General features: G+C 35.5%; 8 protein-coding genes and 2 long non-coding RNA genes across 10 annotated transcripts in view; 4 read left to right on the top strand and 6 right to left on the bottom strand.

The window, feature by feature from the left end:
- Nucleotides 1-10,807, bottom strand: part of LOC136820145 (uncharacterized) — an 11,406-nt gene extending 599 nt beyond the window's left edge. The window contains exons 1-3 of the mRNA XM_067076386.1: nt 10,737-10,807; nt 1,756-1,881; nt 801-911 (exon numbers count right to left, since the gene is read on the bottom strand). Coding sequence (XP_066932487.1) covers nt 801-911; nt 1,756-1,861 — 217 coding nt within the window. The 5' untranslated portion in view covers nt 1,862-1,881; nt 10,737-10,807. The remainder of the gene's footprint in view (nt 1-800; nt 912-1,755; nt 1,882-10,736) is intronic.
- Nucleotides 10,808-15,758: 4,951 nt separating this feature from the next.
- Nucleotides 15,759-17,778, bottom strand: LOC136820159 (uncharacterized). Its single transcript, XM_067076396.1, has one exon. It carries the CDS (start codon nt 17,635-17,637, stop codon nt 15,787-15,789), a length of 1,851 nt encoding a protein of 616 aa, XP_066932497.1. The 5' UTR covers nt 17,638-17,778; the 3' UTR covers nt 15,759-15,786.
- Nucleotides 17,779-31,165: 13,387 nt separating this feature from the next.
- On the top strand, nt 31,166-32,512 carry LOC136820144 (transmembrane protein 41B-like). The gene is made up of 2 exons (XM_067076385.1): nt 31,166-31,231; nt 31,601-32,512. The coding sequence occupies exons 1-2, from the start codon at nt 31,195-31,197 to the stop codon at nt 32,464-32,466; spliced, it is 903 nt and encodes a 300-aa protein (XP_066932486.1). The 5' UTR covers nt 31,166-31,194; the 3' UTR covers nt 32,467-32,512.
- Nucleotides 32,513-63,074: 30,562 nt separating this feature from the next.
- Nucleotides 63,075-69,605, bottom strand: LOC136820163 (zinc finger Ran-binding domain-containing protein 2-like). Its single transcript, XM_067076400.1, has 3 exons — nt 69,445-69,605; nt 64,029-64,157; nt 63,075-63,298 (listed from the first exon to the last, which is right to left on the bottom strand). The coding sequence occupies exons 1-3, from the start codon at nt 69,548-69,550 to the stop codon at nt 63,075-63,077; spliced, it is 459 nt and encodes a 152-aa protein (XP_066932501.1). The 5' UTR covers nt 69,551-69,605.
- LOC136820155 (uncharacterized) lies at nt 66,238-67,441 on the bottom strand. Its single transcript, XR_010848533.1, has 2 exons — nt 66,901-67,441; nt 66,238-66,521 (listed from the first exon to the last, which is right to left on the bottom strand). It is a non-coding gene; the product is annotated as an uncharacterized lncRNA (long non-coding RNA).
- A 12,993-nt stretch (nt 69,606-82,598) lies between the features above and the next one.
- Nucleotides 82,599-87,421, top strand: LOC136820152 (glutamine synthetase-like). Its single transcript, XM_067076392.1, has 4 exons — nt 82,599-83,566; nt 84,023-84,175; nt 84,801-84,866; nt 86,444-87,421. The coding sequence occupies exons 1-4, from the start codon at nt 82,756-82,758 to the stop codon at nt 86,857-86,859; spliced, it is 1,446 nt and encodes a 481-aa protein (XP_066932493.1). The 5' UTR covers nt 82,599-82,755; the 3' UTR covers nt 86,860-87,421.
- Nucleotides 87,422-99,813: 12,392 nt separating this feature from the next.
- Nucleotides 99,814-101,471, top strand: LOC136820151 (microsomal glutathione S-transferase 1-like). Its single transcript, XM_067076391.1, has 3 exons — nt 99,814-100,007; nt 100,402-100,493; nt 101,023-101,471. The coding sequence occupies exons 1-3, from the start codon at nt 99,879-99,881 to the stop codon at nt 101,261-101,263; spliced, it is 462 nt and encodes a 153-aa protein (XP_066932492.1). The 5' UTR covers nt 99,814-99,878; the 3' UTR covers nt 101,264-101,471.
- Nucleotides 101,472-114,217: 12,746 nt separating this feature from the next.
- LOC136820150 (uncharacterized) lies at nt 114,218-117,039 on the bottom strand. Its single transcript, XM_067076389.1, has 6 exons — nt 116,912-117,039; nt 116,455-116,633; nt 116,124-116,226; nt 115,389-115,718; nt 115,107-115,224; nt 114,218-114,267 (listed from the first exon to the last, which is right to left on the bottom strand). The coding sequence occupies exons 1-6, from the start codon at nt 116,975-116,977 to the stop codon at nt 114,218-114,220; spliced, it is 846 nt and encodes a 281-aa protein (XP_066932490.1). The 5' UTR covers nt 116,978-117,039.
- Nucleotides 117,040-117,058: 19 nt separating this feature from the next.
- LOC136820161 (uncharacterized) lies at nt 117,059-117,801 on the bottom strand. Its single transcript, XR_010848535.1, has 3 exons — nt 117,503-117,801; nt 117,256-117,354; nt 117,059-117,150 (listed from the first exon to the last, which is right to left on the bottom strand). It is a non-coding gene; the product is annotated as an uncharacterized lncRNA (long non-coding RNA).
- Nucleotides 117,802-126,493: 8,692 nt separating this feature from the next.
- Nucleotides 126,494-129,619, top strand: LOC136820149 (uncharacterized). The gene is made up of 5 exons (XM_067076388.1): nt 126,494-126,499; nt 127,353-127,476; nt 127,765-127,794; nt 128,446-128,577; nt 129,099-129,619. The coding sequence occupies exons 1-5, from the start codon at nt 126,494-126,496 to the stop codon at nt 129,584-129,586; spliced, it is 780 nt and encodes a 259-aa protein (XP_066932489.1). The 3' UTR covers nt 129,587-129,619.
- Nucleotides 129,620-144,179: the final 14,560 nt, after the last annotated feature.

Here is a 144,179-nt window from a genome sequence, read left to right as displayed (position 1 = left end):
ACATTTTTCTTCATTCATTACAAAAGATTCTATTTATTTCAATCTGCTGAATCAACATACATTATAACTATGTAAAAGGTCAATGGCTTTAACCAAAGTAACTTCGACAGCTTCGATAAAATGAATGGGAACCTTTTATTGCCCTTACCCTTACTGCTTTTCTTTAAGTACACATACGCCATTTTAAATTTGTAAGAATAGGACACCTCTTTCTCACAGACCAACTGGGAACCCTTCCCACTGAAAAAATGGCCAAAATATCGTTCCCAGTGGGGAATCATACTCTAATTTTTGTCCCCACTCGGGTAACTTAATGCATGTCCCAAAATATTCAAAATCTACTTTTCGTTTTCGCCCCCAACTCCAGCTCTTAATCCATAACAAATTATACATTTTTGGAAGCGTATTTGGATATAGAATGTTGGATTTGGTGTTACTTAATTTTTTTCTCAGCATAAACCTGATTATGACGTCGATGGTAGAGTTTCAAAGAAACGGACGATACCAATTTGGCATAAAAATAATTTTGCAGTTTTGCTTGGACCGTCAAACTCTATCGGCTGTAATTTTTTTCGGCAAATAAAACCCTTTTGCGAAATTATATTCAGATTTGGGCTGAAGTGATTTGTATTAGACTGTACGTACACTGGCGGATTTAAGACAATGGAGCAAGTGCGTCAAAAACATGCGAAAGAAAGCAACGCTTGTTAAAAGACAAGGAAATTACAATTACAAATCCCTTCCTCTGATAAGTTCGACACGTTCTATAAGACCGCCCATGACGTATAGACTATACTAACCTGGTTGAGTGCAGACATAGCACAGAGGACAAGAATAACACTGTTGAGGATAAGGATTTTGATTATAGTCAGAACATGGCATACATTGTCGCTTCAGTGCAATGCCAGTCACTAGAAAGAAAAAAAGAAATTGAGTTGCACACGTGGAGTGAATCGCATGATCCCTATTATGTTGCTGTCGATTACAAAGCAACGTTTAACCCTTTAAGTGCCAATGTCGAGTATACTAGACATGGGCTATGTAGAAGGGCGAAGCCCTCCTGTAATGCCCAGTTTGAGTTAGAAATCGTCATTTTTGATCTAACTTGTAGGAATTGGTTTGGGCTTTATAGTCAAGCAAAAATAACCAATCAAAAGTGAGTCTTTCGAGCGAGATTGCAATCCAAAAAGTAAAAAATGCAAAAATTTGACAAAAATTCACTTTTTAAAGATTTTGACCGTTTTTTGACCAGTTTTGGTCAACGAGTGATCCAAGAACCTCCAAAATTGACCTTGCTTTACTTGATTCTGCAAGAGGGAATTGAAGTTTTACTACTGGGCACCTTTCAATCATTCAGGCAGGTCCACGCAGCGGAGTTTTAAGCCTTTAAAGTTTGAACTAGCGATTTTCTTTAAAAAAATTTAGAAAAAAGTGACCGTGGAACTTAAAGGGTTAAGATAAAATTTTATTCATCTATATTAGAATTTTAAGATTTTATTTTTAAGTAGCTTAAGTGTGAAAATTTTTGTTTTGTCTGTCATTTTCCAACAAATGCTTCAATTTTGATGGATATCAATCAATCGTTCGTTGGAAAGATAACTCAGATCACTACATTTTTAATAATATTTTCTATCTTTAAAAATTGCTAAAAAGTAGTGACAAAAATCGGGTTTTACAGCTCCATAGGGTTACATTCTAGCTAAGATAAAGATAATTACATATATTTGACATCAGGGCAATGAATTTAATACATACCACTTATTAACAGACAAAAGCTAACACAAACGATGAATTGAGTCTTCATTTTACAAAAACTCTGCTCAGTCTGTTGCTCTGTGAATACTTCGTTTTCCGCAATCATATAGTATCGCAGGAATAATTCTTTGAAAAAAAAATATGAGACCCTTTCATTTCCTATTAGGCGTTCCAAACAGAAAACACAATGAATGCACACATCTTCGGTATTATGACATAATTGTTTCAATATTTAAGTTAATGGGCCGTTTTGTATTTGGGATTAAACTTCCTTGTTTAACTTATCTGTTATTGTGATGGCGTATTGGCGGTCCCGATCGTCCGCCCGTGCAAAGCATCTACCGCCGTTTTGCCTTAGTTAGCACGACCTTTCCGAGATGTCTTTGTTGCTTTTTTCCGAAGTAACTGGACATAAAGAAGAAGGTTGCTTCCAGGGTATTAGGTTACATCATGAACATATAAACGACTGGACTTACATCTATCTTTTATTGTCTCTTTGAAGCGAGCTTCGTTGCCGCCTGTTTTTCAAAATTGGTATGAAAAATCCGACAATATTCCGTCATAATTTTATTTCTTTGAATTATTTAGGTAAAAAGATTGATAGAGCTTGAACATTACAGAATTTTAACTGCGTGTATACTTTTGAATCCCTTTTGTCACTCCCATAATTTTTTTTATGACTTGAAAAAAAATAGCTTGCCAAAGTTGAGAGCCTGTGTCGAGGCCTGTGTAATAAGAATATCGAAATTAGAATGTGACACTCTCTAAAATTATAAGACACTTTTAAGTCAAATTTTGAAATATTAGTCGGAGTTTTGACAAGCTGACGATGATTTTTCCTCTGTTATCTTTGTTATGATATAGATAAAAGACTTGAGAGGAGTAGAACAACAGAGACTTTTGTCGAAGTTTTGACGTTGTTAACAAGGTATTCCCAAGTGGTATATCATCAAAATCTATTGTTTCATTTTATGTTTTTAACGAGGCGGCAACGAAGCTAGCCGTGTTATCTTCAAAAAGACAAAGGAAATGGGTGTCTGGTTACATCAACATGTCGAACTTAGAGAAAGATTGTTTAAAGTTAGCAAATACTAGCAAAAACAGGGATGCTTCCGTAGAAAACATTTCATAATGAATATCATGATTCGCGTACTGGCCACTACCAGCGCTAAAAATGAAGAGGTATATCGAAGAGTCGGCTTACATTCGAAACATTCGACAAGCTAGATACTGTTCTTAATGTTTTTGCCATTTTAAATTTGCTTTAGTTTTATTCCAGGCTCAGGTCTGTTTTTTTAATTGTTCTCATTTCTTTGGCTTTTTAAGCCCGATTGTGCTTAAAATAACTATTCTGGTAAAAGGAGTATATTATCTCAATTTTTCACAAAATGTCAGAGGACTGAAGTCAAAAGTTAAAACCAAGGAACTGTGTAAGCAAATCAATAACCATCGTATCTTTGCTGCATGTATTCAAGAGACATGGCTTAACGGCCATTCTATTGTTGAGCACGATAACTGTACTTTCATTCACCATGGTCTTGATGCAAATGTTGATAAAAGTAAACGCGGAAAAGAAGGTGTTGCTATTGTTCTGAGCAAAGAAGCAACGAGAGCATGGAATGCTTCTGGTAGAACAGTATTTAATAACTTTGGTAGTCGGATTGTGGCTGTTCGTTTAATTTGTCAAGACGCACGAGGAAAAAACGTTAGCATTTATTTGATCTCTGCTTATGCTCCAATTGGCGTTGCAAAAGACAATGTTTGGAGAGAATTCCTTGATAATCTTGAACAATGTATACGTAACAAAGCAAAGGAGGATATCTTGTTGATAGGATGTGACTGTAACTCATCTCTCGGTATTAGCTATGAGAGAAAACCTGAGGAGGAAAAACCATCAATCGGAAAATTTGGCTTACCGCATCGCAATGAAGCCGGTGTTCGCTTTCTCACCTTCCTCGAAACGTTGAACCTTGTCGCAATAACAACATATTTCCGAAAACGAAATTATGCAACTTGGACTCATCCACGTTCAAAGCTACCACATCAAATCGATCATCTTATATCCGAAAAATCAGACTTTTGCCGTTTTACCGATGCATCAGTAAGACAACCGTTAGTTGATAGCGATCACCTTGCGATTCGATGTAGATTGAAAATTATGTTGAACTTTAGAAAATCCCGACAATGTAATCCTCTGAGAAAGCTTGATAGTAATGTTTTACTGAACGACATTGATGCTAGTAAAGATTTCAATCGAATAGTTCATGATGGAATACAACACTCGAATCCGCTTGTTGATAAATACGAAGTTCTCACTACTGCTATGACTTCTGCTGCTTCAACTGTATTGCCACAAAAAGCTCGTGTTAGTCCAGACTGGTTCACCGAAAATGAAACTGAATTGTCAAATTTGATTGAAAAGAGAAACCTTGCTATACTATGTAAAATGAATCGTGTTACAAGAAGGACCACTGAAAACCTTCGTGTCGCTCGGAAGCAGTTGAAATCTGCCATCTCAAGGGCAAAGAACAATTGGATTAAAAGTGTCTGTGATAAAGTAAATCAAAGAGACACTACTCGTACCGGTACTCGGGCATATTGGGACAGCATTAAACTTTTAAAAAGGGGAATGGAAAAACCTCCCCCAAGCAAGCAAACGATGATGATGAAACCGAACGGTGGCAGATGTACCAGCCCTGAAGAAAATGCTAATGTGTTCCGTGACCATTTTGAGAATCTCTACGACAGACCAGCTACTTTCGATCCATCTGTGTTAGACCTCTTAGAACAACGACCGATTTTTCCGAATATTGATTATATCCCAGATGACAATGAGATACGTAAAGCCATCGGTCGCCTCAAGAACAAAGCACCGGGAGATTCGTCTCTTACACCTCAAATGTTCAAAACTCTACTTGAGGACAACGTATGTTTTAATCTACTTAAAGATATTATCGTTGATATATGGGTGAACGAAATTTGCCCTACCGATTGGAACACTGGTCTCCTCAGGATATTACCTAAAAAGGGGGATTTAAGAAAGCCCGGGAACTATCGAGGCATTATGCTCTTAGAATCCTCTTATAAAGTAATTGCTATCCTGATTCACAGTCGACTTCAACCACTTATCGAGAGCCTAGATCATGAAACTCAATGCGGTTTTCGAAAAGATAGGGGTTGCGTAGATGCGGTGTTTTCTGTCAAGCTGGCAATAAAGAAACGCAGAGAGCATAATCAAGAGACTTGGATACTGTTTCTAGACCTTGTCAAAGCCTTTGATAGGGTCCCTCGCCAACTTCTATGGATGGTCCTTGAGAAATTCGGTACGCCAAAGAAGCTCGTTTCGCTGCTCAAATCACTTCATTCATCCTTCCAAGTGAAATTCGTAGTCGACGAAGTGTCCCACACGCTGAAATGCACAATAGGCGTCAAACAAGGAGACATATTAGGACCGGCCCTGTTCACCATCTTCATCGCTGCAATCATGATCACCTGGAGAAAGAAAACGAACCGACCACTCTGTCTTTTCCACACAAAAAATGATTTCCAGATGACGGGTCGTCGTTACAATGCCAAAGGTTCCGAATTCCCAGTCGAAGACTCCGAATATGCAGATGACACTGCAGTACTTTTCGAATCTCGCGAGATTTTGGCTGAGTACTCACCGCTACTTGTTGAACATTTCGATCTTTTCGGTATGGAAATCCATAAAGGTGACCTAGAACATCCAGACAAACCTGCGAAAACGGAAGTTCTATTCGTATCCGCTCCTAAGAAATCTTACCGAAACGCTGCCACTTTTGATGATACTGATCTTTCAAATATCAATTTTGGTGGAAGTTATTTCTTCCCTGTAGTTGAAAAGTTCTGTTACCTCGGCACCATGATTACCCGCGACTGTAAAGATAGCGAAGATGTATGTTGTCGAATCAAAAAAGCAGGTAATGCCTTTGGTGCATTACGTAGTTCTTTATTCTCAAACCCATCGATAACGTATGAAGCCAAAGGTGCTGCCTATTGTATCCTCATCCTTCCCATTCTTCTGTATGGTGCAGAATCTTGGTGTTTAACGGAAAATCTTTATAATCAATTACGAACATTTCATCATAGATGTGCTCGTTCAATGCACCGAATAAATCGTCGACACGTTTATTTACACCGGATAAGTAGTAATGAGTTGCTTGTAAATTTAAATATCCATTCGATTGATGTTTATATTACAAAAAGGCAATTGTCGTGGCTCGGCCACGTGTCTAGAATGTCTTTTGAAAGAATGCCGAGGAAATTGTTATCTTCGTGGGTCAAAAATCGTAGACCAAGGGGCGCACCTGAATTTACTTTTGGGCGTGGAATGTATAAAGCACTTCGTCGTGCTAATATCAGTAAAGATAATTGGTTTGTTTTGGCGCAAGATCGTTGTGAATGGCGTAGAATGATTAATAGTTTTACATAATGTCTATTTTTTTTAGTGCTATATTGTTTTGCTTTATTACGCGTAGTAATTTCCTAGAGATATTTTATTTAATATTTAATTTTTCTAGGCCAATTCCTAATGATCTAGGATGGTTCACTCTCTCTCTCTCTCTCTCTTATCTCAATTAAGAAAAAGACAAAATGAAGATGACGTTTTTTTCTTCTGAAAATATAACACACAGGAAGAAGCAAATGAAGTCATCTCTACAGATCTTCTTCCTTTAGAAGAACTCAACTCTCAATGATCAAAACAAAATGATATTTCCTGAATTACAAAATTTCTGGTTTTCTGGAAACCAAGGCTTTGGGAAAACTTAAAATAATAAATCTTCGAAGAAAAAGATTCTCTCATCAGTTTTCTTTGATGACACTGATCAAGAAAAATGAAGTCTATACAAACAGACTCTAAACTCAGAAAATCAGAAGATTACTCTTAAAGCGAGTGAAATGACGCCCAGACAGAGTCATGTCTAGTTCGGCTCACGGCAGATTCGATCCGTCATTTAATTTACCAAGCATCAAAACTTGGTTGCGCGGAGCCAACATTACTCCAAAGAAACAACACAAACATCAAGAAAAGGGCTTGGAAATGAATGATGAAAAAAAAGGGCGGGAAAATGTGCAAAGAGTCAATCAAGTTTATTCAGAAGAAAGTAAAGATACTCCTCAAAGAAGCCTGGAAACTAGCGAAGCTGCTGATTCAAAAAGGCGGGAAAACCAAAACCCACTGGATCCATTTTGGATTGAAGCTGGCAAAAGTGGTAACCTTAGCAATACAACAGATCAAGAATGCAAAATCTTCCAAAAATGTTTGAATCCATTATTACTCTTGATGAAAGTTTCGGGACTTTATTTTGATGATATTGGAAGGTACAAGATATTCAATAGATTGAGCAAGATTTATTGTCTTGCAAATAATGTGTTTATCATATTAATTTTCATCAGCACATGCGCAGGTGAGACTAATCAATTTTTCACATTAGACTCGGGAAAATGCCTACGCATTCGATTCTCTCGTTTATATAATAGCAATGAATTTCAAAGCACTCTAATTTTTTTCTAGATATCTATATGTCAGACTCACTTGTTCAATATTACATGAGATCAGTAAACCTATTATGTTTGATGAAGTCAGCCATTCAAGTCACCATCATTATGCGATTGTGTCAGAAGAAATTCCTGTGGAAATTCATTGAGCAGTTAGAATCGTTTATCGTCGATATTATCATTGCAGATTGCCCAGATCAACAAGAAAAAGGTATGTGTTATATCTCTGATTTTTCACTGATGATTGGTGCCTGAGCACCATGAAACTATGAGTTTGAAACATAGATATTGTGTCAACTCCTTATTATATCTCTGTTATATCACCCGGGGGGGGGGGGGGAGGCACTCAAGGTAAATGACCTACCAGACGTTCGACCCTTAAGGGTAGGTTTTTCATAGTTCAGCTAGTGCACTGTAAGGGTAGGAAATTACAAAACTGCACTGAACTGCACTGTAAGGGTAGGAAATTGTGATGAAAGGCCAATTTTTTGGTAAAATTGGCACTGACTTGGTCAATTTTAGAGGAAAAATTCCACATTTTCTTGGAAAATTGCAAAACTTTTCCCCCTTACGGGAGAGAAATTTTGAAAAAGTGCACTGTAAGGGTATGATTTTTCATGGAAATTCACTGCACTGTAAGGGTCCGATTTTAGAAGCCAAATTTTGGGCCGAACGTATGGTCGTTTTCAGATCGAATGCCCCCCCCGGGTTATATCAATGGCTTGATTTTTGTCTAGCTTTTTAAAGTTTAAATTCGACAACTTTCAGGCTTAGCATTAGCTAAAACAATGCTTTTTTGTCACTTTTAGAAGGAGTTGAGTTTGGAAATGCTTACTAATAATGTGTAGTGTCAATCTGACTTCTGGAGTCTCAAATTTTCACAACAACTATTGTAAATCGCGCGTTTGAGCCATAAGATATACTATTACTCTTTGGGGGGTTAATTAGGCAAATGGGTGTCAGGAATGTACGAGCTATAAGTCATTAAGGGTACCCTCGATATTTCTCACAGGGGTAAAAAAAAAACACCATAAACCAGCAGTTTACCCTCCGAACATTACAAAATTTAAAAAATCGAAAATTGGAAAATAGGCCCTCGCAAGTAGGTGTAGGGATGTAAAACGTCAAAAATAGGGGAAAAATTTCGAAATTTAGATCGATTTTGGAACTCTAGTTCGGACAAACCCGTCACCTACTAGTACCCCCTAGCCCGGGATGTTATGCATTGAATAAATAAATATCTTCGGTTATAATTTTTTTGTAAAAAATAGCTATGACTAGACACTTAAGTAGTTTTTCACTGTTTAAATTTTAGGTCGCCAAATGATTCGAAAAAGTCGTTTCTTCTTGGCAAAACTCATTATCACAATCCTGATATACGTTAGTGCTTTTATGGCAATGATTTACAAATACCCGGATAATTTCCTGTACAAAAGTTTGGAGAAGAATTACCTGCCATCACTATGCAAAATTTTGATCATGATCCCGTTCATAACAGGCTGGGTTCTACCTTTAGCGTTGTTTACTATCCTTTGCAATGCATTAACATACACATTTAAAGGATTCTATGATGCATTGCAACATCACCAGGCAAGCAAAGGTTTATGTTGCAAAAAGTTTATCAAAGGCATACGAACAAGTTACCTCAGGTAAATATTTAAAAATATTTTTTTTCAGAAAGAATTGAGTGGTATTATTATTAAAAGTTTGTAAAACAACATTGGGCTGTTCAAGTAAATTTTCGTCAAAGAGGGTGGACGAACCTTTTCAAGACAAAAAAAAATCCTGGAAAGATGTGGATGCCCCCTGGAAAATGGGAAAATTTGCAAAAGAACCATTTGAAAAATCATTTTCATATCTTAAAGTGAGGGTGAACGAACTAAGAAATTTATCCCCTGGAAATCTTACTAAAAACTTTTTATCCCCTTGAAAAATGAAAAAAAATACTCCTTTAGACCCTCTGGAAATTCATCTCGAATCACCCCCATGGATATAAAATGGTCCATTAAAACAAAGTATAGTAACGTAAACGTATAACCCATACTCATACTATATAAAACGTATATAAACAGTGCGTTAGGCCGTGGGTTCAATCCCCGATACCTAAGACTTCGTACTTAGTACAAAAAGACGCTTCTCTGCTTGACGCTCCGCAATTGAAGAGAAGGACCAAGAGTAAGAGTATCAATTCATGATATGCACCATTGCAATGTCTTCCATTTCACCCAATAGCTCATTGGTTGAAAGTGACGTATTGACTGATTTTACGTCACTTTCAACCAATGAGCTATTGGGTGGAATGGAAGACATTGCAATGGTGCATATCATGAATACGTCAAAAACTTAAAAAAATCGAAATTATGCGAGCCTCGATTAACGTAGTCTACTACACGCTTTTGGTGTAAATCCATTTCATCACGGATATTCTTAGCTTTTTTAGAAAATCATCCTAGTCTAGTCTACAATGATGTCCATGCAAAAAAGGACTTCTTAAAATCTTAAAACCACAGGTGATTGGAAAGTGAAGCTTTAGTTCTGAGTTTTAAACGTCACAGACCCGATGGGACCTCAGTTCAGTCCAACTGCAAACTTAGACAAAAATTTCATCCCCGGTGTGAAAGATACCCTAGAATTTCAGCTCCACTGGGAAATTGACTTTGTTTTCATCCCAATTCAAAATTTAGTTTAAAAATTGCACTCCAAAACCATCCCCGGTGGATCTTTTGGCCTTGGATTTGGAACAATAGAGTATTTATTCCTATTGGGATTTTAATATAAATTTTTATCCCCGCTTGGGAACAGGTTCCACTGGGGCTGTGAGAAAAGGGCGTTTTTAACATTAGATTTATAAAATTTAGGATCTTAAGGTTTCAGGATCTAAAATGATCTAATAAGACTTAGAATATAGCCTAGAAGCCGATAAACCCCTCCCGAATAGAAAAACCCAATGACATAAAGTGGAAGGGCTGAAATCACAATTTTCGCCTGAACTTGATTGAACCCACAACATTGCAAACCGTAGCCGGGGATGCTCTACCACTGCACTACGGTCGCATTGGGCTTTTCCAGAAAAAAACGGTATACCCCCTGTTGAGGAGGTCCATTTCCGTTCCAAGGGGGTAAGGTTTGATATGTGGCGGAATTCCATAGGGAGATACAAAAATCTGTCTAAAATAACTGGAATTCCATGGGGATAGCCTTTTAAATCCTACTAAAATTCAAAATTCCAGAGGGGCTTAAGCCTGAAATTGCTTGGAATTCCAGGGGTTGCAGCATTTCCAGCCACAAAATGATGGACCTCCTCAACAGGGGGTATACCGTTTTTTTCTGGAAAAGTCCATTGTTATTTAGACTCCTTCCCAAGTCGAAAAACTATATTTTTATCACTGTTTTATTACAGACTGACCATTCTCTGTGAAGATTTTGATGACATGTTTTCACTAATGTTGATGTTCTCCTACCTCATTGATGTTGTGTTGACTTGTTTGCAACTCAGGCTAATGTTATTCACCTACACTGATATGATATCCAGGCTAATGATTGCCATTTATCTTTTCTTTCCAATCGTTTCACTGTTATTTTTGTCGGCATCAACATCACAGCTGTTTGAAGTGGTAGGTTTTTACTGCACTGCAATATTATGTCGTACATCTGAAATGAATGGATGGAAGAAGTAACATCAAATGTTGCTATTTTAATCGGATTAAATTTCGCAAGCGAAAAAAATTGCGAAATTTTCTGGATTTAATTTCGAAAAATTTTGCGTGGATTTAATTTCGCGTATAAGCCTGAAAACAGCTGAAAAATAGCCGTTTTTGCCACAAAAAGAGACTTTGGATTGGTTTCTCTACCAAAAATGCGATTAAAATTTTTTTTTGCGAATTCAATTTCGTGAGTTTTAATGCATAATGGCAAAAATTTGCGAAATTTAATCTAACGAAAGTTAATCCGATTAAAGTAGTGTTTCTTAATCCTTCCGAGTCCTTCATTGTTAAATTCGAGGTATTTTGAATAACAGTTAGACGATGAATTTTTTTTCTATTTCCCCTATCCAACTTCACGTATTTGATCATAGTCCGTATATAAAAACCCGGTCTGCAAGCCTTTTGTTTCTTTCCATTGTTTCTTACTTGAACTTGCGTTTGAGAAATTAGTTTGTTTTGCTCGCTTTTTGATCATGCGATTAAATCTTAAACCAATTCCAAGAGGAATAAATACTTGGTATCGTGATCAAAAACTGAGCAAATCGATTTTTATCTTTTGATATTAACAAAGGAAAAAGCTATAAAAAAGCTTTCAGACCAGAGTTTTTTTACGGACTATGATTTGATTGAAAATTCAACAATCCGATACCAAATAATGATTTTTCAAAGTGAGTTTAATAGAATATCTCACGTTTATAACAGGGCCAGAAGATTCGTTGCTTTGTTCAAGGTCTTCAAGTTGACGTCATCGATCTAGACACTAAAGTGGAGGTAAAGTATTTTAGGCATACAAACTGTCGCAAACAGAAAGTTTCGCGAGGTCGAAAAATCGCGAAATTTACGATATTTACTTTCGCGGATTTGAAGAAAAAATGTTTTTCCCGAGCATAAATCGTTTGAATAAAAATGAAATTTTTCAAATGAAAATTGCCTTAAAATTGAAAACATTCCTTAAATTCGATAAAGACGGTTGCTCTTCAACTTTAAAAAGGCATTAAAGGATAGAGTAGTAGTCAAAGATATCCTGCTTTTGCGGAACAAATGATTTAATTACATGCAAGAAACCAGTTTAGTAACCAGAAGAACAACTATGAGAATCCATTGAGCTCCAACGGCCGTTGTATAGAATCTAATTTTGCGTGAATATAAGTGGAAAATCCGATGGTTTTAAATGCTGTTACGGTGAAACTTACTCCAATGCAATATGAAGAATATGGATATAGAAAAATTCACCGTTATAATTTTCACACTCCCAATACATCTGCCACCGTGCACCTTAAGAAATATTTTTACTTTTCAACTCGCAAAGAAACTTAAATGATTTAAAAGATAATCTAGATCTAAAAGCTTAGGTTCGACTAATATGTTTTCGTTGCTTTTCAGTTGGATTTACTGCTCTTTCACATTGGATCAGACCCTGTTGTCATGACAATATGGAAGATGATACCACTTAATCGATCTATTATCGTTTCCGTAAGTTCTGTACACACAATTTAGCGGGGTTCAGGGAAAGGTCCGACTCGGAGGGCTGCGAGTTCGAAATAGACCGGAGATAGGCCATGTAGTGAGGTCACCTCTAGGGTTGCCTTTTGACCAAGGTGGCGGTTCCGGGTCCCATAAGAGACAGATCATTGGAAGAAATAATACAAAAAAATGTTGCAAAACAAAATTACTAAATGGAATTTCAAATTCAATATCGAAAGCGATTTTGTGAAATTTCGGTTATGCAATAAGTAGTCTTCTACTCTACTCACCTTAAGCACAAAGAGTTTCTTATAGGAAATATATCTATAGGGGTCTGCGATTCAGACTATGCAACAAGAAACAAAGTTATAAAGACTCAATACCGTATTCCATTTGCTTGTTGTTGAAGATTTCTGTATTTGAGTCTTGATGATTTTTCCTCACAGCATTGTATCTTTCTTTCTTAACTGAAAATACAAAAAACGCATATAAAGTAAAGTTGTCATTATTTATAGATTAAGAATTCTTTAAATTTTGCTTTTAGAATTTCAACTTAATTTTTTTCGCAACCAAAAAAAACGGGGCATGAAAAGCTCTCTTAAATGATACAAATTATCATTTTAAAATGTTTCAAAACGACAAACTCGAGCCCAGTCTCTTTGTTCGCTTTTTCATGATTCTGATAGCCTTCACGAAATCTTTGTACCAGTAAAAACTCTTGGAGACGAGATTGTAAGAACGGTCAATAAAGTTCCTTATATTAGGATTCAGTTGGTGTTGTTCAGTTGTCTGGATTTTAGTTTTTAGTTCATTAAAATTGCCGCCCCCGCTGATTAATTTTTCAAAACTTTTCCACCCAGGACATTCTTATTCCAACCCCCCGTCTTTTTAAGTTTTGAGATTTTTTACAACCCCCTGGCTATTAGGTACCCGAGAGTACACGTTTTTTTTTTTAAGAAACACACTTTTATGAAACATGAGGCTCGGAATGCCTAAAAATTAAGAAACATCTAAGAAACATGCTAAGGCTGAGAATGACAAAATAGCATTTTTTAATTCGGTTGTTTTTAAGAACCTTCCAATCCAGCCTTCAATATGGCTGATTATGGTCAAAAAGTTTAGAAACATGTAAGAAACATTTAAGGCTCAAAAGGCCGATTTCTTAAGAAACATTGAGGCTGCTTGGTAAAACTAGTTTCTTAAAAAAAAAGAACGTGTATACAGTATCTTACTACTTTTCTTTTAGATTTTCATCAGTATTGTGACGTATTTCACGATGCTACTTTCATTTTTGTGATGCTGGTTTGCTTGATAATACTGTACTCAAATTTTGATATCACATTCTTCGCTAGTTATTGAGCTCTTCCAGAAAAAAAATTGAATATGGGGGGGGGGTGGAGAATATTTCTTAGGAAATTTACCCCGGGACATTATTAATTTTTACTCCCCGGACAACAGATCTCACCCCCGGAAATTCAAAATTACCCCTAAACAGAGAAAGTTTGCCCCTAAAACAAGGCAATTTTTGCAGATTTTTCACTACCCCCAGACAAAATATCCAATATGTACCCTCCACCCCACCCCCATGTACGAACATTTTCTGGAAGAGCCCATTGTATATATAAAATGTAATAAAATGTTAAAATGATGCACCAATCGACCATTAGAGTTTACCAGAAAGGGCTGACGCCATATCATATGAACATGAAGACGAACATGACATCATTCCTTCCTGGTAAGCTCGACCTAGTCCCTTTATGGTGTTTAAGGTAAAACGGTAAAATACCCAAAATTATCAATATATATTTTAAACTTTATTGTATGTCAATCAAATGGAAATAAAAGATGCGTAAAACCATCGTGCTGAAAAATAAAAGAACATTTTTGAAAACAAATTATACAATGAATACATTTATTTGAAGTACTCAAAATTGACACTGGGCGAGTGGATTGGCAATAATAATTATCGAATTTTTAGAGAAAGTACGGTATCTATACTTTATGCTTTATAGGCCTTTATAAAGCATTGAATTATCCAAAATCACTCCCAATAATACTTGAAATGTAGATATCAGACTTGAACCAAAATTGTTTCCTAACTTTCTCTTCAAATTCAAAAGTTAATTTTAGAAATGGATTTGAAGTATTTGAGTCAGTAACTATAAAGAAACTTTGTCAAATGGTGTCAAACAAATTTGTTTATTCTACGGAAGTATTGGCATATGGAATGGTCTTGGAGTTGATGTTGTGGCTGCAACATCTGTCGCCAACTTCAAAGAAAAATTGCTCAGAATGGGAAAAAGATCTCCATGAATTGTAAAATGTTAAGCATGATTGTTTCATAGAGGTCGATAGACCTGGTAAATATATTACTGTAAATTAAAAAAAGTATCATATAAGAAATATTCAAGTAATTTTATTATCTTGTATATTAAAGGATATATATTATCTTGTCAATTATTAATTACAATATAAACAGAAATAGGCTTTTGTCTTTTTAGTTTCATTCATTTAATATAATACAAATCCAAAATTCTCAAAATAAAGTCGTAGTAGATAAAAGTGATAAAAACAAAAGAGAAAAAAAACTAGAACATAAATTATTTATTTGAACAACAAGAAGGCTTTATAGGGTGTTTAGTAGGTGGAGAGTTCGTCATATTTTCGAAAAGAATGAAAAATAGGAAGAAAAAAGAAAATCGAAATAAGTGAAAACTTAATCCTAACGTTATCCTGGCTTTTTCTTATACCCTTTTTCCTTTTAATTTCGGGGCAACATGTTTTTTAAGTTGTTTTTTTTTTCTGAGCGTTTTCTGACCAGATTTTTCAAACTAAAAATTGTTGCGAGGAAAGCTTGACCATTTTGAACAAACTTCTTATGTAAAAGTTATATCGTGTATAAAATGTCTGAAGGTTTTTCTAAGTGTGTGGTTTTAAAAAGGTCCAATTTTGCAATACCTTGACACAGCCCTAGTTTCAAATTACTAGGAAAACAAACATTTGCATTAATTGACAGGGAACACAAGATAAAATAGACAGAGTTCAAAACCTCACAAATACAATAATATCAAACTCAAATCGTGATAGCTTGTAACAAATCCCTATAAATTGTGAACTTTGTCCTTTCGTATGTTATGTTTCATCACTGGATTTTCATGAACGTTTTTGATCAAAACTAAGAAGGAATTATAATCGATTTTGCAGGTGAAATAACTTTTGAAAGAGAAGAGTGTATAAGACTTGCCCTGTACTTTGTACGCAAGTATTTGAACAAATCCAAAAAGAAAAATTTCCTTAAAAAGCTTTGAAAAAATTCACTATATAAAATGGATATTTATTTACACTATACACAAGACTCGATATCACTATTATTATTTCCTTCTTTAAAAGATACATCAGATGTACTGTTCAGTTTACTAGGTGATTGGACCTGCACAGACCCATTATACCCTTTAGGTAGGTCTACTTCTGCTTCCGCAGGAGAGTTCAAAGAGTGTGTCCCACTTACAGGACTAACAGTATCGTGTTTGCTAATAGTTGAATTATGCTCTGGTGTAGACATTAAATGAGATAACTCTCCATCGACACTATCATGAAGTTCTTCATCATTAATATCCTCTGTCATTTTACTTGGACTCATAGTTTTAACTGGTGAAGGAGAAAATTTGTGCTTTGGAGACACCATAACAATATCATGTTTTGGGCTTTGAATTAAAGAATATCTCTCAGCTTGTGAAGCTCTCTTTTGCTCTTGCAGAATCTTCTCTTCATTTTTTGCTTTCACTTTGGCACAATGGGCTTCCACTTCATTACGGTTGTTAATGAAGCGGCGGAGGTTGTTACCAATAACCCAAATAAGTAGTAAAACTACAATTGCTGAGAACGCCGATATCGTGATTATAGTCCAATCACTTCCACTATCTTCTTTTTTATCTTTTCTAGGAGTACCAAATGTATCATTGTTGAAAGTGGATTCAGAGGTTAAAGTTGTTTCTATCGATGACGTTGGGTTTTCAGGAATCATGTTTCTTTCTGTGGGTGGTAGTTTTTTACCTGACTGAATTAATATGCTGAAGCCTCTGTCTGAAGAGATGGAGTCTGTCTTGAAATGTATACTAACACGATCAGCTAATAATGAGTAGTTCATTTTTGGTATATTGTCATTGCAAAAAACTCCAAGAAGATTTTCCTGTTCGTTCTCATAATAATTTATTGTCAATGTATCATCCAGACATGACTTTGAGGTACTTTCAATACTGAAGTCATTAAATATTATATCAATAGAATTAACACCTGGAGCAGCATTTATAATCCACATGCAGTCCATATTTCCAAAGTATTCATTAGGAAAATTTGGCGAATTAATTTTATTTGGTTTTCCCTCAATCAAATTTATAGTTTGCTTGCATTCACCAAAATATTTCAAAGTAAAACCATCTTCATAATCTGATGAATTTGATACAAAATTAAGCCATACTTTATTTGTGTTGATTTTTAAAAGATGATTAAAATCTTGATCCCTGTTTTTCAAACACAACCTCTCAATTACTGGAGAATCAATAAAATCAAAATATCCATCGCGAATATTCAAATAACCATGCTCACAAAGTATGTCAAATATTGTGAAATCAAAAGACAATGCACTTGTGTTTAAAACTTCAATCCTCCAAAGGCAGTTTTGATCTATATCAACTCGACTATTCCCAGAAATTTTTCCATAATCAGATGTCAAAACTTCACCACAAGTAAAAGTACAACCAAAGGGTTCAATTTTTAAGCAAGGGTAGTCCCCATATGATTTCAATGGTATTACACGAAGATGTTTCATAACTCTGTGCCGACTAAAATTTGCTCTCGATCTCCCTGGCACAAGATTTCCTTTGAATTTTCCTTTAAAACCGTTCTTCGGAATGATATTTTCCCAATCTTTGCCATTCAAACTGTACTCAAGTGAATAACGTGTTACTCTGCCATTTTTGTTAGAACCTTCCATTTCTATTGCTCCAACATTGGCAAACTTTCCAAAATCAATTTCAAGGTAAATTTTATTGAAATGGGTTTCTTTTACGTTTGAGCACCAACCATTATATTCATCTCCAATACGCCCTTGAGAAGCTGAATATGAATTAAAGTGACGGGTGCTTGAAATCTGAGAATCAGCGATCAGTTTAGTCTCCATTCCGAGTGGGTTCATACAGCTACATTGTTTGAAACGATGAGTTGGAGGTTCACAGTCTTCCCCTCCATTGATTGGTTTTGGGTTATCACAAGAACGATTGCGGTTCTGAATTTGGAAATTTTCCAGAGAAGGGTAAAAGTTCTCAACATTTTTCGAGTTTAATAGCACTCTGACCAAGGTTGACAAAATGAAGTTGAACAGGACGTGGCTTGAAATTTTCAGAATCAGCGATGGTCGTTTCGTCTCGTACTCAACATTGTTGAATGAGTTGGAGGTTCACAGTCTTCCCCTCCATTGCTGGGTTTTGGGTTATCACAGAACGATGCGGTCTGAATTTGGAAATTTTCCAGAGAAGGGTAAAAGTCTCAACATTTTTCGCGTTTAAATAGCACTTGACCAAGTCCCCATGCATTCCAAGTCCATCGATTGGCAATGGTCTTCTCCCTCTGACAAACAAACCACGATTTTGCCCACTTGCAGACAAAATGAAAAGTATCAAGATACTCACTGATATTGATTCCAAAAATAGCACAGACATTTTAGACGAGCTGGAAGCCCTAATCTCAGTGTTTTAGATTGTTATCTGGGCATGGGTCACAACTCCATAAAATCAACCTGAATCAACACCTTTTGCCTTTTCTCTGTGCTTTTCACAAAAAAATATTTTCGAACTCTGAACCCGTGATGTTTTTGTTATCTTTATCGGTAGCCGTAAGAAAATTTAAAGAACAGCTGGTTTTTATAAACGAAAGGAAAACGAGTCAAAAGCCTCGACGGTTTATATTTCTTGATAGAAACCGTCTAAAGAAAGAAAGAAAGCGCGGGAAATAATGTGAACCATACGTAACAATCCAAAAGTTTTTACATCAATCAAACGCTTTTTCTGAGCACTGATTGGTTTATTTATGTCGATTACATCATAATTTTGAGTTTCAACCACTCAGATTGATTTCATTATTAAGAAAAACTTTGGATTGTTAATGCTAAATACGGTATACCTTCCCTGCGGAAGAACTATACGGAATTCAATTTTTCAAAATGGCGGCACAACTTTTCCGCATTCACAACTTTGCAGCAGCATCACAATTCTAATTGATTATTAAGAAATGAGAAGTTGGTAGTAAGTCAAGCTCATAACCTAGAGCACAATGATTTATTTGATTGACAGCACGGATTAATGTTTTGATTTTTTTACAAAGTCTTTTTTGCAAAAGAGCTCCGCTTTCTGCTCGGTGCTGAGTTGAATGGAATGAGAATCTGTTCATCTACATCTCAGCTCATCAGCATCAATTGATAAGATAACAATTTGGTTTTTGCTACAGCATTTCTGGGTATTTTAGGGTTTTGCAGAATTTAAAGCAAGTTCTTCTTTCTTCTACTTCTTCATCTATAAAAATCAAGATGTAATCAGATATACGCAGCTCCGCTCGTCTCCGCTCTCAGCTCTAGTCTACCATTCGTTTTGATTTAACTTTGGCGGCAATCAAAAATATGTTCCATTCGGGTCCTAAAACATCTTCAAATCCAGTCGGTCGGTCGGTCAGTATAGACTTAAACTCGTATATCAAGATTACGGGATTTCGAGTGCAGGCCGATTTTCAGCAGTTTCAGTTTCGATTTCAAGCAGACATCTTAGCAACGAAGTACTCGCCCATAGTTACGGTGCTTTGTGCAAAATTCCAAACATAGAAACAAATTTTAAACCACTTTATCGAAAAGGAAATAAAAAAACACAACTTTTGTATGTTTTATTTTTTTGCACTTTTATTTATAATTCAAGATATTCTGCTTTGTTTATTTCTAAAGCAGCGACAGAAATACTCAGAAAGACTTGAGCGCTCAGCTAACACATGTGAGAAGGGGATGTGGATGAGTGATTTTTCGATTAGAATGTGTAATTATATACGCGTGCCGCATGCATGTAGTAATTAATAAAAACTAATTTAGCCAAAATCAAACTGTCGGCAAACATAACGACAAATGTAACGTCAACAAGTTACTGATGCAGTAGATATAGTGTGGATAGGCCTATCTTAGCCTGGATATCCAAGCTCAAAATTTTAGAAAAAATAAGTTTTACCTCAGCCAGACAAAGTTCTAAAATTATTGAGCTTGGTTCACCTAGAAATCAGGTGAACCCCTGTTGACAGATTTTCCTGCATGAATCCCATGGCTGCAAATAAATATATGCACATAATGACATGCATAATTTCAAGATGGTACCCCAGCAGTCATAAATCAATTTAGAATGGCAGCCTTGACCATAAAATATAGACAGTGTGGTGGAAAGTCTGTTAGACAGAAAGTGCAAAGTAAATTTTGGAGAAAAATTTTTTCAAAATATTCAACCCAAAACAGCAATACAAAATTGGCAAACAGAAAAGAAGAATTGAAGCAAAAGAAAGATATACCTTTAGTTCTTTACACGATGCAACCAAGTCATTAAGAAGATTAAAACAAGAATATCTAAGCAAGTAATTGAAAAGAAAACAACCAGAACATCTAAAAATTCCCATGTTTTGATCTTCACACTTCTTCCCTACCATTATTGTTATTTTTATTTGGATGCGTGGTCAAACACCCAAGGGAGATAATTAGATATTCTATTGTTATTTGCTTCGAAGAAGAAAAGTCAGGGAGATTTGCAAAGCAGCGTATGCGCCTTGCTGATCGCCCGTGCGGTCCACCTAAATATTTAGGCGAACACTTCAAGTCGGCTCGCATAATTTCTTATACGGGCGCCACCATTCAGATCTCTGATTCGCTTGGACCAACCAATCAGAATATCCGCATAATCATCCTCAGATGAGAATGCAGACGATCTAGGTAAACCAGACCGTAAACATAAGAAATATCAAAATCAAAAAAAAGTTTACGGGCTGGATATCCAGGCTAGGCCTATCTTTTCACAATGTTTATGGTTTTTTCTCAAAACATTTAGGTGCTGAATAATTACAAAAATGTTCAAAATATGGGAAACGATTGTCTTAACGTCACTTTCGTTATCTCATCGTTGTCTATCGTGTTTGCAAGAAGAATAAAGTTCTGCTACAAAAAACGGGGAATGAATCTGGTACGAATTTTCAACCCTTTTTTGTATGGTGGCCAAAAATGGCCTAATGTATCATAGGTCTCGGATAAAATGTGTGATAATGGTACAACATATTTAGGAATTTTAAGCCGTTTTGATGTATCATAATACCCCTGTCTCACAGCCCCGGTGGAACTTTTTACCACAGCGAAGACAAATATTTCTATCGAAATCTCAATGGGGAAAGAAATTATATTGTTTCAAGCGTAAAAAACGCATTTGGATTGGGATGAATTTTGAGTGGGGATGAGATAAAATTTGATTTCCCAGTGCGTGGGGCTGAATTGAGGGTATTTTTTCCACTGGGAACGAAATTTTGGACGAATTTTCCAGTGGGGCTGAGGTCCAACCGGGTCTGTGGCACAGGAGTGTATAATATTTCGCCTTTTCTCTAACCTCTGAAGTTATTGGCATATCCTCTCTCTCATATATATAATTTACATCGAGTGTAAAAAAACTTCACAAAGGTGACTGAACAAAATTGTCCTGGACCGGTAAAGAGATTGAATCTAGCAATTCCTTTTACGCCGGCCCTTATTACACCACAGCCTAATTTTGGGCGTACGTCAATTAGGGCCGTTAATAACGTCAAAATTTTTAAAAATGGCTACTTGTGCTTCAAACTAGCCAATAATGGCTGCAAAATTTACATTAGTGAAAATTCCATCGAAAATAACTGATTTTCAAATATATTAAACATTTCACTGAAGTTTTAAATATGGATTAAAACAATGGATAATTTTCGTCTTCGAATCATACCTAAAATCCTTTAAATTGAGAAATAATGATACAAATTAACGCCGCTTTTAGGTTAAAATTGCAAAATCTTGGCCTTTTTAACGCTGGTTTTTTAACGCCGGCCTTTATTACACCACGAGCCCAAAAATAACGCCAGTGAAGGGCCGGTGTAAAAAGGGTATTCGACTTCGAGTTATAGAGGGTCGAGTTATAGAGACTAAAGCAAACTGAAATATATTTTCAGTTGGCCCAAAAGAGCCAGCAGATGATAAAAAGATATGAAAAGTGATTAAATTGATTGCCCGGTGGGGTGGATTGTCCAGCTGGTATTTACCTGGAGGGATCAATTGTCCCAGCTACCTTTCGAGACTGGGGAGTATCCAAAGAAAATAAAAAATGAATGATTTCCAGTGAATGAGCGTATCTAAGATCAGATCAGACATAAGGACTTATACACCTCATAGACTCATGGGACCCCTTTTCCAAGTAAAACATTTTACTCGTGTCCCCACTGAAATCAACCAGAGAAGTGATTCCTCGCTACAACATATTGTGCTTTTTTTTATTCCCGCCAAATTTCCTGGCTGGAAGACAATCTCTAGCCATAAAAACATGAGAATTTCGATCCACATCGGGGTTCTGTCCGTCATTTTTACCCCAGCTATCTGAAAAAATCCCACCGGGTCTGTGAGAAAGAAAAGTACTAATGGATAAGCAATAGTAGTAGTAGGAGAACAGAATTTGTAATCATCTTTTCATAATATAATTTCTGTGTTACTCTCGTGTGATTACCTTAAGTGGATAAATTTTGGCAGGGATTAAATTTAGCGAATTTGGCGAATTTTGTCAAAAATCGCCAAATTTAATCCATGCCAAAGATTATAATCCACTTAAGGTAATAGCCGGTGGTATGTGATAAAAAATCCCAAAACTTACCTAGTATGAATTAGATTTCACATGTGTGTAAACTTGTTAAAAATCAGCGCTGGACGCGTAGCTTATTGATTGTCGAATTTAAAGCAGTAGAAAAATTTCCAGGTATAAGTTAGAACAACAATCATGGTTAAGTTTTGAACAGTTGACTTGGAATTTAATAGATGGAAAAACTTCCATGGTTTGAGAGATCGCAAAATATATGATATGTGTCAAGGTTATTTGTGTCTTTTGTACTTGACGTTTGTCAGTTAAAAAGTAACTATCATTACTTTTACTCCAGGATTGGTAGCTTTTATGTGGCACTGAGACAGGGGTATATTTAGAATAGAGCCTTCTTAGACCAATTACCCAGGGTACTCATTTTTAACGGACAAGGCAGGCCCAGTGAGAACCATATCCATTTGGAAAAAATCGTCATCCTCTATGGAAACTTCACTTGTATGTATAAGACGAGTAATGAATCTAGTAATTCAGACTGGATCTCTGTACTATTATCGTAAAATCTAAATCCACTAAAAACAGACCTTTGTTCTATTGGTTTTTATGTTCTTTTATGTCTCTTTCCTAACGGGCTAATAAACGACTCGGACTTTTTGAGTCAGGGACGTTCCCCTTGCACAAATGAAACATGTATAAAAACGCTTCCATTTTTTTTCAGAATATTGCTTGACTTAAAGACGAAGGGCCCAATGAACCGTCCGTGACGGATGATGGTAGTGTTACCTAATTGTAATTTATCGAAAGTGGAGTCTGCTAAATTACGTGGGTTACGTGCGTGTCGTGGGCTCGTGGGTTCGTGGGTCCATGCCCTCGTGGGTGTTCGTGGGTTAAAATGTCTCGTGGGTTCGTGGGTTCGTGGGTCAAAATATCTCGTGGGTTCGTGGGTTCTTGGGTCCAAAAAAAAATCGCGTGGGTTGAAATTGCTCGTGGGTTCGTGGGTTCGTGGGTCCAAAAAAATCACGTGGGCTAAAAAATTCCAATAATTTTCCAAAAATAAAAAATAAAAATTCATATGGGTCATCAGGTATTTTTTAGAGTAGTCGAAAACGCTATCTACAACCTATAGTTAAAGCAAAAATTGTAAAAGTTTAAAATTGAAAAACTTCCTCATTGTTCTTCGTTCTTCTCACCCTATAATCAACTCAATAGTTTTTATGAGAAGAAAGAGCGAAATGGAAAATGTCAAAAAATAGCTGATCTGATTTTAATATTAATATTTCTACCGTTGACCTTAAAAAAACGACTTCCATCGAAAGCTTTATAATATATATAGCCCAATTAACGTCACTACGAGGAATCTTATTTTTATCTCCCTTTACGGTTTATCATGTTCCACCTACCACACAATTAATACAAGAGGTCACAGTCTTTTAAAAGAATCGTTTAATTTATAATTATTAAAATAAAAACATTTCCTGGGTATTTATAAAAAGTCATGTCTATTGGTTATAACATTAACAATTCTTCTTTATCAACTTAGCTGAAATACGGTCCTTCGGACGGTAAAATTGCGCAAGGGTTTCAAATATCGAAACACGCGAATCGCAAAGAAATTTACAAAAGAATAATTAAGTGTTTTAGGGTTTTAGAAGATGATGGATTTAAGAATAGATATGAAACAGCGAAATGTAAACAATGTTTACAGCTCTCGCTGCTTAAAATATCATATCTTACACGATCTTACAGTATTGGGATTTTTGAAAATTTGGACCCACGAGCGATTTTGACCCACGAACCCACGAGCAATTTCAACCCACGTGATTTTTTTTTGGACCCACGAGCCCACGAACCCACGAGATATTTTGACCCACGAACCCACGAGACATTTTAACCCACGAACACCCACGAGGGCACGGACCCACGAACCCACGACACGCACGTAACCCACGTAATTTAGCAGACTCTCGAAAGTGTACGTAAGGTAAAAAAGCTAAAAGAATAAAAGTTTATCTGGCTAAAAAATATAAAAGCCATGGATCACTTCTTTTCTTTTTTCTTCTAGCGCCGGACCAGATTTCTAGATAGAGATAAATACAATTTATAGGGTCCCTTTAAAAGCACCCCGTGCTCATCACAGTACAGCCCCCACTGGAAAATTTAACCAAATTTTATTTCATGGAAAATTAACTTTGATTTAATCTTCATTTGAAATTTAATAGATTTATATATTTCGATAGAAATTTGTCCCGAATCCCCACTTCCACCGGGGGCTGTGAGACAGGGTGCTCAAAAGTACATATAGCGTAGAAAAAAACTATGACGTATAGCGAATAGGCCACAGGTGAGGTATAAAATTGAATGGGGATTAAACATATTTCTGGTTTTGATGGCAGTATAACTTTGACAGTCTCAAAGTATAGTGGAATTTCGTCCGGATCTTGCATTCATGTAATTTCCTCTTCATCACGAAACTAATTGAATTTGAAAGAAGATATGACTCTTACCCCCGATGAAGACGACGTGCTCATGTCCAATCAATCTAAAACGAATGCATTAAAGGGGAAAAAAATAGAAAAAATTCTGAGGTATCCCAAAGTCCAAATTCAACCCGGAAGCAAATTCAAGTCGGCTAAATTTTCGTATATCTAACTTTACAATAGAACGTTATATGAACGTTGTGGACGTTTATGTTTATGTCAGCTGAGGTGTTGCAGGGGTGAAACAACAGGATGGTGCCTGTCCTTAAAAAACGCCTTTTCGCTACTTATTCATTTAAGATTGCATTTAGTCGATTTAGTATTCTCAAAGGTATTTCAATATGACACTTTTTACGAGGAAGATGTTTATCGATTACAAAACTTACGTCACAGCCACGGAGCGCTGACTTTTAGTTTTAATGACTTCCCCTCATACATCTCATTCGTTTGGTTTCTGTAGTAAAAAGAAAGTCGTTATTGTGAACTTTTAGCATGCTTTAAATGGAGGTATTTGCACTGACTGCCATTTACCCAAATGATCCTCGTTTTTTAGACAATGAGAAAGTTGTGCTCCAAAACTATCATAAATAAAATAATCGATCACGACAAAAAATCTATTTTCTGACTACACTAAAAGAAAATCTGCAATCAATTATCAATAATCAACCAATCCAAGATGTAAATAAAAATCCACCACAACGATTTCACACAAGCACAAATTAAGACAAACTACGGTATTAAGTATCTATCTACATCTTGATTGATGTGTCGATGTGTCGATGTGTCGACAAGGGCGACGTCTCAATAACCGGCGAACATTTGTCGTTCACAGAGATTACGTCATACACTCGATGGTCTCTTGAGACTAAACACTGATGAACTTCAATCATCTCATTTTCTGTAGCGTTTTCAATCAACGCGTGAAGCGATTTTGTTGTTCGTTCGTAGTTGGTGTCTGAAGAGAGAGAAAAGAGGTTGGTATAGCTTTGTCTCTAATCCCGATATAGGAGTTTAAGTTTAGACTGTCGGTAGTAAATTTTGTCGGATTTTTACGATCTAGTAAAATCCCAATGAATCAAGTAGTCGGCAATCAACAGAATCTTTATGCTGCCATCTTTAATTTGCCAAACTAAATGTGCGCGCGCATGTGTTAACCTTTAAAGCAGCCCTTATTTTCGGCCCCCAGGGTATTGGCCCTACCGCGTTGCTGACTTTTGACATGAAAATTTCAATAAAAGGGTACATGAAAAAACTTGAACTCAATGTGGGTTTAAGTAAACAAAAAATAATGATTCAAAGACATGCTTCGTTCGCCCGTGCCCGCCATTATGGGAAAGATCTGAACCTGCGAACAGCGCCCAAAAAAACCGACGATTTTACCGACTTTCCGAATCGGGTTTTCTTGTAAATAAACTGTCGGTCGGACGACCCGAATGCAACATATTTTTGATTGCCGCCTTTATATTCCAGGGGATATCAATCAAAGGGAATCGAAGTTCAATTGGTAATTTTTCTGGACGTTAATCGAATTCCAGTCAGGACCTCATTTGACTTTATCGATATTACGCAAACGGCAGTGTGCGCTAAATAATCTTGGTTTCGCTTTCGATTTCAAGCAAAGGTCTTAGCAACAGGGTGCGCGTACATAGCAACGGGGCTGGGTAGAAAAATCTAAACATAGAATTCAAAAAAAATACCGATCATCGTATAGAGCACTAAAAAATACTCCCTTTCCATGTTTAGTTTGTTCTACCTTGGATTATAACTGAAAATATCTTCAAAAAAACCTTCGTCCGCTATCAGCCGCACGGTAATCTTTGCCCGCTTCAATTCTTAGATAATGAATAAGAGAGGTGTGCTTAGCTAAGCCGTGCTCGCGGGCGATAAATTTATGTTTACTTATCTTGTATATTTTAGTGGTATTTATCCAATGAAAAGGATGTTAACAAAATATGCACGGCGCTGACAAAATATGCACGGCATTGATTATGACATCATCATTAAATATGTCAATGTCAATTCAACGCCCCGTTAATAATAATAATTCGTAGATAGTTCTTTTTATCTTGAAATTTAGAAATACGAGAAAAAAAAGATCAAATTTAATATTTGTTTCCTATCTAGATTATATTAGCGTTAGAATACGGTAAATTTTCACGAAAAATATTTCGTGATGGCGGTACGCCCAATCACGCCCACGGGAAAGTTCCAATTTTTAATTATCGGGAAATCGGGGAAACCGGTTTACAACGTGGATAAAAAACGTACGGAATGAAACCTGATAAAAGGTTTTCAACCAGATTTATTCAGATAAAGCTATAAGAGGTTCATTACTTGTGGATTTTAAAACCTACATAAGCAAAAACGAAAGTTGTTGGGAAGGAAAGAGTAAACGCAAGACAGAAGGTTTGGTTTTGTTGATCAGGTATGTTTTTATTCTATCCGAACTAATGTTAAAAAAGAGCAAAGAGGTCCTGACTGAATTCTATCGAATGACCAATTTTCGATTAGCCGAATTGACCAAACGTCAATTGAAGACTGATTAAACTCAAAAAAATGTAAATTCGATTAACGTTCGATCGATTTGGTCCACTTTGATTTCTGTTCGATCAACTTCGGTCTCTGTTCGATTTGTATTTTTTTCCTCCTTTTGAATGGGGCCCCCTTTAGACGTTCCTACTTTGATTGTCTTTAGACCACATGTACAGCAATAGTGCAGTTTGTTGAATATTGAACTAGCTTTTACTCGCCGTCACTCGCCATCCCTCGCCCCACTAGCCATAGTGCTAGAGATATCTCGATACATAAACTTGCTACTCTGTGATCATGCACGGGCAATGGAAACAGGCCTAAAGGGGTTGACAAAGGTCAAAAGTAGGCGGGAAATACATGTGGCCAAGTTCTTAAAGGTTGAGCATTACGAAAATTCAAAGGAAAGTAAAATTGAACCGATCGAAGTGAAAACAAAGTCAATTGAAGTAAAATCAAACTTATAGTCGAATCAGTCGCAAAGAATCGAATTTCAATTGAATTGATGATCGAGCCAAAAAATGTAAATTCGATTGAGATTCGATCGATTCGGCTAATCAAATTTAAATCATTCTATTAGCTTCGATTCACTTCCATCCGTTTGGCAATTGAATAAATTTGATTGATATCCCCTGGTATATTTTAATGACCAGCCAGGGTCATGCATTCATTTGAGGCGGTCATCAAAAAAATGCTCTGTTCGCGTCGCAACGGGTGTTAAAAATGCATGCGGGCGGACGGGCGGTCAAAAATATTCCCGGGTTTTTTTAATAACACCAGTCAGTTAGTCACACTAGGAAATCTAGCTTTCAGAAAAAACAACATCAGTCATCTACAGGCCGTATTTGCAACAACAAGGATGAGAGTTACCTGAATCAAGTTCGCAAGACAATTAATTAAAACTTGAAAGTTTGAAACAAAACGTGCAGCAGCCAAAATCAACCAACCAAAATTTGTCATTCAATTCCCGAGACAGCGCTTCGATTTTTAAGGCCTAGTTTATACGCTAAAGTAAAAACAATTCCGCACATGTAAATGGGTCAGTGTTTGAGGTCCGGCAAAATTTCCGGGAAATAGCCTATCCGGCAGTGCGCGGATCTAGAGGTGGGCTCCGTCTCCTCCGTAGATCTTTTTCTTGGAGAGTTGATCTTCAAATTAGTTCTCAAGGTTGGCTTGGCTCAAATTCTTTCATCTATGGCTCAAATTTTAGGCAATTTCTCATAGTTTTTGAGAATGTTAATTTCATTTAAAAGCGCCGGGTTATTTTTCCATGAATCCCTTTAGAAGTTTTGCGGCGCATTTTTTACTTGAGAGTCAGGTACACGATATAGCGCTTTCGCAGCATTAATCTTTGATACGCATTTTGGCGGGGCGCTAGTGTGACTAACTGCCAGTAATTCAGGGGCGGGTGGTGACGGGAGCAAAATAATTTTTAGATGGCCGTCAGAGCAATAGAGAAAAAAGCTATACAAATTGAACAAATTGCTTTTCCCAGATTTTTTTACGCATCTCCACACCAGAAATCAGCGGAAAATATGATGCGGGCGGGTGACGCAAATGGAACAATTTTTCGATGACCGCCTGATGACTATGCAAGTTCCCTCCACTGATGCAAGTTACCCGACTTCACGGTATATTTTGTGATATATTTTGATATTGGCCCAAATAATCTTTCCGTGGCCGTGGAAAGGGTATTTGTTTGGTATAACAATAATAAAGGCTATATTCTCAGCCTAGTCATGCCATTCACAAACCTTTAGATCCTCACATCCTAAGCTCCTCCTAAGTCTTTAGTCTCTCCTAGAAGCTTTGAAAAATGGGTCGGTCGGTTGCTAAAATTGGAACCTTTTTTTCATTTTCCCACCACCAAAAACCTCAATTTTTGAAATTCCTCAAGCAATCGTGCAATCCTGGAATCCAACTGCGAATGTAAAGAAATACCGTGAGTGGTCCTAAATCCGACAGCCCTGCCTAAATCCTTCTTTCAAAGATACAAACTGAAATAAAAACAAACCTTTCGCTGTGACGCAATGAAGATACGTGTCAAGTGTCGTAAAGTAAAGTGTCAACTAAACTGAGAGATTTGATACACTGAACCAGTTGAACCAAAATTACAATAATTGCTTCTTATATAATATACAAAACATAATTTCTTATTAATACATAAATTGTTAACGTTTTAAACACGAGCAACAGATTCAGAATAATAGGGGTAATTATTTTTACAACTCACACTTTTGATCACATTAATTGACATCTTGACATTATAGTCATCTTGTTAGATGTTTTGTTTCGAGAGTCCTTGCAATAGTTTATTGTTAAACTTGGAGAGGGAATATTTGTAAACATAGAATTTTTTTTATAGTAGTTATTTGGGGGGTCACATTTAGGACCATTCACGGTAGCCTAATGCCTGGATCCACAAAGGCACTGATCCTTGGTAGATCAGGAGGTAAAGATCTTGATGAAAGTATCCTCATGAAACTTTCCAAAAATCAAGATTTCATTGTCTTAGAGGAATCACTTTTTAATATAGCATAATTGAGTGCTGTAGTTTGATAGTTTTAAAGTTATGAGTATTTAAAGATTTGTGAAACGATTTTAACTGGGTTATAGATCAATGGAAATGCAGTCTTAAAGCCCAACCTGTCAGGTATTTTGACTCAAGATTACGTAGGCTTATGCCTTATAAGATTTTGTCAGAAAGTTCCATTCGCTTTGAAAGATTTTTCAGGGATTTCTAAGCAAAATAGTGCTAGGGTTGTGAAAAATAGTCCTAATTCTGGCATTAATTAGGGTTCAGTTTTAGCTGATGATTACAATAGACATTTTCCTAATCTCAATGTCATGTTCAATAATTAAAAACCCCAACAATAACACTGATGCATTAAGTGTGTGTAAAATCTTTTTCTTCTCATTATTTTAATGCTGGAGTCGGCTTGAGTTTTGGGGCACTGACATTTCAGGATCCTTAGGATGTAGATTATTTAATTAAAGTCTATTCACGATAAGTGTGCACTCTTTTTTCTTTTACCTATAACTTTTGAAGGAATTCTTCAATCTTTATAAATTTGGTATCGTTGGAGAGATATTTGTGAGTGGAACAATTTGAAATAAAAAAGTCTTCAAAAAAATTCTAAAAACGAAGATGAAAATGAAGAAGAAAAAAATGAAGATCTTGTAGAGAAGTGCTATAACTTTCATTTTCACTGGAGAGATTCTTTGATCTTAGGAGATCATCACTGTGAAGAAATTTCACTAAAATATTTATTCAATATAAAGTTATGATACAAAGTTAATAAGTGATTGACCCCAAAAAACAGCAGAAAACAGCAGAAAACAGCCTTTTTAGACGTCAAACAGCTTATAACTTTGCTTGATATCTTTTGACTGAATGATTATTTTTGAGAAATTTTTTCAGAGTGATGATGTTCGATAATCAAGGATTCACTTCAGTGAAAATGATAGTTATAGCACCTTTCTACAAGATCTTCATTTTTTTCTTCTTCATGTTCATCTTCATTTTTAGAATTTGTTTAAAGATTTTTTTATTTCAAATTGTTCCACTCACAAATATCTCTCCAACGATACTAAATTTATAAAGATTGAAGAATTCCTTCAAAAGTTATAGGTAAATGAAAAAAGAGTGCACACTTATCGTGAATAGACTTTAGTAGAGCTACCTATCATGACCTGTCACCTGTCACCTTTTAACCTGTATTTCTATGGAAATTAAGATAATGGTAACTTTTTTAATGTTTTTTAATCATGCAACTGACATCATCAAAAGTTTTTATTAGGGTTTATAACTCCTTTATTTCTTTACAGAAAGCAAAAAAATATTTAAATTTAAATAAAAAAATGGTTTCTACTAGATCCCAACACAAGCTTGACAAAGGTAAACCAACTGTTTATATGTAGCTTTTTTCAAATTTTATAAAATCTTTTACAGTTTTAGATAAACAAGGGTTTCATTTTTGCTTATAATTCACTAACATTATTTTATTTATTCCCTGTCAATATGAAACCTCATATATATGGTCACCAATAATATTTTTAGATTTTTAGATATTTTTAGCTCGAAAATGTCTACCAAAAAAACTTAACTCTTCAAAATTCTCAAAACTGGGCAGATTTCCTTTCTGGGCCATGACCTTAAACTTCTCAAAGCTGGAGTAAATACGTGCAATGTGCGGAGTAATCAAAGTATTAGTTTTGAATTAGAAATAATTAATTGTGTCTTTAAAATTCCTTTGTTTACTTTCAGCACGGAACCGTAAAAAACAGCATCAAAAGTCATCGTCAGACACAACAAGTGAAGACGATGAAAACATTTCAAACACCAGTGGTGAAGAAGAAACTGAAAAATTGGAAGAATTCGAAGATCCCAACAGTGGTTTGGATACTGTCACAGCCATTATGTTAATTTTTGTCATCTTTACTGTAGCTTTTATTGGTCTGTCTTTCGTTTATATGAAATTCCCTAAAATGAGTGCAGAAGATGAGAGCAAAGTCAAATTACCGAAATCCATTGATGATGCTAAAGACCTGGGCAAAGTGTTATCCAGATATACTGATAATTATTTCTTTGAAGTGGTAGTCGCGTTTACGCTTACTTACATATTTTTACAATCATTCGCCATTCCTGGATCGATCTTCCTTAGTATTTTATCTGGTTACTTGTTTCCATTTCCATTAGCTTTGTTTCTGGTTTGTTTTTGTTCAAGCTCTGGTGCATCTTTTTGTTACCTTATATCATCAATTATTGGTCAGAAAGTGGTTAACAGATTTTTCTTGGAACGCGTTCGCAAATGGAAGACACAAATCCAACGCCATGAGAAAGATCTCCTCAGCTATATCACTTTTCTTAGAATTACACCATTTTTACCAAATTGGTTTATCAATATCACATCACCAGTTCTCAATGTACCTCTTACCCCATTCTTTGTTGGCACCTTTCTCGGCGTGGCGCCGCCATCTTTCGGCTTCATTAGTGCCGGTGTTGAGTTATACGAGTTGACAACCACCGGAGATGCATTCTCATTTAAATCTGTTCTCATTGTTATTGGTTCGGCAATTATTTCCTTATTACCTGTCATGTTTCGAAGACAATTGCAGAAGAAGATTGAGTAAATTATTTTTGACTTTAAATATCCATTCGTTTAAAGGGACAGAAAAGTACTGAACTGAGACTAAATTTGTAAGCAAACCGGGATACAAAATCAAAACAAATGTCACATGTCAAAATTAAAAATCAAAGCAAATATGGCTGATTTTGATTGTTTCAAGTTTGTTTTAGACACGTGATTTTAATTGTTCTCTTTTAATGACACGTGGTCACGTACTACACCTTCTTTATAAGTTAAATATTTCACCCGACCTTTGTTTTGATTTTGTATCCCGCTGCAAACGGATTTCACAGATTTCAACAGTACTTTAATGTCCCTTTAAACATTTTGTCATAAACCCTTGATATGAGATTTTATTAACCATGGGATTTTTTATTATTGATGCGATACCATAGTATCATAGCTACATGGGCCCCGGCGAGCCATTTTGAGTGAGGGGCCAACATTTTGGCCCATGGTCAACCATGGTTGGGCGACGAAGAAAAATTTTCACTTTTTGCAACCTCAAAACACCTTAAAACAATATCTATTTGGGGAGAATTATAGTTTTTGTGGTTTGATTTGGTCTCAAACCGGCTTAAAGTAGTAACTCTTAAAAAGGTATGACATGGTCTACCAAAGAGTGGGGGGGCCATGGACCCCCGGACCCCCCCCCCGTTGACGGGGCCCATGAATGAGCTATTTGTATTTATAAATGAATTTAATACGTCTAAGAAATTCTGTAAAAAAAGTCAACTCTTTACAATTTTCTACAAAGCTATATTAAGAATATTATCACAAAGAAACTAGAATTTTAGCTTTTTAATTTATTTTTAGCTTCTTATTGTTTAAAATGGACTATTTTGTCTTTTTTTCTAAGGTAATTGTATTTTCGGTTTAGGTAACAATTTTCCTTTTAAAGTGGACTCAAATATTTTCATCAAATTTAATTCACTGTCGAATCCAGTCTATTTTTATACCCGTCTTATTGAAATATTTCTACGCTTTTTATAAGGACAATCTGGCTCAAATTCGTAACAATAATAATAACAAAAAAACGAACAATTTAAGAACAATTCTGACAGGATACTCAGCCTGGAAACGAGCCATGACCTCACATAATTTGAGTGTTTATTCCATGGTCATGAGATCGAAGCAAACCCCTGTTAGCCGTTGACTTTTACAAAAAAATATTTTTCCTACTACACACATCAGGGGGGGGGGTCCATGTACAAAAAAGCGGCATGTATCATGGGGTGGGTGGGTCTTTTCAAAAAAAATTTGCTGTTTAGTACTTGTGCACCATACATGGGGGTGTCAGGGTCAAATTTCTGATTTGCTGTTTAGTATACGTGTACTATACAGGGGGTGTCAGGGTCAAATTTCGGATTTTCTGCTTAGTATTTGTGTACTAAAAAGCCAAAATCAAATCAAATTGTGATTTATTTTAGATTTTTATCGAAAATTTTTTTAAATTCTCAATTGTTTTTGTCAATTTTCGAGAAAATTTTTTGAAAATTTTTTTATGGGAAGAATAAAAAACTTGCCCCAAAGTTTCAAGTTTTTTGGCTCAAAATCTTTATTTTATGAAGGGGTGTAGGGGTATATTTGGTAGTTTTCTGGATAGTATATTGTACTATGTAAGGGGGGTGTTGGGGTATATTTGGCAGTTTGCTTGATAGTATATTGTATTATACAGGGGGTGTCAGGGTGTATTTGGGAGTTTGCTGGATAGTATTGGATAGTATATTGTAAAATATAGGGGGTGTTGGGGTGTTTTTGGGAGTTTGCTGGATAGTATTTTGTACATTTTGTACTATAGGGGTGGGTGGGTGTTTAAAATCGAAATTTGCTACAAAGTACTGATACATGCCGCTGTTTTGTACATGGACCCCCCCTGCACACATTGCCTAAGTCTGTCTCAATATTATCTGCAGTGGAAAAAAAGAGGCTTTAAAATTTGATATTGAATTTGAATTAGATGGCGGTTTTACGCTTGTTGAAAAGGTATTCGGAAGTGGAATTCAAATCAAATAGATCAAATAGAAAGAAATTCAACAAAGTTCAGAAAACGAAGAAAAAAAAAATCAACGTTAGCAGATTTTTATAGAGACAGACTTTACTGACATAAAACAAGGTATCTTTCACCCTCTTATAGTTGAGGGATTTCTAAGCATTTCGAAATTCCTCTTATCGAGTTCGTAGTTGCATTTGTTCAATTGTTTTCTCCTCTATTCTCTATCTATCCTAGTCTAGGTAAAAGAGTTTTTTGAGCAATCTTAATTTTCTTCTCTATTTCCAGCAATAATATTAATAATTTACTAACAAAAATATCAAAATTGATGAAATAACCAAATCGATGACCTATAACGCGCTTTGGTCAAGATTCGAGGTAAAATTTTAATGCTGAGGAACAACTTTTTTTTATAAGAACTTCTAAAGTCTTTGTTAAGCCTTCGGATGTTCTAAACTTTTTTAGTTTTCAGCTTGAAAATGTTCTTAACATGTTTTTATTTTCCCCATTTTGTGAGTATTTTTATTCTTTTTCCTAAAAAATTAGCTGTTTTCGAGTCCGCGAAGCCTTAAAATGTTCTTAACTTGTCCTTAGCATTTTGGCCATCGAAGCTTCTTATATAGTTTGTTCTAATGAAAAAAACGTGTATAACTAATTTCGTGAAGCAGTGGAAAATGTTGAAAGCTTTAGGTGAGAAATAGGCAAGAATTCCTTTTTCGTTGAAATCTTATCGAAGAAGAGATTTATAAGCATTTCTTTCTATAATAAAGAGTTGACACAATATCTGTTTCAAACTCAGAGTTTCATGGTGCTCAGCATTTCTTTCCAATCGTTTATTACTATGCTCTGACTGTTTTTTTTTTTGTGTTAATAGGTGAAAGTTATGGACAAAATAACCAAAACAGATCAAAACAGATACTCACAGACAGGTTTGTTACTCTCGTTTATTAGATTTTTCTTAACTTCAGTTGAGCTACCGGGTGCGCCACAAAAAAAGTTTCTCTCTTTGAAACTAATTCTCTCGAAATCTAAAAATTTTAAAAGAACCATTCCTTTTTGATTGGAAAGAAGAAAGATAGACTTAAATTTTGATGGGTCATTTATTAAATTCATTAAATGAAAGTCCAGAAAAGACGGCTCGCCATACAAATCGGACGGTTTCTACATGATTTGACGATAAAAATGAAAAGTTGTTTTTCCTTTTTTGCCGATTACTAGTTCAATTTTTAAGAATAAGGAGCAATATTTTTACCAATGTATAGCAAAAGAATTTCTTAACGCAATGATATTAAATTGGTTCTTGTAAAACTGTATGAAGTAAAATCAAGATGAAGTTATAATTTTTTTTCCATATTATGGTGCGGTCATGATGCGGTTATATCAGTAGAATCGCTAGGAAATTCTGAGCAAGAAGATATAGGTACCTTTTCGTATAGAAGAGGTGTCTACCTAAAATTTAAGCCCTAAAAGTTTCAGGCTTGAAACAAAATAATTTTGTCACAACACGCTAATTTATGCAGATTTGCAGATTTTTTATAGCGACAACGAAACCTATTTACTCGACATAAACTCCCTTTAAGGGCAAGAGACCTGGTATATGACGAGCCGTTTTTCCATTGTTTTCAAGAAGCTGTTTTCCATCTCTTTACACATTCCTCTGATTGAATAGAAAAGTTACTTTCAGAAAGTGCCTGAAAACGTTTAAAGTCGACCTATCAAATCAAACAGAAGCATAATTACATGATACATCAGTATTTTCGTTTCAACAGACATTAAAAATGACCTTTTGTTGAATAAAGGAAAGTTGAATTTCAATGAATGAAGAAAATTCGTCGAAAAAGACCAACAAATCTGGTAAAATTCTTAAAAATACAACAAATACGGGTTTCGAGGTAGATCCAGCCTTACAAAGACTTTATCCAGTCTAGAATCAAAAATCTGAGGAAAATTTCGGTAAAAGTAAATTAAAGTGATTTTGATGAAGGGTTAAAACCCTTTCGACCCTTCAGTTTTAAAATTTATGTGTTTACTTACTGAAAAATGCTCTTAATCATGTAAAGGCTATTGTGAATTCCAATTTTAAAATAAAAATTTGATAGGTCGATTTTTAAAGATTTCGAGCACTTTCTGAAAGTAACTTTTTCATTCAATTGAGCATAACTTTTGATCTAATGAATCGAATTTAACAAATGACCGTTCAAAATTTAAGTTTATCTTTCTTCTTTTCAATGAAAAGGGATTGGTTCTTTTAAAATTTTTAGATTTCGAGAAAATTAGTTTCAAAGAGAGAAACCTTTTTGTGGCGCAACCGGTAGAATCTGGCAATGTATGTATGTGTGTCCGAAAACCTTTGGGTAGAATGGTCCTGGGAACGAGTTTTCCATCGAAACATGACTGGCAGCCTGGAGACGTCAAAAATGGTTGGATTTGGCTAAAGTTTGGCACACTTGTTCCTTGGGTGAATATCTTGTTTTTTTCCATTTTTTGAAATTTTGACCCTACAATAGTAATTTGAAAATTTACTGGGAACTATTAATGGCTTAATTTTAGCACTCAAATTTCAAAACAAAGTTGAAATATTTCAGTTGACTGGAATTTTACAATCATTGTTGAAATATATTAAGAGTTTAGTGTATTTTAACATTTAAAATTCAGAATTTAAAGTTCGGGTGAGTAATTGCTATTTTAGCAATTCCACTTTCTTTCATTGAATATTTTGATTTTGGAGGGGTTATTCCATGGCTTCTAGGCTATATTCCAAGCCTTATTGGAGCAAATTAGAACTTTTAAATCCTAACTGAGATCCTACGGTCATGAATATTAAGTCTCATGTTAAGACTCAGACTTAAAACTCAACTTTCCAAGTGTAGCTTAACACGCTTAAAAATCATTAGTGGTGTTTAAAATTTCGCAGGGAAATCCCCTTTGTCTAAAATATGCTGTCCATGATTCTAGACCCCTCTGATTTTTTTCATTGGACTTACTGTAGTCTATTGATTTATTGGACTCAGTCCATCAATTTTACAATTGGACCTACGAATAATTAAAAAATACTGAAGTTGAGCCCAGTGCGGTGTTCGTCAGTAGTATTTACAATAAATATTTTTTTTCCGTTCTGTTCCCAACAATAATCTGAGTAGTACCACATGAAGTTTGATTTTGAAAAGAAGCATATTTATCTTAGTAACTAAAAACTGTTTAAATCCGTGACGATATTAAACCAAACAAAAACTTTACAAGATGAAACTTGTTTAACCCTTTAAGCATCTTTCTATTTTTTTACCAGGGGGAAGGCTCTAGCCCCCTTAAAATCTCAAGATTGACATGTGCTGTATACTTGAAAACTTGAGCAGTGGTAAAAATTGGTACAGTGGTATAAGTGGAAAATTGGTGATGATTTCCAAAATTTTAGTTCGGTTACCTGCCTGATTGGTATTTTACAGACCAAAATGTAAGTTTGGTTTTAAGTTTAGTTAAGTTAAGTTTAGTTTCGCATATTGACTGATTGGCTTTTTAGATTTGATTGAAATTTGTGTCTCAAGGCTATTTAAAGGGATTAGTGATGGATGGGTGGTTCCATTAATTTTTGGTACATTTGCAGACTGGTCTGTAAAATACACGTCCACCACCTGCCGGAACTTTGGAACTCCTGGAGCTTTAGACTTTTTACCAGTGGTAGATATTGACCATCTTAAAAGAAAATAGGGGAAACATTGGAAAATCGGGAAAACTGCACATAATTGGTGGGAAAAAGGGAAAATTCACGTATTCACGCACAAAATAGCCCAGATTCACGCATTCACGCAATTTTTTTTCAATTTTCACGCATTCACGCAACCGAAAATGCCCATTTACGCATTCACGCAAACCGCTGGGGGGGCCCTTATAAACAATGTGCAAAATTTCAGTTTGGTCAAGCGAGTGGTTGGTATTTTAAGGACTGGTCCATTTTTTACCTAGATGCTCACTTTCTGCATAACCGCTCTCGTCTTTGGCTGCAAGCTTGTATTGTCAATACCTAACAGTTGTCAAAATTTTCCTATCCCTTTAACTAACCTATGGCTGATTAAATTTAGGCAAAATTACAAGAAAAAGTAAATCTTAACCCTTTGAGTGCCAGGGTCCTTTTTTCTAAGTTTTTTTTAAAAAATCGCTAGTTCAAACTTTAAGGGCTTATATCTCCTGATCTAGAAGGAATTAGAAGCTCGTATATAGCTCGTTGGATAGCTTAGAGTCTCTTCTTTCTTTTGGGCGCCTTCGGCGCCGCCCGATTTAGGAAGGGCGTGGTGGGCGGCGGCCAAGGGGGGGGGTAGGTTAGGGAATTAAAGCAGTCAGGCCCGCTGCGCGGACCTGACTGAACTGATGAAAAGGTGCCCAGTGGTAAAATTTCAAATCAATTCACTAGAAGACAGAATAAAGTAAAACAGGGCCAAATTTGGAGGTTCTTGGATCACTCGTTGACCCCAAAATAGTCAAAAAACGGTCAGAATCTCAAAAAAGTGAATTTTTTGTCAATTTTTTGCATTTTTTTTTTTGACTTTTTTGCTTAAAATTTCGCTGGAAAGACTCACTTTTGAATTTTTTTTTGCTTGACCATAAAGGACAATCTAATTCCTACGAGTTCGACCAAAAATAACGATTTCTAACTCAAACTGGGCATTACAGGAGGGCTTCGCCCTCCTATATAGCCCATGTCGTATATATACGACATCGGCACTTAAAGGGTTAAGCAAAGTGAAAAAAAAATTTTGAAAATGTGATTTTTTGGTGTTTTTCAGCATTTTTGAGTGAGTTTAGGCCAAAAATTGAGAAATCTAAAAAAAAAATAATTTTTGCAATTTTTCTTTAACCCTTTGAGTGCCAGGGTCCTTTTTTCTAAGTTTTTTTTTAAAAAATCGCTAGTTCAAACTTTAAGGGCTTATATCTCCTGATCTAGAAGGAATTAGAAGCTCGTATATAGCTCGTTGGATAGCTTAGAGTCTCTTCTTTCTTTTGGGCGCCTTCGGCGCCGCCCGATTTAGGAAGGGCGTGGTGGGCGGCGGCCAAGGGGGGGGGGGTAGGTTAGGGAATTAAAGCAGTCAGGCCCGCTGCGCGGACCTGACTGAACTGATGAAAAGGTGCCCAGTGGTAAAATTTCAAATCAATTCACTAGAAGACAGAATAAAGTAAAACAGGGCCAAATTTGGAGGTTCTTGGATCACTCGTTGACCAAAAATAGTCAAAAAACGGTCAGAATCTCAAAAAAGTGAATTTTTGTCAATTTTTTGCATTTTTTTGACTTTTTTGCTTAAAATTTCGCTGGAAAGACTCACTTTTGAATTTTTTTTTGCTTGACCATAAAGGACAATCTAATTCCTACGAGTTCGACCAAAAATAACGATTTCTAACTCAAACTGGGCATTACAGGAGGGCTTCGCCCTCCTATATAGCCCATGTCGTATATATACGACATCGGCACTTAAAGGGTTAACTGTTCTATACTCGAAAGATCATAATAAGTACATGTTTTTTATAAGCATAGCACTCGTAAGCATATCTAGGCTCAGATATGGCAAAAATACAAGCATATGCTAAGGATTACATCAAGCACACCAGAAACGAATTTTCTGATTTTTGGCTATTTTTGGCTGGGATTTTGGGGATTTTCGGAGTTCTCGTAAATTTTGCTAAGGAAAGAAGCATCCTTCAATCATTTTCAGTCTTGTCAATTTCTCAACCTTAACATCTCCAAGCCAGTTTTTGTATTTTTGTGTGCTTATAAAAAAAACTTCTAGCTTGTAGATAACAAAAATGAGGTTACTGTTAAAATTACTGTTATACGTTATAAATTTAAGCCATTTTTCAAAGTTTAAGATTTTATCGTTAAAATTACGTCAATAAGACCCCCAAAATGGTCCGAAATGACCATCATATTTCCTATGATTATTTCCTTTTCCTTTGTTTTATTTTCCTTTGAGTGACGTCATGAACTACTCAATAGGGTTTACATTTCCAAACTGGGCTCAAAAGATGTGCCTTGAAAACGTACTAACTGAAAAGTATATGATTTATAGGGTTTCGATGGCCATATCACGAGATATTTGGATTAAAAGTTTCGCCAATTCAGCTAAAATCTCTTAGAATGTGCTGACTCAGCAGAAAATCGTTTAAAAATCCTAAATATCTCCTGATCTACTCTGTACCAGGGTCTACCAGAGTGTATCTCACGTTTATCGCTTCGTAGTACACTCGTGTGCATTGTCTGTTTGATAAAAATAAAATATGGCAGCCAAAGCTAAGAAAATTGTAAACAAAGAGATGATTTGGGGTCACTTTCTAAGCATGTTTTGGCTGTTTTATTAATGTTTTTGAGTCAAACTATGTCTAAAAGCTGAAAAGTAACGAAGACATATTCAAAATTAGCTAACAAAAATATATATTTCCCATTATCCTATATTTTCCATGTAGTCCGCCAAAGAAAAATATAAACATTTTTTACAAAAGTTATTATGCCAACAAAAACTATAGCCACTCTACATAGATCAAATACCGTAAAGGTAATACTGAATTTGAACATAAAAACATACAGAGATACGGTGTGTGAGTATATTTTTTGCAAAGAACTGAAGTTAAAACCACTTTAAAAACAAGATACCAATCAAACAACTTCTCTCTCACTAGTAGGGGCCACTATGTTGCGAAAAAACTTCCCGTGTGCTGCAGCTTGTGCAAAGGGATTCTATGATTGAATATTGTTCCTTGAATGTAGAAGATCAAAATTTGAGAGGTGGGGCCGAGTATGACCACCCGTTGCCATGGAAACTGACGTCATTGGTTACTATGGCAACCAAAATAAAAAGTCTTCAAAATTGAGAAATTTTTGTTTCATTCGAAAGAGCATAAAAAACGAAAGAAAAAGAAAAAGGTCACAACCTATATCTGAAAATGAATATATCAGGAGATATTAAGGAAATAAGGCAAAATGACGTCATGAAACGATGACGTCATCGAAAAATAAAAATTTGCCAAAATTCGAAAATCTGAAAATCTTTTTTAAGAAGTCTATTAGCCAAAGTTGATATTTTTAAATTTTACCTGTAATGTGCTGGGCTGCGCGTACCCCAAGCTCCAACCTTCGACAGGCAAAAATTGAAAATGTCAATATTGGCCAATAGACTTTTTTTAACGAATTTAGTTTCTCTAAAAACTCTGGTACCTAGGGTAACCATTATAGGGGGGTCTAATAGACTAAATTTAAAAAACAACACCTTTTTCGTTAATTCTATCAACAAACTAAAGTACCAGAGGAACAAAAAAGGCCCTAACCCGGAGATAAATCAAAGCTGGCTTAAATCTGACATAAAGGTTTTCTCGTGGGTCCAAAAATCCCCAACAAAAACCCCGCAATCGATTCGATAAGTTTTGGACTTTTTTGGGGGCATTTTTTACCAAGTTTGACAGAAAGACTCTATACCTATTTTTCTTCGATCTTTTTTCGTCTCTTACATGGAAATGAGCTGAGGTGAAAAGTTTTTATGTCTAAATCAGAGTCTTACTACCACCACTGTTCCTTTATTTTTAAAATCATTTTCAACCTTCAAAAGCTGTACAATTGCTCTAAATAGTGTCGTATGGGGTCGTATATCCCCTGGTAGTCATATCATTCTTTAAGTCAAATCTGTCCCTTTACACGACAATAGCCTGGTTTTATTATATAATTTCCTTATGTTGGGGGGGGGGGGCTTAGAGATACAATTTCAAACCTCCTCCGACAATAAGCCCCCCCCCTGTTTATTACATTTCGAAACATTTTGGATCCCCTCCCCTTTTATTCGGACCGTTAGGGAAAACACCAATAGCTTCTTATTAATTTTGTTCTCGACGTCTATAATTCAGTCACACATAGCAGTGTTCGCTATGAACTTTTTTATAATACTTCCCATGTTTGTCAAAAAAAAAATTGGTACAACTTTCAAATACTTTAATGGGATAAACTTTCGCGGGAATTAAATTCCGTGGATTTTGCGGATTTGGGTGTCATCCGCGAAAATCCGCGAAATTCAATCTCAATGGAAATATGGAAGGGCCTCATCCGCGAAGTTAAGTATACCCGCAAAAAAATTGAAATCTTTCTTCGATCCGCGAAAATTTTAAATATCTAATCAAAAGTTATGCTCAATTGAATAAAAAAGTTACTTTCAGAAAGTGCTCGAAAACGTTGAAATTCGATTTTTTGGCCTTTTTCGACAAATTTCCTGCCTTTTATTGAAATTTAACCCTCCTTTATATAACAAAAGGTCATTTAGACAGCTAATTATCATTTTTAATGACTGAAACAAAAATACTGATGTATCAAGTGATTATGCTTCTGTTTAATTTGATAGGTCGATTTTTAACGTTTTGAGCACTTTCTGAAAGTAACTTTTTTATTAAATTGAGCATAACCTTTGATCTAATGAATCATATTTAATAAATGAACCATCAAAATTTTAGTTCATCTTTCTTCTTTCGACAATGAAATAGAAACAGTTCTAGGGGGGGGGGGGTTAGAATCTACCACCCTCGATTATTTTTGATCTAGAAGAGCTATGACCATGAAAATTGATACAGATGTTCTCCATCATGACACAAACCTCTAGGAAGAAAAAAAATTGAAGACGTCATCCAAAAAACGATGGCGTCATCACAAAATTTTCACCTGTCTGAAAAAAGCAAAAAATGTATGGTTTACAAAAATGTCTCTCACACTAAAGGGGGGGGGGTCCAAAATTACACTTTTTGAGTTTAACCATCTTTTTTAAATTAATTTTTCATGCTGATTCCGAATTTGAAATCTGTTTTTCCACATCTCTTACCCCTGGGCGGCTACCGGAGACCCTTTTCTCGGAAAACCGCCCAAAACCGCTACAAGTCAATTTTTTTTTAATTTTCCATTTTGAATAGCTTTCTGGTGATGTGATATCTTTTTTAAATCAGTTTTTCATGCTGATTCCGAATCTGAAATTCATTTTGTCATAGCTCTCACCCTTGGCCTGGTATAGGAGGCTGTTTTTTTACTAAAATCTTTGAAACCAAGGAAAATTGATAATTTGAAAATGTTTGAATTTGAATGAACTTTGAACGAAAAAATTTAATGGTAACTACTTATTTTAGATCAAGTTTTCATGCTGATTCCAAATTTCAAATTAGTTTTTGCATATCTCCCACCCCTGGCCTGCTCCGGGGCCGGCTACATGAAGTTCCTTATTCAAAAAATATTGCAAAAAATGTACAAAAATCAATATTATCGAGAGGATATTTCTAAGCTTTTAGTTCGTCTGTGGCTTTTTGACACTTGGCTAATGTTATACATTCATCGTCATAGGGTGTCTTGAGTACTTTATCTTTATCCAATGAGCTAACCCTTTGTACTGTTGCTATAAATTTGTCTGCTCAACTAGCCATGAAGCACATTTAACCTGCTTAGAATCTCGTTACTATCTCGAGCTAGTGAACTCCTTTCAAATACAATGATTCCCTAAATTAATTGTACATTGAAAAGTTGATAATTGTTTTTAGGAAGCCTTAATCATTTAAGGGAGTAAGTTAAAATTAAAATCACTAGGCTATACAGATAGCTAATATGGAATCTTTCAAATAATTTCAATTCAAACGAGTCATATAAGAACAGGTTTTATATTGAATCTATTGAAAGATACCAATGTTTAAGAAATATAACCTATTCCTAAAAAATAACTTCCCAACAAATGGACCAATATGAAAGTATTTACATGGATGTCCCTGGAAAGGAGGGACGTTTTACTACTTAGAAGTTCACAAGATAATATTATTTCTCAAAAGTTTTTTTCTAATTGACTTATCAAAGACCCCTTGTTCAGAACAGATAGTTATATTTGTGGAAGTCCTTAATAATTTGTAATTAAATCAACAGCTTAAGGTCTGATTTATTTCTAAAAAGCATTAGTTCTTCAAATCTATTCAAGCAAGTATTTTAGGGGTATCCATTCCTCAAACAATAGCGCCTTTCGATTGGTTCAATAAACAACTATTTGAATGTAGGATTTTTAGATTCTATCTATTCAGTATAAGCGTCTATACATCCTTATGATTTTCATTATAACTTAACCTTTCAAACAATGATATACGGCTGAAAGCCAATATCAACTTTTGAATGCCCAATGCGGACAATCATTGCATTTGGAAGAAGTTTACTAGCTCAAGATATTTTTAACAATTTGATTTTTACATCTTTAATTATATTCTAAGCAGGCAAATTAAAAGCAGCTCGGTCCATAGGGTTGCATCATTGCATAAAGTACTCAAAACTCTTTGTAAGAAGGAATGTATAACCAGATGTTTTGATAAATGGAATCCAAGTACAAGAATCTCCTTTGAAAAATATTCATTTCAGTACATTTTTGCGATATTTTCTGAATAAGGAACCTCATGGCCAGGGGTAGGAAATGTGCAAAAACTGATTTGAAATTCGGAATCAGCATGAAAATTTAAACATAAAGTTAAACATAAAAATCTCCAAAAAAAGCCATTTTTGGACCCCCCTACTCACAGTCGAAGCAATAAAGGTATTGAGATTTTGTTTGAAGATTCTGAAAGATAAAAGGTTCTTCTTTAACATAATTGCTGGTTTTGTATTTCCCATTTAAATTATTAGTTAAAATCCATGCTGAAAATGAGTAAAAATTTTTTTCAATTTTAAATCACATTGTTAATACCTATCACCTGTCAAAATTTGAATATGATTGAATTATTACTTCAGAAGTTACCGAAATTTTAAAATTTTGAGTTTTAAGCGATTTTAGCTTTATATGTCATGTTTCACAATAAAGTCTTTGAGGACCTAGAGGACCTATGACCCTAAAAATTCGCACAAGTACTCTTAATAAGATTTTATTACTAGGTCATAGTTTGCACTAACTGCCACCGCTCTCATAAAGGTCACGTATTTAAAACAAAGCTTAACAAGACGACTTAAAGTCAAAATTTCGCCAATTTTATGAAAAAAGAAATAGATATACCTTTTTTAATTCATTAATTCTAGTAATCATAGAATCTTTCGTTAATCTTTTCTAAAGAAGTACAAGCAATGCATTGGAGAGACTGTCGATATTGCGGATTACGCATTTTGATTTTGACTTGTTGAAAAATTTTAAGTTGATAAATAAGAATTGAAACCTTAGCTTACAGTATTTGCAAAATCGCAACTAAAAATTTCCTTATTTTAACAGAGTCTTATAAAGTAGACGGTTATAAGAAAAATAGATATGCTCATCTTCTTCGCCATCCATTGTTTATTTTGTAAGAACTAATTGTCGAAAGGTATATAACCCTCAATAAAGAGTTATTGATTTGATTCTTATAAAGAAGATGCTTATAAGAAAAATAAATATGCTCATCTTCTTCGCCATCCATTGTTTACTTTGTAAGAACTTATTACCGAAAGATGTATTACCTTCAATAAAGAGTTGTTGATTTGATTCTTATAAAGTAGATGCTTATAAGAAAAATAAACATAATCATCTTCTTCGTCATTCATTGTTTACTTTGTAAGAACTAATTACTGAAAGATGTTATACCTTCAATAAAGAGTTATTGATTTGATTCTTATAAAGTAGATGCTTATATGAAAAATAAATATGCTCATCTTCTTCGCCATCCATTGTTTACTTTGTAAGAACTAATTACCGAAAGATATATTACCTTCAATAAAGAGTTATTGATTTGATTCTTATAAAGTAGATGCTTATAAGAAAAATAAATATGCTCATCTTCTTCGCCATCCATTGTTTACTTTGTAAGAACTAATTACCGAAAGATATATTACCTTCAATAAAGAGTTATTGATTTGATTCTTATAAAGTAGATGCTTATAAGAAAAATAAATATGATCATCTTCTTCGCCATCCATTGTTTACTTTGTAAGAACTAATTACCGAAAGATATATTACCTTCAATAAAGAGTTATTGATTTGATTCTTATAAAGTAGATGCTTAAAAGAAAAATAAATATAATCATCTTCTTCGCCATCCATTGTTTACTTTGTAAGAACTAATTACCGAAAGATATATTAACCTCAATAAGAGTTATTGATTTGATTCTTATAAAGTAGATGCTTATAAGAAAAATAAATTTAATCATCTTCTTCGCCATCCATTGTTTATTTTGTAAGAACTAGTTACCGAAAGTTAATAGTTAAAGCAAGGAAAAGCGTCCGCCGCGCATGCTAAAAGGGAAAAGCTATGAAACTTTACCGGGAAGCCAACTTTACGGGATATCATTTCAGCCGGAACATACGATACTAACAAACGCAAACAAACAAAAGAAAAACGCGCGCGCAAAAATTCGAGATGCGTGTCCAATATCCTAGCGTGAAGCAATGACTGCCATCCTCGCTCGCCCTCAGGCTCGCTGCGGTGGTAAAAAGTCAGAAAGTTTTAAGTCGTTTCAAAAATTTTTCTCCGAGATATACACAAAAGAACACCAGCGTGCTAGATTCTACCCCCTGGGGCTAATAGGGTTAAAGGAAATTTTGGTCGCAGCGCACTGCCCGCTCGGTGATGGAAACACAGCTTATAGGAAATTCAAAACAAAAGCATTTGTACATGATAAAAACAAACACACAATCAGTATGTTTACCTTCTCGCTGATCGGCTACTCTTAGGTTCCAAATAAACGCCCCCCCGCTTGTTAATTTTTCGAAAATTTTCCAACCCCCCCCCCTCGGACCTTATTAGGACCCCCCGTTTATTAATGGTTACTTTTTTGGCTTTTTGCAATCAGACTTCAAAAACCTTTCATGAGAACTTTTTAATAGATTTTGAAGATAAGTAAATACCAATTCTAAGTTCTGGAAAGTATATTTTGGCTTGAAAAGGTCTAAAAACTCCAATTTAAATGATACTGTTTACGATTTTGTAGCCATGATATTTTCAGGTGCTCAAAGGACATTCCAGCAGGTGAAGATTCAAATTGTTCCATGTACAATATTGCCTGTTATCATCTGAAAAATTCTTGGAAAATATTCAACAAAAGATACAGAGGTTTATGCTACTTAGTTCTTACAAAAAATTGTTTCCTATAAAATGATAAAAAAAAACTTGAAAACTGCGGGCCAATCTGATACCGGTCTCTGAACACGCGTCATAGTTTTTTCCCAGACCCCAAACGCGGTTTTGTAAAATTCCGCTGAATAAACTTTTCAGATCATCATAATACCTTAGCAATGGTGATCGGTTATGAGATCTAATTCGTGATGTCACAAACCATTACTTTCGGCATCCGGTTAAAAAATACGTTTGAAAACAAGATGGCCGTTATTGAACTTTTTTCTCGATTTGTCAAACTGAAAGTGCTCATAATCTCTTTGTAAGAGACTTTTAGACAGTCAAGGACTATTGCAAATTAGGATAAATGCGAGTATTTAGCCTAAATAGGATAAATTATCCCAATTAGGATAAAAGGAAGTAAAACTTGATTTATTGAATAAACTTTGAGATCTGCGTCGAGATTTGCATGAATTTGAGTAACTTAGAACCAGCAAAGTACTCTTAGGTTCCAAATATACGCCCCCCCCCGCTTGTTAATTTTTCGAAAGTTTTGCAACCCCCCCGGACCTTATTAGGACCCCTCCCCCCGTTTATTAATTCTCCGGTTGGTAGAGATTGATCGGCTAAAAACGCCGTACGGCCCGGCAATCGTCGTTACGGGAAGACCGACTTAAGTCAAAATCTAATCGGGCCCTGCGTGTGGAGCTTTCTCTAAGAATATTTTCAGCTGTCAAAGAGAAGGCCCCTTATTTTGCTCTAAATAGCCTGATTTTAGCCTATTTTTACCTTATTTTTGGGTTTCAGAAGTACAATTTCCAACCCCCCCGGCAATTAGCCCCCCCCCGTTTATTAAATCTAGAAAATTTTCCAACCCCCCCCCCCCCCCCCCCCCGTTTATTTGGAACCTAAGAGTATGCTTGTGAAGTCTCATCTCCCAGTCAGCGTGCGTTCAGAAGTTATTCAATTTTCAAGAAGTACTTTACAAACTCCAAATGTTAAGCATCAAACTTTCTTGGTGATAACTTTGCTTATGATGATTGTTTTTTAAAGAAAATCTTCAAATAGAGACATTGATAAACAAAACAAGATATAACACAGCGTTATTTAAAGAAGACGCGGATCTGTATCATTCTTCCAATATTTCAGTTTGAATTTTTCACATAGCCTAACTAGGATAGATTATCCTAGGATAAATATTCTAGCCTATTTAGGATAAAAGCCTAATTAGGATCATTTATCCTAGTTTGCAATAGTCCTTGACTGTTAGAGGAAAAGAGATATGTTTTCGTAAATGTTTTTATGAGTTTATTAATTTATGAAATCATTGAAATAAATTGTTGAACCAATTAACAATTGATAAACCAATATGGTATACAAGTGTCACGCCTATAAATGAATTGGAAATGAGAAGTTAAAAAAACTTTGCTAATATATTCGACTTTAAATGAAGGAGCTGGGGACATTAGACTGAATTGAGTATGGGACGTGCTGCTGGTCTGGGTCCCTTTGTTAGCCTCTGAGGTTATCTGATAGTGTGCCAAATTTACTAACTTTGTGTATCAGGGTCGACTTTTGGTTACAATTTTAAGAGTCCCAAATTTATCAAAAACTTATATCTAACAGGGTTCACTTTTTAAACTCCAGCGGCACGTCCCGTCAGCCGGACACTTGATCCTTGGACGAATACCTGAGAGTGTTTCTTTAAGAGCGTGATTATGAGTTTTAGTTCCAAAACGAGGCTAAAACTTTAGGACAGGCTTGGGACTTCAAAAATGGTCCGATTTGGTTTAAATGGGTTACTTTTATCAATTTTACAATTGGGCCCAGTAGCGTGGTGGCAGGGGGGCTCCCCCCCCAGCGGCTTATTTATTTTGGGGGGCACCGAAATACAAAGGGCGCAAAAAGACGCCTTTGATTACTAATTTTGGCACCCCTTTACTCTTTTACACCATAGAAATAGCAGTTTTCGTCCATAAAGAGTGGAAATATCCCAAAATTTTTTTACAAAGATACCTTAAGAGAAGAAATTTTGGCGATCTGATAAAATTTCTAAATTTGGCGAGAATTAATTTTGGGGAACGACCCGTTATTTGTCAAATCTTTTAGCTGAAAATCGAGAAGAAATGGCAATTTTAGGAACAATGGAGATTTATGCGAAAGAAATTTAATTTTGGCGAAAATTAATTATTTTTGGCGAGAATTAATTTTGGCGAATATGGCGCCGCCAATTCGCCAAATTCGCCAAAATTTCTTCTCTTAAGGTATTTATTTTTCATAGGGATGCCAAAATCATAATCTTCCAAAATTGAAACAGAATCCTTCAACCTGACTTTTTTTCCAAATTCATTAAAAGCTAAAAGGTATCCAGGTATTAGTTTTTAATTTTGAAGAGTTTTCACGTGGGGAGGAGGGCTTGGGCACGGCAAATCTTTTTTCCGTCAGCGGACGCAGACCTGATTTAGCAGCCGAAGACCTGAATGAACGGCTGAAGACCTGAATCAACGGCCGAAGACCTGATTTAATGACCGAAGACCTGATTTAGCAAGTCAACGGCCGAATACCTGATAAATAAGTTAGGGTCAGTTAAACTAGCTTGAACTACTCGGCAAGGTCTACCGTGAAAAGCACAGGCCAATATCATATATTAACCTGTGCCGACCAATCGAGATTCTATTCAGCGCGCAATCAACGCAGAGAAAAGTAACCATGGCGACCATCCAATATATTTCATGAAGTTCAAAGTTGATATTTTTATTCCCGTCGTTGAAAACACAACTCAAATATATCATCAATGCTTTTTAAAAAGAGTCAGTGATAGGGAATTGTAACATAAAGTCTATCTATTTTCGATTTAATTAAAGTGACATTTCCATAATTAAAAGTTTATACATTTGGGGATCATGTAAAAGATTTCTTTTGAAAGAAACTCATTTCAATTAAACTTGGAGGTTTCTGGGGAATTCGTAAATAGTAAACTGCATACTGATACAGTCTGCTAGACATTAATAAGATAATATTTGCCCTTCATCTTTGATTCTTTCTACAATGATTAGATTGACACATGCGCGATAAAATTTCTATTATTGGTCTTCAGAGGTTAATATATTCTTTGAAAACTTAACCTGTGATACTCAGGGTAGGCAAGGTCGGTTACGATGGTCCAGTGGTTAGTAGATGAAAGATGGGTAGTTCGAGACGAGTTAATTGCATTAATTTTCATTCTTTTTAGTTTAAAATCTTTTACCTTAATTTTTTTTTTAATACTATTTCCCATTGAAACATCATATAAAAATCTTGATTGAATTTATAAAAAAGATTTATAACAAATTTTCACTATTAATTTTCTCCAGGTCTTCAGCCGTTAAAAAAGGTATTCGACCGCTGCATCATGTCTTCGGTTTCTAATTTAGGTCTTCGGCCGCTAAATCAGGTCTGCGACCGCTAATTCAGGTCTGCGTCCGCTGACGGAAAAAAAACCTGCTGGGGCACTCAATCTAAAAAACTACCGTTTGTGAGAACAAAAAGTCTCAAAATTGCAACCCAGTGTAGAGACAATTTAGCCGAAGCTCGGGGAATTCGGGCGAAAAATTGACCCTTTTTCTCACTTTTTCTCACTTTTTACAACTTTAGATTTCACTTTGGCAAGCCTGAAAAACATAATAGTTACTTACCTGCTTCCACGCGTCCAGGAAGCGTTTCTTGAATTGATAGGATCTCTTTTCTGTTTAGTTCATCTAACAGTCCTGCTTCACCGTCTGGGTCAATTCGTTTTAAAAGTTCCTTCACCCAGTCTTGACAATTATTAAATACAACGTTGTATTCTTTGCCATTCAAACGATTCTCATTGCCTGCTTCGTTGAGTTGCTTAGGTGAAATCTTGATGGTACCCAAAAATTCAACATCTTTCTTACCTTTCAACTCTAAAAAGGACATGATGAGAAATATATGTAGAGTGAAGATATAATATTATTTGTCGTGGAAAAGAAAAGTATCTGTTACTTGTTATTTAAACGAAAAATGTTATCTATATTATAATACGCTTAAATCGGAACTCTCCCATTCTCGCATGAGGCTTTTTCGCTAGCGATTTTTAAATACACGGCAATTTTTTTCGCGCCTTTTTGATTGTATATTCAATTCTATTCGCCAAGTGCACTTCCATTCAAGAGAGCACATTTCTCCTTGATGGAGAAACACAACTGACTGTGCAATAGCACTATCAGCATAATTTATAGTTTTTTAAAAAAAAGTTTATGTCGGTTATGAAATAATTTTGATTCACATGGGAATACGTCGAAGATAAAATTTGAGTTTTCAAAAAGACATCATATTTATGATTACCCTTGAGATTAATAAAGCTCCGATGACATTTCCCTTCTATTTGATACTCTGATAAAACATTTCAATTTAATGGACTTGACAATATGAGAAAAGTTGATGACTTATTCCCCCTTTCCAATTATGAATTTTTTAATCAATGTTTGCTATTTTTTGTTCTATTGAGATAGCAAAATGAAAACGCTTTTACTTACGCATTGAGTTTAATTGTTAAATAATTGTTGACTCTGTTAAGAGGGTATTGAAAAAAGGCACTCTTTATATTCCACCGTAAAGCACTGTGGTCTTTGGAGTGATCGGTGTTGCCAAGTACCTCTAATACTGAATTTGAATTTCTATTTGTTTTTTATCTTCATCCTTGCGTGAGGAAAATAATAGTCTTTCCTCTCCCAAAAACCCAAAAAAAGCACGTTTAAAGTATGACCGATTTCTCGCGAGAAATTTTTAACTCAATTTTCACCAATATTTGCATGAGCATTATTTTTAGCGAGTCAAGAACATTATTGTTTGAAGGTTTTCAACAAAAGAAATTATGACAAATTTATACAATTTAATAAGGAGAAGAAAAATCAAAATTCAACTAAAAATACTTTCACCATATTTTTTAATGTGCATTAATTTTAGTGTCCCCTTAAAAATTTTAAACATCAATTTTTACGAAAAAGGCCTAAATTTAAGAACATTTCTTCTCGCAAAATAAGTACATTTGTATACAAATCCCTACAAGTTTCTGAAAAATAGAAAAGCGAGCGAAGCGAGCGTATTAAAAGGAGTAAGAAGTCGTCTCGGACGACGCCGGGACGGCTAGTTGAGTTTGATTGTTAAATAATTGTTGACTCTGTTAAGAGGTATTGAAAAAAGGCACTCTTTATATTCCACCGTAAAGCACAGACATAGATGTTTATAAGTCCCTTTTTACGAAGAAAGATCTCTTTTTTATACCGCCTTTCGAATGTATTGTTAATTTTGCTGTTTAGTTGTTCCAACAAACTTGTCTTGTGATTCTTATGTTTTAAATGTTTTAAATTTGTTCTTTTCTATGACAGATTTTGTGGCATACTGGAGAAGTGGGACGTGGGACGGTGGGACGCTCAGGTGGGACGCTCAAGTGGGACGGTAGTGGGACGCTAAGGTGGGACGCTAAGGTGGGACGGTAGTGGGACGCTAAAGTGGGACGGTAGTGGGACGCTAAGGTGGGACGGTAGTGGGACGCTAAAGTGGGACGGTAGTGACCAGGTGGGACGTAGTGGGACGCGTGGGACGGTCTCTGGTGGGCGTAAGGTGGGACTCTTCTCTCGTAAGGCTTTTGTATTTTTGCTTCTCTGATAATTATGTACGAGTAAAAAAGAACTCAATATGAGTAAATGAATACTTTCACAAAACACATATACATGATCTGTTCTTCAGTTTTCAACCTACACAGGATTTCGGCCAAAATATATATATTGATTTTTTTTATCATATAGTGGATGATAAACGAATAATAATAATATTCAAATTGGATGTTTGATCGAAAAGCTACCAAGCAATATGCGTGCGAGTCAGAAATAATAATTTTCGAACACTTTCAATCCTTTGCAACTTTGTCTACGCTAAATCTGGGAAAACCTAATGGCCAGTAAAACTTTTTTACCCCCTTTAATCATATATAACAGGTTTCAATAGGTTTTAGATTCTTCACACTAAGGTTTTTACAAAAGTGGTCCAGCAGCAGCGCAGCAGCCTGACTATATTTCGAAGAGTTTATATTTATTGAGAATAACAAAGTAATCATTCGAATCAGAGGGGTTTCCCCAGAAACACGATTTTGAATTCGAATGAAAAGAAAACATTCTAATTGTAATAAAGGGCTTTCCCCTCAGCATGAGTGGGACGGTAGTGGGACGTTCAAGTGGGACGTTCAAGTGGGACGCTCTTTTATTAGAATATTGTCTTTTTGTCTTTATAATTATTTAATGAAAAATGTGAAATCAATTTCTGGCTCCTTTTCTTTTGGTTTGGCTAGTAATTTATAGAACACTACTGTAAGTCTGCGATAACGTATTTCGAAAAAAAATGATGCACAAACAAATGAAAATAAAACCAAAAAACTCAATAAAAATCTAAAAACAACTTTCAACGATGGACACGCGACTTTAAAAATCTTTAGCCTAGTCAACTTCATAAAATTTGACGAAAGAAGTTTTTGGGCGCCACGTGTATGTTTCACCTAACGGGTTTTCCCTTTCACGTGAACAATGTGGATACTTTTAATATTCATGCTGATGGTGTAACCCTTTGTTGTCGATTCGAATTTTGAATTCGAAAAGTAAACATCTTGTCTCTGGGGAAATCCCTGTGATTGGAATGTTCATTTTTTATATGATACTCTTTAAAATCAGTTCTCGCAGATTTAGACATTAGCCTCTAGGCTAAAAAGAGCGTTAGAATTGTTGAAATTGCTCTGTAAATTACACAATTGAATTAGGGTCGTTGTAAAACATGGATTAGCTCCATGGAGTACTCCAATGGAGTACCTAATGGAGTACCCCCTAAAATACCTGTCAGAGCGATGAATATCACAAATTTGATAATCAACCTTTTCCAGCAGCTGTAAACTTCCAATTTATAGCAATCAAAAGAATTTCTCAAGTATTTGTTTGTGAAAAAATGGCTACCATCATTTCTGGCAGTAAAGCTCATATAGCGCACACTCTCTGCTTAAAAATCTTTGTTGATTCTACAATTAACAGACCAGATTTAGCTTGCAGAATAGCTCTATATCAAACACATTATAATAACACATAATAGTGTAATTGTATATAGTATTATGTGTTATATTATTTATGTAACACCAGTAGGGCACTAGAGCTTTCTTAACCCTTTAAGTGCCGATGTCGTATATATACGACATGGGCTATATAGGAGGGCGAAGCCCTCCTGTAATGCCCAGTTTGAGTTAGAAATCGTTATTTTTGGTCGAACTCGTAGGAATTAGATTGTCCTTTATGGTCAAGCAAAAAAAAATTTCAAAAATGAGTCTTTCGAGCGAGATTTTAAGCAAAAAAGTCAAAAAAATGCAAAAAATTGACAAAAATTCACTTTTTTGAGATTCTGACCGTTTTTTGACTATTTTTGGTCAACGATAGATCCAAGAACCCTCCTAATTTGGCCCTGTTTTACTTTATTCTGTCTTCTAGTGAATTGATTTGAAGTTTTACCACTGGGCACCTTTCCATCAGTTCAGTCAGGTCCGCGCAGCTTTAATTCCCCTAACGTACCCCTCCCCTTGGCCGCCGCCCACCACGCCCTTCCTAAATCGGAAAGAAAGAGGAGACCCTAAGCTATCCAACGAGCTATATACGAGCTTCTAATTCTTTCTAGATCAGGAGATATAAGCCCTTAAAGTTTGAACTAGCGATTTTTTAAAAAAAACTTAGAAAAAAAGACCTGGCACTCAAAGGGTTAAGCAATATTTTTCTTTTGTCCTTTTGTCAACAGATTGACTTTTTTAAAGAAAATATTGTGACAATCATAGAATACATAGCTTATCAACCTATTTCTAAAAGGAATTTTTATTATACTCAATATGATGCAGGTAGTATGACTGGATATGAAATGGCAGTTGGGGACAGTCTGTGAGAGAGGTTACAGAGGGATTTTAGAGCATTAAATTATTCATTGTCATTTTATTGACAAAATACACTTTAATTAACAAAATAATAAGACAATCACAATAAATGGAGTCCGCCAACTTATTTCTTTGATATGAGAATTTTATACTCAATGTGATGCAGATGACATGAAAGGATATAAAAAGAGACCAACATGAAAGCCACATTCTTGCTACAGAGTGGTTTTAGAGCAAATACAAAATTATACAGGTCTTTATTTTCCTCTTGTGGCAATCTAAAATCTGGTCTGCAATATTTTTAGAGTACTCCAATAGGTACTCCATTGGAGTACTCCATGGAGCTACTCCATGTTTTACAACGACCCATTGAATTACACAAAAAGAGCCAAGAGGAGGAGCCTGAAATTGATTTATCTGACTGACTAGCTTTTTGTGTCTTTGTAGCTTCGATCAAATTGATTATGTTATTATTTTATAATCCATTCACTATGAAAAAAGTCAAAAACATTTTGATCGATCTGTGTATTGTTTATAAGTACTTGACCTGTCCCTCTTCACTGTATTATAAAAAGAAAAAGACAAAATACATATTAAAGAGCGTCCCACTACCGTCCCACCTTAGCGTCCCACTACCGTCCCACCTTAGCGTCCCACTACCGTCCCACCTTAGCGTCCCACTACCGTCCCACTTTAGCGTCCCACTACCGTCCCACCTTAGCGTCCCACTACCGTCCCACCTTGGCGTCCCACTACCGTCCCACTTGAGCGTCCCACCTGAGCGTCCCACCGTCCCACGTCCCACTTCTCCAGTATGCCAGATTTTGTTTGAAAGATTTTCTTTTGTTTTGTTTTGAAACGAATTCGAATGTCTCAAATCAAATAAGGTCGTTAATTACATTCGAAAACATTAAACAAAAGAATAGAGAGAAAAAAAGAAAAAAACATAAGAGGCGGCCTCGGGCACGTCTGGGCAGAAATTATAATCTATCAATCAAAACAAACTCTTATCGAACAACTCAAAGTCTTTATAAAAGGGAGGTCGTCAGTAGTCCGACACTTTCTAGTCCGACAGTATAAATGTCCGACGTTGGGTTTGACGAATGCGTCAGTATTCCGACAACAATTTTGTTCGACAACGAGTAAAAAAAAAAACATATAAAAAACGTAATATGAATCGCGGAAGAGGAGGCACATTTTTTTCTAAAAATCCAAAGTTCCGATTTTGAGGTTAGGCCCCTAAACCCGACTTTTCTTAAATTCTGGTAAGCTTGTTAGGATTAGGCTTTCAAGAGTCAAGAAATTGGATTTAGCTGTTTTTACGACTCTTCTTTAGTGATTTGCAACCCTGATTGTTCCTTTATTTCTAATTATGTCAAAATTCCGCCAAAATCAACTTTTATTAATATTATCTCAGTGAAAAACCCTTATTCAACATTTGACACTCAAAAATCTTTCGTTTTCGGACAAAAGTGACGTCGGAAAAAAAGACTTCCAAATTTTAAATTTATTTTATAGATTCGGACTATTTTACTGTCGGACTAGAAAGTGTCGGACTAGTGACATGCACCCTTATAAAACGGCGCGAATCTGATTTAACACATTTGTGGAGCAAGAACTAAAAGTTATATTTTGGAAGAACAAAAACATTGCGTGCGAAAACGAAAGTATAACAGACAAACATACAAAACGACATACAGACTACCGCTATTAATATATAGATACATGAATGCAGCAAGGAATAAATATTAGTACCAGTAAAGATTTCAAAACGTCTACAGAAGATTGTTATGTTATGAGTGTGAAACAGAGCCAAAAACAAAACTAGCTACCATGTTTGTTTACTCTTATATCCTGACGTTTTAGCTTCTCTATGATAGCGTGGGAAGCGCTCACGCATGAACGCCTGCTAATAAGCTTTGTTGTTATGCTTTAAAGATGGCGGCTGTAAATCAAAACAATCACATTCGAAAAATATAGCAAAAGATGGCGTGATGGGAAACGAAATAAAATTGGATGGGAAACTAGGTGCTGGGGTAAAAAAATTCAATGAATTGAAATATTTTGAAATATTCGATTTGGAAAATATAACCAGCCCCAGAGCCTCCATCAAGAAAGCTAGGTACCCTTGATGAATAGTCGAACGTGCGCAACGCACTGGGCTCAACTTCAGTACCTTCAAACTATTCACAGGCCCAATTTTAGAACCCCAGATATTCACCCAAGGAACAAGTGTGCAAAATTTGAACCAAATCGAACAATTTTTGAAGTCTCCAGGCTGCCCCAAAGTTTTAGCCTTGTTTTTGCGAAAACTCGTCCCCAGGCCCCAAAAATCAAAATTTTTGAAAAATATAAGAAATACGTCCTCAGATAATCACCCAAGGAACAAGTGTGCAAAATTTCAGCCAAATCGAACAATTTTTGAAGTCTCCAGGCTGCCCCAAAGTTTTGGCCTCGTTTTGGCGAAAAACTCGTCCCCAGGCCCCAAAAATCAAAATTTTCAAAATATGAAAAAAACTCCCCCAGATATTCACCCAAGGAACAAGTGTGCCAAATTTCAGCCAAATCCGACCATTTTTGAAGTTTCCAGGCTGCCCCAAAGTTTTAGCCTCGTTTTGACGAAAAACTCGTCCCCAGGCCCCAAAACCAAAATTTTCAAAAAGTGAAAAAAACACCCCAAGATATTCACCCAAGGAACAAGTGTGCCAAATTTCAGCCGAATCCAAGCATTTTTGCTAAAAAAGGTTATTTTTTGGCAGTTAGTACACAAAATTTGATGTTAATTGCATACGTCACCTGTTTTTGTAGTTAGTGCACTGATTTTACTAACTGTATTATTTTTCCAATTTTGAAAATGAACCACCACCATACTAAGTGTCATGGGTGTCATGTACCAACTGTGACCCCTGTCCTAAATAGCTTTTCAACATGCACTTTAATTCTCGTTCTATCAAGGAATTATAAGAGACACTGGATAAATGACTCATAAAACGGTGGAGAGCGACCATTGTATTTCTTTGTTTCAGAAAACAATTGATGTTCTAGCTCTGTCCGCAAAGGGCAACTGTCATGGCGGCTCGAATGTATCTGATTTTTAAAAATGTTTATTAATCTCGTTTTAAAAAAGTTCTCTAGCGTTTTCTTTTCGTACCTTTGTAGGGAAAAAACTTTGAAAGTAAGGCTAGAATACCAAGCCGGATACATTTGTGAAATCTAATGTGAGAAAAAAATTATTAGACAAGCAAAATCAAATTTTGGAGGCACGTGGTGGCAAAGTGGTTTTTTTTTGGTTGAAGTTTGAAAATTTCCGGTGTCAGCATTCAATTTCTTATACACAACACATCTTTTGCATCTTTCTCACAACTTGAAACGTCATAGCGACATATAATTGGCAATTAAATAGACGAATCTGACTCTCACAGGAAAATTTTAAGTCTCTTTTGGGAATTGGATGAGTGATTTTCGAAAAAAAACGCAATTAAAGTTTCGAAAAATCATTTAATCAGGGAAGGAGAGTGAACAATAATATCATTACTGCGGACACAGCTAGAACATAAGAAATCAGGTACTTGTATATCCAGTGTATTATAAATCCTTGGTTTTATCATAACTTAAAACCTTTGCAGATTATTTTGATACATATTTTAATTTATACATACCTTCAATTTTGCCCTTTTCAAGACTCCTCCATGATAGTTCAATTATTCCTTCCTTTTTCTGTCCACTTGGGTTATTCAATTCGTATAAAACTGCTCTGTTGTCAAAGTCAAAGATGAGAGCCCAGTGTTTTAAATCACTTGGTGAATCTTTAATCCTATTTTTATGTTTTTCAAGCTCCGATAGAAATATGTAAACTTTAGCTTCTCTTTTTGTTGTATCATGTTCTTCTTGAAAAGTTGCAGCTTCTGATGATCCTCCTGAATTACTCATCTTTGCTTCTCTGAGTTTGGTGTCTCACTCTTGTTTGAAAAATTATCTTCAAAACCACTTGTTTTGATAGTATCTGAATCTCCTCGAAACAACTTCAATCCTCCCAGTTGGTTACTTTAGATATTCACATAAAAAAGACCATCATCAATCAATTAGGATATAGGACTGAATACTATGTAAGAGGATAACCTTTCTTTTATCGTATAGTAATTATTTATGCTGCGCTTAAATAAAATAAAGAGGAAATCTTATAATGCAAAGTTTAGACAATAGCCTTTATTAACGAGGCATCACTAGCATTAATTTAGAATTTTAATTCCATCAAAACAAAAACAAAACAAGATGTCTGAGAAGGCATGAAGGTAAAGCAAAAAAATCCTGTCTTGGTAAGAACCAAGGTGTTTGAGCTTTTTATAAACGAATTCCTTGGTTTTCTGGTACTTCACCACCAGCTTAGAATACACGATTTTTAAGAAACTAGTTTTACCAAGCAGCCTCAATGTTTCTTAAGAAATCGGCCTTTTGAGCCTTAAATATTTCTTCCATGTTTCTAAACTTTTTGACATAATCAGCCTATTTTTCATGCAAAGAAAAAAATAACATTTGTTTTTATTGGAAGGTTCTTAAAAAACCAAATTAAAAAATGTTATTTTCTCATTCTCAGCCTTAGCATTTTTCTTAGATGTTTCTTAGTTTTTAAGCATTCTGAGCCTCATGTTTCTTAAAAGTGTGTTTCTTAAAAAAAAAAAAACGTGTATCCCATCCCTGTTCCATCTCTAAAGATCCTTCATGAGAACCGAATTGAGATAAAGCCTCAATATAAGTACTTTACAGTTGAGATGTATAGCTAAAATGTTTTGTAGAATTCCAATAAGTTAAAAAAAAGATCATCAGGATTGGAACATTATCAAAAAGAAAAAATTTCAAAAATATTTCCAAAAGAAGATAAAGACGTAAGAAGAAAAAAGTAAACCTCTTGTAGTGTGTTATTTTCACCATTTATATCATTGGTACCTAAACATTTTCAAAACTGTACTGATTCTAGGGTTAAAATTCAATGCCTTCATCTATGCATATAACGGTTCTAAAAGTCTGTCGTATGTATTTTCTTCGTGCCGTCAAAAACGAACTGACGGTGGCATAAATTACCGCAATAACAGTCTCAGCCAAAAGATCTATAAAGCCCGAAGGACTAGATGGCTTTAAGCTTTTCCAAGCAAAGAAAAGTGAATATCGGAAAAAATATTGTTGCTATTGTTTTCGAAAACCCGCGAAGCTTCTGATTGGTCAAGTATTGAAATTCTATTGTAATGTCACGTGACCTAGATGGGATTTCCTACCTAACCACGGCACAGTTTTCAGCAAAGGTACGACATCTAGCCCTTCGGGCTTTATAAATCTATGTTTCAGCCACGACTGGTGAAAAAATTTTATTTGTCTGAAACAAACCTTAGGCTGTACATATTCGCTCTACAGTATATGGCCCCCAAAACGGAGACGGCCTCCAAAACGGAGGTTTTCATTAAAATGAAGATTCTGACTTGTAGATTTATCAGAATTAAACGATTTTTGTTTATTTTGAAAGAATGATGGTTATACTAAAAAATGAGCATGTTTTTGATGGTTTGAGACAGATTCAAAATAACATATTTGCGTCTAAAGGAAATATTTTAACACCAAAATTAGATAAAAATTGCATATAACTCACTCTAGCTCCTTGGATATTGAAAATAAGTTATGAAAACGGGGTATAGGAAACTTTCTACACCTAATGCCGTTCAGAAAATGCAAATACATCTGTGACTTTAGAGGCTAGGTAAAAGATATAGCATCTTGAAGGTCAACCAGTATTTTGGAGCCCTAGAACCAGCATTGACAAAACCGAAAATTCTAATTATGAGAAAAAGCAAAAAATATTGGAATTCTATTCCTATCACCTTGAGTTAATAGTTTATAACAAAAAATTAACATTATATATAAAATTTTTCGCTGAATCAGCAAAAACGGCAAATTCTGTCATTTTTTTGCAAAATATAGGAGAAAAATATCTTTAAAGCTTAATATTTTCAGTTTCAGTTAAGCTTTTTTTCTAAAATTTTCACAGCTTATTCCATACATGAATGGAACTATTTTCAAAAGAGATTTGTTTTCAAAAACTTAATTAAGACGTTGTTAAATCAAAATTGTCATTTTGAAAATTTCTTATTTTTCAGGTTGGACTTTGCAATATCGAAAATCTTGAAATATTTCATAAAAATCATAAATTTTACATCCATCGGGTCGTAAATTTAAGGGAAAACACAAATATGTTCATAGTTTTTCCCCCTATTACCACTGGGCTTAATAATTTGATTTTAACTACACCTCCGTTTTGGGGGCCCCAAACCTGCATTTTGACAACCAGGGGTATACTGTAAAAATTTTATCAAATAAATTTATGCTCAAAACCCTCTAAATCATATTTCAAAACTATGGTCAAAATTTTGTATTCATATCTTAAAGATATCTCGAGAAATCGCTAAAATTTCAAACCTCCGTTTTGGGGGCCATTAGAAAAAAGCTACCTATCTTTAAGCGATTGAAAAATATTGTTGAAATTGAAAATTTTGAAAAAGAATTTCCAGGAAATAAAGTAGAGATGTTAAAGGTTTTCATGCAGCAAAATCTCTTTTCCTCTAGATTTGAGAGAAATTTCAAATTTGATCGCCGTTTTGGGGGCCACATACTGTAATATGTTTTGATATAGGGGATGCGTATCATGTATAAAATCCCCGTCCCGGGGTTACTCTCGTAAAAAAAAGATACCTTTATTTTATTTTCAAAGTATTCTGGTGTTTTTATTGTATACAACTTAAAAAATTATCCACTATAAAAAGACGATCTTTCAACAATTTTCAAATTAAAAAAAAATCATGAATAATTATGTTTTGGAAATGATATAATTCTAGTCTCAATTGCAAATCTCTGAATAAAACCGCAGGTACCGGGAAAAACTTCGGACGTTTGTTGGCTTCTTGAGACCGAATAAATTCTTGAACGACCCTGAAAATACTTTTATTAGATAGAGGATAGCCTTAAATTTTTAGGTATAAATTTTTAAAATTTGTTTAATAGTTTTAGAGTTATAGCTTTTCAAAATCAAAATTCACTTTTCGAAAAGTGAAACAAAAACGTCAAAAAAGAAACGTCCGAAGTTTTTTTTGAACCACCCGGTAGTATGTATTTATAAGGAGCACGTTATCCGTTAGTGGATATCAGCAGTCTATAATCGTACAAACTATGAGAGAAATTTAGTAAATAAAAGTACTTTAAGGGCAGAAACTTTCGAGTTTTTCGCAATTTTGATCCTTTTTCGCGAAAGTTTCTGCCAGGTAAGAAATTAAACCTGAAAAACGCGAAAGTTTAAACTTTCCTACTCAGTTTTGTACTATTTGCTAAATTTTTGTGTATTTTGTGAGTTTTTGTTACCAAAAAAGGTAAATTTTGTATGATTTCGCGAAAGTTCTATCTGTGAAATTTCGGCTAAAACAATAATTGGCGAAACTTTTTGACTTCGCGAAACTTTCTGCCCTTAAAGTGTTCCAAAAAAAGTGGTTTAGGTGTGAGACTTAAAAGAAATATTACATATAGTTAAAAAGAAAAAGAAAATTGAAAATCAGTCAGCTTCGCCAACAGCTAAACTTCAAACAGTAGTTCCTTAATATCCGTGACTGTTATATTTTGAGTAAACGAATTTTGGATGTGGTCGTCGACCACCGGATCGGGATCGAGATCGGCTTCCAGATCCGCTTCGTGAACGGCCTCCTCTGCGACCGGATCGGGAACGGGAACGGGAACGGGAGCCGGATTTTGATCGGGATCGGGATCGGGATCGGCTTCTTGATCGAGAACGTCCTCTTCCTCGTTTTCGTTTCTTGGAGTCTAGAAAAAATAAAAACACGGATGCAGCCCCAAATATTTTTCAGGGAAGGGGGAAAAGGAAAATAGCCCCCGGCTGAATCTTAAGAACGTAGCCACCACCTTCACAAAGCAAATTATTAAAGAAACTTTGCATGTAAATTCTCTAATTCAGCTGCCCCCTCTTAGTAAGCTAGCCCAGTATCTTTAAAAGAATACAGCCCCCCCCCAGTCAAGCAAAATTGGTTTAACCCCCCTAAGGTCAGTGGGGGTGCATTCTATGAAACATAAGATCTCATAATTTCATACTCTTAGGTTCCAAATTAACGAGGGAGATAAGGGACCTTCTCTTTGACAGCTGAAAATATTCTTAAAAATTAATAAACGGGGAGGTCCTAATAAGTTTCGGGGGGGGAGGGGTTGGAAAAATTAACAAGCAGGGAGGGGGCGTTTATTTGGAACCTAAGAGTAATTACTTTAAAGAGTAAAATACCGGTTGCGTCCAATTTGGAAGACCAATCCATTGAGTTTAAAGCCCGAAGGAAGAAATCTTCAAATTTTCTCAAGCAAGAAAAGTGATCGCCTTAAGATTTGCGCTGCCTTAAGAATGACGGATTGAATCCAACACTTTCTTTATTTTCACTTAGAATAATTTTCGAATTCGAGCGAAATTCAAATTAGCAGATGAACGTTGGAGAACCATGAATCAGAATTTCACTATAAACAAAAGTAAACTAGGTTTTTAAAAGGGTACCTTCAATTTCATCAAAAGCTTGATCGAAAGATGCTATTCCAAATCCGTAGGGGACATTGATTTCATCATCAAATTTTTCACTTTTTTTGTCTTCTACTTGTTCGTCAAGTTGGTGGAAATGATCTTCGTCTAAAATGAGAAAATCAAAAATGTGTCATAATAGGTGAAGTCTGTTTCCAAAAAATGTTAGATCCTTTTTTTCAAAGTTTAAAAATCATTTTAAATGCTTAAAGGTTTTATTTTTACATAAGTTTTTCCGTTTCATATCAGATACATATTTTATATCAGGACAGTGTCTTGCTATTGTTATATTATGCTTATATAAGCAAAAAAATGTTTTTCTTTTCTTCGTTCTGACCAATCTTGCTCCACATCCGTGTCAATCCAATGTGAAAAAGCTTGTGAATTAAAATTGATGAGTAAGCAAACATTATATCACTCTTATTTAAAAACAAAACCTTTAAAATCATTCCACTCAAAATTATCTTTTAAATGGAGTATCAACTCGGTGGTAAGTATCTTTATTTTCTTATCTACGAAACGAAAATAAATTAATTTATTTCCTAATTCTTCTAAAATCTTGTCAAAGACCCAATGAAAATTGAAAACACGATGAAACAACAACCGAAATCTCGATTTCGAGACAGATTTAATTTTTATTCTAGTAGTAGTAGGAGACGTACCAAATCCTGTGTCGTATTTATATCTAAAAACATCTTATAAAATATGAAAAATATATTAATCCCTAGTTCTATTTCGAACTTTAATTTTATTCCTAGTCCTAGTCCTAATCCTAATCCTAATCCTAATCCTAATCCTAATCCTATTCGTAGCCCTAAGAGTCTAAAATCCTCAAAAAACGTTTAAAAAATAATACAGCTACTCTCGTTCCTTGACCCCCTCGGATGAAAACACTTTCTAGCCCCGGTTCGCCAATTTGGGTGCCCTGACTGTCTCTGAGAACAAGGCTGCTAGAAACAAAAACCGTGGAGGGTCGCAGTTCGAGCCCTAAAAACTCAATAAAACAACTTGAAACCATTTAAACTTGAAAACGTATGCCACTCGAAAAATATATTAAACTCGATAAGCTTATGTAACCTAAAAACGTATGCAACTTGAAAACGTATGTAACCCGAAAACGTATACAACCTGAAAACGTATGTAACCCGAAAACGTATACAACCTGAAAACGTATGTAACCCAAAAACGCATACAACCTGAAAACGCATACAACCTGAAAACGCATACAACCTGAAAACGCATACAACCTGAAAACGCATACAACCTGAAAACGCATCCCACCTAAAAACGCATCCCACCTAAAAACGCACCCACCTAAAAACTTATACAACTTAAAAACTTATACAACCTGAAACCGTATGAAGCCTGAAAACTTATACAACCCGAAGATGTATACAACCTGAAAACGTATGTAACCCGAAAACGTATACAACCTGAAAACGTATACAACCTGAAAACGTATACAACTTGAAAACGTATACGAACTTGAAAACGTATACAACTTGAAAACGTATACAACTTGAAAACGTATACAACTTGAAAACGTAAGCAAGTTTAAAAACGTATGAAATTTGAAAAGTTTGCAACCTGAAAACGTATGAAATTAATCGATAATCGAATTCTTTAATCTAATTGGGCAATTATATGCTAAAATACCTAAAATCCGAAATTGAAAATCATATTCGTCTAAAAGCAATATAACGTATCATAAAATATTTTGCCTTAGCGTAAATTCTAATTCTCCAAAAACGAAAAGGAGGAAGAGAAGTTTCGAGAATACGACTTGTAACAGGTTTGAACGACGTGTGATGCAAATAACAAAATCTACCATTTTTATGAACACGCGAAACTCTCAAAAACTCTAATTTACAGAACGGTAATAGTAATAATAATTTTAAACGCCCCTGACCGCCTTTGATTTTCTACGAAAACGTAAATAAATACACTTATTTTCTTATCTACGAAACGAAAATAAATTAATTTATTTCCTAATTCTTCTAAAATCTTGTCAAAGACCCAATGAAAATTGAAAACACGATGAAACAACAACCGAAATCTCGATTTCGAGACAGATTTAATTTTTATTCTAGTAGTAGTAGGAGACGTACCAAATCCTGTCGACTAAGAGCATGAGACAAAGTGTGCTTTTGCTTGAACTGAGAAGAATAGTTTTATAAATTAATAATAATTAACGCTAATTAACCCTTTATTTCTAGAAACGTATAATAAACTTCCATATTCTTTGATCATTCTTGATACTTTCCGGACGTCAGAGTCCATGTTCCGTCAAAAATCCTTTCTTTATACTGAAATTAGAAGCTGCGAACACAGCTGCTGACCTTAAAGTGTGCAACCAATATAACGATTTGTGATAAACCACGAATTCCAAAATTTGTTTCAACTCATCCCTGATTGTTGAGCATGTAATCGACGCGTTTGTTTTTCCTAAAATCTGTGTAGATGTTAAAAACTCTAAAAGTAAAATTGTTAGAATTAGAACGTTCCTCCTTGTAACGAAATCTGAATAACGTGATTATCAATTAGAAAAACGTGAAAGTCCAGTAAGGCACGATCAAAACACCTTTTGTTCTCCCTTAGAAGCTATAAAATGCTTAATTGCTTTGGGAATTAAATAGATGGGTGATACAATATGACAAAATTCTCCTGTCCAATCAAAGGAAAAAGCATCTGTGTCTTAAAACTTCCGGGGAAAAAATACTTGGAACAAAACCGATCACACTTCATGTTGACACTGTCGGCAAATAAATCTATCGTTACTTCGCCCCGATTTTCTGTATCGCATTCGCAAAATTTTGTTTTATAAACCAGTCGTCATAATCTACTGTTTTACTTCATCTGCTTTCTCGTTGTATTTTCGAGCAATCCAAGTCACTGTCAATTTGACATCTTTCCTCTTACAAATCATAAATACATCATTTGCCAACTGTTGTAACAAATTTTAATTCTTGCAAATCTTGAAAATTATGGCTGTACTTATGTTATCTGTATGACACAAAATCGGTTTGTTGTCTAAAAACTGGTCAAACGACTCCATGGCATATTTAATAGCCAATAACTCCATGTACGTAGAACTTTCCCCTCACCTATCTGTTGTAAAATTTTTATAACAAACATAATCATTTAAAATTGCTCCAATTCTCGTGGCGCTAGTATCTGAAAATATTTTTAACTGTGGTACGTCATATTTTCTAATTGATCTTTTATTCAAATCACGCAAGTTTAATTTCCAAAATAACAATTCCCTAAGGACGTCGTGATAAAATGTCAAATTTATTCTCTTATCCCAAGACACTCTGGATTCTATTAATTTTGTAAATCAAACGAGTTTTTAGACGAATAACATTTCTTAAAACGAATTTTATAGAAACTATTTTTCCCTGCTACACAAGATAACTCTCTTGCTGTGACGCGTGCTGGGTGTCGAAAAATGTTTTCAAGTGAAATCAGTAAAGATTTGATGGGTTTTTCAGAAACAGAGTAAGTTTTATTTTTGAAATTGACCTGTATACCCAACCATTGAATCTCAGTTACAGGCTCCCATTGTGACTTTTCATTGTTAGCTATAAATCCAGCTTTTTCTAAACAACCGAACACAAAATTTGAATTTTCTACTGCCCACTCGCTTGAATAATCTATTGACAAACAATCGTCTAAAAAACAAGCTATTCTGATTCCTTAAACACGCCAATACTTGATGAGGACTAGCCTCTAAAACTTTCCTCCAAAACTGAACGTGTTTTCTCAAACTCCCTTTAACCATTGAACTCTTTTCAAAGCATGATATATTATTCTTAGACTTATCCATCTCCTGATTTTTTAGATCACTGCTGCTTCCGATGTCCTGGTTCACCACAGATGTAACATTTGCTAAGTGGGTTTAAGTACCTGATTGGATGGCTCTGGTTAATGTTGTGGACTGAAATAAAAAGGGCCCTTGAAAATTTTTATATGCCCACTTCATGCTGAGGAAAATTTTGTTGTATCAACTGTGGCTGAGGCACCACTGGTAATCCTTGAACCTGGTTTGGATGAGATGGTGCGAATCTTTTGGGTAGCACTTGGCTGGCAAGGCCTTGTTTGTGGTTTCTTTCGAAATGAACTTACCTTCTGCTTCTCGAAGCTTGGAATCGTTATTCGAATCATCTGCTAAACCTTTGGGCAAATATTCATTGGTTGTGTCCCACCCTTCTATGGAACTATCTACGTACTTGATAATTTTCTTCCGTTTAATTAATTGATCCTCAATTTTATCGAGCACTAAGATAAAACTTTTGTCTCGTTACTTAGTTCGTATATATTTTGAACAAACTTGTATTGGTGCTTATTTGATATATTTTCAAAGTCATATACAGATTGTTTATTTTTCATAGTATTGATTTGAGCTTCTAAAAAAGAATTGTCTTTTCCCCTTTTTTCGTCTGCCCTGTCAAACTTGTCTTCAAGGAGATTGAAAAATTTTTGCTGTTCGAAAAAATTACCTTTTTGAGGTATTTCCTACTGTTGTAGCCCCCTTGTGCTAATGGAGCCCCTTTGCTGTTGTGGTAAACTTTGGTTTTGTTGGTACCCTTGTTGTTGGAGCCCTAATTGGGGTTGTATACCTTGTCTTACCGATGTCAAAATACCTTTATCAACAACAGCCATTAAATCGTCCGTCTCTGAAATGGTTGCTGAATGCGTTTGGGCCTTCTTCTTAGGTGCCATATTATTTTAATAATCTTGAAGATTGCAGTTTCGAGAATACGACTTGTAACAGGTTTGAACGACGTGTGATGCAAATAACAAAATCTACCATTTTTATGAACACGCGAAACTCTCAAAAACTCTAATTTACAGAACGGTAATAGTAATAATAATTTTAAACGCCCCTGACCGCCTTTGATTTTCTACGAAAACGTAAATAAATACACGTCATGATGAATCTGGTTATGTATTGAATTCTACGTCAATTTTGAAAATGAAATTTATTAAATTAACTTTCAGTGGTTACTAGGTCGACATTTTTGCACTCCAAAATCATGTTCTGCAATGAATTTAGACTTTTTCCTTCGTGCTATTTCTATTGTGATATTTTAAATTAAAGTTCTGCGATGAATTTAGACTTTTTCAACTTGTTTAGTTAAAACTTCTGCAAATTCAATATTAAGATTTAAAAGTTTTCATTCAATAAAAGTACATAACTTAAAGTTTCGTGCTTCTGGTATACTTGGCTCTGGTATCTTGCTTGTTTATCATCGAGCACAATTCAATATGATTTCACGACAATGATTCGAATTCAATATTATTATTTTTTCGATTTTGTCAAAAATCATTGTCAGTTGGGCCCGTAGGACAATAAACTAATTTGATTCTGCCCAATATAAAATATAAAACTTACCTCGCTTATGACCTAGTTCATCTTTACTTCCATGGTCTCTACCATGACATTGAACTAAGGCGACCAAAACACTTGAAAATAACAACACTGCAAGCCAAAACTTCATTTTGAATATGATTTCTCTTCGTCACTGTTTATCTTGATTTAATTGGTTGGCCTACTTGATATCTGATGACTTTTAGTTCCAAACAACACCCCTTTTATACTCATTTTAGTTCCTTGTGTACACGTTTTTTTTATAAGAACAAACTATATAAGAACATAGGGCTTCAATGGCAAAAATGATAATAACAAGTTAAGAACATTTTAAGGCTTTTGCGGACTCTAAAGCACCGAATTTCTTATGAAAATGGGCAAAGATGGTCACAAAATGGTAAAAATAAGAACAAAGGCTTAAAAATTTTTGGATGTTCTTATAAAAAAATGTGTACGCCCTTTTAAGGATTAATTTAAGGATCAATTAACCAGATAACCAATGACCTTTGTAAAAATCATTAAGGATATGATTAGATAATTATTTGTGGTGGTGTTTAAATACTCCTTTAATGAAAAATTATTTCTTCCTTATGGTTAAATCGCGTTTACGGTTTTTACATATGTTCATGCAATCGATCATATTTTTACGCACGGCCATCGAGTTTCGAAAAGGAAACTGTTTCCAGATTGAAAATTTCATCACCTATTCTGTTTCCCGTTCATCGTCCCCGAACGAGAAATAGAATTTTTGTAAACAAAGCAGATTTTTATCGAGGAGAGGTTTCTAAATAGGGAAGTTTCTAATTAGGAATTGGGAATCAAAGTAGAATAAAGAAGCGATTACCCGGTGGATTTCTTAACTACCTGGTTAATATCATTTATTTTCCCTCCTTTACAAGAGGGACAAGTTTTAAACTTTCCAAAGGTATTTCCGGAGTGTTCAGAGGCCACTTTCCCGATCGAGACAGATAATGGAAAGATTTCAGGTGGGAAAGAAGAGACTTTAAATTAAATCAAAATTTTTTCTTCGGCTGTTAATGTATCCAAAATATAAACTTGTCAAACTGATGCCAAATTTAGAATTAAACTTTCCTGTGATATTTTAATAAAATTTGAAATAATAATTTGAATTTAATGTTTCCCGTAATTAGCTCGTTAAAAATGTCGTTTGATAATTTTGCAGACGATTATCTTCCTGACTTCCTCATCTACCTAAGAACTAAGACTGGATGGCGCGATTAAGTGGCCCGGTAGTATATGGTAATATGCTTTTGCTTAGGCAGACTGTAAAACAGTCCGTCAGATTTTAGTTGATTTTTGGAAGGTAAAAACAGTATGAAGCAATTTGAGAATAAGGGATTGAAAATCTGTTATTGATGTTTATTTCTCATTTTTGATTATATCTTTCAACTCCGAGTAGTTTTTTTGTTTTTTGGATTTTAAACATTCTTTTTCAAAATGGCGACCTTGCCAAACGCTCCTAGTCTACTTCACTGGACTCAGCGTCATCAAGAATTATCAAAACGCAAAGTTCAGCCAGGAGTAGACTCTAGTCTACCTAAGAACCAACAAGTTGTTCGTTTGGGAAATTAGCTGGTCGGGAAACTGTCCGCGGTGAACATTTATCTTCGATCAGGGTTTCGGAAAGAAAATTGGTTGGGAAGCTACCAAGTCAAATGAAGGGTGCGGGATTTTAGACCTTCAAAATCCCACTGAAGCTCGCAAAAAACAAAATCTTCATCAGTCCCCCTAAAAGTGTTGCAAAATAAGGGAAAACTCAAAGTTCTCCAAAGGCTAAATTTCGATTTTTGGCCCGAAACTGTTTTTCCCCACCCGTCATCCGGCAAACCTAGTTTGCTTTGAATTAACTTTTCAACTGTTTATTAATATCTCTCCATCGGATTCGCCAAAATTTAATTAAAGCATTGATAGGAAAGGTATGTTGATTACATAGCCGATACTTGTTGTTTTGAATTTCCATGAAAAATAGGACTGGCACAAACTCAATTATGGTTGTTCTTAGCTCCTCAGGTAAGAAAAGAAGACGAAATTTGAATCTCTTTAATGTCTTCCTTATTTCTAAATAATTTTCCATTCAGCTTTTGAAAGGTTCATTAACAATGTGATGTGAGGATTTTATCACTCGTTATTTCCCCATAATATCTTCCTACGCAAAATACGCTTTTACATTTCTGGGTGGAGTTTTTTGAAGCAGTGGGGTATCTTTGCACGTACCTACTATGCCCATTATATATACCCCATACTATACCCTGCTATACCCATATACCCATTTCTTTGATAAGAAATCAAGCCACTTATTCCCCATCCAAAGCGTGTGACCCCAGTCTGGAAAGAAGGGAAATGTTACGCCGGATCTGCGCCAACTTAACTGGAAAAAGTTGAATGCAGCAGATCTCAAATCTCAAATCTACGCCGGAGATATCCGACGCAGTGACCCGTTGACCCGGTAGTTTTCCACAAACGCCAGATTGAAAGTAAAATCTATCGGTAGATTTCAAAAAACAAAGAAAGGGCGAGATTCAATCTGTCATTCTTAATGCAGCGCAATTTTTAAGGGATCACTTTTTCTTGCTTGAGAAGGTTGAATGCTCCTTTCTAGCCCCTTCGGGGCTTTAAACTCAATGACTATACCTCCAATAAATGTAGAAGTACACATTTTTTATTAGAACCCAGTTTATGAGAATATTTAGGCTGAAATTTAAGAAAAAAATGAGAAAACAGAGTATGAACATGCCTATATCCTTAGAATTGTATAGATTAGCCAGATTTGATCAATTAGCTCAAAATTATCTGAATCTCGCAATTACAGTGATTCTTTTTATTCCCAAGTTTAATTTACAGACCCGGTGGTACAACCGTAAAAGGGGAGGGGCTGAAGGAGGAGGAAAAAAATCTATTTTGCTCAAAAGTGGTGAGGCAAAGTGCCCCCCCTGTTAGAAAATTGGCCGGCATTTTTTAACTAGTGAGGCTATGAAGCTGAAATTTGATGACTTTTCATCAAATTTTATGGGTATGTTTTGGTTGAAATTATTTTTTCATTGGTCAAGTATTGTACTAACCCATACAGAGATTATCAAATCTGTATCCTCAGCTTGTCATTCGATTTTACCAACCAAACCCAGAGCACAGCCAGGCTGGTTTGAAGCAAATAAAGAAACTTTGATCCCGTTGATAAACAACCGTAATGAAGCAATGCAAAGAGTGCTACGAAGGAGGACGAGAAATAGCAGTGAGAAATTGAAATATGCACGAAAGAAGCTGAAACGTGAAGTCAAAATTGCTAAAAACAAGTGGATAGAGTTCCATTGCAATAACATTAATGACTTTGGTACCAAGAAAGCTTGGGAATCTATTAAAATACTTAGAGGTTCTCTGGCAAAAATTCGTCCATCTGTACAAAAACAAATGAAAAAACCAGATGGCTCTACATGTCAAACACCCGAGGAAAACGACACCGTTTTCTATAACCACTTCAAGAATCTTTTTGATCAAGAAGGCACGTACGATCCCACAGTGCTGGACGAAATTTCCCAACACCCTGTCCACAAAGAATATGACCACCCTCCGACAGATGAAGAAATCCAAAAAGCTACGCTCAAGCTCAAAAATAATGCACCAGGTGAAACAGGAATCATGTCCCAGCCCCTAAAAGCGTTGTTAAATCATCCGGATACTCGTATCATCTTACGACAGATCATTATAAACTTTTGGAATACAGAAATTGTTCCTGATGAATGGAACATCGGTCGACTGATTGTACTCCCAAAGAAAGGTGACTTATCACTACCCAAAAACTATCGTGGGATAATGTTGTTAGAAATTACATACAAAATGATTGCTAACATTTTACACGCCCGATTGCTTCCGATAGAAGAGCAACTAGATCATGAGCAACAATGCGGCTTCCGACCAAAACGTGGCTGCATTGACGCTGTCTTCACAATCAAATCCGCAATTAAGAAAAGGAGTGAGCATGGACTGGAGTCGTGGGTGTTATTTCTTGACTTAGTCAAAGCGTTTGACAGAGTACCCAGAAAATTGTTATGGGGCATTTTACTGAAGTACGGTGTGCCACCTAAACTTGTGAACCTCCTAACTGCTTTACACAAGACATTTGCTGTCAAAATCGACAACAACTTCATCACTGATCCCATCAACAATAGTATCGGTGTTAAACAAGGGGATGTCCTAGGCCCCTTGCTCTTCACGTTCTTCATCACAGCAACCATCAGTAGTTGGAGAATAAAATGTTCTGCCACTCCTTGTGTATTCATGACAAAAAATGATGCTCAAATGACAGGTAGATCGTTCAAAGCACGTGGAGAACCAATTTCGTTGCTTGATTCAGAATATGCAGATGATACTGCAGTCGTATTCGATAATCGTCATGATGCTGTTGTTGAGACGCAATCACTTTTCTCGCTTTGGTACAGAAATCCACACCGGAGTAACAGAGCCTCGTCAAAGCTCAAAAACTGAATTGCTCTTCTGTGCCAAGGCACCTTCTCTTTACGAATCGCGAGAAGATTACGATAAAGCTGATTTCTCTGACATCATTTTAACCAATAACCGATACATCCCAATCGTTAACCAGTTCGCATATTTAGGAAGTATCATTACAACAAATGGTACGGATGACCTCGAGATTGAAACACGTATTCGTAAAGCGGGAAATGCGTTCGGCGCACTGAGAAAATCGATTTTCAGCTCCTGTAGTGTCGATTATGTCACAAAGGGAAAAGTTTATTCTTCTTTTGTTTTACCCATACTCTTGTATGGTGCTGAATGTTGGTGTGTTACAGAAAAGTTATTTAAGTTATTATCGAGATTTCATCATCAATGTGTTCGTGTTATGTGCCACACCAATCGCTTTCTGGCTTGGCAGGAAAGGCTTACGTTGTTATCTATGTTCGAAAAGTTATCTTTGAAATCGATTGATTTGTATGTTGTAAAAAAGCAATTACAATGGGCTGGGCATGTAATGCGTATGTCGTGGGAAAGGTTACCGAGAAAAATGATATCTTGTTGGGTTCGATCTAAAAGGCCCAGAGGTTGTCCAAAGTTTACATATGGAAGATCTATTTCTAAATGTTTGAAAAAAGCTGGTATTGATAAATGTAATTGGTATGTGATTGCCTCTGATAGACTGAGATGGTGGAAGTTGATTAACAATATTTCGTAGATTTTTATTTTAATAGCAGTCATTTATTCTTTAGTTATTTATTTTCATTATTTATTTTTATAGTTTATGTAGTATATTGTGCAGTGATCTCTGACTTAGGTCAGGGCCTATTCCCATTTTTAGGAAGGTGTATGTCTTGTCTTGTCTTGTCTTGTCTTGTCTTGTCTTGTGGAACAACCGTAAAAGGGGAGGGGCTGAAGGAGGAGGAAAAAAATCTATTTTGCTCAAAAGTGGTAAGGCAAAGTGCCCCCCTGTTTAGAAAATTGGCCGGCATTTTTTAACTAGTGAGGCTATGAAGCTGAAATTTGATGACTTTTCATCAAATTTTATGGGTATGTTTTGGTTGAAATTATTTTTTCATTGGTCAAGTATTGTACTCCCAATGACAGGTTTGTCGGTGACCACTACCATCCCACAACTGCAGCGCAGGCTATTTTGCTCTTTTTTCTGTGCTTTTACTCCAAGATACTATAACATGTTACCAGGTATACTTTAACCGTCCATTTCATTTGTATTGCTTCTATTTCATCTTACAGTTCTCAGTAGGTAGGGTTAAATAACTTTAACATTTTGTCGAAACATAACATAAAAAAACCGCTTTCAAATACGTTGAGAATTTCATAGTAAAAAAGCGATTCCCTCTCCTCCCTCTAGGTACTGTAGACATCTCAAACAAGAGCCTGGCTTGTAATGATATTTTACACTGGAGTCGTCATAGCTCGAGCACATACATATAGAACGCAAATAAAATACAAAGAATAATAGCTTTGTAAGGCTTAGTATTAACTGAATAAAGGACCATAACAATTACTCGGGTTAAGAAGATATTCGAATTAAGAGGTTGGACTTAAAGGTTTTGTTTTGATTGAAAGGTCCGATAATGCTGATCTAGCAATATTTCATAAACGCTCACGCATGTGCACTATCCCAGCTTTAGTATGTAAAAACAAATGCAACAAGATGTTTTCTAATCTTTTGAAATGATGAAATATATTTAATGAAATTCTGCTTAACTATGAGTTAATAGCTAGCTGAAGCTTATTTATATACTATAGGCGATCAAGTCTCCTGAACCAGCGAGTTCCGTTACGGAATAAAGCGTTCGTTCTAAAAATTAAGTATTGTTAAGCTTGAAAGTTATTATTAGAACTTCAAAGACAATAAATGAGGTTTTAATGCTTTTAATGCCGCCCTTTGTAACTATGGCGTAATACTTTAAATCTGAATATACAGGCTGCATAATTAAAGTCTGAAGACAAATCACGCTTTTACTCGAAAATTTTATGTGCTTTTTACATGACATTTATTTCTTATTGATTCTAATTTATTGACACTAGTAAAGTTAACAGCTGTAATTTGTAAAGCAAGTAACATGGAAAAAAATCACGTGAACTTTTTCAAATAATCACAAATTTTGACTGAACTGATATAGTTTTGCAATCCGTGTTTTATTAAGAACATCCCCCTGTCACGTTTATTTTCACGTGATTTAATGAATTGGGAAGTTTACAAAACATTGACATCCTTTTTGCACACCGTTGTTGTCTTGGGAACAGAATTTTTTTTGTACGTGATATAGGTTAGATTAACAGGGTTGAGAGCTGAGGGGTATTTGCCGCGGACTTTCGACCCACGGGCTCAAAGCGGGACGAAAACTAAGAATTTTACGATGATTTACGATAAAGACTAATTTGACCAAAATACAATCTTTCAAGGGTAAAAATTTTTCTTATTTTTCCGACCCTTAGTGGGACTATATTTGATTTTCTGATTTTTCCCACTCTTAAAGGGACTTCCAAGCTAAAAAAACAAGATGAAGTATCTAATTTGTTCGAATTTCTGTAAGTGTTTCTCCCTTCTTTATCCTACAATTCTTGATATGCGTAAGTCATTTTTCTAGCGGAAACACCCTAAAAAAACCGGGATTTGACTTCTCTCTGTTACTAAAAATAGAAACAAAGAGGTCAAAAACCGGCTTTTTTAGGTGCTTCCGTTAAAAAATATGACGTCATCTCGACTTACGCATATCAAGAATATCATCATTTTGAACCTAAAGAATTTTGTAATACGCCCTGTATACAATAATATTTGCCCCCGTAGGAGCGCAGCGACGAGGAGGCACTCATAGCTTCACGCATAGATATTGGATTATTAAAAAGCATGTAGAAGATTCAAAGCCACGTTTGTAAGGACATTTTACAGTGGGATTAAAGTTGAAATTAACTTTCGTTTACTTAATGAAATGGACTTTGGAGGTCAGTGATGCATTTCAATTTTATTTTACTTGGGAAGTGTATCGACTCTATCCGCCGCGCAACATATTACGTTTTATAATATACAAACTATGTTATATCATAATAGTATATTATACGGACGATAGCATCGTCTACGGTGCGCAAGGTTGTGGGTTCGATCCCCATCAGCCGGGTCATACCAAAGATTTCCAAAATAGTACTTGATCCCTCTCTGCTCGATGCTCAGCAACTAAAGAGACGGATCAAGGGTAAGTGGAGAAATCCAGGGGAAGGAGTGGTACCCTCCTCTACCTTCGGGTAGACAGCTATACTAAAAGGGAGCCTTTGGGTTGCCCTCGACTGCGGTCTTACTTGAGATTGAATTAGACTTAAAGGGACATAACAGTACTTGCGAAATTTGTAAACAAACTGTATGCAGCGGATACAAAATCAAAACAAATGTCACATGTCAAAATAAAAAATCAAACCAAATATGGCTAATTTTGATTGTTCAATTGTTTTACAAGTTTGTTTTGGACAAGTGATTTTAATTGTTCTCTTTAATGACACGTGGTTCGCGCAATGTTTACATTTTACTACTTTTATGTCCCTTTAAGACAAGCTTGAGATCTTAAGATCTAAAAAAGTCAAAAATGTTCCAATAAGGTTTCTGGAAGCCAATTTCAAAACTGAAATGCCTTGAATAACGTAGGAACACTGAAGTCGCCATTCTAGCCTGAGCTTTGAAAATTGAAATACCTAGAAATGCTAATAAATGAATGTAAATAAATTTTTCTTTTTGTGTTTAGTGAAAGGTTGAAGCTGGACACTAGAGCGGGATGAAAAACTTCAAGATGACAGATGGGTTATGCAGTAAGTTATGAATCTTTTCTATTTTTCTTGAAATGCCCCTGAAAGAGGTACACGTTTTTTTATAAGAACATCAAAGTTTTTTGAAGCTTTCGGATATTCTTAACCTTTTGGGTTTTAAGCCTAAAATTGTTCTTAAAATGTTCTTATTTTTTCCATTTTGTGACCTTTTTTACCCATTTTCCTAAAAAAATCAGGTGTATTCGAGTCGGCAAAGCCTTAAAATTAGCCTACCTTAAAATGTTCTTAACTTGTTCTAGAATTTTGTTGATCGAAGTCTTATGTTCTTATATAGTTTGTTCTTATTAAAAAGCATGTAGAAGATTCAAAGCCACGTTTGTAAGGACAGTTTACAGTGGGATTAAAGTTGAAATTTACTTCCGTCTACTTATTTGAAATGGACTTTGGAGTTCAGTGATGCATTTCAATTTTAATTTACTTGGGAAGAAAAAAGAAAAAAATTAAAAACAAGAAAAAATTCAAAAATATTTGCAAAAAAATCCTTGGAGATCGAATTGAAAAACAGGTTCATCTAGTTGTTTATCTAGTTTTGATGACATAAAATATTTTAATTTTGACTTCGATGGTCAAAATGTTAAGAACAAGTTAAGAACAGAGACCCCACTCGGCATGTTTTTCATGATTTTCATGATTTTTGCAAATTTGGCATTTTTCATGGTTTTTAGCATGTTTTGGATCATTTTGGCATGTTTTTCAGAGAAACATTAGGGAATTTTGTTTATATTGTCTCTTCCCTGTCCTGATATTCAGATTCATTAAAGATAGCTCAAAATAGCACTTTCAGCCCCCCAAAATTCTAAAATTTTCTCACTTGCCCAACCATGGTGGGCAACGTTAAATATTATCTTAAGTTTTCAATAAATACCATTTTGACAGAAATGTTAAAACAAGGATGTGTCAGGTAGGGGGGATCCATCTTTTCCAATGCTTTATAGGGAGGTAGGAGATTTCCCGAAAAAATGGGGGGTTTAAGATTTTAGGGGGGGGGGTCAAGGAAAAATTAGGGGGGTAACAACTTTTGGTCAAAATATCTATCATATTTATATTGATTTAGATATTTGGTATGGGACAACTAAAAAACAAGTGTAGATAGCTAAATCTTTGCCTGCGGCACCATGTTAAACTCTTTTTTTCATATAATTTTTGATACAAATTTCAATGTTTTCGGTTTTGAATGACTGGTGGACTGCTGCTGTCAATAGCACGGGTTCGAAATTTTTTTTAAATAGGGGATACACATATTATACGGGGGATGAAATAAAAATAGGGGGTTTAGATCCCTCTGCACACTATGTTTTTCTCCGTTCAAGCTCTACTTTATAAAACAAGTAGCCAATATTTGGAAGTTTTGTCAAGACTACATGTCACTGAACCACCTCATTATTCTTCCAGGGTTTAGACAGGTCCATGACCTCGGCAAAACACAGGGTTTTTTTAAAGCACCAATTTTTAAAATGTCTCTTGCATTATACAGGTTTTTTTTTTATTAGAACCTAGTTTATAAGAACATATAGGCTGAAATTCGTCGAAAATTAAGAACATCTTAAGAACATGCCCAGCCTCAGTTTGGAAAAAAATGACAAGAAACTACAAATTTTTCATCTTTTTAAGCAGTTTTAACCGAATTTAGGGGTGGATCTTCAAAAATCGAGAGTCAAATATTGTCCAAATTTTGCCAAATTTAAGTGCTCTTTATTTTGTATCATATTGTCGATTTAAAGTCTGAAAAATTAAGAACGCATTTAAGAACATTTTAGGCTGAAAATTGCTAAAAAAATAAGCACATCCAGTCTCAGCCAAATTTTAGGTGTTCTAATAAAAAAAAACATGTAGCTTGTATTCTAGTGTCTGGATATACATGATTTTTAAATATTTCTCCTTTGGGGTCAACCTTGGTTTTTTCAGGAACAGGGCTCCCTAAGCTAAAATTTGCCTTATGTACATTTTTCTGATTCTTAGTTATATTGTTCCTACATTTCAATCAGTTATTTTCTATTTAGTTTTCCACCCTTGAAAAGACACTTTTTTTGCATCTTGAAAATCATAAACTTTCCTATTGTCCAACCATGGTGGGCTACATTTTAAATTGCAGCCTTTGATTGATTAATAAATTCCAAGTGAAATGATTTCTACTTATGTTTGTGATATTTATTAGATTATATATCGATTTCTCATCATGTCTACATCACTGTTTTTAAGTACGGGAAACACGGGGACTTTGTTGATTAATAACTCTACTTTTTGGCATGTTTTTCATGTTTTTCCATTTAAAATTAGCATTATTTAGCATTTTTTTCTGCTCTTTTTGGCATTTTTTCATGCATGTTTTTTCAAAAATGCCAGTGGGATCTCTGTAAGAACAATTTAAGGCTGTGTGGACTCGAAAACAGCCTGTTTCCTAGGAAAATGTACAAAAATACATAAAAATGGGGAAATAAGAACATCCATGTTAAGAACATTTTTAGGCTTAAAACACTCAAAAAAGTTAAGAACATGTTCATATAAAAAAACGTGTACTTCGGTATATTTAAATTCCGCGGCGAGAAAGAAAGCAGGTCTGTCCCGATATTTGAATCCTACATATTAGTCTGTTGCACTTTTACTAGCTTTTACTGCCCAGAAAAATCGACACAGGTTTCGAATTCTTATACACGTTTCTTTTTATTAAAACATCTGAATTTTTTGAAGCCTTTGGATGTTCTTAACTTTTAGAGTTCTAATAGAAAAAAAGGTGTTTTTTGAGTCAACAAAGCCTTAAAATGCTCCTAATTTGTTCTTAACATTTTGGTCAGCGAAGCCTTATTATCTTATATAGTTTGTTGTTATAAAAAAAAACGTGTAGTTTGAAAAACTGTGATATAATGTCGGAGCTTTTTTTAAATCCAGAGGACACCCTTTTATCAGTTATGTACACAAGGCATTGAAATCCTGTTGATCGTAAAGCAACCTTAATCAAGAAGTTTTTACTTAAAGGTTTTGTTTTTAAATAAGAGTGATATCGTTTGCTTACTCATCACTTTTAATTCACAAGCTTTTTCACTTGGATTGACACGGATGTGGAGTAAGATTGGTTAAAAAAAAGGAGAAGAAAAACATCTTTTTGCTTATATCAGCACAATTTAACAATAGGCAGATACTGCCCTGATATGAAATATTTCTTAAAAGATGTTTGGGTTTGAGTAATCAGACAGGGTCGAGTAGTAACGCCTGATGTCTGAAGTTATTACACCGGGGTCCTTCCAAATATACAGTAAACTCTCTTTAATTTGAAAGGTTCTGTAATTCGACCTAGAACATTGGACCCCTTTAGCTAGAGAGTCGGGCAAATCATGCTCTGTAATCTGATGAATCTTTTGAAGGTTCGAAAAAGGTTCTTGGTTTAGCTTAGTCATTTGACGATCGAATCGTAGAGAGGCAACTGTACACATTTTCGTAAATGTTTTAGCTCAGGCTCTACATAGGAGGTGACCGTAGTGCAGTGGTAGAGCATCCGGCTAACGGTTCGCAAGGTTGTGGGTTCAACCCCCAGCCGGGTCATACCAAAGATTCCAAAATTGGTACTTGATGCCCTGCTTGATGCTCAGCAATTAAGAGAAGGATCAAGGGTAAGTGGAGCAATCCAGGGAGAAAGAGTGGTACCCTCCCCTACCTTCGGGTAGAAAGCTATCGAAAGAGGAGCCTGTGGGTCGCCTCCATCTGCGGTCGTAGACTTACTTACTTACTACTTAGGAGGCCCCCTCACAAGCGGTATGCCTGATCACGATATCACGCAAATTTTGTCTTGGATCACGATCCCGCAAATTCAGCAAAAAAATTGGATAATCGTGCATCCCTTAGAAAAAGTCAAAATCACGCATCATGGCTCAAAAATCTTTCAAATCACGATCACGGTTTAACCTCTTATCCGGCAATCACGAAAAAAATCTCCAAATCACGTAATCGCGGTAAAAAAAGTCCCTATCACGCCATCACGAAAACCTCGCATAGGGCGTCTAAAATCTAACAAAATGTTAACATTCTACTTTAATTTCTTATATTTAAAAAGTCATTTTGAAATTGAATTTACGCGATGTGTGATTTATTGATTAAGCCCTTTGCTCTCAAGCTGTAAACATCTAAATCTTAGCAGAGATTTATTTCTGCTTTAAAAACTTAATTGGGCAACAAATATTACGAAATTATTAAAAGAAAGACGTATCTAATTTTGCTATATACGTTTTGTATAAGAACATCCACAACTTTTGAAGCCTTTGGATCTTCTTAACTTTTTGAGTTTTATAAGCCTAAAAATGTTTTTAGCATATCTTTATTTTCACCATAATGTGAGTATTTTTGTCCATTTTTCCTAAGAAATCGGGTGGTTAAGAGTACACAAAGGCTAAAAATTGTAAAAATGTTCTCAACTTGTTCTTAAGATTTAGGCCATCAAAGCCTTATGTTTTATCAAAGTTTGTTCATATAAAAAAGGGGTAATGGAAACTGCTAAGAAACTCATTTACGCTTATGCTTCGATAAAATTTCTAATAAAAAATGGATGATGAAATATCACTTAAAAAACTTATAGGGTTATCATTAATGACGTGATCTGAATAGCTCTTGCAAAAAAAAAACGCTCAATACTCTTTATTAGAGATTTGTCCTAAGATTACTAGTAAGAATTTGTTTGAATTTGTTCTATTCTTAGCTAGGATATCCTCTTTATTACTAAAACTGGTTTTTCAAGTTTTAGATGTTTATACTAATGAGTTATATTGATCAAATTTCGAAATTGCTGATTGTCACTTTTTAAGTTATTCTGGTAAAACAAGACGAGAATAAAAAGTATTTAAGGCCGCTGAATTTGTTAATATCTCACTCATACTTCAAAGTCTAAAGTCAACCATCATCGACCAAGCGAGTCAAAACCGGGCAGTTCAAAAAGGTGACAGTTAGGTTTGTAAAGCTCTTCGAACGTTTAAAAGTAGTGAACAAGATATCTATTTTATCGATACCTATTCTCAAACGATAATGGCACCACACGAATCAACAAGAATCGAATCAATTCGACCAATCACTATGGAATCGATTTTATTCGGGGATGAACTTAACACTGATAGTTTGAAAACGAAAATCGAGGACTACGATTTTTATCGATATCTCGTTTCTGATTTTCACGGAATTGCTCGGTGTAAAATTATCACTAAATCAGCGTACCCGCGCATGTCAAAAAAGGGGCCTGGAATTGCTTGGAGGACACCTGTTCTATCGTTCGACAGTTTCAACAATTATGATCTGACACGGGTTGATGGTAAACGATGCACGGACGCGCGGTTGATCGTTGAACAAAGCGTCCCCCGTCCGCTACAGTGGGCAGGAAAAGGACACTCAGTTGCAGGTGTTATATGTGAAACATGGTGGGGAGTTGATGAACAACCACAAATGGCATGTCCGCGCTATATGGCCCGACGTCTATGCGAGAAACTTGAATCAGAATTCAAGCTACGCATTCTTCACGCTTCAGAAATGGAGTTCACCATCTTCAAAGAAAACATGGAACCACTTTTTGAAGAAGGTGGTTTCTACATTTCACAAGAGTTCGCCAACCATGAAGAAGAGCTTCTCTCTTTATCAACGATGTGCGAGAAAGCAGGTATCCCAATTGAAACACTTCAAACAGAATATGGACCAGGGCAAATTGAACTTGTGTTAAAACCAGAATTTGGTGTCGAAGGAGCTGACAATGAATTTTTGTTTAAAAATGCTGCCAAAGAAATGCTACAAAAACCAGGACAATATTCGAGATGTACTTTTATGTCTAAACCAATCATAGATAAAGTTGGTAAGTTACATCTTATTTTTCTTTAACTTCATTCTTTAACTTGCCAGCTGGCACACAATTTTGTTTCAACGTTTATCTAACGTTCACAACGTCCATATAACGTTAGATGAACGTTGAAAGAACGTTGTTTGCCAGCTTGGTACAATCCTTTATCGGGGAATTTTTATTCATCTCGCCAATTTTTCTAATTTGGCTACGCCATTGGGAAAACAAAAACGAGCAGTCTTTTTTACAAAGTCAATGAAAACAGGAAAAACTTGGTGAGATTTCACTAGCATTTCAACTAGGAAATAAGAACAAGAACCTTACTTTCTTTACTTTTCTCGATTAACTATTCCGATCGGGTTACGTTTTCTAGGAAACGGGAATAAGAACTTGTCGACCAAGGACACAAAATCCCACTCTACTTTCTTTACTTTGATTTATTAACTATTCCGATCGGGTTTGGTTTTATAGGAAACGGGAGCCATTACAACCATTCATTATGGAAAGTTAAAGAAAACGGAGACGTCGAAGACGCCATGTGGGATGGCAGTGAGGACTGTAAACTTACAAAAACTGCACAACATTGGTTAGCCGGAATCATGAAACACTCCCCGGCATTGGCAGGTAAAATAGCTTCCCAGCTGACACATAATGTTGTTTTAACGTTCATCTAACGTAATATGAATGTCGTGGACATTAAATGAACGTTGAAACAACGCTGTGTGCTAGCTGGGTTACTCCAGGCAAGAAAACGTGTACATTAGCAAAAAATATTACAGTCAATGCAACTCTCTTTCTAATTCGAACCACCTTTATTCGAATCTTTCTTTAGTTCGAACTAAGTCGTTGGTTATCTCAACTTGAAAGTCACATAGATTACTCTCTGTAAATTTTCGGTCTCTTAAAATCGAATTAGAGAGAGTCAAATGCGTAGCTTTTTCTTCGAAATAATTTCAATGAATGGATATATTCGCCAGTTTGTGTATTTGGGATATATCGAAGGAAACGGTATAAAGCAAAAGTAACTAAAGTCGCGTTCCACTTTGCTTGACGACCGTAAAAACGCCAAAAAATAGTCGTCTGTTTAGGTGAGCAAAGTTGATATAGAGTTTTCAAGTTTGCTTTGCGTCGACTTCCTTTACCGTATCGAGATTTGAATTGCTTTCATTTTCGTATAATGATTCTCACTCACCTATTGTATATTTCATTGTTCCTAGGAAATAACATAACTTTTTTTTTCTCTCCACAGCTATATGTAACCCAACAGTGAACTGCTGGAGACGTTTACACGTTGTCAGTGGTGAACACGATATCGGTAAGCCAACGTCTTCTGCTTTATTGCCGTAAAATCATATATTTACAACCCCAAAGATTTTGTAGTTAGTACAAAATTCTACTTGATGCCTGTCTGCTTGATGCTAAGTTATTAAGGGTGTGGGGGAAAATCTAGGGGCAGGAGTGGTGCTCTCACCTACCATTGGTTAGACGGCTAAAGAAAGGGAGCCTTCGGGTTGCCCTCGAATGTTGTCGCAAACTAGGGGTGGGGGGTAAACCACCATTTTTCAAGCACTATCTTTAAATCCTACTGTGCTAGAGTTTTTTTTATGCATTTCTACCTGAATAACAATAATCTGAAAATTTTTTTCCATTTCATGCATTTTTCAGGAAAGGGTAACGTTTTCTAGAAGTCTACTGCTCACTTTAACTGGAAATAGTCCATGATAACCTCTAAAATATTCCTTATCTTTCTCCAGTTTAGTGCCAAAATTGAGATTTTCTCTGCGGTGACCGTTTATATGAAGTTTAATGTATTTTGCTTAGGCTTTATGAAATTTTGAAAAAAAATTAGGTAGCTCCATTTTACCATTAGGGCTTCCTTTCCAGGTATATTTCTACTCCTGAAAGTTGAAGGCTCTAATACAATCAAGAAAAAAAGTTATCTTACATAAAGAAATGTTGTAGACAACCAGACCTACCCCCAAAAGACCCCCATTTTACGACTTTTGGACGATTTTAGAAAAGTCATAACTTTTGAACCTTTTGAGCTAATGGTCTGAAAATTTCAACATTTTTCATCATCTTATTATGTAGAACATGAATGCCAAATTTCAGCAATGGAAATGTCATGGGTCAGATGTCATCATGTCAAGTTGACAAGCCTAAACTCACTAGTTCCGCATGATTTTGTGACCAGTTTTTGACCTCAAAACTGACTTAACTGCTTCTGAAAGTGACTCTAGTTGCTTTATTTCAATAGTTAACCATGAATTAGCATCCCTCCAGCTATTACCATTAAAATGTTTTAATAATGATAGAACATCAAAAATCAGAATTTTTGGGGTTTTAGACCCTTTTTGTCAGTTTTTGGTCCGGCAATTCCTGAAAAATGCATGAAATGGAAAAACTTTTTCAGATTATTCTTATTCAGGTAGGAATGCATCAAAAAAACTCTAGCACAGTAGGATTTAAAGATAGTGCTATTTTACCCCTACCCCTACGCAAACTTATTACTTAGAATCCGTTTTTCTTTAGAGTTATTGGTTGAACTTATTTAGCTAGCAACCTGTTCAGCTCACTAATGTTCTCTGAAAATACTATATACTTTATTGAAAGCTGAGAGATGGTTCAATAGACCTTTTCATAAATTGCGTCACGAACATCACTTGCCTCGTTTTGAAATTATGGCCACGGTGATTAACTCCCAGCGGATTATATTAAAACTACATTCTATAAAATTTATTTATAAAATAATTAATAAAAAGAATCATTTAATGTCTCACATAATCACCATATGGTAATTGTTTAAATACGAGGCAAGTGATGTTCGTGACGTAATTTATGAAAAGGTCTATTTGAAATAATAAAAACCTTTTTGTCTTTTTTGTCATGTAGGTACTCCAGATAATATTACTTGGGGACTCGAAAGCCGTGATACAATGATCCGCGTCATCGCTCGCGGTGCTGGAAAAGCAACATACCTCGAAAACCGTTCACCCGGGGCTGCCATGAATCCTTACCTCGGTTTAGCCGGAATGGTAGCTGCCGGATTAGACGGAATCCGGAACGAGTTGGAGTTACCAGCCGAAGGTACCGGATTAAACGAATGTGGTAAGTTAACGGGTAGCCTGGAAGATGCTTTGCAAGCTCTGGAAAATGACGGCGCTATGGTTGATCTCCTTGGACAAGAATTTGTTAATTGGTTCACAGGAGCCAAGAGAAATGAAATGGTTTGTTTACAAAAATACACAGAGAAACATGATGGGGATAGCTTTAAAGCCAAGCTCGAATATTACTCACGATGGATCTGAACTTTATTAATTAAATTGAATATTTTAAGACAGTCGCTCTGTCTCAAATTGATATTTTCCCAGGAGAGCTCTATAAGGAGAAAAAAATGTGAATTTCTTTGCTTCGTTCAATCAAAATTCCTTTTTCATTTAAGAAATTAATTAATCTCTCAAAAATCGGTCTCAGTCAAGTAGAGGTCAACTGTCTTAATTATTACTATTACTGTAGCATTGGAAGTGTCAATAATACTAGATCGTTTCGGACACTTTAAATTTTCGGACAGCATGATTTTTTGTCCGAAATTTTGTGATCTGATATTGGTCTCTTAAGTGTAAGAATTTTTTTTCGAAAGATTGTGTTGTTATTTTGTACATATAATTTTATATATCAACAACAATTTCATTGTAAAGAAAAAAATTTAAATAACTAGTAAAAATTATGGAAAACAACTTGTTTTAGCTCATTACCAAAATCTTGTATCATTTTAAATTTTGTTTCGTTTTTATTGTAAAGTTTTTCTACAGTTTTTCTAGGGGGATTTGTTTCTTGCCGAAAGAAAGAAATGATGAACTTGTCGATAAATTTCTATCGTTTCTATTATAACATAACACACCCTTCTCACAGGCCCACTGGAAAAATTGACCAAAATAATCGTCCCCGGTGGAAAATTATAGTCTAATTTTTATCTCCACTGAAAATAGTCAGATAAGAAAATCCTCACTGCAAAATGTTATGCTATTTTATCCATCCCCACTAAATTTTCTGACTGCAAAACAAAAGAATTGAGATCCCCAGCCGTAAATTATGGGAATATCAATCCCCATCAAGTTTCAGGCCGTTATTTTTGTTCCTACTGGGTCTGTTATAAGGGGTTTAATATAAACTTCTGTCTTTAGTAAGAGCTCCACGCCTTAAAAATATCTTTTAGCAAGCCTTCCCTCAGTGGAACATACCCCTCGTTTAATTCTTTGGTTTTCAAGTCAGAAAATTCAATGGGGATGGAAAATTAGTGAATATTTTGCAGCGAATTTGATTATTTTCAATGGGGACTAAAATTGGAGGATAATTTTCCACCGGGGACGATATTTTGGACAATTTTTCCAGTGAGAAGGGTTCCCAGTGGGTCTGTGAGAAGGGGGTGTATTATTTTCCTGTCAAAAAATCATTCACAAAATCTTTTGCAGAGCAGAAGACACTACACGAGGACCAGAAAATTTAGTTTGCACGCAAAAAAACGTACTGTTATTCTGAATTGTTCGTTTTTTAAACATACTCAGAGTATTGGGAATTTCAAACAGAGTTTTTTCTGAGAAATTGAATGGGTCTTCAGAGCATCAGAGAAGAAATTTTGGCGGTTTTAATTTCTAAGTTTATTAAAGATACGTGCATTTTTGTTGCATCTTATACTATGGTTAAATAGGTCTCTTTTAGGCTTTCTGGTTTTAAATTAGCTTTGGTTCTTTTTGATAAATGTCGAATGAAATGTATAAAAATTGTTTTAATTCTAACAACCCATGATAGATACAACGGTGTTCTGGTATAATATGATAGTAGAGTCGTTCTGTGGTTATATGATAGATAAAGGGGTTTTTCTTGTTATATCAGGTATTTTTCTGGTTATAAGAGAGATGCAGGGGTTGTTCTGGTTATAACCCAGCTGGCACACAACGTTGTTTCAACGTTTAACTAACGTTCACAACGTCCACATAACGTTAAAGCAACGTTGTATGCCAGCTGGGAAGAGGGATACTTGGGTTGTTCTGGTTATAAGAGGGATACTTGGGTTGTTCTGGTTATAAGAGGGATACATGGGTTGTTCTGGTTATAAGAGGGATACAGGGGTTGTTCTGGTTATAAGAGGGATACTTGGGTTGTTCTGGTTATAAGAGGGATACAGGGGTTGTTCTGGTTATAAGAGGGATACAGGGGTTGTTCTGGTTATAAGAGGGATTCAGGGGTTGTTCTGGTTATAAGAGGGATACAGGGGTTGTTCTGGTTATAAGAGGGATACTTGGGTTGTTCTGGTTATAAGAGGGATACAGGGGTTGTTCTGGTTATAAGAGGGATACAGGGGTTGTTCTGGTTATAAGAGGGATACATGGGTTGTTCTGGTTATAAGAGGGATACTTGGGTTGTTCTGGTTATAAGAGGGATTCAGGGGTTGTTCTGGTTATAAGAGGGATACAGGGGTTGTTCTGGTTATAAGAGGGATACATGGGTTGTTCTGGTTATAAGAGGGATACAGGGGTTGTTCTGGTTATAAGAGGGATACAGGGGTTGTTCTGATTATAAGAGGGATTCAGGGGTTGTTCTGGTTATAAGAGGGATACTTGGGTTGTTCTGGTTATAAGAGGGATACATTGGTTGTTCTGGTTATAAGAGGGATACAGGGGTTGTTCTGGTTATAAGAGGGATACTTGGGTTGTTCTGGTTATAATAGGGATACAGGGGTTGTTCTGGTTATAAGAGGGATACAGGGGTTGTTCTGATTATAAGAGGGATTCATGGGTTGTTCTGGTTATAAGAGGGATACATGGGTGTTTCTGGTTATAAGAGGGATACATGGGTTGTTCTGGTTATAAGAGGGATACAGGGGTTGTTCTGGTTATAAGAGGGATACTTGGGTTGTTCTGGTTATAAGAGGGTTACAGGGGTTGTTTTGGTTATAAGAGGGATACAGGGGTTGTTCTGGTTATAAGAGGAATACAGGGGTTGTTCTGGTTATAAGAGGGATACTTGGGATGTTCTGGTTATAAGAGGGATACATGGGTTGTTCTGGTTATAAGAGGGATACAGGGGTTGTTCTGGTTATAAGAGGGATACTTGGGTTGTTCTGGTTATAAGAGGGATACAGGGGTTGTTCTGGTTATAAGAGGGATACAGGGGTTGTTCTGGTTATAAGAGGGATACAGGGGTTGTTCTGGTTATAAGAGGGATACTTTGGTTGTTCTGGTTATAAGAGGGATACTTGGGTTGTTCTGGTTATAAGAGAGATTCAGGGGTTGTTCTGGTTATAAGAGTGATACAGGGGTTGTTCTGGTTATAAGAGGGATACAGGGGTTTTTCTGGTTATAAGAGGGATAGAGGGGTTGTTCTGGTTATAATAGTGATACAGGGGTTGTTCTGGTTATAAGAGGGATACAGGGGTTGTTCTGGTTATAAGAGGGATACAGGGTTGTTTTAGGTTATAAGAGGGATACTTGGGTTGTTCTGGTTATAAGAGGGATACAGGGGTTTTTCTGGTTATAAGAGGGATACAGGGGTTGTTTAGGTTATAAGAGGGATACTTGGGTTGTTCTGGTTATAAGAGGGATACATGGGTTGTTCTGGTTATAAGAGGGATACTTGGGTTGTTCTGGTTATAAGAGGGATACAGGGGTTGTTCTGGTTATAAGAGTGATACAGGGGTTGTTCTGGTTATAAGAGGGATACATGGGTTGTTCTGGTTATAAGAGGGATACATGGGTTGTTCTGGTTATAAGAGGGATACAGGGGTTGTTCTGGTTATAAGAGGGATACTTGGGTTGTTCTGGTTATAAGAGGGATACAGGGGTTGTTCTGGTTATAAGAGGGATACTTGGGTTGTTCTGGTTATAATAGGGATACAGGGGTTGTTCTGGTTATAAGAGGGATACAGGGGTTGTTCTGATTATAAGAGGGATTCATGGGTTGTTCTGGTTATAAGAGGGATACATGGGTTGTTCTGGTTATAAGAGGGATACATGGGTTGTTCTGGTTATAAGAGGGATACAGGGGTTGTTCTGGTTATAAGAGGGATACTTGGGTTGTTCTGGTTATAAGAGGGTTACAGGGGTTGTTTTGGTTATAAGAGGGATACAGGGGTTGTTCTGGTTATAAGAGGAATACAGGGGTTGTTCTGGTTATAAGAGGGATACTTGGGATGTTCTGGTTATAAGAGGGATACATGGGTTGTTCTGGTTATAAGAGGGATACAGGGGTTGTTCTGGTTATAAGAGGGATACTTGGGTTGTTCTGGTTATAAGAGGGATACAGGGGTTGTTCTGGTTATAAGAGGGATACAGGGGTTGTTCTGGTTATAAGAGGGATACAGGGGTTGTTCTGGTTATAAGAGGGATACTTTGGTTGTTCTGGTTATAAGAGGGATACTTGGGTTGTTCTGGTTATAAGAGAGATTCAGGGGTTGTTCTGGTTATAAGAGTGATACAGGGGTTGTTCTGGTTATAAGAGGGATACAGGGGTTTTTCTGGTTATAAGAGGGATAGAGGGGTTGTTCTGGTTATAATAGTGATACAGGGGTTGTTCTGGTTATAAGAGGGATACAGGGGTTGTTCTGGTTATAAGAGGGATACAGGGGTTGTTTAGGTTATAAGAGGGATACTTGGGTTGTTCTGGTTATAAGAGGGATACAGGGGTTGTTCTGGTTATAAGAGGGATACAGGGGTTGTTTAGGTTATAAGAGGGATACTTGGGTTGTTCTGGTTATAAGAGGGATACATGGGTTGTTCTGGTTATAAGAGGGATACTTGGGTTGTTCTGGTTATAAGAGGGATACAGGGGTTGTTCTGGTTATAAGAGTGATACAGGGGTTGTTCTGGTTATAAGAGGGATACATGGGTTGTTCTGGTTATAAGAGGGATACAGGGGTTGTTCTGGTTATAAGAGGGTTACAGGGGTTGTTCTGGTTATAAGAGGGATACTTGGGTTGTTCTGGTTATAAGAGGGATACTTGGGTTGTTCTGGTTATAAGAGGGATACTTGGGTTGTTCTGGTTATAAGAGGGATTCAGGGGTTGTTCTGGTTATAAGAGGGATACAGGGGTTGTTCTGGTTATAAGAGGGATACTTGGGTTGTTCTGGTTATAAGAGGGATACATGGGTTGTTCTGGTTATAAGAGGGATACAGGGGTTGTTCTGGTTATAAGAGGGATACAGGGGTTGTTCTGGTTATAAGAGGGATACATGGGTTGTTTAGGTTATAAGAGGGATACATGGGTTGTTCTGGTTATAAGAGGGATACAGGGGTTGTTCTGGTTATAAGAGGGATACATGGGTTGTTCTGGTTATAAGAGGGATACAGGGGTTGTTCTGGTTATAAGAGGGATACAGGGGTTGTTCTGGTTATAAGAGGGATACATGGGTTGTTCTGGTTATAAGAGGGATACATGGGTTGTTCTGGTTATAAGAGGGATTCAGGGGTTCTTCTGGTTATAAGAGGGATACAGGGGTTGTTTAGGTTATAAGAGGGATACAGGGGTTGTTCAGGTTATAAGAGGGATACAGGGGTTGTTCTGTTTGTATGGCAGATTCAGGGTTTTTTCTGGTACTATGAAAGATAAAGGAGTTGTTCTGGTTTTATGATAGATACAGGGGTGTTTCCGGTTATTTGATGATTACAGAGGTGTTCTGGTTTTTATTTTAAGGACAAAATTTGAAACGTTTTACCTTTTAAATTGGTAGTTTTTAGACCAATGACCACCCCCTCCGTTTATTATTAGGCACCTGGAGTAATTGACGCCCGGGGGGGGGGGTACTACCCTTGTCGACCGACGGGGATGCTCCGCTGAGGTTCGAAAAATGGACCCTACGTGGGACTCGAAATTTGCGAAAAAAGTGACCCTGAATGGGACTGAAATTCATAAATTTTCTCAAACTTTCTACTTTTTCCAAAAATTTTCCAAAAATAGGCACCCTACGAGGGACTGATTTTTCTATTTTGGTGTTTTTGCGACCCTACCTGGGACTCGTGGAGGTTAAAAAAGGTACCCTGACCAGCAGAGCATCCCCGTAACCCAACTTGCCCTAGTCCCCCCCCCCGGGACTTGACGAATTAAATGCACTTTTCGTAAAAAGAAATAACAGGAAAATGTGATTGATCGCGAATTAATGTAGTAAAAGTATATATTTGATAGATGAAGAATTCTTTTAAAGAATTCAAAACTTAAATAAATACAAAGTATAAAGTGTATAAAGATTTTATGAAAATGAGATTAAATAAAAAGCAGGAAATCGAAGATAGGGAAATAAATTTCATTTTCAGCTTTTCCAAATGGAAAACAGCGTAGTAGTATCTATGCAAAGACACGTGTGTGATTGAGAAAAGTAATATTTGCGGAATATTCTTCCATTCTGCTTGTGTTGAGGAAAATACGAATGAGGTTATCATGATGAGGGTGTAGATGAAGATGAAGATGTCATTGCATCATCATAGAACCAACAGCTGATAGGTTGTAAGTGACGTAAGATCAGCTGTGGGAACACTCAATAGCGAGATTATGTATCTGGAATTCTCTACGGCTACGGCTAAAGTGGCGAGTAATGGCGGATGAAAGCAAGTTCGATATTCAACGTACGGCATTATGCCGACTTTGTTTATACGGTGTTTTGGTGTTTTCCCGTACAGAGCAAAGTAGACAACGACATGTCGCCTTTGTTGACGACCCGTACAGGCAGCGCCGCAACCGTAGCCGTAGAATATCTCCGATACATAATCTCGCTAATGTAAGCTACCTACCGTACGTGCGGCCCTTAAGGATCCTTTTCCAAGTTTCCAAGCGTGCACTCTACGGGTGTAAATAATGAGTTTTTATATGAGTAAAATTTTGGATAATCAGACCATTCACTTAAGTCTGTCTGAAAATAATATGCAGTGGAGACAAAAAAGGCTGTAATTTTTTATAGAATTTATATTAGACAGCGGTTTTGTGCTTGTTGAAAAGATATTCAAGAGTGGAATACTACCAAATAAAATAAAAAAAAGATGACTTTGAGACAGACTTGGGTATTTGGCAACAGGAGAAGGAAACGTTTCCGTGAGGCTTGAAACCACAGCCTTTTGATCAGGAGTCAAGCGCTTTAATCACTTGGCCGAGCACCGCTCCCTCGAATTATCATTTAATTTTCAATGAATATTATACTGTATACAAAGAATCACGAAATCTTCAAACGGGAATCATATCTTATTGTTAAGAATTTTCACAATTTCCTTCAAAAATTTCAAATAAATACAACTAGTAAAAAGAAATAAAGCGCTCAGTATTTCAATGTTTTTGAATGAATGAATTTTGATCTATAAATCGCGTGCATCTCAAAAGTCGCACGCGAACTGTGGATTTGGCTTTACGTCCCTTTGATTGAATGCCATTTATAAATAAGTGCAATTTTTGAAACTGAAAATATTTTTTGTTGAAATACAGTATATTGTGCTCGTGAGAAGCCTCATGGATATCATAATTCAAAATAGCCTCAATAGTAAGTTATCATCAGCAATACAAAAAAATTATCTTATTTTATAATCTGGTCTAGTAGCCTGCGGCAATTTGTTAATGATTTTGATATCAGGCTAGCTAACGGGTATTTCTTTCTATCAAATCTTTTTAATTCGAACTTGAATTTGGAAGAAGCTCTTGTTTAAGGTGCACGGTTTTAAGGCGTGCGAGGTGGTGCTTAGCAGACGCTATTTTGTATTTCTTTGGTAGTTCTTTTGGCATCCAGAACGCTCACTTAACAAGCAAACACCGCATTAAAAAAATCAAATTAAAAGTAAAGGAAAAACCTAACGAACAAAAAATTGCAAAAAGAATCGAGTGAGCTTTGTTGCGGCGGATATGTAATTAATGGAAAACGGTAATTAATTTAAGAGACTTCTCTCCACAATAATTTTTTGATTGCTTTTTCTCTTAACTTTAATCTGGTTTGTCTACTGATGACTTGATTTACTGGTCATGTGTTAACATGTGCAGACGTCGCAAATCTTTGATTTTACTGAACTACTCTTGTGTGCTTAATTGTAGGGAGGGGTCGTTGAATAAGCAAGGGAGTGGGTAGTCCAGATAAAAATAAACAAAATGGTATCAATAAAGTTCTATTGACCTGATTTTGCTAAAAATCCCTAGGAAAATGAAGGTTTTGGCCAATTTTGGCACTTCGTAGCATAAAAGTCATAAAATGGGGGATCATTATAAAAAAAATTGCAAAAATTGCAAAATGACCCCCCTACAATATTAAGCACACAAGTACTTGACTGCAGTTTTTCTTATAATATAAAGTGTGCCAAGTCTTAAAGCTAGACTATCTACCACATTGTTTTCTATTCTACTTGACAACCTACGGGGTTCGAATCTGAATTTGAAACGTTCGAAAATTCTGACGTAAAATAGAAAACACCCAGACTGTCGACTTTAAATTGAAGCTCTGTAATTAGATAGCGTATATAGTGTGTTATTAAGGAATTTAATATCTGTTTACTTATTATTTCAATCAATTGATCATAGCAATGCAATGTAAAAATGAAATTATAAAACATGAACCGAATTCTGTTTGGAGAATTTACAGACCCAACAACACCACCACCACCTGGTTATTGGTGCATCCAGCATGGTCTGCAAAATGAACACCTGACAAGTTTTACACAGACTGATGCCAATGATTGGCCAGTTAGCAGTAGTGTGCAAATTACAGACCCACCGAATTACAGGACAGTGCAGGTTGATTATGTGCTGGATGAACCACCACGGTATTTTGACGTCATTTCTAAAATGGTAAGATTGCTTTTCTTACGTTTTTCTTTTCCATTTTTAATTGTTTTCTTTTTTGGAATATTCTTTTGGTATCTTGACTCGCCCTCAGGGGTTTAGCTTTTTTTATGGTAGGCTGACGAATGAAAAATTAACTCTCTCAGTATATTGATAAGCGTAAGTATGTATTTGAGGCAGTGAACCGAACTTTTCGAACGGTGAATTGTAATCTTTTTTTGTGGCTTTGACCGGCGAAATTGGACGTTCGCCGGCCATAAATAAGACCCCTGCTCCCTTTTTACACTCAATGGTGTTTTCATATCAGGTACACTACTGGTTGAATACTTGAACAGGGGGGGGGGGGGGTGTTGACAATCTTTTAATTTGATAACTCGTCGAAAAGCTCTGATTCAGGTACATCCCGGCATTGAAATTCGAAATTGAATTTAGAATCCTCGTCCCTGAGTTGAGCTGCTAGAGACCTGATCATATTCGACCTTTGAAAATATTTTTCGACGTGGCAAAACAGAAAAAAAGAATCTCAAATCAAATCTACAAAACTTGTTTGATTTCAATCACCGAGTCAATCACAATCTTAATTATCAAATTAATGAAGGAGTAAATGAGGATTGGCATCCCGTCCTTTCTTTGCGTGTTTTAAATAGAAGTTCCGCGTATGGATTATACGGAAATGGATAATTAAGTAAAGACGTTCGGTCGAGTTTGCCAGTTTTTGATGGAATGTGATGCAAACATATTTGCCGCTAAATAAAATAAAAGAAAAAGTCGTTTATTATACGGTATTTCTGGGATGCATGTTTTTAATAGGAACCACTGAGCACTATGTCAGTCATGGATGTCCCTATTTTTTTCATATGCTCTTATAAGTAAGTAAGTCTACGACCGCAGTCAAAGGCAACCCGAAGGCTCCTCTTTCAATAGCTATCTACCCGAAGGTAGGATAGGGCGCCACTTTTTCTCCCTGGATTGCACCACTTACCCTTGATCCTTCTCTTAATTTCTGAGCACCAAGTAGAGAGGCATCAAGTACCGTTTTGGGAATCTTTGGTATGACCCGGTTGGGGGTTGAGCCCACAACCTTGCGAACCGTAGCCGGATGCTTTACCACTGCACTACGGTATGCTACGGTATGCTCTTATAAAACTAACGCGTATTCAATTGGACAGTGCTTTCGTCCGTTACACGGATAGGAAAGGCGGGAAAATCTATGCGCAAAGTTTACAAGCGTAATGGCGGTACACGAAAAAAAAATCGACGGAGTTTCAAAGAAAGACCGTCAAACTCTACCAGCTGTACACTTTTTTTAGTAAACAAAAAACCTTTTGTAATTTTATTCTTAAAAAGTGATTTGTCTATATTTGACTTTAGCATACTCTAGTATTCAAATTAAAGTGAAAATTCTAGAAGCTAAACTTTTCATTTTCAAATATTTTTCTTATTATATTATATCTTTCGTTCTAGGCAACGACCAGTACAACAACCATCATTCATAACCCAAACAACAATAACAACCAAACAACAACAACAACAACAACAACAACATCTTCAAAACAATACAATATCCTTAAAAAATGTTGTTGTTGTCGAAATTCACTAAAATCATACATCTGCAAAGTTGCTGTTCTTTTCATGTTGATTTTGGGATTTATATTAATGATGTCGAGAATTAACTGTGAATGGTAATGGATTAAACGTTGTCTTTCTTGGAAGCACAATATTGACCAACATTCTCCGGAAATAGTTCACCTTAAAGATGAACTACAGTCAACTATCATTTATTCAACCCTCTGTGATTCGAAAATTCCTGTATATCGAACCAAAACGTTGGTGTCTTCAGCTGTAAAGTGGCTTAATACTCCCTTTAATTTGAGTCATTCTTTAATTCGAAGAAAGTTCTCTATCCCTTCGTAATCGAATTAGAGGGAGAGCCAACTTTAGCCCAATGGACATACAACATGGTTTGATCATATCATCGAATGTAACTGGCACGTTTTGGACGTTTAGTGGACATTATTTGAATGTTATATCAACAGGGTAACCCAGATCTATATTCAATACTGTAAGTCGTTATCACGACCATCTAGATGTTACTGGACGGACTATAACCGTTACTGAAGCTTGAATTCGAATGAGAAAAACCCGTCATCGTTTCCTCTATCAGTAACACATGAGCAGTGAATGGCTCAATCTAATCTACGAACATACAAGGTTCCGAGAATATGTTTATAGAAAAATGTTAAATTGTTAAATTGCCTCGATTATTCAAATGCGATATGAGGTCTTGATTATCCAAACCCGTTTGACTTTGGACGATATTATGGTTGTTTTATGAGACAAAACTGAACAATTATGTCTGGGTCATTGAATGTAATAACAAGACATTCGTTTTCACAAAATGTATTGATGAATTGTTTAGGCACAGTCTACACTTCGGATTATTTTTTTATAAGACAAATCTTTCCCAATCAAACTGTTATAGGGTCTTATTTCGATATCTCAGTTTTTGTGTATATTAGATTATGTGTCAAATTGTAAAATGTATCATTGCTGTCAGTTTAAAACCCTTAAACTTTTTGGATCATTTAACAAAATTGTCATGTCATGTAAATAGGACCTTCATATATCCCCCTTTCTCTCTCTCTCTCTCTGCTAATTATATGTGACCGTACAACGCGATGCTCTAAAATGAAAATAAATGCGATAACTTTTTTGCAAAAGTAAGGTATGAAGCCTTCTTATTAAAATGATTTTGTTGTGATAGGGTGAAAGTTTGGAATAACTGTACTGGTACAATCTTTCAATGAGGCCAAGCCTAGGGCATCGGTCAATACATGGTCATGTTTCAAATCGAGCGTCAGTTGATTTCAATGGACGATGAGGAGCCTCGCGATTAATTCACATATAAGAACCATTAAAATTTTGCTGAGGCTTGACTGTTCTTATTTTTTTGGCACTTTGAGCCTCAAATTGTTCTTATCCTGTTCTTATCTAAAGCGTTAAAAAGTTTGAAGTAAAAATCAAGAATAATATTTCTATTTCTAAAAGCTTTAATACTTATTTACTTACTAAGAACGGCTCATACTTTCACAAAAATGCTATTTCATACTTCAGGTATGTATTAATGTTACATTTAGGTTAAATGTCGATCCTAATCTAACAAGAATGCTGTAAGAATATTTTCGGATGATTTTTCCTAAAAAGTTAAGAATATCCATGATGAAATGAAAAAAACACCATTTTATATAAAAAAGCGTGTATATCACTTGCACGGTAATAGTCACTGTGTCCCTGTGGTTGTAGCTGTAGATAACATTTAGAATCTGTAGATTTAATTGGTTCAGGTCGTCAGATGGTACATACGTTGATTCAACGCCCAAAGACTGCTATGTAAGAATGTAAGGGATATATGAAGTTTTCTATTTCATCTAATCCATTCTCTTTACATTTTACCATTACCTTTGACGTGGCTTAATTTGAATTTTTATTAAAATCCATATTATTGTAGTTTTAGGTGAACATTAAAAACACAGTTGTGCATGCGACGTTTGTCTTTATCAAGTAATAGTATAGTAGTTTTAGAGAGATCGTTTTTGAACATATGAGTATCTTTTGGTAGATTGAAATATTGGAATATTTGAAGATTGCTACGAGATCTAGTGCATCTTAACAATCCGTTTTTATTTGCACTTCAGATTTTTCTGCTGGTAGGGCCCCTTGTCTTGAATGAAGACTGGAAGTAAAACTTTTCTTTTATTAGAAAGTTGCAGTAGCAGGCCCTTGTGTCACAGACCCGCTTGGAATTCAGCTCCACTGGAAAATTTGGTCAAAATTTCGTCCCGTTGGGAAGAATACGTACCCTATGAGGAACTGGTTTTTCTATTTCGGTGTTTATGTGACCCTACCTAGAGTAGGAGGTGAAAAAAGGTACCATGACCAGTGGAACATCACCGTACCACTTTTTACTAAAGTACCCCAGCACCGAGATGGTGGTCGAGGGAGCATTGGCACAATATTTCTGGCCCCTCTTAACTTTCCAAATCTTGGCGTGAGCCATGTAGCAAACCTGATTGGACTCCAAATCTCAACCATTCATCCTTTGGGCCAAATCATGTATGGCCCTCACCACTTATGCCTTTCCCTAAAATGCAAATGTGCCCCCCACGACACCTGCCAGGAGCAGTGTACAATTTTCATAGTTTTTATTATAGAAAGGAAGACAGTTTTTTTCTGTAAACATATGCCCAAAGCTGCCCGATGTGACGGACTTCTAAACAGTGTCGACAGACTGAATATTATTCAAGTGCTTTTTCTAAGTGCATTTTTTAAAAGAAATCATGTCGAAATTAGCAATAGTAACAAACCATGTTATTTGGTCTAGATTGTTGTCTTCCACAGAGCTCTGTTAGGATTATAGAAACGGAAAACTTTCATGGTATATTGCTAGCTGGCTGACTATTAATTCTTTCAATTCCTAGTCTGTTAAATATAAAATCTATAAAACACGCAATTAAAAGACAATTCAAGATGACAGACGCAACTTTATTATCCATGGACAATCCTGTCTTCAAAGCATTTGGTTTTTATGCAATGGTTGTCATCTTAAAAATGTTTGTGGTCCAGTTGAGTGTTCCATATAGACGAATCACAAGAAAGGTATAATCTTTTTAAGAACAATGAGGCTCATAATAGTTTGGAGCCTTTGGATGTTTTTAATTATTAGAGTTTTAAGCCTAAAAGTATTCGTAATATGTTCTTATGTTCACCATTTTGTGACTAATTTTGTCCATTTTGTCCGGCGGAACAACCGTTAGAGTGGGGAAGCTGAAAGGTCAAAATGAGATAAAATTCGCTAGAAAATTAAGAAAAAAATCTCATTTACTCGAAAATGGGGAGACTGAAGTCTCCCCAGTCTCCCCGCTTCCGCCTGGCCTGCTAAGTTTCAAGGTTTGCGACTCTATTAAAATGACATAAAATAATTATCTCCCATACCTGAAGTTAGCACACGTGACCTTGTTCAACCCAAACCTAATTCTTTTTCATTCACCAGAGTTTTTCCACACCCGAAGATATCAAAATGAACGATCCATCAGGAAAATTGAAAGTTATCAAAAATGATGATGTGGTTGAACGACACAGATCGTAAGTGTACACCACTTTTCATGATATGCACCACTACAATAAGAAAGAGCAACTGTTCTGTCCCTCCCTTCAACGAAATTGTGAAACTTTTTTCTGACCTTGACTGCTCACAGGGAATACCTTTAACGGTGGCAATGGGAAGACACCCCTGTCTCACGGACCCGTTGGGACCCCAGCCCCACTGAAAAATCTGGCAAAAATTTCGTCACCGTTAGGAATATACCCTGGAATTTCAGCCCCACTGGGAAATTGACTTAGATTTCATCCCCACTCGGAATTCAATGATTAAAAATTTCACTCCAAAACCATCCCCAGTGGATTTAACCTTTGAACAATAGAATTTCTATCCCCATTGGGATTTTAATAGGCACTGAGGAAAAGAGTTCCACCGGGGCTGCGAGACAGGGGTGTGGGAAGGAATGTTCAGCTAAGGAGGATCCCTTGCTCGTCTAAAAGGAATTTGAGAGACCTGACTCGACTCTTTCAAAAACTAACGCATTCTTTACCCCTGATTTTTCTTTAATTTCAGAGCTCATTTAAATGACATGGAAAATATCATCCCCTTTGTGCTGGTTGGTTTATTCTACGTTGCAACAAATCCTGCAGCTTCTACCGCCATCTTGCTTTTCCGTATTTTCACTGGATCCAGAATAGTACATTCGATTGTTTACCTGGGCCAAGTTCCACAACCAGCACGTGCTTTGTCTTTCTTCGTGAGCATGATTGTGAATTGTGTCATGGCCATTTTTACCTTACAAGCATTCCTTTGAAAAAGAATGAAGCTAAAGAATCGACTTTGACCGGAGAAAAAACTTTTTGTAGCACGTTTTTTTTATTTGAAAGCATAAATGGTTTTATGTAACAATTAGGGAATTTTTGTCTTAGTTATTTTTAAATTTGGAGTGTCAGATCTAGAAATTCTTCTATTATTTGCGCACTCAGCACTTTTTAAATTGAAAGAAAAATCTTCTACACTTTTATGTTAAGGTTCCTTTGTTAATCCTGCTGTGGTCTAACACTCTTTATAAGAACATCCAAATCTTTTCAAGCCTTTGGGGGGGATTGATTTTCAAGCTTAAAAATCTTCCGAACATATTCTTATTTTCACCATTTTATGAAAAGTGTTCTTAACTTCTTCTTGATATTTTTGCCATCGAAGCCTTATGCTCTTGCTCTTATATAGTCTGTTCTTATAAAAAAAAACGTACATGCACCAAATATCCATATCTCAATAAAATTTTTACCTTCAAGTGACTCTGATTTCTATTTACAAAATAAAAGTTTTTGTTTATGTTGAGAATGTAAACTGAGCCAATATAGAGGATATATTCAATGCAAGCAAAACGATAAAATTTTGTAATCTTGAGATTTGTCTGTCTGAAAGAAAGCTTTTGAAGTTGGTGACACGTTTGTTTGAAAGTTTTTTTCAGGGAAGGATTTTTCTTTCAGGAGTTCGCATGCTTAAGTTTCATTCATTTATTTCCTAGTTTGTGATTTGATATTTCGAATTCCAACTTTACTCCTGTAGTGTATACTGGCATTTAGGAGAAATGATTTAACAATTACAACCATAAAAGTCTTTTCTAACCTATTAAAAGTATTATCTCGTGGTTTTAAAGTCTCGGGAACCCGGGGTGGAGGGAGAGGAAATATAACAAATTTTGAGGGAAATTATACCGATCATTTATGTGAAATTAATCTCCATAAGCCAAAATTATAGTCCTTCTCATCATTCCAACACGAAGGTCAATTTCACCCGCCACCGTCTTTATTAAAGCACTGTTTTTTATATTCGCCGAAATTTGGCCCAAGGAGAGTTATTCTTTATTAGCTTAATGTTTTGTTTTCTTCTTAGTTTTAACAAATTCCTGCTGTTTCCCGTCCGGCGATATTCAATTTGAGCTGTTGTCGTCGAATTATAGTCTTTGGGACCCAGGGTGGAGGGGGGATGAGTGGAGGGGGGGGGAGAAATGGGTGGAGGGGGGGGTGGAGAAATGGGTGGAGGGTATGTGCGAGTCATAAGTCTCTCACTGGGATAGAATAACAATAAAACAGTCTAAAATTTTTGAGTTAAAAAATTACGAAATACTAAAATATAAGTTTCTAACAGGGTCATAATTAATTTGGACCAAAGTCCCATTAAAGTTCGAAGAATTTTGCTGAAAAATGGGAAAATAGGCTTTCATAGTGTCGTAAAACGTCAAGGGGGGAAAATTTTGGCTCAGATATACACGTCACCTTGCAATTTGCCATGGGTTTAGAAACATGATGTTGACATAAAAAATTACATCGCAAATTTGTATTAATTTTCAAAATTTTGAAAGATTTTTTAGAACCTTTAAATTTTTCACATAGAAGAAATGTGCTTACTCTTGTGTGCTTAATTGTAGGGGGATAAAAATCAACAAATGAAGGGGGTCATGATTAAGTGCTATTGACCCGATTTTGCTAAAATTCCATAGGAAATGGAAGGTTTTTGACCAATTTTGGCACTTCGTAGCATAAAGGACGATATTTTTGCCAATTTTTCCATTGGGAAAGGATCCCAGTGGGTCTTTGAGAGGGGGTGTATTGTTGTATTCCACAGAGCTATGTTTGGATTATAAAGAGACGGAAATCTTCCAGGTGCATCTTGCTAGCTGGCTGACTGTTTATTATTTCAATTCTTAGTCTGTTAAATATAAAATCTATAAAACACGCAATTAAAAGACAATTCAAGATGGCAGACGCAACTTTATTATCCATGGACAATCCGGTCTTCAAATAATTTGGTTTTTATGCAATGGTTGTCATCTTGAAAATGTTTGTGGTCCAGTTGAGTGTTCCATATAGACGAATCACAAGAAAGGTATATAAGCTTTATTAAGAACAATGAGGCTCAAAATAGTTTGGAGCCTTCGGATGTTCTTTGAGTGGTTTTGAGCCTAAAAGCATTCTAAACATGTTCTTACTTTCACCATTTTGTGACTAATTTTGTCCATTTTGTCCGGCGGAACAACCGTTAAAGTGGGGAAGCTGAAAGGTCAAAAGGAGATAAAATTCGCTAGAAAATTAAGAAAAAAATCTCAATTGCTCAAAAATGGGGAGACTGAAGTCTCACCAGTCTCCCCGCTTCCGACGGGCCTGCTAAGTTTCAAGGTTTGCGACCCGATTAAAATGATACAAAATAATTCTATCTCCCATACCTGAAGTTAACACATGTGACCTTGTTCTCAACCCAAAACCTAATTCTTTTTCATTCACCAGAGTTTTTCCACACCCGAAGATATCAAAATGAACGATCCATCAGGAAAATTGAAAGTTATCAAAAATGATGATGTGGTTGAACGACACAGATCGTAAGTGTACACCACTTTTCATGATATGCACCACTACAATAAGAAAGAGCAACTTTTCTGTCCCTCCCTTCAACGAAATTGTGAAACTTTTTTCTGACCTTGACTGCTCACAGGGAATACCTTTAACGGTGGCAATGGGAAGACACCCCTGTTTAGCGGACCCGCTGGCAATTGACCAATAAAATTTCTATCCCCATTGGGATTTTAATAAGAATTTTTATCCCCGCTGAGGAAAAGAGTTCCACCGAGGCTGCGAGACAGGGGTGTGGGAAGGAATGTTCAGCTAAGGAGGATCCCTGCTTGCTCGTCTAAAAAGAATTTGATCAAATCTTTGTCACCAAATTTTCAAAAAACCTGACTCGACTCTTTCAAAAACTAACGCATTCTTTACCCCTGATTTTTCTTTAATTTCAGAGTTCATTTGAATGACATGGAAAACATCATCCCGTTTGTTTTGGTTGGCTTGTTCTACGTCGCAACAAATCCTGCAGCTTCTACCGCCATCTTGCTTTTCCGTATTTTCACTGGATCCAGAATAGTACATTCTATTGTTTACCTGGGCCAAGTTCCACAACCAGCACGTGCTTTGTCTTTCTTCGTGAGCATGACCGTGAATTGTGTCATGGCCATTTTTACCTTACAAGCATTCCTTTGAAAAAGAATGAAGATAAAGGATCAGCTTTGACCGGAGAAAATACTTTTTGTAGCACGTTATTTTTTATTTGAAAACATAAATGGTTATATGTAACAATTAGGGAATTTTTGTCTTAGTTATTTTTAAATTTGGAGAGTTACCGGGTGTCTCTGAAAAAACTTCCCCCTGTTTGATTCGAAATTGCGAAAAAGTGAAAAAATATATTAGCTTAATTTTTTGGAAATCGTTTAGAGGAGGGCTTAGCTGAAATTTTGGTATATCAAACTTTAAAATTGCTTCATTGGATCAAAAGTTATGACAAAAATAGTAAAAAAATTGTTTTCAAAAAGAGCGCAAAAAGACGAAAAAACAGGGTATCAAATTAGACAAGAAAACACTGTACTTTATTGAGAGTAAAGTTTTACTTTTGAACTTCTGTGCATCTTTTTTTGTTTTATTATTCGTTTTTAATGATTTTTATTGCCAATTTAGAGCTCCTTTTGGATTCATTAATGAGCATGAAGTTTAAACAAGCAACAAACTTTTATTAAAATTTTTCCAAAAGTTTCCAAAGCTTAGCGAGTCTATTTGAGTGCAGAAGAGAAAGTTTGAGTGTCTTTTTTTCTAACAAAAGATTTGATACCCTGTTTTTTCGTCTTTTTGCGCTCTTTTTGAAAAAAGAATTTTTACTCTTTTTGTCATAACTTTTGGTCTAATGAAGCAATTTTAAAGTTTGATATACCAAAATTTAAGTTAAACCCTCCTCTAAACGATTTCGAAAAAATCAAGCTAATATATTTTTTCACTTTTTCGCAATTTTGAATCAAACAGGGGAAAGTTTTTTCAGAGACACCCGGTAGATCTAGAAATTCTTCTATTATTTGCGCACTCAGCACTTTTAAATTGAAAGAAAAATCCTCTACACTTTTATGTGAAGGTTTCTTTGCTAATACTACTGTGGTCCATACACTTTTTTCCATAGTCTGTTCTTATAGAAAAACGTGTATGCACTAAACTGAAGTCCATCTCTCAATAAAGAATTTACCATCAAGTGACTCTGATTTCTATTTACAAGATAAAAGTTTTTGTTTATGTTGAGAATGTAACCTGAGCCAATATAGAGGACATATTCAATGCAAGCAAAACGATAAAATTTTGTAAATTTGAGATTTGTCTGTCTGAAAGAAAGCTTTTGAAGTTGGTGACACGTTTGTTTGAAAGTTTTTTTTCAGGGAAGGATTTTGCTCTCAGGAGTTTGGATGTTTAAGTTTCATTCATTTATTTCCTAGTTTGTGATTTAATATTACAAATTCCAAGTGTACTCAGTGCCTGTAGTGTATACTGGCATTTAGGAGAAATGATTAAAAAATTACAACCATAAAAGTCTTTTTAACCTATTAAAAGTATTATCTCGTGGTTTTAAAGTCTTGGGAACCCAGGGTGGTGGAGGGGGGAGAAATGGGTGTGGAGGGGGGGAGAAATGGGTGGAGGGGGAGGGGCGAAATGGGTGGAAGGTATGTGCGAGTCATGACTCTCTCTCTGAGGTAGAATAACAATGAAACAGTCTAAATATTTTGAGTTTAAAAATTACGAAATACTAAAATATAAGTTTCTAACAGGGTCATAATTAATTTGGACCAAAGTCCCATTAAAGTTCGAAGAATTTTGCTGAAAAATGGGAAAATAGGCTTTCATAGGGTCGTAAAACGTCAAGGGGGGGGGGGAATTTTGGCTCAGATATACACGTCACCTTGCAATTTGCCATGGGTTTTAGAAACATGATGTTGACATAAAAAATTACATCGCAAATTTGTATTAATTTTCAAAATTTTGAAAGATTTTTTAGAACCTTTAAATTTTTCACATAGAAGAAATGTGCTTACTCTTGTGTGCTTAATTGTAGGAGGATAAAAATCAACAAAATGAAGGGGGTCATAATTAAGTGCTATTGACCCGATTTTGCTAAAATTCCCTAGGAAATGGAAGGTTTTTGACCAATTTTGGCACTTCGTAGCATAAAGGTCATTTTAAAATAGGGGGGGGTCATTGAAAAATGATATAGGGGGTGATTTTTTTCCAAAAATTGCAAAATGATCCCCCCCCTATACAATTGAGCACACAAGAGTATGCATATGAGAATTATGAGAATTATGAAATATGGAAGCATAATTCTGGACTTTGGTCTTTAATTATTTAATTGGCTTGCATGTATAATTAGCAAATCTATGTCATCATGAAGTCTTCAATATTTTTTGCTTAGATCGCATTTTTAGATTACACAATGAACAGATCTTGTGCTACTCAGTGCTACTTACAGTATGTTTTGTGAAGGTTAGAATCAATGGGATGTAGTTGAAGGCTAGAGTTTAGATGCTCAACCCGGGGGGGGGCACTGACCTTGACGACAGACGGGGACGTGGCGCTGTACCGTCATTCTTCTAATTTAATCCTCCGGAAAAAATAATTATTTTGAAGGGGTCGTACTAATAATAAGAGGAAATAAAATACCTTGGAAATTGACGTTGATTGTCGTACTAATAATTAGAGTAAAAGAGATATCAAATCGTATTAAATTAGGGGTTGAAAAATTAAAAACACACTTTTTGGTACTTTTTATTTATTTTTTCTTTCTTTTTCAAACTCTTATTTTGACCAACTTTTCTCTTTTCTTCAAAAGTTTCCAGTTCCTTGAGAACTTTCTCTCTCATTTGACTGTAAAGTTTTGCATTGACCGTTTTGAAAATGAAATCAGCTGGTATCTCCATACCTCCTTGTCTTTGAAGTGTCTTTGAAACAAAAAAAATTCGTTTATTTTTACTATTCGTACTATAATTAGAGGAAAATTTGACCTTTATCGTACTAAATTAGAGGAAAATCAGAAATTCGTGATCATGGACTCGTACTAATAATTAGAGTTAGATAAATTATTTCAACACATACGCACAACATATTTTATGATGTACATAAAATGTCGATTTTAACAATTTTTATGTATACCGTAAAGATATTGAACTGCGGTTTTAAGGGTGTACATAAAAACAGCGTTCTTCTCTAAAACTCGCTCTTAGATTTAGCCTGTGGTATTATTACTCTTTTGAGAAGCCTGAGAGAAGCAATCTAGTAGTTCCAGTTCGGTCCGACCAGGGCCGTTCAGCCCTAAAATTCTAGTTGTCATCAACCATCCTGTTGTTTTTTTTTCGCATAAATTCTAAGTCCCGAATAGCCTGGATATTAAATTTACAGACCAGCGAGACCAGAGAAAAGGGGTTGCCCAAAGCGGCACACACAACTTAATATTTTTCATCAAAACGTATCACCTTGCTTTGGGATACTTACAGTAAGATATTCTACCTTAAAGTTTTTTCTTAACCTTTTTAAGGCAATAAATATTTGCTTTCGACTTTTTTCGCATGCAGCACCATGTTGAATTGCTTTGCTTCTTACAAAAGTTTACTTTTTTTAAAATTTAAATTAGGCCTATTTAAATCTCTTTTATCACCATTAGTGGTATAGTGGTTATCATACTTGACTCCGCCCAGGTTCGATACCCACCGTGTTACTACGATTCACTTGGCAAGTGAATGTACCTTCGCCCGGGTCAACCCATGCCATGTGAGGGGAATTGGGTACCATTACTCTGATACAAGAGTATGGGTAGATGTTAAAGGCATCGTGTCGTGCTGTGGCACTCACGAGGTTCGGCCTCGCGTGAGCATTGCTCTCCCAGTGTCGTTCGAGTGTCACGGTATACGTCATGGCTTAGCCAGCTCGCAACTGTAAGGTCGCGATGTCTGTCAGCGCTGTGACTCCTACTCTCTCACGTGGGTAGGACCCATTCCGAATGCTATCGGAGGGCACATCTATCTATCTATCTATCTATTTATCACCATTGAACTTTGGTATGATATTTGCATCCAAAAATATTACATCTAAATAAAAACTATGTTTAAAATAAAATGTTCTCGCTTTTATTAGAAGAAGAAAAAGAAATACATAAATAGCAGCCTCCAATGGTTTACGAAGTTTGGTACAGTATCCAATCGTGTAACGTGGTTACGCTAGACGTGCCCGTGTATCCCAGAGAACACCCTGGAACTGGCTGGTCGAGTCCCCCCTCTGAGAGAGGGGAACACTACGTCATAAAATGATTTGACATTAGAAAGATGTACTACACTTTAATGGCTTCAAAGTCAAAGAACAAATGAAATCTGACGTTTTCATTTTGGATTACGTAATTTTACGCGTTTGAAAACTAGACAATTCCAGGGTAGTTTCTGGCACCCATCAGTAAACGTCGAAAAAACCGATAGTACGCTGGGAACGAGGTTGCCTTACGTCGTGAGTTTATTCTGGTCTGTAAATTTAATATCCATGCTATTCGGGACTTAGAATTTCTGCGGAAAAAAAACATCAGGATGGTTGATGACAACTAGAATTTTCCCAGATTATGCTATGGGTTCTGGTAGCCTGGCTCTGAATGATTGCATAGACCTTTTCGCCTTTGCGTCCGCCATATTGAATTGTATGCAAAAATTATGGTTGCCGAATTGCCGTGGTGAAATTCCCTTAGAAAGTATGCAAAACATATGCAAAAAGAAAGTATTAAATAAAAACTCACATGCATAATTGGCATTATATTAAAGTGTAATCTTGTAGAAGAAAGATTAAATTTGCTTCTCTTCAAAACTAAAAACAATTATATTCACTCATCTCTTAGAACAAGCACTTCAAAAGACCATAACATTAGACAGAATTTAAACTGAAAAATCACCCGCGAAGGTAAAAAACAATCCTTATTCGGCTGACGGCAAATTATTCTCCTGGGAATAGAGCCGCCAAATGATCAAATCAAAACATTGATAAAGTGTGACGTCATAATTACTGCTTTCAGTTTGCGTGTTTTGAAAGTTTGATGTGTGTACTCCGTCTTCGTGGAATTTCTTAATGGCATGAAAACAGAATATGCAATGTCTTTAAGAACAAATTCCTAAAAGGCTTTTGTTGTTCTGCAAATATTTCCTTTTGGATTAAGAAATTCCATCTTTTATTGTTCTAATGATTATAATATTTATTTATAAGATGCTTTGTTGTCTTTTTAATCTTTGTGTAAACTTGCATATGTTTTACATACATTCCAACTAAATCCAACCACGGCATTTTCGTTCCTGTATTTTTGCATACAATTCAATATGGCGGACGCAAAGGCGAAAAGGTCTATTTACAAAGCTAGCTAATGGATTCTCTGTTGTTATACAATATGAACAAATTAATAGGAAACAAACTGGCAACTGGAGAAAAAATGGCTAAAAAGATAACTGAATGTCCTGATTGATGCCCGCCCATGCCATGATGCCTGGCCTGACCTGTTCTGTATTATACTGTAATGCTAGTACACTGTCATATTTTTGACGTTCATTATTGTCATTTATGAAACTTCTTTCATCATAATTGATCATATATAAATGTTTTTTTCAGAAATTTATAGCTAGTTAATTTCTCATGCTCTATAAAGCTCTACACAATAATGAAAAATAAACGTCATCTCATCTGACGAATTTGCCTTTTGTTTTGTGTACACGTGGGGACGGTATAATTTTGTTTGTTGACTTCACAGGGTAGAGAAACACTGACCTGTCCTATGTAAAAATGTACTGTACAAGGTGTTTTATTTTTTGTTTTATAATGAACCATGATATGATTTTACTCTTGGTTTGGATGAACTTTTTACATGTTTGTATATACATATTTTATACCTACTACAACTACTGTGGTCCTGAGAAATTAGCTTGCTTTAAATTTCCTGACCCGTAATAATACCTGAAATTCAGTTGGTGATATTTTCTATTGGTACGGCTGCTAAAGCCATGGTATCAGCCCCCCCCAGAAATCTGAAGGGCACCTAGGCCAGGTTAGTAGAGGGGGGGGCCTTGCAATTCTTTGGGGTTACCTATTCATTAAGGGTACCTAGCTGTCTTGATGGAGGCTCTGGGGACTGGTTATATTTTCCAAATCTAATATTTCAAAATATTTCAAATTATTGAATTTTTTTACCCCAGTTCCTAGTTTCCCATCCAATTTTTCTTTCGTTTCCCATCACGCCATCTTTTGCTATATTTTTCTAATGTGATTGTTTTGATTTACAGCCGCCATCTTTATAGCATAACAACAAAGCTTATTAGCAGGCGTTCATGCGTGAGCATGATTTTAGGGAATGACAAAATAACAAAAAGTGTCAATTCAAAGAAATTATCTGCTGAATAGGGGTACCTAACTCAAAGCAATTTTTCAAGGGAACCTAAATTGCTGGGGGCACCATGCTCAAAGGGGGCACCTGAAAAGTGGGCTGAAACCACGTAAAGCTCCTCTAAAGCTATAAAAAGACACCAATGTTATACCATCTGACGAATTAGCCTTGTGTTGTGTTTTTTGTCGGGACCGTATAAAGGGCACCAGGAACCTGGAAACACCAGTTATAGACCTTTTTTCAAAAAGGACGTCCTGTTGAGTAATTATGTAGTCCAGCCATAAAAACAATGATAGAGCCATGCATAATTACTGTATCATGCATATTGTAATAATTATGCGTAGTTTTATCATTGTTTTTCTGCTGGACTACATAATTATTCAACAGGGTGGCCTCTTTGAAAAAAGGTCTATAGCGGATGTTGTCCGGTGTCAAATGAGGATACTTTTTCCTGCCAGACAACCCCTACACCAGACTTACGACCTTACAGAAGTATGGTGTGTCCGGTGCACATTATTCTTTGAAACGTGTGTGGCCACTATTATTTGTGATTTATTTATTGAACGGTGAACGCTTTTTTGAATCTAGTGTTTGCCTATGAAAAAAAAAACAGATTGAGCAATAAATGGCAGACAAATGCGTCCGGTGTACAAAAGGGTATTTTTTGACACCAGACAAAACACTTGACCTCATGCGTTGCCAGTGTCCTAGGGCACCTAGACCTAGGCCAAGTAATGTGTTGGGGGTTAAAATTTAGCAAATTTATGGGGTTACATGTTCATTGGGGGTACCTAAGTATCTGCTCTGAATTTTTTAGCCCATAGCCATAGGCACGTTTCATGTGATGTCACATGTTTACATCGTGTCGTTACGACCCGCAAAACGGCCCGACTTTCAGAGGCAAAAAGGACAACAACATTAGCTGGAGGCACGCAGTTTATGTTAATTTTCTCAGGGTCTAGAAGGAATTTTGAATAGAAATTTTAGTATGTTATCTAATAACTATATAGGATTCTTATACTAAAATTTCATGAAATTCTGATGAAGAGATTTTGAATGATAAATCAAAACTGCCTTTTTCCAGCGAGCGCTTCGTGTTTTCTGCCTCTGAAAAACCGTAACTATTTTGGCGCATGCGCATACAAACGCGAAAAATCAAAACATTGAAACGGATCTATAGTTTCTGATAGTTTCCCATTTTTGTTTTTCTTTTCCAGTTTTTTTTTCTTCATATGCTTCCATTTTACTAGCATAACAACAAAGCTTTTATCTATCTATATCTATAAATTTAAGTAACATCAGGCCCGAAGTTGCTACATATAAAAATACAATAATAGTCATATAAAAACCTTTATTACATGATTGAACTATAATAGACCTTTTTTCAAAGAGGACGTCCTATTGAATAATTATGTAGTCCAGCCATAAAAACAATGATAGAGCCATGCATGAATACTGTATCATGCATATTGTAATAATTATGCATGGTTTTATCATTGTTTTTCTCCAGGGTGGCCTCTTTGAAAAAAGGTCTATACATTGAACTATATACAAGGCATTCATCATATGCTCTTCTCGCACTGCCTGGCTGGTGAATAGGAACACCTGACCAAGAGCAAATTCTTAAGGGCACCTTCATTTGTTGGGGGCATCTAAAAAGTGGGGTGGGTACCATGATGGGGAGTCCAGGCACAACTTAAAACAATGAAGAATTTTCAAATGAAGCAATTTTGAGCAGAATGGTCAATTGTTGCAATACATTTTCCTGTATTAAGATTTTGCCGGAAAACATGTGTGCTCCACCGTTTTGTGAAAATAAATTGGAGATAAACAAACACATTTTTGGCTGAGGGAAGGTAAAATTTTGATTCCCCCGTTAAAGTATCCTAAATAGTAAAAATACTGAAATTTGCAAAATTTTCATGTGATAAATGTTGACAAAAAGGCCAAAAACATCTCTTCCCTAATACTTTAATGGGATAAAATTTTGCAGATTTCACGGATTTTGGCCCTATCCACAAAATTAAGTCCCTGCAAAAATCCAGAAATGTAAAAAATATCTAAAAAAAGGAAATAGCCTTTAAAAGTTTCTTAAATAGGCCTGTTGGAATTAGGTGACGGAGATAGGATTATCTACGGTATTTATTAAGTCAATAATCTAATTACCTATCTATTGCTTACAGAAAGACCCATTTTTTTTAAAATTCACCTTTTCACTGTATGTCTCTATGAAACTAGAATTGTTTCAGGAAAAAAGCTGATTTTATGCAGATAGTTCTTTCATCAGAACTCAAGGAAAACCTTTTGTGTTCAAAGAGTGTTTATGCTTTTGTGAGTCTATTTTAAGAAAATGAAAGGAAACAATAGTGCACTGTGTATACTCCTTTGCATTAGCAAATGCAATTCTGAAACTCAGAAAGGGAGAAGGTTGTTCTACAATAGGGGGGGCTAACTCCCTTCTGAATTTAGTAATTATAAAGTTTTTAATGTGTTAGGGTGTTTCTGTATCTATTCAAGCGCATTAAATATAAAAGGTGTCCACAAAAGCTAAGGCTACCTACTATGAAATAGGGGGCATAGTTTAGTTTAGGGAGGTGATGGTGATAGGGCTATGCTATCTACAGTACAATTATTGAGAACTTTAGGTCAACAATAGATCCTTTAAAATTTTAAAAGAACTCACAGTTTTGTTAGGGCTAATTTTCATTTTTCTACCCTTAGAATAAAAAGCAAAAGAAAAATGCAAACTACAAAGTTCATGGTGAACTATTGATAAATACAAGCAAAGAAAACGTGGTGTAGTAATATCAAACATCCTCTCCTGGAAGAATCATGTCGTTCTTGTCTCCTCTAAAACAACCAACACTAGAATAATATCGGACTAGTCAATGAATATATTCCAGTTTGGTGTTGAACATATGGTAACATGTCAAAAGAAAACCTTTTTGTTGGATAATAATGGCACAAGCTAAGAAACCCTACTGAAATTGCTAGCTAATTTATTTTTATTATAATGTTTGTAACTGTCTATAAATAAAGTGCACATATTTTACCCATTATATCTTAAAAAATTTCATTTTGAACTTTTTATATAAAATTTAGGGCTTGTGAGATTAGGCATTATTGACCTAATACAAATAATTATACAACTAGAACTAGAACATCTCACTGTGTATTTTACCAAACTTCCAAGGTCTTAAAAATGTATACAATAAAAACAGCCAACCAGGTAAACGAAAACCAAACTATATGAGGAGGCAATTGGAAAAATATGAGATTTCCAGAGGAAAAAATGATTCTTACCCTGGAAAATAAATTGTAGCTCTTATTTGACGATTAGGTGATTTTAAAAAGTATGTTCTGTTTGTTTCACAAACCAACTTTGATTTGGTACCTGACCTGGTACAATCAAGTGTTGAAAAATTGTCTGAATATTCTTTCCAGTCAACTCCTAGCAAAAGTCATAATTCAAAAGAGCTATATTTTGTGCAAATGGTGTCCCCCCTCCCTAAGAAAAGGGGGACAATTTTGTCATTTCAGTGAGTGTTTCTTCACGATCTATAATAAGTACGCAAAATTGATTTATTACAATTTTCTGAGTTTCTTTAGGAAAGTCTCTTCTGCTACATGCTTATCATCTACTGTTTTAAAGCAATAGTGTTATTATTTAAAGTGGTAAAATCTGTGTCTCAGTATGCTTGAATGCATTATATTTTATAAAAAGAAATACGTTAAATATGTCAACGTTAGGATGAATTGATACCATTCTGATGATTTGCTAAAAGTTGACACATCCAGAAAACTAACAAGGATGTATAATACCGGGTGCACCCAAAAAAAAAATACAGGTTTGTCGAGATATTGTGAGCTTCAGGATTTAAATTTTTTTTCATTCTTTTTTTATCGTATAGAGGATGCTTTTAACTTCAATTTTGAACTATCATAAATTAAATTTGAAAAAGTAGTTCGAAAGTTATTTCAAAAAAACTTTGCTCGCTGTTTGATGATTTTTTGAATTTCAACATGGAAAAAAAGTTTTTTTCACAGTCATTCGACAAACATGTATACATACTTTTTTTGGTGCACCCGGTAGATCTCTGGATAAACAACTTGCTGAGTTTTCATTGATTTCTGATGTTCTAACTATGTCCGCAGAAAGCAATAATATGGCTTTTCTTCGAGCCTTTGCGGACATGGCTGGAACATCACTTGTTTTCCGAAACAAAAACAATGCGTTACATTCCACCGTTTTATAAGATGTTTATTCAGAGTTCTATTACACAGCACTGATGCTAGTATAGATTTGGAAAGAAATGGACAATAAAGGGATGTGAAAACTAGTCAGCATACTGTTTAAATCAAAAAGCATTAAAAGTGAAGTAAAGAATAAATCTAACTTTCTGGCGTCTGATACTTTGTCGTGTTAGCACATCTTGAAAGGTAAGAAAACAACTGTTCGCATTCTTCCCCGGTTGATTTTCCAGTCCCTTGTATCCACTCACCGTCCCAATTGACCTGGGAAAAACAATGTTAAATATTACATAATAGCAAATTTATATTTATATTCCAAGAAGCTAGTTATTTGAGTCTGTCTCGGGTTGTAGCTGATAAGCAAAGAAGGCACGAAACTCCTATATTCACTATTTCTTTCAACAATCATATGATCAAAAAGTAAGTACCTGGCAATTAAGATTGTGGCCTTTAGCGTGCATTACACTGAGAGCACCTTTTATTTTTGATGGCAGGTCCGAGTCAACTTTGCAAAGGTACGTCCAAAGTTTGCACATAACATCCGCGAACATATATTCAACATTGTTTGGTAGTATGAACGTTGTTAATAGATAAGCTGGATAAGCATATATTTCCCCCCGTTTCATGTTGACTGATTTAAGTCCGTATTGGTGGCGGCAACTGGCAACATAAAGACCAGTGTAGTCAACTGATTTCTTTTTTCTCTCGATATTTCTAGCAGCCGACCATTCTCCTCCACAAGTTGTATCTGTAAAGGACTGAAATGAATTTGCAAAATAGAGTAAAAGATGTTGTTATAAAGATTTTCCGAAAACTTTCACTCTTAAATTTCGGACTAAAAACAGAGCCAGTGTATTTTAGGTCTGCTGTGTTGGAAATGTTTAAGCTAATCAAAATGGTTTATTTTGTACATCCGGCATACAAGTAACGTAAATAACATATTGGCCAATTTACAGGAGAAAGTAAATTCAAAAAAACGGGTATGACAAGTTCAAATTGTGTGTAAGTCAGAATCTTGGTGACCTATAAAACCTCTAGACTTAACAGTTTTGTAGAGGTTGCAACAAAAAATAGGTGATGAGCTATTAAATCATGAATTTCAAAGTTCAAAACGAAAGCCTTAATGTTTTGATTTGAAACATTGAATTAGAACATTTAATTACCTTCAAAGCTTTGCCTTTTGTAAGTTGAAGTGATGATATAAAGTTGTCAACTTTCTTATCTTCAGCGATGAATGATTCCTCATAATAAGATTCTCGACGTCGACTGAAATTATATTACTTATTGTTATATAGATAAATTACCGATAAAGTAAAACAAATAAAGTAGACCAAAAACATAGAATCCCCAATCCAATCAAAAATCCAAATCATATTGTTTCTACTTTATTATCATGAAAGATTCCATTATCATTATCATAATCATCATCCTAAATAATCAATTCATAAAATTAGTAATATCAAAATGCTAAAGTCTAGAATAGATTAGACCTACCTTCCTGAATTTTTGTACCGGTAAAGTTTACAATTACCATCGACATGACAAGCGTGTTGTTTGATAGAACAGCAAGGGCATTTCATCCAGTCCATTCCCTGACTCATTTCCAATTCATATTTTGCAAAGTTCCATTGTTTAAATGCCTGAGAAAAGGATGAATGCACTATTCTTCCTTGCTACAGATGATAGAAGAAATAAAAAGGTTTGAAATAATAGTAACCATGTAAAATTTGCACAGATCACTATATAAACGAGAAAATCAAATTATATTTTGTTAAAAAAACAATCCTCCATTGTTAGAACTTAGTTTTAATTTTTGGAATTAATTTTAAATTGAAATTTCTTTCATTGTCGATTTCAAAGCAAAAAAAAATTCCTTTTGATTGTACAATTAGCAATATAACAGAAGTTCCCTAGTACTACTCTACACGAAAGTGATGTTTAACATATTTACCCTTCCAAAATGTAATGTCAAATCATTCAATGATTCCAAAAAGGATGTAGATGAAGAGCCTGGCATATGCTTTCTAAAATGGTCCCATGTTAAAAATACACCTTCGCTTATCAAGCATCCAAAGTTGTTTGGGGACGATGGCCAGAATCCAGATATTAAGATATTCTTGAGACTGAAAGGGTCGACAATTTGGTTACAATGGCAGCATTGAAGAACGAATGGAACCAAGTCAAATTTACCTACAAAATTGGACGGCGAGAAAGATCATCAGTCCATTGTTTAGTCTGGTTTAGTACTTCATGAGGAATTATCAAAATAGCTTTTAATCAGCTGAAGCATAATACCTGTCATTGTTATAACCACAACATTTCCTTGTTTGACAATTTCTTCAAAATTATTAGACCCACATATGCACACAGCATGTCTCAATGGAACTAGTCGATCTAGAAGAATTTAATAAAATCAAGAATAAACTTACATTTATTACATATAATTTTCTTTGTTCAACTTCATGTTTTAAATTATTACAATTTGGACAAATTCAAGTGGCCATAATCATTTGAATATGCAAGGTTATATTATATTACTCACCAACAGTATAGATTTCTAGGTTATCATTTAAGGCCTGCATTGGTGTCAAAGCTTGAGTTTTGTCGTTTACAAATGAAAAGCGGTTGTGAAGTGGGTTTTTATTGTGAATATCTCGATCACAAATTTCACATAAGTGAATACGACACTCGTGACAATCCACAGCAGCTGTTTTAGATAAACACAAAGCACATTTCTCTTTTGATAAAAACGCTGATTTCAATCTTAATGAGCTGAAAATGTTTTCTTTTTCCTCTGACCATGCTTTTTCGATTCTTTCCATTCGTTCTTTCCAGGACCTTTTCTTTTTTTTGGCTGATTCTTCAGGCAGATCTTCAAATTGGTAATCAAATTAAAAACTACGAAAGAATTAAACAATAAACACTAAATCATAATAACCTGAATTTTCCATTCAAAGAATTTGATACAATGTGTCCTAGAAAAAGGGATAAAGAGGGTCAGTTGTATTTTTGTTATTATATAATTAATCATCATTAAAATATAACACTTGTATTATACAACAAATTTCCTGAGTTTTTTTTTTTACTATATATATTTGTCCACAGCATTGTGTTTTCTAAAAACAACTACAATGCAGATAGAAAGATTTTGAATTAATTATGATTTTTGCATGAAAATTACAATATGAAGAAAGAAAAAAAATAGGCTTAAGTCTGAAGTCTCTAAAAAGAAAGATATCAAAGACTGAAGTTGAGGAAATATTCAAAAATCATGAAAATGGCTTTAATAGTAAAAATTCATGATCCTTTTTAATATTTCTTTTATCCTATCAAAAAAAATCGCAAGTAAACAACATGTTTTCAATTTCAGTATTTTAGAGAAGTGCTGATGGTTGAAGTGTTTGTCACATTATTATTCAACATGTCTACAAAGGTATAAAAGGGTATAAAAGAGACTTTATAATACAAAACTTTACTTCTTACCTTCCTTTTACCCCAAAAATCCTATAAAATATCACCCCCAAAAGCAAGGAATGCTCCCAAATTACCTCGCTGATGGCTATATTTGATTAATTTGACAGAATTTTTAATTTAGCTCATGTACTTGATTGGCTCGTTCAATATTTAATTAATTTTGCTCAAGTTTGACTGGCAAGTTTTGGTGCAAAAAGATATCTTTTTTCGTGCACTGGAGGCACAGGAATGTTCTGGTATCTATTTCAGTATTTCCTGTGCTGGATTTCCGTGAAAACAGCGCTTGCTGTGCTAATAGCACTATGTATCACTACCGATTGAAAACCTTGCAAAGGAAACTCCTGGTAGGGTCGAATGTAAACTGAATCAATCAAACATTAATCAAACACAATTGAATTTTACCTGGAATTTCAGATTCGATTGATATTGGATTGAGTTTATCAAATTTCCTAGGCGTTGTCCAGGGTTGTTATAAGAAGGCAGTATCAAATTCGAGAAACATGCAAAACCATACTGCAAAGATTTTTTGAAGACAGTTTACACCCTCAACAACCTAACCTATCAAACCCCACGCAAACAAAAATATCACCCCTGGAAGACCCCAAGCTGAATTATTTGCCCCTGAAACGTCTCCCGACGGTTAAAGTTTGTATCTTTATAGTATTCTTTCAAAAAATACAAACCAATTAATTGTACCACTCTTGTACTTGGCCCTGTAAGAAAAAGTGTGACGGACAGGACAAGGTACAAATTTGGTGCAATTCACCCGGGACGTTCACCTGGAAACCCCTGATGCCCTGGATACCATTGTGGTTGCCCCTGGTTGCCCCCTGATGATAGCCTAAAATCCCCCTGATGATAGCCTAAAATCCCCTTGAAACATGAACCAACCTATAGCGACCCTTGGATTGCCCCAGAAATATCCGGGGATTCTGAATACCCATGGTTGGTGTGCATTCTCAAGCCCTAAATGTATACTCCAGAACAATATACAAAGTATTTGGTGTATATACCAAGGCCACAAATTCCAGACTGGCCTTGTTTTAGGAAGAGAGTTAAGCTTTTCCCCTCAAATGAACCTTTGTGTTTCGAAAAACAGCAAGCTACCAGCAAGAAAGCTACAAGAGAGAGCCTGAATCTTCAGTCGGTCAGTGATTAGACTGGTGGTAGGAATAAGAAGCGACAAAAAAGATATGTATAAAATTAATCTGACATTGTCATTAACATTAGGAACTGTAAATTCTAGTGGAGAAATGGCACGACCCCTGGAATGAATCCCCGGAAATTTCTGAGGTGATCTGAGGGTGACAAATTTAACCTATATATATATTGTAATTACGTAAACCCCAAAAACCCTGAAAATATCCTCAATTGAACCGAATCGACGATCGAACCAGTCCAACCAAATCGAACGCAATCGACCGATTGAAATTTGATTGTCGAACGCAATCGAATCTCAATCGAATGTTACCGCAATTTTCAGATTCGATTGATATTCGATTGCGTTCGATTGATATTCAATTGCTTTCGATTGCGTTCGATCGTCGATTCATTGATTCCCGGATTGTTCATCGCATAATTTCTACGAGAAATCGAAAGTAATTTCATTCGTGTGATATTTGAGAGCTTGGATGTTGGGAAGCTGCAAGAATAAAGCCAGACGATCTCAATCGAACGGAATCGACGATCAAACCAGTCGAACAACAATCAAACCAATCGAATATTACCCAGAATTTTGACGTTCGATTGAGATTTGATTGAGATTCAATTGCTTTGACAATCGAATTTCAATCGGTCGATTGCGTTCAATTTGGTTCGACTGGTTCGATCGTCGATTCCGTTCGATCGAGATTGTCTGGAAATATCACCTATGGAAGCCCAGCAATACCTCCGATTCCCCCTGGAACGTCTTCTGGAAAACCTCAGATACACCCGGTTGCTCCCCTGATAACCCCAGCAGCGACCCTCCTGGACAACCCCCGGAATCCCCCTGGCCCTGGGCCTGGAATGATCTAACCTTTTTAAGTGACCCCCAACGGATTGTCCAGGGTCGTCAAATAGAATGGGAAAGCACAACCTCCGGCCCGCATCCTCCAGAAATTTCCAGAAAATATTACTCCTGGAATTCCTACGAATGCAAACAACGATCGATCCACCAACATTCCTCTAATAGACCTTTTTTCAAAGAGGCCGTCCTGTTGAATAATTATGTACTCCAGCCATAAAAACAATGATAGAGCCATGCATAATTACTGTATCATGCATATTGTAATAATTATGCATGGTTTTATCATTGTTTTTTTGCTGGACTACATAACCAGACAATCTCAATCGAACGGAATCGACGATCGAACCAGTCGAACCAAATCGAACGCAATCGACCGATTGAAATTCGATTGTCGAACGCAATCGAATCTCAATCGAATATTACCGCAATTTTCAGATTTGATTGATATTCGATTGCGTTCGATTGATGTTCGATTGCGTTCGATTGCGTTCGATCGTCGATTCATTGACCCCCTGATTGTTCATCGCATAATTTCTACGGGAAATCGAAAGTAATTTCATTCAGCTTGTGATGTTTGAGAGCTTGGATGTTGGAAAGCTGCAAGAATAAAGCCAGACGATCTCAATCGAACGGAATCGACGAACAAACCAGTCGAACCAGTCGAATATTACCCAGAATTTTGACGTTCGATTGAGATTCGATTGCGTTCGACAATCGAATTTCAATCGGTCGTTTGCGTTCGATTTGGTTCGACTGGTTCGATCGTCGATTCCGTTCGATTGAGATCGTCTGGACATAATTATTCAACAGGGTGGCCTGCCTCTTTGTGAAAAAAGGTCTATTATAATGACCTGGTGCACCAGCCCAGCAGAATCCCTCCAGAATGTGATCTAACCCATGCAGACACACAAATCAGTCCAGATATTTCAGGGATGTCCATGGTTGGAGGGTGCAGTCCCAGGTTGTGAGAGGAGGAGGAGAAGGAGGAGGGAGCTGCATCCCATCAATCATAATAATAGCATTAATTTGATAATTTATACTTACCAATTGTTTTAGATAATATGATCCAACAAACATCAACAAATGCAACTTTGAATGAAAAAACTTGCTTCAGCAAATGGTAACCACACAAACTTTTTAACAGACTGCCAGATAGCCAGATTTGATTGCTAATTGATCTTTTTTTTTTGTTTGCCCAGTGCCAGTGCCAGCCAGCCAGCTATCCGAAATTTGTGGCTTCCCGCTTGTGCCTCGATTATAAAAAGGTTGCCTCGCTTATTCAGCTCTCTTAAATTAGCAGTAAAGGACTTTTTTATGTACACACTAAAACCGTCTGCAACCAATTTTTAGCGTAAGCATAAAAATAAGCGTTCTTCCACTTTTTATTGTTAACCTAAAAATCACGGGTGATTATGACCTGTTTTGAGGGAAGAAGCTTCTAGTCGTTGAAATTCAGAAATAACACACAACCTCACTCCTTAGATTCTTTTTATTTGGAGTTTAAATTTTTTGTATATGGGTCTGTTTTCAACGACTAGTTTACTAGTCTAAATAGTCCATTGAAATCGGAAACTATATAACAGAATACTCTTCGATACTTAATTCTAGGGGAGGTAATTTTCTATTTTTGATGGGATAGAAATTTCCAAGTTCTGACTTTTTTAGAAACGAGACGGTTTTAAAACGTCGGGAAAACGTCTTTAGTGTGAAAGCAACACAAGCAAGCTACACGCTTTTTTTATAAGAATATACTTTATAAGAATGTTCATGATGAAAATTTCCAAACATTTAAGAATATGCTAAGAATAGCACCATCATGGAAGTAGGCAACAAAACCTAAGAATGCCATCTACAGAGCAAATTTAACTGTAAATTGCCAGTTTTTCTCCAGTAAGGCTCTAAACTTTCACAAAAATGCCATTTTTTGCTTCAGGTTTGTATTTCTGTTAAATTTTGGTGAAATTCGACCCTACCCTAAGAAAATATCCTAAGAAAAACACCATTCTTATAAAAAAAGCGTATACTCCTACTATTACTCTAGAAAATGAGTTGTTTGACCCTCCTATATGCTTAATAGTATGGGGTCTATTTGATTGGGGAAATAGACCCCACACTATTAAGCATATAAGAGAATTTTATGTCAGTTAGGTGTTTTTATGTTTAATCGTACACTTTTTTTATGAGAATACCGAAAATTTTTGTACCCCACCTTCGGATGTTCATAACTTGATTTTCAAGACTATAAATGTTCTTTCTTTCACCATTTTTAGAGTATTTTTGTGCAATTTTTTACGAAATTGAATGTTTTAGGCTCCATAAGACCATAAAGCCTTAAAATGTTCGTAACTTTATTCACGTTCTTAAACAGTTTGTTCTTAGAAAAAACCGTGTACCATTCTGAATGTAAATGCATACATAGGTACACAACAGGAGTTTCCAAGGGATGCTTAAATTGTGAATTGTGAATTTATTTCTATTTTGTCACCTGTAGAAACCAAATGTCCTTAGATAGATTCAATTTTTTTCCTTTTCACATTTCATATTATAAAAATCTTTAATTAATCATGAATTTAAAAATATATTCAAAAATCTCATCATCTTCCTTTCGTTTGTTTTGACATATACTGTATTTTCTTTGAGAGTCAAGATTTTTGTTTCATATTTGTCTTCGAGTAACACTGGGCAAAATAAGAGATTTCCAAAGTAACGAAAATATAATGTTTCATGATATTTCATTCCTAATCTGAAATTCATTGAATTTTCCAAAACTTGGAAATATTTTGAAAATATTATGTTTCAATCCTGGATGGAAATATCATGAAATATGATATTTCACAAAATTTGAAAATATAGAAAAGTCAAATTTTTATATTTACAAATGTATATGGAAAGATATTTCCAGGATTGTAAATCTCTTATTTCACCCAGTGTAAAAGAAATTATTTTGGTAGATGATTTAAATTTGACACATGTTGAGGCTTACGGTAATCTCACAGTGCGTAAAGAATAGAAAAACTTACAATCTCGCGGTCAAAATATATTGAGAATTTTGGTTAATTCCTCGTTTTTAGCAATTTAAAGTTCGGGCGAGAAAGTTGCTTTTGGGCTATTTGTTAAATTTAATCGAATATTTCTATTCGGGAGGGATTTATAGACTTCCAGGCTATATATTCTGAGTCCTATTGGACCATTTTTGAATTTTTGGATCCTCAGAACCTAAGTTTAATGTTAAAAATTCAACCTAATTTAGAGCGCTTCCAAATCGTCTTTGGCTTTAAGATTTCGTGCGGGAATTTCCTTTTTTTCTCAAATATTATGCCCTTCTTTGGAGAATTACTCTTGTCTCCCGAATAGACGTAGACTATATAGACGTCCCCCCGCTAATTGTTAAGAGAAAAAAAATCCACCCCCCCGCTCTTATTAAGACCCCCCTGCTAATTAAATTCGAATAATTCAATATTTTATCACAGTGTAGCTTGTAAAAATTTTCCTTTTTGGTAGTATTGGTTCTTATTTTATGTGTTCATTTGCTAAAATCTTTTTTTGTTGTTGAAATTGATATCAGTTTAAATAAATTCTGTCTTCAAATTACCTCCCCCTCTTATTCCATCCCGCCCCCGCTTATTAGAATTCAGAAAATTTTCCTACCCCCTGTTTATTCGGACCCCCCGTCTATTCGGGAGACAAGAGTACATGGGGAATAAGTTGGGGGGGTTATGAGGCTTGAGTGTGACTTTGAAATTTGGCTGAATTTTTAAGGCGTTTTCACTTGATGACGTCATCAAAACAGGAAAAAGGCGAAATCTTGAGATTGGAAAGGAGTTAGGAAATGGTTGACCCCTCATTGGATCGGAAATTCTATGGGGAATACGATGGGAGGGGTAACGGTGGGTATATAGAAACTTTAATCAGTTATAAGTGATAATATTTCGTTCTTTGGGCTTAGAATTCAAGCTTATTACCCTCCCCCACCATTCAAAGGGCTTTCGATGTGTTCAACAACACTCTACTCGGTGAGTGCGACGCCGGGTGAGGGCGTTTATGAAAAATTTGTGTAATGCAAGATGGTAGCTGAGCTGTTATTCTCAAATTTTGCCAGGGGGTTGATTCCAGTATGAAAGAGGGATTTCGTAAAATCTTATTGTCTTTCGAAAAAGTAGTTGATGATAACGTCGTGGTTTTAATTTTGTGTTTAAAATTTCATTTTCATCTATGATTGAGCGCGAAAATTAGCACTACCTTCCGATAAAACCCCCGTCCAAAAAAGGATTTGACATTCGAATCAAAGAAGCCCCTACAGTGACTTTTAACGAAAATAATTCTGACATCAATTATTCAAAAATCATGTGACGTAAATTTTCGAATTTTAGAAGGCGTAGCACTTTCTATAAAAAAACTTAATAAAATTTGTTTTTTTAGATAGTCAATGCACAGGTAAAAAACGGAGGTCTTCCGCGCGAGAAGTGGATATAAAATGCTGTCCCGTAAGCTTAGATATGTCCATGATTGTTTTGAAATCAAAGTATTTATTATTCGGTCTTTTAAAGCGTGTCATTTCCCCCTTAAATTCGTAAATACAGCATTATTTTCTTTTCCATTCTTATGCACTGATGATACATTTGACCCTCTCAATTTGATGTTTTACTGCTTAATAAGTTCCCGTTTTCGATTAAATTGAAATCGCCTTCAAACTTCCGGAAGAAACTCTCATAATTGATAGTTTACTGTTTACTAAGCTAATTTTATGGTGAAGATTTCACGTCATATTCTCACAGTCAATTTGAAGCATAAAAAGGTATTTACGAGAAATCTTCCGACTACTCGATACACTCCCGTGGTTGATGGCGATGAACACTAATTCGAATTCCCCTTTTAGAATTAAAGTTAGAGAGCATCAGCAATACCATCTTTATCATCCTAAGGGCTTTTGATGCGCAAGCTAAACCGGCGTTTGCGACGACGGGAACCGTCTAGTTCTCTCTTATTCGATTTTAACGGAACAGAAAAAACTTCTTCGAATTAGAGAAACATTTGAATTAAAGCAAGGATTAAAGACATTTTTTTTGCCACCGCAGGAAGCCTAAAGCTTCCGAGGATGGCATTCATAGCTTCACACATAAGGAAGTTGGGCAAACATCTCATAATTTTGCGCGCGTTTTTCAGTATTTTAGTTCCGGTTAAATGGTGTACCGGTAACATTCTTAGCTTGACTGTATTTCTATTGTTTTATCATCATTAAAAACACTTTTCCGGATATGTTTTGATCTGATTACCCATTTTCAAAGAAGCTCTATATGTCTTTTTTTATTACCTCAGGGAGTCGAATTAAGGGAAATTCCTTTTTTGTTGGGAAATTCCCTATTTAAACCACAAGTAGTTATTAACCGCTCTGAGCAACGCAAATTAGAAATTTTTATCTCTTAGTACAGTAGCGTTTAGTATGATATAAATAAACCATTATATACCATTATTATGGTAATAAAAGAGATGACAAAAAAAAACATATAAATAACTTTATCTTATCTCTATAAGAAGATATCTATGAGATATAGACAATAATTGCTAATATTTTACATTTTAATTTGCATATTTTACTTGAGATCACTTCGTCTGTTACTTCAAGATTTTTGATGTCGGAATGAATCTTTTCGGACTTTCTTTTGTTTTATGGTTTTTAAAATTATCGGCTGGTTATGGATTGCTAATATTTGTAGACTAAATTTTGCTTCAGATGAGATGCCATTCTAACAGAAGTAACGGCTATCAGTAACATTTCTTTCCAAATTCAACAATTTATTTGATCGTTCTTCTGCGGTGGCACTTTAATGAAAATTATGGCTAGTATATTATAGAACTGAGGGAGCCGATGTTTTAGTTCGAATTAAAAAGGTTCGAATTATATAATCGACTGTGATTTACATTGAAAAAAATAATACAATTGAAAACTCAGAAGAATCAAAATGAAGCTCACCGTTATAACACTTGTTACAATGGTTTCAACATTAACCCTTGGATATAAATTTACATGGCACAAATACAAAGAAACCCAATATGGCAGTATTAAAATCAAGATGGAAATATTTGTTCGCCGATTTTTAAATAATTATGCTTTGGCTAGAGTAGATCGGCAACGCTACCTAAACACTCGACTCCTATGTGCAGAACGATGTATGTCGGTTCATGATTGCTATTCATGGATTTTTAACCCTGTTAACAGCAAGTGTTATATAGCTAAGCGGGTGTATGGATCAATGGAATTCGTCTTTGAAGATCATTTCTTTCTGGGGAGAACACATGAAATATACGAGATAGTCGTAAGTAAAATCCAACGTAATTTTATATCAGATCATCTATTTCTGCGCATACAACGCTCTTCTCTAAAGGGATATATCGAGTGTTATGATCCATTGAGTTTAAAGTCCGAAGGGCTAGAGTAGAATCTCTAACCTATCGCAGGCAAGACAAAGTGAAGCCACTTATTTCCCGTCCAGAATGCGTTTAGAACGTGCCGCAATCATTACGATGGTTCCTTTGTTTTCGAAGACTGCATTTTTTGAAATCTAGCGATAGTTTTTCCTTTCAATCTGGTGTTTGTGTAAAAACCACGCGCGGGCGTTCTGGATGGGAAATAAGTCTAGCCCTTCTGGCTTAGAAGTCAATGTTACGATCAAACTTGTTGTCAAAACAAACAATCACAACATCGTTGCTTTTAAACAAGCGACTGGGCTCTACTGTTATTTTTATTATTGATGTATATGCGATTGTTTTTCTACTCCAGAAAATCGTTTGCTAAAAAATATTCGTCAACAAAAAGGGACGACATTTTTGACAAGAAATTAAATTTTTCACGAAATGTTTCATTTACTGCCGAATCTTTTAACAGTAATTTTCTGTTTACAATTCTTCATAGAATCCGTGCAATACACATCTTCTATGCGAGCACGGAAGTCAATGCGTGCCAGACTTCACGACTGAAACATACACGTGTGAAAGATGTTTCGCACCTTACACTGGAAAACATTGCAATGAAACAGGTAAGAATTAGACTCAAAAAAGTGAGGAGGGAGATCGCTTGGAACGCGCGGCAACCATGACGACGGATTGTATCTTGCTGTTCCTTTATTTTTGTGGACTGTATTTTTTGAAATCTATTGGAAGTCAATGGTCGACATCACCTTAAATCACCATTTACACCGACACCAAATCCTCATTTTATAAAATTATTGAATTATTGATATTGAATCACTTTCGTAAGACTTTTTCAAGTGATTTTGAAACTATTTAGAAAACTACTATATATTATTTCATTATTACTGTTTCAGGTCCACCCTCCCCTTCTGATTTGTCGCACGGTAAGATTAACAACTACCTCGTGGGCATTTTTTTGTTCGTTTTATCACCCTAAAACCGTCCCAGTCGCAACTATAGACAATAGAAAAAGTTTCTAGAAAAATTTAAAAAGGATTGGATCGACTTTAGGGGGTAATAAAGTAATAATAAAGTGGCACGCGCTTGGCCGCGTGACTACGGTCAAAAAGACTTTTTACTTCTACTGAAGTGCTCGGCTATTGCAGTTTTATAGCAACATAAAAACACCCCTGTCTCGCTAATATCAGTTGAAAGAATTCACACTCTCCGCCAATTCATGCAATCGGCTATTCCCCTCCCCGAAATTAAAAACATCCATAAAAAACTAGCTATTAGAAATTTAGTAGGAGATTTATTTTGGAACAATGCATACTGTGGAGGGGGGGGGGGACTTACCAAAACTGGTTACCAGGTTCACGCATGCGTGTTATCTGTATGAGTTTAAGTCTGTGTTCTCGAAATCATAAAAATCGAAAACTTTCTATAAAAATAAATATCTTCAAAAAAATATCTTCTGAAAAACCTAGACCTGGGGCTTAGCAAAGGTCCCCAAAAAGATGAGGGTCGCACCCGTCTCACCTTTTAAAATCCCTTTCTACGAATCAAACATTTCTGAATTTTATTATTCATAACAGAAGTCAAAGCTGGTCACAATTCGACATGTAGACATATAAAGTTACATTACAACATCCCTGATTATGAAGGATTGAGACCGTTCGTTTTGCGTCCGTGGAATGACCAGAGAACAATTAAAATGTTCTGTTCAGGTAAGTCTGACTCATCCATTATCACATAACAGAGATTATTAGCGAGTTACTGTATGTATGTGTCTAAGGGGAGAAATCTTCGCGGAATTTAATTTCGTGGTTAAGAGGATTTTTAAAATATGGCCTATTTCTCCCTAAAAGGACCAATTTTATAATTGATTTTTAAAATCATTAGAATATTCGTGTTTCGCGGAATTTAATTTCGTGGATTCTGTCGAAAAACCAGTAAATTAAATTCTGCGAAAATTTTTTCTGCGGAAATTTTTTCCCGCGAAAATTTATTCCCTTATTTTTCTATGACTTGTCGTCTTGACTTGTTTCTGACTTGTTTAGATCCTGATCGACTGAGGACGACGGTAAACAAGCACTTTTACCGTCCTTGATTTGGTGGGTCAAAAATGCAGGTTATTACAAGTCAGCTTCGGCCACTCCACATAAACTCTCGACTACATGATAGCTAATTGATAAATTAGTTTGCCATCTAACTTCTAATAAAGAATAAAATTTGATCTAATTTTCAGGTTACGAGACCATTATTACTTCACTAAACGCAACATCAATCCTATCTGTCCGAGATTTGACATCTACAGATTTCGCGGACGGACTCGATCTAACAACCGGCAACACAAATTTTAGGGCAAATTCTTTATTCTTTGATGCGATACTAAAGCAAATAGACGTTGATAACATCTATTTCAGGTGCGTTCAAAATATAATAGGTCATACACATCTAAAAAGTTCTGAGAGACAAGGACAACCTCTCGAATACTTTGCAAACCGGATAAGCTACAATAAAGGTATAAATATGAAAGATACCAACCCTCTTGATACAATACCATCAAATACGGCTGTAAACAATACATGGAGTTCGCCTAATATTACCACTGGTTTTAGACGTGCGTTTAAAGACGTGGTTGTATTAAACGATGGGCGTAGAATGACATTTGGTAATAAGTATCAAGAATGTTTTGGTCAGTGGGGAGAATATTTTCAGTTTTCTTTTACTTGATTATAAGCAGATATTCGATAGGTTTTCGTTAGCTATTGACATTTATTAGCCCCCGAGGTGTTGCAATATGCAACGAGGCGAAGCCGAGTTGGATATAAATTACCGAGTGTCAATAAATCTCAATAACCAACGAAGACCTATCGAATATATGTTTTATTACATGCCCAGATGCAAAAACAAAACAAAAGTTATGTAAACAGTCGAACAGTTCACATAAAATACTCTCATAATCGAACTTTCGAATGTTTTTTTTCTATTTTAACGATTTTTTTAATTACTTATAGTCATACATTTGTTTATGAAATCGTTAATAGCTTTAATCTCGGAACGAGATGTTACCAATGGTGTTAGACGTACGTTTAAAGACGTGGTTGTATTAAACGATGGACGTAGAATGACATTTGGTAATGGGTATCAAGAATGTTTTGGTCAGTGGGAGAATATTTTCAGTTTTCTTTCACTTGATTATTTCAATTAAAAATTTTAGTTTTTACGTAAGTGTTCTTTTTTATATTAGACACATGTTTCATATCAGGAAAGTGTCTGCCTACTGTATTGTTATATTGTGCTGATATAATCAAAAAAATGATATCACTCTTATTTAAAAACAAACGCCTTTAAAGATTTTAGTTTTACATAAATGTTCCTTTTTCATATCAGGCACATGTCTTAAATCAGACCGGTGTCTCCTATTGTTATATTGTGTTCGATTTCGTGCTGAGTAAACAAAAAAACTGTTTCTCTTCCTCTCATTCTGACCAATCTTGCTCCACAATCGTATCGATTTTATTTGAAAAAAAAAAATGTAAATCAAAATTGATAAGTAAGCAAACGATCAACTTATGTAAAAACAAAACCTTTAAGTTTTTGTATTTTTTTGTATCTGACGTACATACGTACCGTCTTTAAGGGTAGGTTTTTGAGGACCCTAGAAACGCTACCCTGAGTATCAGAGGTATAGAAACGCACTATAAATGCACTTAAAACCTACATACTTAACATATTTTTATTAGCACCCATTTTGCATTTTTGATTTGTTTGGCACACGACGTCTCAGGCTCATTAAAGAATTAAAAGAAATACATAAAAAATCAAAAAAAAAAATTATGCCGTTGTTTAGAAATCGAGTGTTTTAGAAACCCACAGAAGCCTCCCCTCTCACCCAAGAACACGTACCTAAACTTTGGTTTTCTCTGTTTTAGAGAAGGGTTTAAAAAAAACTTTGGTTTTACTTATTCATGATTTTTATATGTGGGTTTCTTGTATTCTCAATTATTAATGTCAAGTACACGTTTTTTTATAAGAACATCCAAAAATTTTGAAGCTTTCGGATGTTTTTAAATTTTTGAGTTGTAAGCCTAAATGTTCTTAAAATGTTCTTATTTTCCCCATTTTTTATGTATTTTTGTCTATTTTCTTTGGTTGTTTTCGAGTCCACAAAGCCTTAAAATGTTCTTAACTTGTTCTTAACATTCTGGTCATCAAAGTCTCATGTTCTTATATAGTTTGTTCTTATAACAAAACGTGTAATCGATGAATATACCTCGAGTGATGCTTTTAAAATTTGAAATTTGTATCCTATTCATTATTCAACTTCAAAATATTGAATTTTTGATTAATTTTGCTGGAAATGCTGTTAAATAGTTCTAACAGACTTTCAAACCAGCATATTATTTTAGATGTTTTCAAGTTATTGATACAGGGTGTCCCGAAGAAAAGTACTGTCAGATAGTACTCCCTTCTATGAGTAGGAAACTTAATTTGCATACTGTATCTTTTTTATATAGCAAAGGTAATCAAAACTATAAACTTTGTGTTTTAGGGACTTGTTCTTAGTAATAATTTGACTGGTCAAGTCTTGTGGTGCTTTTACCATGGTTTTTACTGTTGACTCTTGCTTATTCGAACTTTTATTGTTAAAATCTTTCTTAATTCGAACTTGTTTCCAGCCCCCGTCGAGGAGAAATTCTTTTTATAATTCAAATAAATAAGATTCGTTGTACTCGAATTAGCAGCAGTCAACTGTATAAAGATTTGTTTGTATACATAAATAACTATTCGAATTAACTTCCATCTGATTTGGATTTTTGCAATACACACAGCTTTTTCTATCCATAGCAATACACCTTTTCGACCGTAGCCGCCAATTGCTGCACAAGTATTTTTTGTCCATTTTACCACTCTAAAAACGTTCCAGTCCTTTTTTTGCACCTGTAGACAATAGAAAAAGGCGTAAAAAAAGGATTGGGTCGAGTTTAGGGGGATAATTAAATCGCGACTGCGGTCGAAAAGGTTTATAGTTAAACACAATACTTTTATTCAGAACTTACTGTAGTATTATGAAACAGAAAATATGGTTTTCAATGTGGATATTGATATTCATCTTTTTCGCACAGCAGGCTTCCAAATTCACAGGTAAATATTTTCATTTTTTTCTCAATAAATTGAGCAACCAAGTTGGCTCATCAGACTCGAGCCCTAAATCAGCCAAATTCTTTTATAGTATACTATCTTGTTAAAGAAAGATTTTTTAGGATGGGATTATGAATTATATTATTGTTTTACAGCTCCAAAAACCCAGTCAGAATAATCAAAGAATTAGTGACTTTAAATGTAGATTTCTAATGGGGGATAGAATGCCTTTTTTTGTAGAACATTTTTTCATTTTTGTTTCCGATCATCCTCCGCCCAAGTCCATATCCAAGTTTAAAGCCGGTCTCCACTGTCGTGCGAAATGGGCGACAGTTTTTTGCTTAACCTTTTTTGCCTGAAAAAAAAAATTACGTCATAAAAAAGTTTCAACAAAAAAACTTTGAAGGAAGTTCAACTTTTTTCAACCGTTACATCAATTTCGACCGATGGAATTTTTCAACCGACCGATGACCTTACTAAAACGTCAAAAGGTTTTCGCTCATGTCGCGCGAAAGTGGAGACCGGCCTTTATGTTGGGACGGCAATAAATATTGAAGGACAATTTCTATAAAACAATTAGATACATCCATAATGAAATGAAAAAGGTTATTTAACTTCTAGAGAAGAATCTAAGAATGATGGGCTTAGTTTAAAAATGTAAGAATATTTTGATATTTTTCAGGCACGTACAAAGTGAAGAAACTTCTCAAAAAGGTTGAACAACCAATCAAGTTTCAGGATCAAGTTAAACCATCCATTAAACAGCCAATAACAGCTCAGAAGAAGAGCGCGAAAATCAATAATCAACCAATCGAAATCATAAATCCTAATGATATTCCACCAATGAGGGAAATCGATGGAATCCATTCACCAAAACAACAAAGGAACTCGCAGAATCAAAAAACGATTTTACCAACTACATCATCAAGAATGAATATTAAAGGCTTTAATAAAAAAGATCCAAATTTTTCCATGAAAAAGTCACCTTGTGCTTATAGAGATACTTTATCAAATATGTTACTCGCAGTTAATTTCAATTTTCCATTTTACCAAAACATTCCTATCCTACAGAAACTTTATGAACACATTTTCAAGAAAGTTATATTTTGTGGTTACAAAAAGGATAAAAAGTACTCGGACGTTTTACTCGTTGTCCAAGAAAATAACGGGTTTCAAGGTTACGCATGTCTCATAAAATCTATCGAGAAGTTTGGGACTGGTTTTCTAGGCTACTTTTACACAAACGATGATGTGCTATTAAACTTCTGGAATTTGAATTATGATTCCGATAAAATCTGGATCGGAAAACGGATTTCGGAGACTAATGTCCATCGCTTCGGACAACATCATAAAGGAAAAGAATGGCCCTGGTGGATTCGAGAAAGAACAGGTAAAAGGTGTGAAGATGTTTTTGGAAAGATAGAGACACTTGTAGACCACCATAAAAAGGTTAATGATTCATTTTGTGTAAATCAAACAGGAACAACTTTTGACTCAATTGAGAATCTGGACATTGAAAAACTTGAATCAAAGAGGATGGGTGCTTCAGAGATATTGCAGAATTCAAACGTATCTATCCTCCAAAGACTTCTACATATTTTCAAAACAAATGTCGATTTTGACAACTCGAATATATCTTGCTTGACAGGTCGATCAGATGTTTTCTACATCCCCGAAAGCAAATCACAGGCATTTAAAACGGTGGCTGAGATGTACAATAACCACAAAGTATTTCTAGAGGCTGCAGTACCAACAATACTTTATTATCTAGATCTAAAAGAAAATTTCATCGATTTGAATGGAAATTACTATGTCCATGTTTTCGGATATTCACAAGACTATTATAGCGGCAAAGCGTTTTTGTATAGCCATTCAACAGATTTGACATTTTCTCACCCATTTAAATTGACAAAATCATTGATGAAAATTTATTTGGAGAAGAGATTTATTCCAGACTTGGAACGGTTTAAAAGGAAATGTTAATGCACCCCTGTATCACAGTTTTGGTCGGAGACACACCTACACACTAAAAAAGTTGCCTAAAATTTAGTCAATTTTCAACAGCTCTACTTGAAAATTGAATGGAAAGAAATTGCGCTCCAAAACCAACCACAATAGAATTTTTGACCTGAGAAAAATATAATTTCTATCTTAATTAGGATTTCAATAGAAATTTTCATCCCCACTGTGAGAATAAGTTGCACTGGGGCTCTGAGGCAGGGTTGTATTGATGTTAAAATGTACTTTGAAAATGGCTTCAAATTCATCACCCCCACAGTGTAAAGTCCCCCGGGGAGGGGGTACTTAGGCAAATTGAGGGTACGGTATGTGCCGCCCTTAAGGGTACCTTTTTTGGATTTCGAAAGTCCCGCTAAGGTAGGACAAATAAGAAAATCCAATTTCAGTCCCACTAAGGGTCGGAGAAAATTCAACTTTTTACCCCCGGAAAGATCGAAATTTGGTCAAAATTAATCAAATTTGTCCCGCAAGGATCATAAAATTCCCAAAACTTTCCTTTGTTTTCTTCTTTTTAGTCCCAGTAAGGATCCAAAGGTCGAAAGCCGTGCGACACCCCCTGTCAGCTCGCAACCCTAGTACGCCCCCAGAGTAAAGTCAAACAAGAATACAGGCTTATATATCTTTTCACGATAGAATAAAACCCAAATATATGAAGTAAAGTCTCTCGAACCTTTATAATTCGAACCTATATAACTCGAACGGTTTTGTTCGCCCCTTCAAAATATCCTAGATTATTTAACAACAATATACGGTATAACGCATTGCCACAATAAAACTATATCGTATAGTCTCTATAACTGGAACCTCCTATAACGAGGAAGTTTTCTTAACTCGACTGGTTAGTGTAAATACTTGATTATTGAAAATACTAAAACGCGTAATTTTCTAATCTAAACCTCTAATAACTTTATATGTAATGATAAAATATATTCTAAATGCAAGGAAACTTAGCTTTATTTGAATAGCTTAACTATAACTTTGATTTATCCTCTACTCGAACGATTCCCCCCGTTGTCATTCGATTCAAAGACTCTGAGAGCGACTCTTTTAGTCTTTGGTTACTTAAAAAAAAAGAATGTTTTAAAAACAGTTTCAGCCTTAAGGGCTCTGACCATACTTAGTCGAAAAATTGATTTTGGTATTTGAACATACAAAAGTTGTTTGGTTTCAATGGGACATTGACCTTTTTACAACCCCTTCTCACAGACCTACTGGGACCCCTTCCCACTGGAAAATTTGGCCAAAATATCGTCCCCAGTGGAAAATTATCCTCCAATTTTTGTCCCAATTGAAAATAATCAAATAAATCATTCCTCACTGCAAAATACTTACTATTTTTCCCATCCCCACTGAACTTTCTGACTTGAAACAATGGAATTCAAATCCCCGGCTATAAAAAACATGGAAATATGGTATCCGCACAATTCCCAGACCGGGTAATTCCCTGAACGGATAACTCCCGGACCGAAAAATTCCCCAAGATATCATTTCAATTCTCAGACCGGATATTTCTCCAATCGGACATTTCCCCGACCGGACAATTCTCCGACAGACTATTCCCCGAATGGACGATTCCCCGATTAATGAAGAAACTGACAGAACAAATCTCACGTTTTTCAAAATGTAGGTAGTTTTTTGTGTCAATTGCCACCGTATTGAACTTGCGAACGTAGCTTCACGAATATAAATAAAGCGGTAATCTAGGGTGTTCAAATCGACAAATAATGAAAATACGGAATTTATTGATGCGAAATGAGCCAACTTTAGTTCTTAAGTTCTTTTAGTTGTGTTGTGGGGTTCGCATTAATTAATGTTCGCATTAAATTATTTCATAAAGGTTTCAAATGCGAAAAAAGAGAAATAGAAAAAGTGTCATCATGAAAAAGAAAGTATCGAAATAAATTTTCAAAGCTCAATTCCATGTTAGGATAATAACGCGATCGAACAGGAGCTATAATCTTTCAGGACTGCGGTCGAAACTAACAAGAGTCAAGGTTAACTTGGTTAAAAGCCTTTTATTTCTTTAGATTTATGGGATCAGGTCCGGTTTCGAGAGTATATGGCTCTGAACTACCAGCCAGAAATTCTGAATGTTCAGTTAGTGACCAGACTTTGGACTTTTTAATTAAAAAATCTCTGACATTTCTTCTCTCCGTTCTTCATTAATCGGGGAATCTTCCGTTCGGGGAATAGTTCGTCGGGGGAATTGCCCGGTCGGGGAGTTGTCTGTCGGGATATTTCCCGGTTGGGGAACGGTCGGTTGGGGGAATTGTCGGTCGGGGAATGGTCCGGTTCTAGGGAATATCAATCTCCATCGAGTTTCAGTCCGTTATTTTTATCCCCACTGGTTGAAAAAATCCTACCGGGTTTGTGAGAAAGGGGTGTCTTTTTGTTTCGAAGTTTTTTCACTGTTCGCAAAGAATTGAACTGTTTTAAATTTTTGCAAAAAAAAAAATCTAAATTGATGCATCAAAATTATGACTTTTTTCTATCAAAATATTAGGATGAAAAATTGGTCAAAAGGTACTGGTTTCAAGGTTTTGAGACAAATAAGCTTTCACAAAAATTTTCAGAAAACCTCCTTCTACCTCGGTAAAAAATACACCATCTACCGCAAAAGTTTTTTCAAAATGTTTTTTCTTCGCCAAAAATAAGTTCTTCAAAGTTGAAATACTCTTCTTTGCAAAAGTCTTCTTCAAAAATTTCTTCTTCATCAATTTTTTTCATTGAGCGATTCTTAAATTAAGGCTTAACAGAAAACTTTTGTTAGCTACATCAGGCAAAATTTATTTATTGTATATCGCAATAAAAGCTCACTATGGTCAGAGCCGCATTAAATTATAACAAACTTATAGGATTAGAACATCTGAAAGCTTCGAAAATTCTAGACATTTCTTATAAAAAAGACGAGTATTGGTACGTTTAGGGTACGTTTAATGGACGTGTTATGTTCAACTGTGCATAATTGATCATAAGGTCCGCAATAATATAACAAGTCGAGCCTACACGTTTTTTTTATAAAAACATCTGAAAATTTTAAAGCCTAAGGATGTACATAACAATTTGTGTTTTAAGCATAAAGATGTTTTTAAAATGTTCTCAATTTTGCCATATTTAGAGTATTTTCGTCCATTTTCCTAAGAAATCGGACATTTTAGAGTCCATAAAATAGCCTTTAAATGTTCTTAGCTTGTTCTTAATACTTTGGCCATTGAAGCCTTATGTTTTTATATAGTTCGTTCTTATAAAAAAAGACGAGTATTGGTACGTTTAATGGACGTGTTCTGCTTGTATGTGCATAATTGATGATAAGGTCCGCAATAACATAACAAATCGAGCCTGAATCAAACAACAAATCAGAGAACCGTTTTTTCTAGATGAATAGTAAATAGTATTTCATGTTTAAATTTGTATTTCATGTTTGAATAAAACCTACATTTAGAATTCTATGAAAACCACGATATATTAATTAATTTTTTAAGATATAAACCAAAAACACCTCCTCTGGATATTGTCTGCGGCAGTCTAAGTTCTCCCGCATTCGTGATAATCCTGCAATTTCGGGACAGACCTTTTTTCTTAATTGATAATTTCATTTCATTTTTGACACACACGAAACAGTCTCGTCTGATTCCCCAAAAAGAAACCTGCATTAAAAAGCCTCTATTTCCTGCAGCCATAGTTCATTCTTTTCTGATATGTATACCGCAATAGTGGTTCTTGGTATTTGAAATATATACCGCAATCACAGGTCTTTAAGGTGTCCATGGTAACGCCAAATAAACTGTCTTTCGGGTTCTTGGCAGGTTTCTTTCAGATTTCTTTGATTTATTCAAATAGTCTATTTTTGGAAATCAATTAATCAATACAGAAACGTATTTTTCATGTATTGATAAAGATATTTTTGCCAAAATTTTTGGTAAATTATGAATTTATTTTGATCGTTGTTCAAGGGAAACCGGTAAAATTTCATCTTTTACAAGGGAACGATACGATGAGATATAGCGAAAAGACTAGTGAGAAATTTTTAACTTTTCCTATATCTCATTGATAAGATGCTGACTAAGGCCGGTCTCCACTTGCGCGCGTTGCAATTGCACTTTTTGGCTTCAATCCTTTTTGCTTGACGAAAAGATTACGTCATAAAATTGTAACACGCGCTCGAAAAAAAAGTTGAACACATTTCAACTTATTTCAACCGTTACGTCAGATCGTGCCAATGGAATTGCTTCATTTTTCTTTTGACCAATATCGTGGAAGCTTTGCTCGAAAAAGTGCGATCGCAGCGCGCGCAAGTGGAGACCAGCCTTTAAGTTTCATCTCCATTTTAGTTACTTTCCTCCCCTAAAAGGTGACACCTGATACCTCGTACTATTGCGGAGTCTCCATAACTCAAACACGCAAATTTGTTCGAGTTAAGGAAACTTTGAGTTATAGAATAAGATTTATGAGGCTTTGTCAACTGAAGGGTCCGTAAAACTTGTTCCAGTTAAGGAGACATTCGAGTTATAGAGGTTCGAGTTAAAGAGACTACTTCAGTGTTTAATCTTTAACAAAAAATATCACACGCATGCTGGGTCAATTCAGAATTTGTTTGATGTTTTCGAAATTTGAAATTCGAATTGTTGAATATTGAGTCGAACTGGAATTTTAAATATTTTTCGAATAACTGCGGAAATTAGTAAAGTTGTTTAAAGAGTTTATATTTCGTATTGAATTACTTATTTTATCAGGTTTATAAAGTTTGGAACAATTTGAAATAAAAATATCTTTAAAAAAATTCTAAAAATGAAGATAAAAATGAAGAAGAAAAGTTTTTTGCTGTTTTTTGGGGTTAATCACTTATTAACTTTGTATCATAACTTTATATTGAAAAAATATTTTAATAAAATTTCTTCACAGTGATGATCTCCTAAGATCAAGAAATCTCTCCAGTAAAAATGAAAGTTATAGCACTTTTCTACAAGATCTTCCTTTTTTTCTTCTTCATTTTCATCTTCATTTTTAGAATCTTTTTAAAGATTTTTTTATTTCAAATTGTTCCACTCACTAATATCTTTCCAACGATACCAAATTTATAAAGATTGAAGAATTCCTTCAAAAGTTATAAGTAAAAGAAAAAGAGTGCACACTTATCGTGAATAGACTTTAATAACTTATAATTATTAGATAACTCTTTAGCTCCATAAAAGAGGACGAGGTGGAGTTTTTACAAGATCTTTTTTGATTTGTTGAACAGGATGTGACCAACAATTTTGTATTTCTCTTATATTAATAATATATTTCGAGATTTGATTCTCATCTTCGGATTAATATCTAAGAAGAAAAATATTTACTGTTTTAAAAAACAGTAAAAAATCCAAAACATGTACATCTTCGTTAAAAAACCTCCTCATACAACACACTTTTTGATTTGGTTGGTTGTTAACCAGTGAAGAAACAATTTTGTTACTTTTTCTAAAGAACGCGTCATTTTTTTGCTTCAAATGACCAATTATTAAAGTATCTTATAAAGACTCCATTTCATCTGGCTAAAACTAAATCTAAGAATCTTAATGAACGACCTGAGATGCATTTTAGCATCCCTTCTCGTCAAGGGTCAACTGGCACCCCAAATAAATTGATCCGCTGGTATTCCGTGCCGTTACGCTACTACCGAGTTTATGTATGTGAGTTTTTCTGCGACGGGACGGCGAGGTTCTAATTTGACTAGATCTTGACCATCTGAAGACGACAGTAAATCAACACTTTTACCGTCCTCGATTTTGCGGGTCAGAACTGCAGGTTATTCCAAATCGCTTCACCCGTCCTAAAAAGTGCAAATAAATAAACTCGCACGGTACCGTAAGAGCTTTGTTTTTTTACTAACACTTACCGAAACAGACTGTTTTGATATTCATGACGTAATGGTCTCTAGGGAACACGACTCTTGCCAGTAGTGGTAAATTTAAGAGCTTTTGAACTAAGGAAAAATGGTTTTAAATTTGCCACTTTCGGCAAAAAACCGGGGTGTTTCTGTAGAAAATATTACTTCATGAATATCATCAATGCTGTGATAGCTGGGTGCACTTAATCAGGTGTCACCTTTTAGGGGAGGAAAGTAACTAAAATGGAGATGAAACTTAACTTGTCTATGATATGAGCAATCAGGATATGACCAAATCCCTAGTTAGATACCCGAACCCTTTCCCGACAAAATTTCCCCGGCTAGTCTTTATCTCGATTTTTTTTCTCCCAAAAGACACTCTTTTAGTTAGTAAGTAGTTATTTTAAGTAAGAAAATAAATCTACGATCGCAGTCGATGGTGACTATTTTGGTACTAAGTAGGAATTATTTGGTATGAGCCGAACGAGGATTAATCTAATGCTCTACCCTTGAACTGCGGATAGCCTATACTAGACGTCACCCAGCGTTTTCTATACTTTGGGACTTTTTCGAATGTTTGGAGCCCAGGTTTTCGCGCTCCAAATATTCGATTTTTTGACGTCACTTTTAATTCTTGAAGCTCCTGTAGTAGTGAAAATATCGAATTTGCGTCAGAACAGAAGGCTTCGTTTTTTAGAAAATCGTCAAAGTGGAACTCACCAAGAAACGGATTGAAGAATTCCGGTTTTTTGGTGAGGTGTTCTCTATTCATGATATGCACCATTGCAATGTCTTCCACGGACCCAACAGCTGATTGGTTTTAAAGTGAAGTATTGAATGATTTTACGTCACTTGCAATCAATCAGCTATTGGGTCCGTGATGTAATGTCAGAAGACATTGTAATGGTGCATATCATGAATACTACGGATGCCAAGCCGGCATACAACGTTGTTTCAACGTTCATCTAACGTAATTTGGACGTTATGAACGTTAGAAAAACAATAAAATAACGTTGTGTGCCAGATGGGTGTTGTTTTAGTAAATTCATTTTCTATTTAGGTCGATTATATTTTTAAAAATATGGATTTCTCTTTATTCGTCTCCCTGACATTCATTCCATTCATTTCAACACAACAAATGCAATGGCGTAAATTTAAAGAAATCAAAATTTCCAACGGAACAGCAAACAGCAGTCAAATTACAGTCCAATATGAAATTTTTGTTCGAAAAAGTCCCCATCTAAATTATCTCATGACTCAATGTTACAAAAAACGTGATCAAGAATACGACCGTCTCTTATGTGCCGAGATGTGTATGGTGGCCCATAATTGCTTGACTTGGATGTATAGTGGAAGCACACAAACATGTTATAGATGTGATCGTATTTACGGGGCAATAAAAGATATGTTTGAAGACCAATTTACAACTGATCGGACGTTTGAGCTCTATGAGAAAGTGGTAAGAAAATTTGTTCACACGTTTTTTTACAAGACCAAACTATATATAAGAACAAAATGCCTCAATGGCAAAAATATTAGGCTTCTCGAACTATAAAACAAGAAATTTATAATAGGAAGTCACACAAAAATACTTAGAAAATGGCGAAAATGGGAATGTTTTTAGACAAAAAAACTTTAGATGTTCTTATAAAAAACGTATATTATGATAATACTTTATACTGCAAAAAGTAAATTTGTTTTTTCATTCTTCATAGAATCCGTGCAATACACATCTTCTATGCGAGCACGGAAGTCAATGCGTGCCAGACTTCACGACTGAAACATACACGTGTGAAAGATGTTTCGCACCTTACACTGGAAAACATTGCAATGAAACAGGTACACATTTTCTTTTCTTCGGATGTTCTTAACTTTTTCAGATTTAAGCCTAAAAGTGTTCTTAACATGTTCTTATTTTCATCATTTAGTGGGTAATTTTGTGCGTTTTTCTAAGAAATCGGGTGTTTTAGATTCCCCTGAGCTTTAAAATGTTCTTAATTTGTTCTTTAACATTTTGGCCATCAAAGCGTTAATGTTCTTATATGGTTTGTTTTTATAAAAAAACGTGTAAAGAGAAAAAGTTAAAAGAGTTAAAAATTACTAAAAAATATAATTTATATGAAATTTTACAGTTTTAAGATTTGATGGTGGTAAAGATCTACATTTTAGCTAAACGAAATTGATATTTACAATAATTTATCGTATATCGTTTTTCTTCAGGGCCCCCGTTACCGAGTTATATATCAAAAGGTAAGTACAAAATAGCTTACAAGTTTCAAAAACCTCGAAGGTAGAATTATTTATTTATTATTGATTGGTCAAAAAGGGGAAAAGAAGGAGAACATTATTTTGCTTATATCAGCATAATATAACAATAGACAGACACTGTCCTAATATGAAATATGTGTCTGATATGAAACGGGAACATTATTTATGTAAAAATAAAATCTTTAAATTTCCTCAAAATCACGCCTTTACAGTACTCGAAATTTTTATGCGATTGGTTTGAATTCATTAATACGAATAAAGTAATCAAATTTAAGTTGTAGAGCAAGTAACATGAAAATAAAATCAGGTAAATTGTATTAACATAGTCCGTATAAAAAAACCCGTTCTGGAAGCCTTTTTTTCCATTTTTTCTTTCTTGAACTTACGTTGAGAAATTAATTTGTTTTGCTCACTTTTTGATCATGTGATTAAATCTTAAACCAATCCCAAGAGGAGTACTTGGTAACGTGATCAAAAACTGAGCAAATCGATTTTTTTCTTTTGATATTAACAATGGAAAAATATCAGACCAGGGATTTTTTTACGGAATACTGTATGGTATTAAAAAGCCGAACGTATTTATTTTTCATAACAGAGGTCAAGGCTGGTCACAATTCGACATGTAGACACATAAAGTTACATTACAACATCCCTGATTATGAAGGATTGAGACCGTTCGTTTTGCATCCGTGGAACGACCAGAGAACAATTAAAATATTGTGCTCAGGTAATAGTCAATATTTTAATAATCCCGCCCTGCCGTGAAATTCATTTTCTCGCAATTCGTTTCGATTTCGGTAGACCTGTTTTATTGGGTCCTTTTTTGGATATTTATTAACAGCAGTAAATTATTAATTAAAAATATCAGAGTTTTATTTAGTCGGGGAGAAATTTCGTCACCCCTCAAAATTTTCGTCACTTTTCCCCAAAATCTTTTTCCCCGATAAGGTTCATGAAATAACGAAATTTTGGCGGGAAGAAAATTTGGTGAATTTGGCGGATTTATCTGAAATCCACCAAAATTAGTTTTTTCCCTGATCCACCACATTAAAACTTTTTCAGCCATCCGCCAAAATTTCTTCCCTTAAGGTAATGAGAACATATACTCTTATTTTAAAATCTGATCGAGGCAAAAGACACTTTTTAAAGAGCTGATTTGAAAGGGTTCCAGTTCTTCTAAAGGAGTCTTTCAGGAAAACCTATTAGCAAAAACTATTAATGTTCCGTAAATTTCAACTTCCAGGTTTCAGGACCATTATTACATCACTAAACACATCAAAACATGGTGTCCGAGATTTGACATCTACAGATTTCGCGGACGGACTCGATCTAATAACCGGTGACATAAATTACAGAGCACATTCTTCATTTTTTGATGCATTATTAAAGCAAATAGACATTGATAATATCTTTTTCAAATGTGTACAACAATCCATATACGCAATCCCGGGAACAAACATCGAAACGACCCTGGGAACGACGCATCTGAAAAGCTCCTGGCGACAGCGAAATCCGATCGAATATTTTGCCAACCGCAGAGGTTACAATACAGGTATCAAAATGTCAGATTCGAATCCTGAAGATACCATATCATCAGCATTTGCTGTTAACGGGGATTGGTCGAGCCCAGGGCTAGAAGATTCTCAAGCTGAACAACGCACATTTAAAGATGTGATAGTATTGAACGATACCCGCAGATTGAGTTTCACAAATCATACTAAAGAGTGTTTCGGGAGTGCTGGTGGATACTTTGAATTTTCATTTGAGTAAAAATTTCTTAACCTTTTTTTAACCTGAGATCAGATCGTGATTATTTTCTGCCCAGCACGCTGAAGCTCTGAAGAGATAGGTGAAAGCAAAGAAATCTGACTAATATGCTCAAATTGTAAGAACTGCGCTCGTCTAAAAGGACTAGGAATGACAACAAAGTTGCGTGATAGGTGTTTATAAAGTGAATGAGTGCTGTATCAGGAAAATTTAGTTTTTGACTTTCCAGCGCACAACAAATTTTTGTTGTAGAATTTTCTG

Source organism: Clytia hemisphaerica, unplaced genomic scaffold (genome assembly GCF_902728285.1).
Source record: "Clytia hemisphaerica strain Z4C2 unplaced genomic scaffold, Clytia hemisphaerica genome assembly, whole genome shotgun sequence".
Classification (NCBI taxonomy): Eukaryota; Metazoa; Cnidaria; class Hydrozoa; order Leptothecata; family Clytiidae; genus Clytia; species Clytia hemisphaerica.
Note: the sequence above shows the minus strand (reverse complement) of the source record. Positions and strands in the feature narration are given on the sequence as shown.

Excerpts from the sequence above, each read along its gene's own strand:
- LOC136820150 (XM_067076389.1), bottom strand. The coding sequence starts at position 116,977 with ATGCCAGGCTCTTCATCTACATCCTTTTTGGAATCATTGAATGATTTG. Across the intron at positions 116,227-116,454 it reads CGGTACAAAAATTCAGGAAG|TCGACGTCGAGAATCTTATT; the intron begins GTAGGTCTAATC and ends ATATAATTTCAG. Across the intron at positions 114,268-115,106 it reads AAAGTATCAGACGCCAGAAA|ATCGTGAAGAAACACTCACT; the intron begins GTTAGATTTATT and ends TACTTATTATAG.
- LOC136820152 (XM_067076392.1), top strand. The coding sequence starts at position 82,756 with ATGGCACCACACGAATCAACAAGAATCGAATCAATTCGACCAATCACT. Across the intron at positions 83,567-84,022 it reads ACCAATCATAGATAAAGTTG|GAAACGGGAGCCATTACAAC; the intron begins GTAAGTTACATC and ends TTGGTTTTATAG. Across the intron at positions 84,867-86,443 it reads CAGTGGTGAACACGATATCG|GTACTCCAGATAATATTACT; the intron begins GTAAGCCAACGT and ends TTTGTCATGTAG.
- LOC136820149 (XM_067076388.1), top strand. Across the intron at positions 127,477-127,764 it reads AAAACATTGCAATGAAACAG|GTCCACCCTCCCCTTCTGAT; the intron begins GTAAGAATTAGA and ends TTACTGTTTCAG. Across the intron at positions 127,795-128,445 it reads CCCTTCTGATTTGTCGCACG|AAGTCAAAGCTGGTCACAAT; the intron begins GTAAGATTAACA and ends TATTCATAACAG.
- LOC136820163 (XM_067076400.1), bottom strand. The coding sequence starts at position 69,550 with ATGAAGTTTTGGCTTGCAGTGTTGTTATTTTCAAGTGTTTTGGTCGCC. Across the intron at positions 64,158-69,444 it reads TGAACTAGGTCATAAGCGAG|ACGAAGATCATTTCCACCAA; the intron begins GTAAGTTTTATA and ends TTCTCATTTTAG. Across the intron at positions 63,299-64,028 it reads AGCTTTTGATGAAATTGAAG|ACTCCAAGAAACGAAAACGA; the intron begins GTACCCTTTTAA and ends TATTTTTTCTAG.
- LOC136820151 (XM_067076391.1), top strand. The coding sequence starts at position 99,879 with ATGACAGACGCAACTTTATTATCCATGGACAATCCTGTCTTCAAAGCA. Across the intron at positions 100,008-100,401 it reads ATAGACGAATCACAAGAAAG|AGTTTTTCCACACCCGAAGA; the intron begins GTATAATCTTTT and ends TTCATTCACCAG. Across the intron at positions 100,494-101,022 it reads GTGGTTGAACGACACAGATC|AGCTCATTTAAATGACATGG; the intron begins GTAAGTGTACAC and ends CTTTAATTTCAG.
- LOC136820144 (XM_067076385.1), top strand. The coding sequence starts at position 31,195 with ATGGTTTCTACTAGATCCCAACACAAGCTTGACAAAG. Across the intron at positions 31,232-31,600 it reads CCAACACAAGCTTGACAAAG|CACGGAACCGTAAAAAACAG; the intron begins GTAAACCAACTG and ends GTTTACTTTCAG.
- LOC136820159 (XM_067076396.1), bottom strand. The coding sequence starts at position 17,637 with ATGAACCCACTCGGAATGGAGACTAAACTGATCGCTGATTCTCAGATT.